This window comes from Neomonachus schauinslandi, chromosome 8, assembly GCF_002201575.2.
Source record: "Neomonachus schauinslandi chromosome 8, ASM220157v2, whole genome shotgun sequence".
In the NCBI taxonomy this organism is placed as follows: domain Eukaryota; kingdom Metazoa; phylum Chordata; class Mammalia; order Carnivora; family Phocidae; genus Neomonachus; species Neomonachus schauinslandi.
The window spans coordinates 74,826,198-74,970,376 of NC_058410.1; the positions used below are offsets into that span (position 1 = coordinate 74,826,198).

At 38.4% G+C, this 144,179-nt stretch overlaps 1 protein-coding gene and 2 pseudogenes across 1 annotated transcript; 1 reads left to right on the forward strand and 2 right to left on the reverse strand.

Moving 5' to 3' along the window:
* The first annotated feature begins 6,537 nt into the window (after positions 1-6,537).
* UBE3D (ubiquitin protein ligase E3D) lies at positions 6,538-95,698 on the forward strand. Its single transcript, XM_021693092.2, has 9 exons — positions 6,538-6,698; positions 16,397-16,596; positions 19,794-19,884; positions 30,534-30,765; positions 37,897-37,966; positions 45,925-45,994; positions 46,989-47,097; positions 50,353-50,516; positions 95,500-95,698. The coding sequence occupies exons 1-9, from the start codon at positions 6,622-6,624 to the stop codon at positions 95,696-95,698; spliced, it is 1,212 nt and encodes a 403-aa protein (XP_021548767.2). The 5' UTR covers positions 6,538-6,621.
* On the reverse strand, positions 14,965-16,176 carry LOC110583143 (annotated as a pseudogene).
* Positions 34,587-35,137, reverse strand: LOC110583039 (annotated as a pseudogene).
* Positions 95,699-144,179: the final 48,481 nt, after the last annotated feature.

Genomic DNA, 144,179 nt, shown 5'->3' on the forward strand with positions numbered 1-144,179 from the left:
ACTGATTTTTAGATTTCTTTAGATTCAAAGGTTTATCTTAAAGCTATGATATCCTAATAAAAGGGTGGATGTTTTATTTGTAAAAGTAACATTAAAAACATTTTTTGGAAAAAAAAATAGACACATCTAATTCAATAAAGATTGTTTAGTCTTTTTATTGCATTTTTAAAGTTAACTCTAGTACACCTTTTAATTTGCAATTAAGGTTTTATTTCCCAATTCTTTCACAGATAAAATTCTAAGGAATTTTCAGGCCCTGATTAATCCAGTGTCTTCCCAAATTTTGGCCACCAATCAGATATGAAATGATTTTATGGGGCCCAAGGAGAGGGCTAAGTGACACTACTAAATCAGTGAGGAATTTATTCCCTCTTCATTCTAATTCCTCTGACTGCATCAGGAAGTTCTCAGATTGATGGCAGAATGTTATCAATACCTCTGTAATTCTTGCTTATCTCCCTTCTAAACAAAGAACAGTAAGTTTCAGGCTTAAGAGTGTTCAATAGCCAATAGTGTCTAGAATTTAACAAGTTTCATTTTCATTATTTTCAACTTTATGTCTACCTTTTGTTGATGGCAAGTGATACTTTATGGTGATTATTTCAAGTTTTCTTTTCTTTTTTTTAAAGATTTTATCTATTTATTTGACTGAGAGAGAGAGAGAGCGTGAGCAGGAACACAAGCAGGGCGAGTGGGAGAGGGAGAAGATGGCTTCCTGCGGAGCTCGATCCCAGGACGCTGGGATCATGACCTGAGTCGAAGGCAGACGCTCAAAGACTGAGTCACCCAACTTGAACACCCTTCAAGTTTTCTTTAAAAATTATATTAATAACTACACGGATATAAAGAAAAACACAGAAACTAAGTCTACAGGAAATACGCAGATATGGTCAAAATTTTGAAGATGATGTAAGAATGACTGACATTTGAGAAATACTACACTTACCCATGTGGTCAAGAAATAAATATAAGTGCCTACCATGAACTATGAGCATACCATTGGTTTAGCCATCAAGGACAGAAAATGATAAATGCTGACGGGAAAGTCAGAAGAGAACAAAGTTACTTCAAAAAAGGATTCACAGACAAGGTGGCACTGGAGCTAGGATAGTATGAAGTAGACATGCCAAGGCAGAGAGCATGCATTTGAAGAAAGCAAAAGTGGGCGCCTGGGTGGCTCAGTTGGTTGAGCGACTGCCTTCAGCTCAGGTCGTGATCCCAGGGTCCTGGGATCGAGTCCCGCATCGGGCTCCCTGCTCTACGGGGAGCCTGCTTCTCCCTCTCCCACTCCCCCTGCTTGTGTTCCCTCTCTCTGTCAAATAAATAAATAAAATCTTAAAAAAAAAAAAAGAAAGCAAAAGCATAATAATACAGGCCTGAGTGGTGGCATGTTCTAAATCTTGATTGTGTTGGTGGTTACCCAGGTATGTATATAATGTACACATAAAATGAATGCACATTATCTGTAATTTTTTCCTTAAATTTGGTACCATGTCTTTGACCTATGCAATGAAAACTTATTGAGGTTTTAGGCTTGGATAGCTTGGCGGGGCGGGGCGGCGGGGGAGGGGGGGTAAATAGGTAAATACAATAAAAGGAAATCACCATTTAAAGACAAGGGAATCAAAAGTACTTATTTTCATAACGTAAATTTTCAATAAAACCTGTAAGCTATTACACAAAACTTGCAGCTCTATACTTCTCAACAGTTTCATTTCAGGGAGAAAATCTACCTGAATTAAGGGTTACCTATTAAATGTATTGTTCCCACCCCTGCTCCCCCCCCCCCCCAAACAAAGGAGCACATTAATAGCACTCACTCCTAACAAAGTAACAAAGAACAGACTAAAATGGCCATACTGGCTGTGTGCTAGTGACACCTGACAGAATTTAGCAAAATAATTTAAGATTCCATTCAACACTTAGATCCCGTTTATCAGCAACTCAGAAATGACTGCCTTAGAATTTGTTTTAACCTTGAACTCTTTCCAATGATCTAAGCTCTTAAAATTTAGTTATTAATTATTAAGTATATTTCAAGTGGCTTTTATTACATTTCATAGTTTTAAAAGCTCATGACTAGAGAGGGAACTCATGCACAGTAAAAATAATGCCATTGTCAACAAGTCTTGTTGGAACTTTATAATGCCATTCTCAATAAAATTAATGACTTAACCATAAAATCAAATCCAAATGTGAATTAATTATGGTTATAGAAAAGCATCAAGAGACCAGCAAAAAAAAAAGACAGTCTTCCTCTGCCATAAATCAAAGCATTAAAGTGCACTGGACCCTATGTGCATCCTTAATATTTTACTAAGGAAAATACAAGCCTTTTGTTACATCAATGCGTTGCCACTATATCCTTATGCCCCAGGAAGCTTAAACTGAAAGCTAGAAAGCATAACGTAGGGAATTTTAGAGCTGAAAGGAGACCGAGCTCTAATATAGGCAGTCCAACTCATGAGAGTTCGATTTACAATTTTTCACAGTGGCAGCAAGCCTCAGCTCCTAGTCAGTCCTGCAATCATGAGGGTAAACAACTGATACGCTTACAACCATTCTTTATCCACACAATCATTCAGTTTTTCACTTTCAGTACAATATTCAATAAATTACATGAGATACTCAAAACTTTTATAGTAAAATGAGCTTTGATAGATTTTGCCCAACTGTAGGCTAATATAAGTATTGTGAGCATATGTAACATAGATGTATTGATGGCCTTTTCAAATTACATTTCAATTTATGATGGGTTTATCAGGACATAACCCCATCATAAGTAGAGGAAAATCTGTATAGTAATTTTCAAATTGGTATTCTATGTAATTATATTCTATATGTTAACAGGTTGGCCATGAGAAAATAGGCTTTCTGGCCAAGTAAGACCATTTTAACCTTATGTGTTCCTAAATTATTTGTCAAGGAACAGTTTTGGGGGCAGTAAGGCTGTTATTGGACTGAGCACAGTGTTCAGGGGAAACATCAGTTTGGAAAATTCTGATCTTATGAAATTCCCTTAAACGGATGACAAAACTGAGGCCTAGAGAGATCACATCTGGTTAGCAGGAGAAAAAAGAATGCGAACAAAATCTTTCATTCCCAGGCCAGAGCTCTTTTCATTTTAACTACAAAATAGGCTCTTTAAACTGTATATAGTCAAACATTTAATTTACATTTAACATTTTGGTTATGGTGTCACATTTTCTGGTTTGTGTACTAACTCAGATGTTTTTAATTCCTTCAAGACCTGGGTTTCTAATAATTAGACCCACCTGGAGATTACTATTGTTTAGTACTAATGAGGAATGATTTCGTTCAGAGTGGCAGCTTAAAGTAATCACTGGAATAAAGCATTTGTATTACAACTGGTTTTTAATTTACCCTTGTTACAACTTGTCAGCTCAACTAAACCACTGTGTTGTTTATTAAGTGAATTTCTTAGCATATAATGTCAACATATGCTGTCCATGAGAACAGACGAGATCTGCCTGCGTAGAAGAAAGCCAACAAGATCAAAATTGAGGGATTTTTGTCTTTCTACAGTTCTGGGCTTATTTGTCAGGCAAACACTTAGTTTCCTATCTTTTCGGTAATTATCAAAAAAATGTTTTGACTGCTTTAACTACAGTGTCCAAATCAGATTATCACAGTATATTTCTCAAACTCCCCAGAACTGTAAGATAGTGTAAGAAACACAATTCGTTCAGCTTTAAAGTAGTTATGTACCACCCCCCCTCCCCCCTCAGGGTAGGAGAGAAGAATGGAAGAGACCGAACAAGGAACTATTGTTATGCTGCAACTTTAAAAGGCTTGAGAATCAAAGGTGATAATGGTTAACAACTTCCTTATGACTACCCTGACTTCCTCTAATAAACTTCTGCACTCCTTTCGAACCTCCCGCCCCACCCCCCATGGAACATTAACTATGGCAGGCACTCATGTCTCCTCAATCTTAAAAGAACCCAACAGATGCATGAGACCGCACGAAGCCTGGATTCCACCAACAAAGAGGTTACTCTGCGCGCCTTTATCGCACAGGTCCGACCTCCACCCCAACCTTGCGCATCGCTGGGCCCCAGCACAGGAGGCTCGGGAGCGGCCACCCCTGCCTGGGGCCGCCCTGGAGCCTCCGCCCGGCCCGCCGAACCCCCGCGCAGCTCCCGCATCTCCGGAAACCGGAGGGCGGCCGGCCGGTTTCCAGGCTCCAGGTGAGGCCAGGGCGGCAACACCAGGGACGCCACAGCAGCTTGCCCCGCGGGGCGTCCCTGCGGCTCCGGAACCAGCCAGGCCGAGGAGGCCGCTCAGGGCCGGCAGCCAGCCTCGCGACCGCGCTGGGGGCGGGGACGCTGTTACCTGCCGTGGGCTCGGCCGCTCCCCGCCGGCGCCTCTCTCCTGGCAACCGCGGCAGCAACGCAGAGGCCGGGAGCCGAAGGGCCTAGTGACAGCTCCCAGTGTGCACTGCGCCCGCGCTCACGCCGGCGTCAACGTCGACGGCCCTCGATCCCCGCCCCCGGTCCGTGCCTCGCTTCCCGGCGCTAGTTGTCGCCACAGCGCCCTCAAGCGGACGGTCGGGGAAGCAGCCCATAGCCACCAACTTCGCGGATGGTGTTTTCAACTCGCCAGCGCCAGCAACATCTTAATGGAGAGTTGGAAGGAATGCTAGGAATTGAGGACAGCTTTTACATATTATTTAAACAATCATTTAAGTGTTATTTAAACGATTCCTCGATATTTCATATGAGGAACTTGAGGCCCAGAAAAGTTGGGAGACTGGTGAAGTTAGGAGATAAATAGTTGTTATAAGATTTGGACACATTTTGAGTTTGTTCTCTCTCTAAATCATGTAGTTACTACAAGGAAGATTGCACTGTTTTGCTAAACCGTAGGGTCAAAGAAAAAAAAAGATTGTTTTTTACAAATGTGTGACTGTATATTAAATATAACAATCTTTTTTTTTTTTTTTTAAAGATTTTATTCACTTATTTGAGAGAGAGCAAGCGCGAGAGGGGGTAGAGTGAGAGGGAGAAGTGGACTCCTCCCTGAGCAGGGAGCCTGAGGTGGGACTCAATGAGGCGACTGCAGGATCATGACCCCAGCCGAAGGCAGTTGCTTAACCAACTGAGCCACCCAGGCACCCTGAAATATAGCAATCTTTAAAAATAATCAAACACCAAGTATGAAGAGCATGTTGTGCTGAGACTGTTAAATATTTCGATATAATGTGGCAGTATTTAAGACTTAATAGCTTTGAGAACTAAAGGTGGAAGATATTAGGAGTTGAAATCATCACCCATGATCACCATTATTTGAGGTGGAATAGTGGAAAACTTAATTCTTTTAACTGCGTTGTTACCTCCATCCATGATTTTGAATTATTGTGGTGGATACAGGAATTTGTGAAGCACCACAATAAACTTTAAGAACTGCAAATACTGACTTTAAGAAGATTCGTCTTAAAATAGTATCTCTAGGGATGTGGATTTGTTATTTGGAAAATCTTCGCATTAAGAGGCTATCAATTAACATGATTTTCTGAATACAAGCCATCATTGTTTCTGTTTTTAAAACCTAACAGCCTTTTGTTTTTGTTTTGTTTTTAAGATATTATTTTTAAGTAATCTCTACACTCAATCTTGTCTCGAACTTAACCTGGAAATCAAGCCTCCAATGCTCCACTGACCAAGCCAGCCAAGCACCCTCAGCCTCTTGTTTTTAAAGAATTCTTTATTGTAAGTTTACCACCCTAGCCTTATATTTTAGTATTTCCCCATTTTAAGTATCCCCCCCTTTTAAGTACTTACGTTATAGTAGAGCCTTTTCTTTACTAGGTCAAGCTTTCCGAAATTATCTTCTAGGAGTATTAAGATTGACTTTTGTGAATCAGTTCTTCTACAAAACATGGCGAGTGGAAATGTACATGTGGAATCATTCTCATCCTCCTTTTTTCAAAGATTATAGGAATGGCTAATCCTGTGATTCATGGTACTGGATTTAACCACACTCTCTTCTGTATAGATAACAAAAAACTTAACACTTTTTGCAACTGTTTCTAACTTAGAGTAATTGTGTCTAAATCCAGAAGCCATGCCAGGTCAATCCTGGACATTTGTTGTCTCAGAGGAGAGCTACCAAAGGACTGACATGGTTCGTAAAAAAGATACTGTAGTTTATTAAAAAACGAAACAAGATTGTGTTTTGGGTGGAGAAATCTGCTCTCGAACCTCCTGGGGTCATCCCCCTCTCTTCAAGCCTCATTCTTACCCACTCTAGGCAAAGGAGTGTACTCGGGCTCGGATTTTTAAGGTCACATCCTGGGAGACTAACGCACCGGGCCACCCCACAAGAAGAAGAGTGGGAGGAAGTTTGGCTCTCCCTGCCCACCTTTGTCCCGGCTCAGACACCAGCCCCGATTTAAAAACGCTCACGCCCCCAGGTCGAGATTTCGCGGCAGCGCGTTCTCCGCTCGGCAGGTGGCGCTGTGGGCTGGCGGGCTGTGTCTATCTCGCGATGTGGTCCCGGAGGCCCGCCCCGCCGCCCCGCCGCCGCCGCCGCCGCACGTGCAACCGCTTCGGGCCGTGGTGGCCTGTATTCGCCTGAACCTGCTGCTGGGCGCCGGCAATGGCGGCAGCTGCGGCGGGGATGCGCGTGTTCATGGAGGTGCGGAGACGGTTGCAGAGCGCGCTGCTGATCCTGGGGTAAGGCCGGCGCTGGGCGTGTGGGCAGCTAGGCGCAGTGCGTAGTCTGTTGTTTCTGCCGGTTGGGGAGCCTCCGCCTCCCTCAAAAGGACCGAGTTCTGAGTTTCTTTCCAGTTGCTTAGAGCCTGTCATTTACAACTCAAAGTGGAGTTTCCCCTCCTACCCCGTGCTTTTATTCCCCCCCCCCCCCCCCGGTAATCTCGGCATCACCTGGGAGCTTTTTAGAAATGGAGAGTCTCAGCCCCACACAAGACCTGTGTAATCAGAACTTATATTTCAATACGCTTTCCAGGACTCAAAGTACACACTTTGAGGAGCACTGATGTAACATAACAGTGCCAGGCTTTTCCAAAAACAGTGCAAAAAAAAAAAAAATGCCTTGCCTTTTTGGGATCCTCATTAGAGGATAATGTCCAATGTGAGAGCTTCCTCTTTTGTACATAAACTCGGGTTGTTGTTTTTTTCTCCCCAGGCTGTTGTCTGCAGAAAAACTGACACATTCACTGAACGACTAACAAAGGTTGCAGACTTCTTATTGGAGCTCATTCTTGTATTCACATTGCGCGTCCCAATGAAAAGTCAGCAAACGTTTAACTGGTTATTCACTACACATTCAAGAAACTTTTAGGAGAAATGGTCCCTTGTTTGGTAGTATGTGACCCCCTCGATTATTCCCTTGTGACTGCCGTTTCAAATAGAGTAAATTAGATGTTAAAATCCTGAAATTTTTACTACACTGAGCCACTCAAGAGGTAGGTTGATGCTTTCTTTTCCTTTATCGGCCTTTTCCTTAAATCGGCCAAGTATCGGTGTGGCAGTCTGGAAATTTGGCATGAGAACTGAATTCAAATCCTAGCCTCTTCGCAGGAGTAGAATCGTTTAAGCTGAATTTTTTCAATTGTAAAATATGGGTGATACTTATTAGTCTTTTTTCTTTCTCTTTTTCTTCTCTGTTTCTCCCTCTCCGTCTCAAATCATAAGTTCAGATAAGTATCTCCAATTCCAGTCCACCTTGTGGGGTTATTAGCAGCCCCAATCTTATGCAAAACAAAAACAAGACAAAGTCCCTACTTCCTCTCATCAAAGGGGCCCTTCAAAGTTCCCTAGGTTACTCTCCCTTGTTTAAGCAAGTGAAGAAACCTGACTTTGCTAGACTACTAGTTTGTCCCTAATGGTCTTTGGCTGTTGAGTTTTATCACCAACTTGCCCCTCACGAAAGCAAAAGCAACCATTCTTCTGATTTCATTCAACAAAGATTGGTTTTTACATTTCATGAACTGTATATAAATGGATTCATACAGTATGTACTTTTTTGATTCTGGCTGCTTTCCTTCAGCAGTGCTTCTGAGATTCGTGTTTCATCTGTGTCATTGCACATGTCAGTCTATTTTTTTCTGGCTGAGTAGTTTTCTACTGTATGAATATACAATTTGTTTACCCATTCTATTGCTGGGTATTTTGTGTGTTTCTAGAACTTGATTATTATGAATAAAGTTGCTGTAGCATTTTAGTGGTCATACATTTTCATTTCTCTTAGGTAATTACCTAATTCTGTAATAGTACAAAATTCTATACCTTTTCATTTGGTTTTTGTTAATTCATACGTGTTCCTTTGGAAAGTGTCTTCTGATTTTTTGCCATTATAAAAAATCAGGTTGTTTGTCTTATTGTTGAATTTAAAGAGTTCTTTCTAGAGTCTGGAAATAAGACTGTTCTTATTTATGCCTTGTAAATATATGAATACTTGTTCCCAATCAGAAATTTACCTTTTCATTTTCTTAATAGTGTCTTTTCAGGAACAGAAGATTTTTAATTACAATGAACTTCAGTTTACATTTTTTCTTTAATGGTTAGTGTTGTTCGTGTCTTAAGAAATCTTTACTTACCTCAGGGTTGTAAAGTTTTTTCCTGTGTTTATTTTCTAGGAGTTAGTTTTAGCTTTTATATTTAGGTGAAATTCATTTTTTGTGTTTGGAACGAGATAGTCAAATTTTTTTTTTTTTTTTTCCTATAAGGATATCTGGTAGTTCCATCACCGTTAGTTTAAAATAGTGTCATTTCTCCCATTGAAATAACACAATGTCTTTGTCAGAAAACCTTTGACTGTACTGTTTGGCATCACATATCTCTTTCTATCCTTTTACTGTTAACGTATGCCTTTATATATAAATTTTTTAAAAAGCATATGCTGGGTGGAGTTTTTCTGAGTCCATTCTGATAATCTCTGCATTTTAAACTTTTTAGTCTGTTTACAGTTACTGTAAATGATAATGATTTTTATTCTTGTTCCTAATCTTAAAAGAAATGTTTCTGATGAGGGAGCAGAAGGCTAGCTGATACCCTGCAATCTCCCCCTACCTCCCACTCTTGGGTAGGACGTGTGTGACATTCTTCCAGGAATCTCCCACTAAATGTTAATACCTTGCTAGAGGGGAAAGCAACCTTGGCTTGACAATGGCAAGACCTCTGATATCTTTTATCTTGTAGGTTGGAGCTCTTTAGCATATGAAAGTTCTTTTGAAACCTCCTTTTTCCTTACTTCCCCCAACTCCAGAGTATATAATCAGCCACTTCTCAAGACCTCCGTGCAGCAGCTTTTTCTGCCCACAGGTCCTGTCCCCATGCTTTAATAAACCACCATTTTGCACCAAAGATGTCTCAAGAATTCTTGGTCGTCAGCTCTGGACCTCACCCCACCAAACCTCACCTATATTCCAAAACCCCATCATTTCTAGCATTTTATCACTAGGTATGATGAAATTGACTTTTGGCGCATCTGTGTGGTAAATTGCATGTTTCCTTTCTATTCCTAGCATACTATGGGTTTTAATCATTAATAGATACTATATTTTCTGTAATGATTTGTGCATGTATTGTGATGGTCATTTTTTTCCTTTCATATTTACATCTGTGAATTGCAATAGAAAAATCTGTTTATGTTAAGCCATTTTAGTATTCCTGGGGTAAACCTTGGCCATTCATTTATTCAGTCCACAGATGTTTACTGAGTTCCTATTCTCATCCCGAAAACTCAGATTCTAAGTGCTGGAATCCAGCTGTGAACAGTGACAAGGGCAAAGACAAATATACTTGGCTGTCGTTGAGCTTATAGTCTAATGGTGGCAGTGGGTGAGAGGTGAGCAGAAATTATACAAAATAAATAAAATATATATGATATTGAATGGAGATAAGTACATAGAAAAAAATAAAACAAAAAGGGATAGGGAGAAAAAAGTATAACCCCTTACTCCAAATCAGAAAGCAACACTTGAGTAATAAACCAAAAGGGGAGAGTTTTAGAACTATATAATATGTGGTGAAAGACTGTTTCCCTCTGAGAGAATAGCAAGTTTGAAGGGGTGCCAAGTTCAGAGAGATGTGGGTGGGCTGGTGGAGCGCATAGTAAAGGGTCTTACAGAGGTATGTTAGTAAATGTTTAACAACCTGCATTCTGAGAAAGCCAATGAAACTAACAAAAAATCTTCCCGATTTGCAGAATTTACTGATGTCAAGCTACCAAAGTGAGGTCAACCAGTTTGCAATTTTGGAATTTTAACATCTGTCTCTAGTATATTACTGGGTCTTATGGGCCATTGAAAGAATTTTAGCTTGTACTCAGAGTGAGATGGGAAGTCATTGGATAGTTTCAAGCAGGGTGTGGTACCTGAAAGAATATAAGTTCACAGTGAAGAAAGCCTCAAGTATGGAAAAGGTGTGGACAGTTAGGGTCGCAAACACTTTGTTTTTGGACAGTCTTTCAACCTTGAGAGTAAGTTACTGTCGCTCCTGAATACATTACTGTGAATTTCCTACAAATAAGAACATTCCCCCATATAACCACCATACACCCTTCAAAGCTGGGGAATAGGTTACTACCATCTTAACACTCAGACCTCACTCAAATTTTCCCACATGTCTCATAATACCTATAATAGCAAAAGAACCCAGTTCAGAATCATGCATTGCAATTTCATTGTCGTGTTTCCTTAGTCTCTTAAAATTCGAAGAATTCTGAATTTCCCTTGACCTTCACAATCTTGACACTTTTGAAGATTACAGCCTTCCATTTGGGTTTGTTTCATGTTGCCTCAAGATTAGGTTCAGGTTATACATCTTTGGCGGGAATATCACAGAAGTGATGCTCTGTTCTCATTACATCCTATCAGGTGTCACATGAATTTGACTTATTCCATTAAAGTTCATATTAACTTTGAACATGTAGATAAGATGATGTCTGCCTTTGCCACCATAAAGTTACTTTTTTTTTTTTTTTTTGAGGCTTTGACATTTTTATTTAGGAAAAGATTGAGTGCGAAGCTATAATGGTTCAACCTAAACCATCCCTTTTTAAATAGTGGAGTCAATTTATGCAAAATATTTTTCCTTGTCTATAAAAAACAAATTGAACAGTATTTTAATGATAAGGAAATACAAACATAGACTTTAGTCAATGTGCACTATCGTAAAAGAAATAGGATGGTCTTTCCCTTCCCCTCCCTCAGCCAGAGAAGAGAATACTGCAAACTTTAAGAACCCCACCGACTATCATCAGAGTACCTACAGAACAGGGGTAGCGCAGGATGAAACTATTTCTCTATATTGCAGAAGGTAGAAGCGTGGATGCTCTGGCTTTACAAGTAAAAGTAGCACAGGCAGGCAGAAGCTCCCAGTAAATACACACCGGAACGGGGGCCTCGGTGAAGTCGTCTGACCGGGTTACTTCTTTGACAGGAAAGAAGAAAGACAAATCTGAAGTGTAGTAAACGCGCGCACACACACACACACACACACACACACACACAAACCTTTTGTCACATTTACAGGAATTCAAACCTTTTGTATTCCCATGCTCATGGGTAGTTTTGATATACGCTGTAAAGAGCTGCAGTATTCAGGAAGAATACTGTAAGGTTGACAAAGGACAGGAGAATTCTTCATACTTCTGATATCTCAGATTTGCTGAGTCCAATAGCCAATTCTAACTCTTCCTACTCTTACTGATTCAGTTGGGCAAGACTCTTTTTCTCTTTATAATCAATAAGTATTAACTGAAGAGGTCCTTTGTGACTATGTATAAATACCCTTGTTCCTCATCAGGCTTGCATTTTATTCATTCATTTATTTACATCAGTATGGACCCATGGTCTTCTTTTATTCATTGGGTTACTTATTTTTGCTCAAATTATACCAGATGTGTCCAGGGGGAGTCTCTTCAAGATGATTTTAATATGTTCCTATTATTCTTTTTTTAATATGTTCTTTTTTAATATGTTCCTGTTATTCTTTGATTTTTTTTCTTTGTTTGCACAGCAACATGTTCCAGGCTCATCTCATTCTTTTCCTTTTCCATCCCTGGATGTAGTTATTTTTCCAAGGAACATTATTTTGTTCTGTGTATGTTCATTTTTTAAATTTTTTTTTTTAAAGATTTTATTTATTTGACAGAGAGAGACACAGTGAGAGAGGGAACACAAGCAGGGGGAGAGGGAGAAGCACGCTTCCCGCGGAGCAGGGAGCCCGATGCAGGGCTCGATCCCAGGACCCTGGGAGCATGACCTGAGCTGAAGGCAGACGCTTAACGACTGAGCCACCCAGGCGCCCCTGTTCATTTGTTTTAAAGTGGAAAATCACTAGGGCGCCTGGGTAGCACAGTTGGTTAAGCATCCGACTCTTGATTTTGGATCAGGTCACTATATCAGGGTCAGGGAATCGAGCCTTGCATTGGGCTCCCCGCTCAGCATGGAGTCTGCTTAAGATTCTCTCTCTCTGCCCCTTCCCCCAGCTTGCTTACACATGCGTGTGTGCTCTCTCTCAAATATACTTAAAAAAAAAAAAAAAGTAAAGTGGAAAATGACCTTTAGAAACCAAAATCTGAGCACAAAGTATCCTCATTACTATTGACGTGTCACTTTTTCCAGGCCCTAATGCACAAAACTAGAGTGTGTATGTGACCTATCCATGATGTTTATGTACGAATGTATGCATGTGTATTTGTGTTCGTGTATAATACATCCTTCTACACACATATATATCTGTATTACTGTATCTCTATATGCATTGAAGACCATGGGTCCACACAGGTATTTTCAATTCTAGTCTACCACCGTAGTATCCATTCTGATTTTTTTCCCTTTCCCTCTTTGTAACTCTTTTCTCCCACAGTGAGAGTCCTGGCTTTCATTATTCTCATGACATACATTTATTTGGTCAGTTCCCCTCTATGTAAGTAATCTCAGGCTGGCATCCTTTGCTGCTTCCCTCACCCTCCCCACTCCTCCTGGTGGATGCCCTCCTTCCTCACTCTGCTGGGTGTCTCACCCCTACCCCAGGCCACTGTGGTTCTCCCACACTTGCATCAATGCCTCCCACCTTACTCAGCCCTCTAATTGGCTGAATTTTTCATGAAGGGGAAGAAGAGTGGTAAACCAGAGATGGCGTGGGGCAGAGGCTTAGAAATGCAGTAATAGCCCTTGAGGCACTTCTAGTGCCAACGGCACAGTCCAGTTTGAAAATAAATGAAGTAGCAAAATGGACAAATTGTGTATCTTTAGAGCAATGTTCAGCAAACTATGGCCCATGGATCAAATCTAACCTGTGGTGTGTTTTGGTACAGTTTATGAGTTAAGAATGGATTTTACATAATTTGTGAAAAATAAAATACACAGTATAATATGCAACAGACCATATATGGCCTGCAAAACCTGAAATATATGCCATCTGGTCCTTCTGACCTCTTCTTTAGAGGAGGATTAGTTCTTTTTTTTTTTTTTAAGATTTTATTTATTTATTTGACACAGAGACACAGCGAGAGAGGGAACACAAGCAGGGGGAGTGGGAGACTGAGAAGCAGGCTTCTCACCGAGCAGGGAGCCCGATACGGGGCTCGATCCCAGAACCCTGGGACCATGACCTGAGCCGAAGGCAGACGCTTAAGGACTGAGCCACCCAGGAGCCCTGAGGATTATTATTTCTTAAACATCATTTTTTTTTTTAAAGATTTTATTTATTTATTTGACAGACAGAGACACAGTGAGACAGGGAACACAAGCAGGGGGTGTGGGAGAGGGAGAAGCAGGCTTCCCGCGGAGCAGGGAGCCCGATGCGGGCCTCGATCCCAGGACCCTGGGATCATGACCTGAGCTGAAGGCAGACGCTTAACGACTGAGCCACCCAGGCGCCCCTTAAACATCATTTCTTAAAACTAGACTTTTGACTCTGGGGCACCTGGGTAGCTCAGTCTGTTAAGTGTCTAGCTCTTGATCTCTGCTCATGTCATGCTCTCAGGGTCATGAGATCAAGCCCCACATCTGGCACCGCACTGAGCATGGAGCCTGCTTAAGATTCTGTTTCTCTCCCTCTCTCTCTGCCCCTCCCCCTGCCCATGCCCTCTCATGTTCTCTCTCTTTAAAAAAAAAAATAACTTTTGACTCAAGAGTTTGAGCATCTATTCCTTGGAAAAGATTCAGGTTCTTGCCAGTTAAGTTCAGGTCCATATGCTTTGAAAAGGAACTAGCCAGAAAATAATCTTAAGATTTTCTAAGGCAAGTTAAGAGGCCTAATCAAGATTCACCCCTGAACACATGGTATGATCTCTGTACTTAGATAATACTCAAGTAGATTGCCTGCCTTCTGTACTTAGGTGATTCCAAGTTGCTGGCCTGTCTCTGTTGTCTGCACTTAAAAGGGAGTCAGAGTGCACAGCACCTCTGTTACAATGCCAAGTGTATTTTAGCTTCATATGAGGATCGTTTCTCTATGTCTTCGTCCCCTGCTGTACTTCCGGTGCCTGGTGGACAGGGAATGGACTGTGTTTTACTCTCGGTTGCTTATACCAAGAGATTTGTGTTTGTAGTGAATTAGACTAGCCAGTTCTTTCATATCTGGTATTCATACATCACTAGATTGTTTTATTTTTTTTTTTAATTTTTAAAATTGGCAAGAAGTTTTTTTCTCCTGTTCCTTTTGTTTTGTGTAATCCTGGTCTCCTTATCAAAATCCTGTATATCAAATGACAATACTTTATTGTAAGTAAAATACAGCATCATTGTAACGCTATCTCAGAAGCAAGAATATTTCCCTGGCTAATCCATTTACTGTTCAAATAGCAGTGCTTGACCTGTGATAGTCACTGCAGCCCTCCGTGTGTTTCCATAGTATTCTCTATTTATCATGAACAAGTATAATGTAGTTTTTGTTTTTTGTGTTTTTTTGACAGCCATATCTCTTTTGGAGGGGATAGGGCACTGGGGGTGGGCCCGGGACATCCCTACCGCGCTGCACGTTCATTGGCGCTGCTTCCTGAGCCCTGTGGCTTCATCACAGTAGGCAGCTCAGGAAGGCTGGAGAAGGGCTCCATGCACAGGGCCTTGAACCATTCATGTGAATGGGGAGAGCTGCTTAGGAGACCAGGCCCACAGGAGCTGGGGCCTGCGGCCACACCGTCCAGCTGGTGAAACCACACTCTCCCACTATCTTGCCGTCATCCAGAAGCTGGTCATCCTTGCACAGCTGCTGTTCATTGGGCGGCCACTTGAGGATGCCCTGGAGGATGCGCTTCAGCCTGAACATGGTGCTCCACTCCTTGGTGTTCGTGAAGATGGTGGTCCTGTGGTTCCGGATTATGAGGAACCTGTCCTGGGGGTGGTGGGCTGCCCACCCCCTCCCAGTGTGGCCTGCTGCTCCCAGCCCCTGCCCAGCCAGTACAATGTTGTTTTAATGCTCCCCTGATCATTCTTGTTTACTTGCCTGTGCCCTACTTGGGGTGGGGGGTGAGGGGCCGAGAAGGTATCTTGTTTATGGTTGTATTCCCAGTACCTGACACATTACAGAACTCAGAAAAGCTATATTGAATGAATGAGAGAGAGAGTGAATGAATGTACAAACCATGCTAGGGTCAAGGGATGCAAAGATGAATAAGCCACTGTCTTAGGCTGCCTTGAATCCTCTTGCCAAAATATTTTAAAGAACAAGTGCATGATGTACGACAGGCCAGCATTAGATTGTGCTGATTCAAAGAACCTGAAGTTGGGGACATGTGTGGGAGGAAATAGGGGGCTTTAGGAAATGGAAGGTGGGCTGCGTGAGCAGAATGGTTCTGGGAGCAACCCCAGGAACGTCCAGGTTGGAGTAGCTGCAGGAAGCATTAGGATAGAGAATTGGGGCTCAGCAATGGGGAAAAGTACACATTTAAAAATGCATCATTGGGGGCGCCTGGGTGGCTCAGTCGTTAAGCGTCTGCCTTCGGCTCAAGTCATGATCCCAGGGTCCTGGGATCGAGCCCCGCATCGGGCTCCCTGCTCAGCGGGAAGCCTGCTTCCCCCTCTCCCAGTCCCCCTGCTTGTGTTCCCTCTGTCGCTGTGTCTCTCTCTGTCAAATAAATAAATAAGTCTAAAAAAAAATAAAAATAAAAAAATAAAATAAAAATGCATCATTGCCCCAAAAAAAGTCAAGAATAAAAAATATGTTCCAAAACCTTCATGTTACGGTGACAGTGAAAAGTATTCTCTGACCTGATCTAAATCTTACATAGAATGATTTCCTTTTTGATCTATTCACTGCTATTTTTGGGGGGGGACAGTGACTTTAGACCATTTATTGAAGAGGAACAGAGAGATCTTTGGCCGTTTTTGCCTGTTTGATCATGTGGTTTTCATCAGTGAGAGGTAATTTTTTGTGTGTGTTTTGTTTTGAATCACCAGGGAGCCTAAAGAAGGAGGTATGCCCATGGATATTTCTCTAGCGCCCTGCTCACTCCGGGTGAAGACCCCGGAAGGCTGCGCAGAGCTCCAGCTTCCAGCAGAGGTCAGGCTCGTGCCTTCCTCCTGCAGCGGGCTGCAGTACGTCCCGGGAGATGGACTGCACCTGCGGGTGCAGGTGCAGGCAGAACCCGACGACACCAGTGAGTGATCCCAGTGCTCCTGCTCCTGCATTTAGTTTTTCATTGTAGATCAAAGGTGATTTTTCCTTTGAAAAGTTGACCTTTTCCCAGGTGGAAAAGACTGTTCAGCAGCACCATGGAAAGAGCTGGTCAGAAGGTTCTTTGTCAGCTCTGCCACTTAGCTGTGCAGTTGAACATGCCACCTAACCTTTCTGGAGCTTTGTTCTGTAGGCCGGGGGGGCGGGGTCGGGGGGGGTGAAGCAGTTAGTGTTTTTTTTCCTCCTAGTAGATTTTATTTTTTAGAGCAGTTTTAGGTTCACAGCAAAATTAGCAGAAGACACAGAGATTTCCCATATAACCCCTGCTTTGTTTCTTTAACTGTAAAATTACCAAGCTCACAGGGTTGATAGGAAGATGAAATCAGATGGCAGTTGTACAAGACCTGGTGGATTTTAAAGCATTACATAGAAATTCATCCATTCAACTAACACTGCCCTACACTGTGTGTTAGGCTTTGATCTAGGTGCTAGGGATACAGAATTGAAAAGGCTGGGAAGGCCTCTGCCTTTAGGGAGCTTATGTTCTCGTGGGTGGGAACAGATAATGAACAAATAAGTTGCTTGGATACAGAAAAAAGTGCTCTGGTCAAAGAGGGGGAGAGTAATGGGATAAGGAGTGACTAGGGTAAAAGGTGCTCAGGGAAGGCTTCCCTCTGAGGAGGGGTAATATGTAGCCAGAGAACTGAATGCTGGAAATGATCCAATCCATGCAGAGACATTTCCAAAGAGAACAGTATATATACAGATCCTGAAATTGGGTTTGATGCATAATTTGATTTTGATTATTGCTATGCCTGTTATATTTCTAGTATTTTGTTATTGCCACATTGATTCAGTAAGATGGTAGAAATGTTTCTCAGAATAACTTATTGAATAAAATTATTGGCTCATTGCATCTCTTCACATGTAAGTAATGTGCTTCACAGGATGAAAAATGATGTGAAAGGGAAACAGGCTGTAACAGACCGTGAGATGCTCCTTATCAGGAGAGGATTATGATTCTTTCAACTGCACCCTGAGGCTTTGTGGCTGCCTCATCTCTACTAAGCCATTCATTTGAGCTGCGTGGAGCCTCGAGGTGGGGTCAGCAGGGTGGATTTGAAGAGCCATGTAGGAGATGTGGAGCATTCCCCTGAGTTCTTGCTGCTTTATTCATTGGAGAGTAATTTTTGCTCAAGTCTTAAATTAGTGAATCACTAGTCTTGAGTTGGGCAGAGTTGGATTTAGGAACAAGGTGTAAGGAACCGAAATGTCATGGAGCTTAAGTGACATATCCACATGCTAAGAATGACTACTGTAATAACCATGGAAAGAAGAATGGGGTCACCAAGATGGGAAATAGACTGACAATGGAAACTGGGCAAAGGCGGGCACGAAAGCCACACTGGGGTGTTTTCAGATCTGCCAGTTTTCTGGATTTGGATTTTAGGTCCCATACTGAGGAGGTGGTATGGAGGCCTTCTAGAGACACAGTTGGTTTGTCGCCTGCCCGTCTTCTGTAACAGTTAATAAATAGCAAAACTTGAACTAGTAAAGAAAATTTAAATCAGCAAGCATGATTGTTTCACTGTAACTGTAGGACACAATAAGTTGACTGCTGAAATGTTGGTTTGCATATTGCTTGCATTCCATTGGTCTGCTGTGGCTTTACACTTTTAAAACATTTTACTCAAATATCTGAAAAGGAAGACTTTAAAAGCCCTGTTCTGCAGTGCGTGAAAGGGTATGCAAAATAGATCTCAGTACTTAATAGCTTTAGTGCTTTCCACATAATAGGTGGTGAGTAAATATTTGCTGAATGAATAAATACCAGATTGATGCATACTGATGCTGACTTGAATCAAAATGTAGTGTAGGAAGCGACTTGACATTTTTAGCATTCAGTTGTATTTGTATTTTGAGGTTTTTAAGAAGTTGATTTTTCAACTATAAATGTTCTTTTAAGGACCACAGTAAGCCTATTGTTGTGCTGTTCTGAATGTAACATAGGTCAGATCATGACCCTTGACACGGACATGGCTACAGTAAAGTCTGAGACAGCAGCAGCATTAGACTCATCCACAGGGGGCAGTACTCTCCCATGATGCCACCTTGTCAGGAATTCTGACTTGAACTTGATCATGCTGGGTGACCAGCAGGGGGGAGTGTTTCTCTGAAAATTTATTGGTTTGGAAAAGAATGGATGACTTAACCCAGGTCTACTTATTATCTGCTCAAAATTAAAGAATACTGTTTATTTCACCTTAGTGCTACAGGGGTTGTCAGATACCCCTAGAAATTAAAAGGATGAATTTTTAATTGCCGAGGCTTAAACTTTCTACGAAACATCAGTCTTTAAAATCTTAACATATGTACAAAGTAACATAAACCAAGTTCAAATTGCTTGGTTCTAATGAGTATGACCTCATTTCTTTAAGGTTTTTTTTTTTTTATAGACAGATATTTTTGTGTGTGGGTTTTTTGTTTTGGGGGAGTCTTTTTGAAATGAAAGTTTCCTTTCTTCATGAATAAAATAATGGAAACTAAGGGAATGCTGTGCTTCATATAATTTGGGAAATAACATTTTTCCACAGCTTTAATCAGAAATTGAGTTTTGCTCTTAGAAGATTGAATTCTTCTTAGGAGCCATTCCATTCCCAGGAACCTGTCCAATAAAGACCAGTTTCAAGATGATTCTTGTTTTATGTACTGGTAATAGGCCAGAGTGGACATAGACTTTGTTTAAATTAAATTAAACTTAAATTTGAGGGGTAGAAGCTGCAGCCACACCGATGAAAACTGGACGGAGGACATAGCCGCCGAGGAAGGCTGAGGATGGTGAGGCCCCCTGTGGTGAGCTTGATGTGAAAGTAATCGCCCTCTTTCTTCTTCCTTAATGTTGGTATTTATGGAATGAGTGAAATAACTCAGTGGTATGTTGCAGGGATAATCTAGGGCCATACCTAGCTCTGAAACACTTAGCACAATCTGTTGTTTTTGAGAACACGTCACAATATTTGCTTCTCGTTGAGTCATCAGATAATGCTAGTTAAATGTGTACTTCTGGGTGGATCGTAAACAGTGTTTATTGACAGTAATTTATTGTGGCTGTTAAACTCTTTATGTTAATATATTTGTCCCACACTTCTGAGATTTGCTCTTTCATCAATTTCTCTTTAGAACTGATTTCAGTGTTTAATCAAAGCTCACAAGCCCAAGGATGTTGCACATTTTATTGCCAGTCCTGCGGTGAAGTCGTAATAAGGAACAGGTAAGGAATGTATTTTACACTGATTAATTCTGTGCCTGGCAATGGTTTTCTTCTTTTCTATCAGAATTTTTGAAGTAATTACTAGGGGAGCTGTATATGGCCTTAAAATGAGAGCCAGCTTAATGTCACTTTGAGCAAAATCAACCCTAAAACTCTCCAGCAATCATAGAGCATTTAGACCTTCTAAAGGTGACAAAGGGGAACATAGCATGCTGGCTTTGAGGGAGGAAGGCTTATCTTGATGGAAGCCTGTGTTGATCACTGAAGCATGTCTCTTCTGAAGAGAGGGGCTCTGGTGCATGTTTTATCCATCATGTTGGTGAATGAGATTTCTTCCACAATAAGTGAATTTTCTAAATCCCAGAGGCTCTTGCAACACAACTTTTTATTTGAACTATTTCTGTTAGTCCCTTTCTAAAATCCATTTCCTATTTCCCTGCTTATTAAAACAGAGCATACAGAGCACAAATTAACCTTTTCTTGATGATTAGGTTAATCTTATTACCTGTTCTTGCAGTGTGCTGTGATTACTCTGTTGAGATGGCAAAAGACCCTTTGTATTCCCAAGGTGTCTCTTTTTATTATTTTTTCCATCTTCTCCTTTCCTTCTGTCATCCTATTTGTTTCCTGGGCACAAAGCCTTTCCCCTGAATATTCAGTTTCTAATCACTCATAGGTTGGAAAGACAGATCAAAACCTTACTGTTGTTAACAGTCCTTACAGAAAGAAGTTAGATTTCTTCATTAGATATATTTCCACTGAGCCAGGTGCCTGAGACTTATCTGAGGATGGATCCTTCTCCATATCTGAAACCTGCTCCTCTTTCAGTGTTCCTTGTCTCAATGAATGCCAGACCTCTACCTGCAGAGAGCTTCCTCTCTCCCCTGGGGTGTGCCTCATACTCCCTCTCTCCCTCTGGTTAGGTCCTACCTGAATTCATCTGACAGGGTATCTATTGCCAGGAGCCTTCCCCGCGCCCTGGGTTGGTTTATGTGCTCCTCCAAGGTTTATTTGCCTGTCTTCCCAATTGAGCTGTAGGTTCTGGGGTTGGAATAGTCTTACTGACCTATATCCCTTATCCCCACTCATATTTAGAGTGCAATATAGGGTAGCGGCTAGTGGTATAGACTCAGAAGCCAGACTGTCTGGTTTGCATCCACCATTTACTAGCTGTGACTCTGGGCAAGTTACTTAATTAACCACTTCATGCCTCAATTTCCCTATTTCAAAAGTATAGATGACAATAGGAGCTACCTCATGGGGTTGTTTAAGGGTTTATAGCAGTGCCTGGCACATGGTAGGCATTCAGTATATGATGGCTACCACTATAATTATTATTTTTATCATCACTAGCATCATCACCATCAGCCCCAGAATCAGGCCACAGTGCCTGAAGAATAGTGTACTCTCAATAAATTCTTCCTGGGTTGAATTGAATAAACAGTAGGGTGCTTATTTTGGCCTCCCTCCAGCCTTTCTTGCTTACTTTCTGATTGGCAGTGCCCCAGGTAGATGAGATCATGGAAAGTTACTCTAGTATAAGTGGGGGGATTGTGAATGGAGCACCTCCGAATGATTATCTTGGGTAAGAGATGAGGTGACTAAATCCATGGAAGAGAGGAGAATGTCCTTGCTCAGATTACCTACGGGCTGAGGTTGCTGCAGAGTATGCAGTCCGTGACAGACCTACTGTAGCCTGAAATGTCCAGAGGATTCCAATTTGCATTGTAGTTAAACCCAGAAACTTCTCCTTCTCTCAGTCTATTTCAGGCTTTGGTTGAATTTTCACATGAAGTGTCTGAAACATGCATGCCTCTACAACAATGGGATGACTTAGAAGTCACAGGAAGAGCAAGTTAAATGCAGTGTAGCACTATTTCCTGGTACTACTCCCTGTAAAGGATATGCTCATCCATTATTGGCTGATATTTGTGTTTCATTGGAAAGGATGATGATATAAAAAATGGTTACCTGTAGTGATTTTTCCTATGCGGGAACTATATCTTCTGTTTTGTGTCAATTCTTTTTCTTTTTCTTTTTCTTTTTAAAGATTTTATTTATTTATTTGAGAGTGAGAGAGAGCGAGAGCACAAGAGAGGGGAGCGGGAGAGGGAGAAGCAGACTCCCTGCCGAGCAGGGAGCCTGATGCGGGACTTGATCCCGGGACTCCAGGATCATGACCTGAGCCGAAGGCAGTTGCTTAACCAACTGAGCCACCCAGGCGCCCTGTGTCAATTCTTTTTCTGATCGTGGAATTGAGAACCAGAAGAAGGGCTCATAGGTGAACCTGGAAGGACAGTTTCAGTCTCCCTAACCGTGACCCTCTGGAGGCTGTGTGGTGTAAAGCAGGAGTGGGAGAATGGGACCTTGGGTTGGAACTCCAGCTTCACCACTTAGTAGCTGGGGAACCTTGTCCATGTCACCTCAGCTGCTGCTTAAGTAGACATAAGGAGTCTTCTTAGACATGTCAAGAGATAGGATCTTGGTGATGGAGAAGACTTCAGAGCTTATTTAGGCCTAACTCCCATTCTAAACAGGCACCCTTTATTGGATTTCTTCCTCTTCTTTGTAAAAATTCAAACCTGACCTATCACTTTCCTGCTTAAAATTCTATAATGCTTCCGATTTGTGTTTCTTCTTAAGTAGACATAATAAGGCCTATTTTCCAAACTTGTCAGAAGAGTTAAAGGCTGTCATATATATAATAGCAAAAGCTTGACAAGCTCTTTTTAATTGGTTTTATAGACTCCTTCCACCCCCTTTCCATGTTGGTCTTTATTAGCAAACTAGCAAATGATCTTGTTTAGTGTGTCAAGTCTTTTTGATTCAGGACTCTATTTTTGAGGTGTGCCAGGGAAATGACCCTCCTTTCTCCCTTTTTCTTTCTGAGAAGATAAACATGGACTTGACTTAGCCCTTGCCTCGCTTAAACAAGGTTTACCTGGAAGCCTTTTCCTGTCACACCTGTGTGTCTGGCAAGTGTATGCCTCTTGAACAATGCAGAGAAATCCTTAGTGGGAAAGTCAAGGCTTTACTGACATTTCACTCTTAGGCAGCATGCCCCATGCCTGTTTGTTGGAAAAACAAGCATCCTCCAGTATCTGCACAAGGATTTCATGTTGACTTTTTATATTAAACCCAATGGTCTTCTCATTTCTCACTCAGTTACCTGTGGGTAGTAAGGACATCTTTTGTGCTTGTTAAATAGAAAACAAAACCAAAAGAGGTTTGTGTGTTCTATAATCAAAACCAACTAATTGTAAGCATCTTTTCCAGGAGGGTGTCTTGGGATAGGTTGATTTATCTGTACTGGGAACTCTTCTAATAAGAGGAGGGAGAAGAGTGAAGATCTGCTTAGTGGCTAGCCTTATTATATGGGAATAAGTAAGTCACTTCAATTTTCTAGGCCTCAGTTACCTTATCTGTAAAATGAGGAGTTGGATTAGATACAACTATGGGAGTCCTACCACCAGAAAATTCTGTGATTAGTGAACTTCATAAAGTTGCACCTTGGGTTCTGTGATTCATGGTCATTTGGGTAGTGCAAGACTAATCCTTGTTCCTTTTTTTCTTTATTGAAAAAATTTCTCATAAAGCAAATTATAGAAATGAGGTGCAGAGGACTCTTTAGTCTATTAAGACTCATTAATGGCTTTTAATACCTATTAGAATCAAGGTGCATGAAATCTGCTAATTATTAAGCAGTCTTTTTCTTAATTTAGGAACATGTGATCTTAGCCATTTGTTTTGGTTATTTGAAAATAAATAATGCTTCATTTCCTTGCCATAAAATTCTCCAGTTTACATTTTTACCAGTTCAGAGTATTTGTGTAAAAATTGTCTGACCAGGGGCACCTGGATGGCTCAGTCACTTAAGCATCTGACTCTTGATTTTTGCTCAGGTCATGATCTCAGGGTCTTGAGATCGAGCCCCACATCGGGCTCCACACACAGCATGGAGCCTGCTTGAGATTCTCTCCCTTTCCCTCTGCCCCTTCCCCTGCTCTCCCTCTTTAAAAAAAAAAATTTGTCTGAACATACACAGTTTTTGGTTATGCTATTGATTATGCTCTTATTGAGACTAACAGGCCCTAATATCAAGTAACAATAATGACAAAATTTACTTTTTTGAAAATAGTCTCAGAAACAGCTGAATGGTCATCGTGTTTAGAATTTGTTTGTATCTCCTAGGAATAAATTCATGCCAAACTTGAGTTATATCAGTTGGCCAAACAGACTTTCAAACATAAAAGCTTTTGATTTTCTGTCCATTTGTGAGGTCTCCTAAGGTCTCTGGACAGGCCTTCCTCATTCTACCTGCACCAGCAGAGCTGGATGTTAGCCCAGCAGTTAAGGGAGGCCTAGGAAACTCTAGAAGGAAAGAAGTAGAATGGACTTTATGGAAACATAAGAGATGTCAGAATATCCAACCAGTTGGTCCACTTGACAGACCAGCTATAATTAGAGTCTGAAAATAACTACTCTGAATGCAGTCACTTTTCTCTGAAAGAGAACAAAGAGGCGGAAAAAGAGTACAGGCACAAATTGGATTGTTGGTAATATTGTACAAACTTTTGGGGAAAAAAAGGATGATACTTTTATGGTCTAACTGTACTATGTACATAATGGTAATAAGATGCAAAGCTTGGTTCATAGGATTTGTTGTCTACCAGTTGGATATTACCAGTTGAGTTTATCTAAATTTTGGCAGCCATATTTTGAGCTTTAGATGTTTGATGTTGTTCTTAATGCTCTTTTTTTTTTTTTTTTAAAGATTTTATTTATTTATTTGACAGAGAGAGACACAGCGAGAGAGGGAACACAAGCAGGGGGAGTGGGAGAGAGAGAGAAGCAGGCTTCCCGCGGAGCAGGGAGCCCGATGCGGGCCTCGATCCCAGGACCCTGGGATCATGACCTGAGCCAAAGGCAGACGCTTAACGACTGAGCCACCCAGGCACCCCTGTTGTTCTTAATGTTCTTAACGTCCACTTGGTTATAATCCAATCTGTAAAAGCTCGATGTTATTACCATTGTTATTGTCACTGAATAATGGCTCATTTTAAAGTTCAGGGGCATTCATTTTCTTGTCTACATGTTTAAGTTCTGAATAATCATCATCAAGCATTGGTATTGATTAACATTGTGTATTTTATTTGTCCCTAAAGCTTGTGGTTAAGATGCATTAAAAATAACTAGCAAAGTTTAATTTATTATAAATTAACATTTATTATAATTTATTTTAAATTTACATGTGTTGTTCATGTTATTTTAAGCTGAGAGATAATTCAAGAAATCATTTCATTCTTTTTCTGAGCTTTGGCAGATTTTTACCTAAAAACTGCCTTGAAAAAAAATGGTATCTATTTTATTTTGAAAGTTCTCTTGGGAAGGAGATCGTATCAAAGTTTCAGGGTTTTTGACAGATATACTTTGAGTAGAGCTGTGATTATAATACATTCTTTCTTCTAAAAGGTTTTATGTTTTTCAAAATATCAGAAAAATTCTTTCTGTTGTAAAAACACTTTTATCTTTGCAATGACTTATGAATTAGGCACTTTCTTGCTCCTGATGTCTTATGTAGATAGTTATGGGATATAATAAAGCTTTTATTCACTGTGATATGGGGTCAAGTTCAGTTTGAAATATCACATTTTGTGCTAGTATGCATCAAGTCTCCCATATTTCTGTCAGTCTTGGTGCAGTTTCATTTCTGTGATTGTGTGTGAGATTTTGGCATGGGTGTCTTTTACCCTGTATTGAGGCTCTGTTCATTGGCACTACATGCAGAATGTCAAGAGATAGAGAATCTTAGTGATGGAGAAGATTTAGGAGCCTATTTAGGCCTGCCTCCCACTCTAAACAGGTACTCTTACTTGCTTCTTTGTAAAAATTCAAACCTGACCTCTTGCTTCCCTGCTTAAAATTCTGTAATGCTTTCCACCTATCTACAGAAACCAGTCCCTACCCCTTAGTTTGGCATGTAACACCCCACACAGTTTGCCACCATCCCACCTTCCAAGGCTCCTTTTCTGATGTTCTGCATTGTCAGGGGAGGGAACATATTCCAAGGGAAAGAATTCAGTTTTGGAGCCCGGAAGACCTGGGTTAAGATCCTGCTTTTGTTCATCACCTCTGGTTCTGTGAACTTATACAGATATTTAACATTTCTGAGCCTATCTTTCCTCCTCTGTAGCAGGGGAATAGAAATTCTTACCTCACAAAGTTGTAGTAGGCATTAAACAGAGTAAAGTGTGTGTAGTGCCCACCGGAGGTCTTGTGAAATTCAGTTAAATATGCAGACTCACAGGGCGTCTAGGTGGCTCAGTCAGTTAAGCATCTGCCTTCAGCTCAGGTCATGATCCTGGGGTCCGGGGATTGAGCCCCATGTCAGGCTCAGCAGGGAGTCTGCTTCTCCCTCTCCCTCTGCCCCTCCCCCTGCTCGTGCTCTCTCTCACTCTCTATCTCAAATAAATAAATAAAATCTGCAGGCTCGCAGTACTACCACAGGCCACATTTCTTGCCAGCTTGCCAGCAGGGCAGCATCAAGAGTTCCTCTCAGCAGGGGTCCTGCTGCAGTTGAAGCAAGTGACAGCTCACATACCCGTCGGGGGACTCTTGTCTTCCCATGTGACACAGTTCCAGGTACAAAGCTCAAGATCCATAATCAAGCAGGTGCAGGAGCTACCCTGAGAATAAGCCTCATGACCTAAGCAGCCGTATCTCTTGTAACAATTCTTTGGCATAGTTTCTAGGGTTCCTTGCAAAGGACCGCATTCAGGCAAGTCCCAAGCATGGCACCCTCATCAGATACTTGCAGCTCACTCATACTTCCTTTCAGTCCAGATGCAGTTTACCGGTCAGGGTTCATTTTTACCATAAGCGATGTTGCCTAGCAATATAATTCTTGCCTACCATCTACCTGGTTTCCAGGGCAACAGAGCTCCGTGGTTAAATCAAAGGTAAGATTCTCAAGCAGCAAGGGGAAAGGTTTGTTAACCCTTTCATCCCAGTATGTGACAGACCCAACCAGGGGCCTCACGTGTTATAGTTATCAAAATGTGCTTATTCATTCCTTTAACAAGTATTTAAGAACTTACACTGAGTCAGGCACTGTGCCAGACACTAGGAATATGGTGCTCATCTTTATATTGTTAACTCCCCCCCCCCCCGTGATACCCTTAATTCCTTTTATTGTCAGAAGAACTATTTTTCCTTCAAAGGTCAGCTCAGGTATTACTTCTCTGAAATCCATGTCCACACATTTTAGTATATTTTACTTTTATATTGATGTAAGAACAGTAAGAAAGAGATCTAGAAGAATGACCATTAAACAGTAATAGAGGGAATCACATTATATTCACAAATGCCCCTCCCCTATCCCTGATCAAATAGCCAACCAATCCATGAGTGTACTTGCTGGCAGGGCTCCAGGTGGAATGTTTGAGGGTTCCCTGGGTTTGTTGTTGCTGGTGGATCCAGAATTACTGGGCAGAGGCCTGTGGCGGGTCTTGGCTTTGGGCTGATACTTGAGAAGCTGGGTGAGGTGGTAATGGAGATGGCTGCTCAAAGACCTGCTTCCACAGTTCCCGTCCAGAGACTCCAGTGGGAGAAAGTGGTGTGTTCACCTGTCATTTCCTTATTGGTGGTTCTTTTTTTTTTTTTTAAGTTTTTATTTAAATTTCAGTTAGCTAGCATACAGTGTAATATTAGTTTCAAATGTACAATGTAGTGATTCAACACTTCCCTACAACACCCAGTGCTCATCACAACAATCCCCATCACCTACTTAACCCATCCCCTTACTCCCCTCCCCTCTGGTAACCATCAGTTTGTTCTTTGTAGTTAAGAGTCTTTTTATGAGACTTATAGTTGAGATCAAAGAAAAAGGGCTAACATGGGGGAAATCGTTAAAAAAATAATACATTTGCATCTCAAATATTTTAACTTGAAACATGCAAATGTAGATTAATTTACTAATATTTTATTATGGAACCAATATCTTTTTGTTGAACATGACTCCACTGTTGAGTAGCTTTTTTTTATTATCAGGTATTTCATCCAAAATTCATCATCTACAATTTCTAGTTTGTGTTTTCTTAAATGGAATGAGAAGTAACACAGTCTTAAAGCAGTGGAATTGTAGACTTCTTCTAGATTTTTACTCTTCCTCCCTTTTTCCAATGTTCTGTAATTGTATCTCCCATGTCTTACCAGTTAATTTTTTTTTTTTTTTTTTTACAACTGGCTTTCATTTTAGTCTGAAATCTTTAGTTTCAGGGGAATAGCAATTCATATTTCCTTTGTTTACACACTATTAAGTTATGTAACTGAAATAAGGTATAAGTGACATAAACAGGTCTGTAATCAAATACAGTTGACTCTTAGCACATGTTTCTGTGCATAGGAACAGGTGTGCAAGTATTCAGGCTGCTTTAAGCATTCACACTGCTCATGGGCATTAGGAAGACCATGAACATGTTTTTATTCTCAGTTTTTCTCAGGATTAATTATTTTGAAGTTTCTCATCATCCTGCCCATGTTTCTTCTCCTCTTAGACTACGGATCTCCCTAATTTAGAGTAGAATAGAGGTAAATCATGTTTAGCTTTTCTTCTGATAAAGTCCGAGGTATCTCTTGTTGTCCAGAAAAAAAATGAAACCATTGAAAAAAAAAACTGGTAGCAAATATAAGGGTCTACTTAATTATAAGGCTCTTTTAAGCATAAAAAATAATAATAGAGTGGAGCTCAATTTCTTTCCCCTTGAGTGTGATCTGGGCTTAGTGATTCACTTCCAAGGAATAGAGTATGCAAAGGGAGGGATAGTAGCTTTATTGGTGGAGAAACCTGGTAGATACCACCCTGGCCAAATGTGCAGTTTAACAGCACCAGTGATAAGTCATATTGATTGAGAGAGTGTACCCTCTGGTAAGATGTGCTGAGAAGGTCACTTCACTTCTGTGGTATTCTTTCCCAAACCCATAACCCCAGTCTAATCTTGAGAAGCATCAGACAAACTTAAATTGAGGGATATTCTGTGAAACACCAGACCACTGCTCTTCAAAAATTTCAAGGTCCTAAAAAATAAGGACAGACTAAGAAAATGTAGCAGACTAAAGGAGACTAGGGAAACATGATGACTAACGGCAGTGTGTTATCTTGAATTGGTTCCTAGATCAAAGGTAAAAAAAGGACATTAATGGAAAAACTAGGGAAATCCAGATAAAGTTTGTAGTTTTGACAAATCTTCCATGGTTATATAAGATGTTAACCTTAGAGAAAGCTGGGTGGAGTGTATGTGAGGATTGTCTGTACTATTTTTTAACTTTTCTGTAAATTTAAAATTACTCCCAAATAAAAAGTTTATTGAAAAATAATTAATGGGAGAAATCACAGAAGAAAGGGTTAGGTAATTTGAAATTTAAGACAAACCAAATTAAAGGGCAGTAACACTGAAAAGGTATTTGTCACAGATGATGGATAAAGTGCTAATATTCTTAAGATAGAATATACTTTTAAAAATTAATAAGAACATACTAACACCTCATTGGAAAATAGTCACTGATCACAACTCACAGAAGAAACACGCTGGTCAATAAATATGAAAGCCAGTTCAATCTCACTAGTAATTAAAGAGTTGCCAATTAAAACAGTATATATGGAGAATATTTTCACCCCTTACATGGAAAAGTGATAGTATTCAATTCTGAAGAAGGTAAGTAGAAGAATTAGAGATTCATATAGCCTTTCTGAAAAGCAGTTTGCCAATATGTGTGGGGTTTTAAAATATGGATATCATTTGTGATTGTGGTCTTACTCTTGCAAGATTTTTTTCCCAAGGACATAATCAGGTATGTATACAAATTTTTTAATAGGAAGGTTCATCACAGGGTTGTTGATACCAAAAAACTCAAAACCTGAATATCCACCAGTGAGGGAATGATCTAAAAGTTAACTGGCAAGCCTTGGGGCACCTGGGTGGCTTGGTCGTTAAGCGTCTGCCTTCAGCTCAGGTCATGATCCCAGGGTTCTGGGATCGAGCCCCGCATAAGGCTCCCTGCTCTGCGGGAAACCTGCTTCTCCCTCTCCCTCTGCCCCTGCATGTGTTCCCTCTCTCGCTGTGTCTCTCTCTGTCAAATAAATAAATAAAATCTTTAAAAAAATAAAAAATAAAAGAGTTAACTGGCAAGCCTAAGGAATAGAATGGAATCATTAAGAATCATAATAGAACTAAATAAACAGTGAAAGCAAGATACAGTTTGTGTATATCTTCTGATCCCGGACTGTGTACATGGGTATAACTATGTTTCTTGAAAGGATTGCGAGGAAATATCCCATCATTTACAAAGTAGTTACCTGTCTTTGGATGGTAAGGAAAGGATGATTTTTATTTCCTTTATACCTTTATACATTTTCAAACTGCCGATCATAAATAAGTATATATTACTTTTGTAATCTGGGGGGGAAATTATCATTGCAGACAATGTAGCTAATGAGTTTCTTTCATTTTCATGCTGATTTAATTAAGAAAATGCTACATTTCCATTTTGTTCTTTAAAAAATCGTTTTTCCTATCATCTGCAAAGAGTGAGAGTTTGACTTCTTAATAAAATAAAATTAAAAAAAAAATTGTTTTTCCCCTCTCTACTAGGAAGCTCCTCAGGGTGCTCCCATTGCCGAGTGAGAACTGGGGAGCTCTAGTTGAAGAATGGTGTTGTCATCCTGACCCCTTTGCTGATAAGCCACTTCATCCACAAGAGAATGACTGTTTTATTGGAGACTCTTTCTTCTTGGTAAATTTAAGAAGTGATTTATGGCAGCCAAGACCTGAACTAGCCCCAGTGGAGACACACTGTCCTTCTTCTGAGAACCATTTTAAACTGGTAAAATATCTTTTCAAAATAAATGCTAATTTGGAGGTTGGCTTAGAAACTGGTTTTTCCTATCTTCTCTTAATTAAAGCATGCTACACAGACTGTTCCAAGGACCAAAATCCGTGATTTTCAACTGCCTCTATTCACCAGCTCTGCTATGCTCTGTTGATAGAGGAAGAGCATATGGCTTTAGACCAGAACAGCTTAAGGGGCTGCAGAAAGAAGACTTTTTCATGCATAGAATTGGGAATGTTGCCATTTTACAAACCAAAATGCCCTACTTTCTTGTTTTTAGGACAACATACCATAATCTATATAGTCTGATTTAAATTAAAAGTGTTCTTTTATTCCAAGGTAAGTACTGTACAGTTAGGCCTAGGTATTTCCCCGTGTCTGCCCATTGTTAAGACTTCTGCTGATGTCATAAAAGCAGATGCCATTTAAGGAAACAGAGAAAACGGAGGAGTCAAAATGTGGAAATGAAGCTTGTGCTGCGATTCCAAGTTGGTGGTAAACAATGTGAGGTCAGGTGCCTCTTGCTATAGAAGTCGATTTAGGGAGAAAGAAGTTTCCTTTCACTGCAGAGAACAAGTGCTTTACCTTACTCTAAAAGAAAATCAATGGCATTGACTTGGCCCTTGTGAGAAATCATTCTCCTGATGGCAGGTCAATACAGATGTGATTTAAAAAGTAAAGAAAATCATTGCCAGAGAATCTTCATTTTAACATCTGATTATTGGTAGGAATAAAAGCATTGCACATTAAATTTCATTTAAAACTCATTTAATTTTTGTAACAAAAACTGAACCACCGCAGGAAATGTGCAATAGTTGGGCAGCTCTCAGGTTGTAAGTTAGTTTTTAGAACTGTTTTATATTTTGATGGTAGATTAAGGAAGTTCATCAAAGATTGATGTTATCAGAATTATTTAAGTGCCTTATCTCTCACCATAAACACCCATCCCTTTACCTAAATATGGTTCATTTAAAATTATAGTACTTTATCCTTGTATAGTTTTCAAAAATAAATGGTAAGAAGTTAATATAAATCTGTTATGTTTAAAATGGTTATGTTAAAATTTAATCTAAATTTGTAGACTAATACTGTACTGTTCTATGTATTTTAACTTTCATTCTTGCGATTAAGCTCTAAATTTTTAAAATATTTGCAATGTGTGAATGGAAGAGGAGAGGAGAAAGATTAAATAAGAGAGACCATGAGTTTCCCTTTTTAGATAAATTCTGCACTCTATATGGAAATATATTCTTCACATTTATGTCTTTATCAGTTATATGATGCCATTTACAAGAATTTCTCTCAATTGTGAGCAGCCATCCTGTGCATTAAAGGAAGACCCTTTATATTCAGACATTATGGTGTTTAGTATCAAGGAGACTCTGGGAAACTCCTGTCATGACAAGCTGCTTTGACAAGATTGTTTCCAAGTTAGCCTAGATGGAAGTTCTCTTTAATTTCATATTGCAGCCATTGAAAGAGTATGCCTGTGACCAAAATAGTAACATATATTTGGAGGGACTGCTTAAACAGTGCTCTCAAGGCTCCTGTGGGAACAAGGCTGCCCTGTGCTATTGAAAACCTATTTCTCATATCAACAAGTCTAGCCATCTAGCAGGGTTTTGAAATGTCACATGGTGACACAGCATCCCAATGGTATCTCTTGGGAAACATTTTTTTGGCGAGACAGTATCAAGGGTCCTTAGAAATTGAAACAACACAAAGGGAAATAAAAACGAGGACAGGAGGCTAATCCACATCTCTGAGCAGTGGTGCCGTCTCTCAGATATATTGATTTAATTAGTCCACAACAGGGTCTTTCTTTGATGTTTGCTCTGTCGAGTTCCCACACTGTTAGGCTGCTTCATCGCACAACTTGTTTTATTATTTCCTTTAAGCATCGGTCAAGAGAAATGCATTACGCAACAGAGTTTCTCTTTAAACAAAATTTCGAATGCTATAAGATTTTAATTAAAAAGGCCTGATTTTAAGAATAGCATAAACAAAATCCAACACTTGTTTCTTTCCCTCAAAACCCCTTTTGAGTGTACAGATGTTATTTGTGCCCGTTAATGTGGCAGTATATAGGGGCGCCTGGGTGGCTCAGTCCCTAAGCGTCTGCCTTCGGCTCAGGTCATGATTCCTGGGATCAAGCCCCACATCAGGCTCCCTGCTCAGCGGGAAGCCTGCTTCTCCCTCTCCCACTCCCCCTGCTTGTGTTCCCTCTCTTGTTCTGTCTCTCTGTGTCAAATAAATAAATAAAATCTTAAAAAAAAAAAAGTGGCGGTATATACCTTTTGTTTTCAAAAGATACCTCCTGAAGATTTCCTTATTTCTTGCATTTATTTCATGCTATTTTTTGCGTCTACCAGCATCTTATAATAGCATGATAAAGATGGCACCTCACCCTTTTATAAGATTCATAATAGTATTCTAGACTTAGAAAGTATGGTCACACTGTAACTTCACCCTATCTTTTAAGGAACAAATGAAATTGAACTTTGATTATATCACAGTGTGACTAACAGCTTTACTTTTTTTTTTTTCTTTCCTGGGGTACTTGGCAATAATTTATTGATTTTTAGTCATTTGTTTTGTTAAATCCATAAGGCTGGGTTTTTTTTTTTTTTTTAATCTTCTTAGAATAATGTGTTGAACTTTGTAAACATTCACAAATGTAAAAAGGAAAGAATTGTGAACTTCAGTGTACCAATCATCTTGATTCATAAAGTAGGCTTCATCTGTCCCTTTAATTCCCTCCCCTCCCCCCTGCTGGAGTGCTTTAAAGCAAATCCCAGACTTTATGTCATTTTATCCCATATGGATTTTTCTTTTTTAAATAGCCACAGTGTCATTTCACATTTGACAAAATGAACAGTTATTACTTGATAAAATACAGGCCATATACAGATTTTACCAATTATATTAAAGGTCCCTTCTACTGTCCATTTATTTGAATCAAAATACACATACTTGGTTGTTTGAGATAATTTGCTTTTTATTGATCACATTTTAAAATCCTGATTACCAGTGTCTTGGAAAGGTAGACTCCTTTTTTTTTTTTTAAACCAACAAATAACCACTTTTCCTGTTTCATTGAAAGATAAAGCAAAATGTGCTGTAAGAGCAATTATAAATGAAATATGTAACAGAGCACCTGATGAAAAATTCTCTGCTTTGAATAGAAAAATTTCTTCTTCTCAAGCATTGCTACTCCAGTACCCGGTATTAGTTTTTAGTAAAGCCTTTTGTTTTTGGTAAGATTTAATGAAGATGGTTTGATTTAACTTGTATAAAATAGATCCTTTAAAAAGTGTCTTTACTACCAGTTTGGAACTATACAGATCGATTTTATTGTAAGAAAGCGTGAAAATGCCCAAATTTACAGTTGAGCATACCTGCTTTCTGAGCTGTCTTCTTCCTGTATCCTTGCCTACACCTGAACAGATTATCACCTGCCTTCGTTTCTATGTCTGTGGCTTTGACTTTTTTTGACCTCTAATTAAAGTAAGAAATACATATTTTTTTAAAGATTTTATTTATTCGTTTGAGAGAGAGGGCACAAGCAGAGGGGCAGAGGGAGAGGGAGAAGCAGACTCCTCACTGAGCAGGGAGCCCAACACGGGGCTCCATCCTAGGATCCTGAGATCATGACTTTAGCCAAAGGCAGACGCTTAACCGACTGAGCCACCCACGTGCCCCAGAAATACATTTTTTATATCAAGATCTGATAACCCTGCACACACATGAACACATGTCAAGTAAAAGTTTCTTTTTTTTAAAATTTTTTTAAATTTGCATTTATTCTGCAGAATTTACTCCTGGGCCATAGGTTTTTGTTTCTTCAGTTTCTTCTGGGATATCTTTTCCTTCCGTGTAACCTCCTCTTCTGGTTTAGGAACAATCTGCTCTTTTTCAGTAAGGATCATCCCAATGTGGCAGGGAGAGCTCATGTATGGGTTAATCCGACCATGAGCCCTGTACGTTCTACGCCGCATCTTGGGGGCTTTGTTCACCTGGATGTGCTCAATGACCAGAGAATCAACATCTAAACCCTTAAGTTCAGCATTACTCTCTGCATTTAAGCGTGTGCAGTAAAAATTCAGCGTTCTTCTTGGGCCACCGACCCTGTGTCCAGCCCCACTGTTTGGCCTGGGCACACCTACCAACTCCACCATTGTAGTGACGGAATGACACACTGCTTCTGTAAAGTGACGTTTTTCAGATACTTGGTGGCTTTTCGGATATGCATACCCTTGATAGCCTGGGCAGTTTCACGTGTGTTCTTAAAGTGAACACGAAGATTTGAACCTCTTGATTTACATGATTTCATAGGGTTTTCTGGGTCAAGCGAATAGCAAACCATTTTCAGAGGTCACCTCAGGCCATTTAGGGGAAGAGCAAGTAAAAGTTTCTTGAAGTAGTACTTACACTGTGTTTGAAGTACTGTGATATTTCTATTTCATCTTTTTATTTTATTTTTATTATTTTTTTATTTTTAGAGAGAGAGAAAGAGAGCCAGCATGGCAGAGGGTGAGGGAGAGAGAAACTCTTAAGCAGGCTCCATGCCCAGCGCAGAGCCTGACACGGGGCTTGATCGCATGACCCTGAGATCATGACCTGAGCCTAAATCAAGAGTTAGATGCTTAACCCACTGAGCCATACAGGTGCCCCTCTGTTTCATCTTTTTTAAAAAAAAATGCAGGCCATAACCAATCGAACTGATTCTATGAATTAGTTTGGAAAACACTTGACATAGTGCTTAGAAGCACAAGTTTTATTTACTTGTTTTTAAAATTTGTTTAAATTAATTAACGTATAATGTATTACTAGTTTCAGAGGTAGAGTTCAGTGATTCATCAGTCTTATATAATACCCAGTGCTCATTATATCACGTGCCCTCCTTAATGTCCATCACCCAGCTACCCCATCCTCCCACCCGCCTCCCCTCCAGCAGCCCTCAGTTGGTTTCCAATGATTAAGAGTCTCTTGTGGTTTTTCTCCCTCTCTGATTTTGTCTTGTTTTATTTTTTCCTCTCTTCCTCTATGATCCTCTGTTTTGTTTCTTAAATCCCACATATGAATGAGATCATATGATAATTGTCTTTCTCTGATTGACTTATTTTGCTTAGCCTAATACCCTCTAGCTCCATCCATGTCATTGCAAATGGCAAGATTTCATTTTTTTGTTGTTGTTGTTGGCTGAGTAGTATTCCATTGTATATGTATACCACATCTTTATCCGTTCATCTGTTGATGGACATCTGGGCTCATTCCATAGTTTGGCTATTGTGGACATAGAAGCACAAGGTTTAGCATCGAAGGGATCTAGATTAAAATACCAGCTCTATCAGTTACTAGGAGCACATCCATGGAACTCAGTTTAAATGTGCCTCTTATGTAGTTTTTTAGGAAGTAGTGATTAATGCTAAGGAAAATGTAATTGTACTCAAACTTACCTTAATCAGTTAAGATTCTTTAGATCAATACATACGTTATCCCACATCAGAAAGGCACTCATTCCTTACTTAGACCAGCACTCTATTCTGTGGTTTCCCAGAAGAGATGGCCAGAGTTGCAGAAATTCCTTCTCCCTGCCCACTTTTATGCGACTTCTGCCATGTTGCAGTGTATCTTCGTTAGAGGAATGTTGAAGGGCTTTAACAAAGATATTGCTATGGATGTGAAAAAAACATTTTTTTTTGGTAGATTCTTAATACAGAATGGCTGTCCAGTAAAAGACAAAAATTGGTCCCTTTTGGGAAGGTATGGGTTTTCAGCCTATCTTGAATGATGTGTGCCAAAAATATATTTTGTTTATGTAACATCCACTTAGTAGTTACCATGTACCCAGGACAGTGCTTTATAACACTCCTTTTTAAATCCTAATAAACAACACTATGAGTTAAGCACTACTATTAACTCCCTTTTACAGATGAGGAAACCAAACCAGGTTAATCAACTTGCTCAAGGTCATGTGTGTAGTAAATAACAGGACTGGGATTGAAACTTAGGAAGTCTGGCCCAGACTCAGGGCTCTTAGCCACCATGCTATTGCTTATAACATAACCTCTTATAAAAAAACTACAAATCAGTAAGTTTTTTTTAACTTGAGGTATAACTGACATATAACATTATTTTACTTTTAGGTATATAATGATTTGATATTTGTATGTATTGCAAAATATTCACCATAATAAGTCTAGTTGACATCCATTACCATACATAACAACAAATCTTTTTTCTTGTGATGAGAACTTTTAAGATCTACTCTTAGCAACTTTAAATATATAATGCAGTATTATTAACTATAGTTGCCATGCTGTACATTACATCCCCATGACTTCCATGTTCTGTAACTGGAAGTTTACACCTTTTGACCCCCTTCACCCATTTTTACCACCCCACCCCCTGCCTCTGGTAACCACCAATCTGTTCTCTGAATGTAAGAGAACATTTTTGTTTGTTTGCTTAATGATTAGATGGATGCTAGCCATTTAATCTGTATCCCAAATGAATGAATTTGGATTTTTGAAGTTTAAGAATGCGTCAGGAATTTGTCTCAGAACACTTTCCGGTTTTTCCAGTTAAAATGCATATCTTAGTGGAAAAATAGAATTAGATGAATGGGTTAAATATTTTTGACTTCTGATGAGTGGTTATGAATCAGATTACTTTTACATAAGTTACACTGGACTAGGAGTCAAAATAATGGCTCCAGGTTTTGATTCTCCTGTTTTCTAGAAACATGAATTGGGACAAGTCACCCACTCTCTCTGCCTTTGTTGTCCACCGTCTGTCTATCCTAAATGGTAATGGTTGTTTGGAAGTGCTTTTTAGAAATGTAAGGTGCTTCCTGTTCAAATTATTTACAACAGTTAGATTATCAAGAAGTGGCTAAGTTTGGAAAAATCAGTCTGTTCATTATTCTTTCTTTAGATTTGAAAAAAAAAAAAGATCTCTGTGCATGTGAATTATGCATACAAGCTTAATGTGTTCCCAGTATTTAGTAGAGGGCAAAATAAAATGTAAAGTTCAATGTATACTCTAGAGACTATGTAAAAATTATATATTCCTTTTAAGAAAAGCTGAATGACATTTAAATGACATTTTTCTGTTCTACAGAAACCAAAGGCAAATACCAAAGTAATTTGTAAGCGTTGCAAGGTAATGTTGGGAGAGACCATGTCATCAGGTAAGAATTTCATAATAAAAAAGCCAAAATGATTGCCTTCTTGTTAAAAAGGAGTAGAAGGAGATTTTATAGGAAATCTATATGAAAGGTAACTAATATATGTTGTAGAATTGATGATTTTTAAAATAGAAATCACCTAATATATCATCTAATATGCCAAGAAGTTTGTGTATTTTGACCTTTATAAGTACATAGTATTGCGTTTTAAGCATTAAGAAGTCGGGTCATTTTCAATATTTCATATCCTCTCTGTGGATATAAAGCAATAGTATAAAGTTTGTACCTGGGTCTGTCCTATAGCATAGCGGAGCTTTTTTCTCAGTACAACTCCTCAATCAGAATTGTTGGTTGCTAAAGACGATGAAGAAGTTTTCTTGGCTGCCCTCTGCCTCAGGGCTCTATGTTAGGGCTGGGGGTTGAAATGGAAGAAACCACATTCTGAGTTTTGTACTCTGTTCCTTGTTCTTTTCCCAATCCTGTTCATTATGTTTATGTAAAGTCTGTTATACTACTTTGAAATATAATAAAATCCTGATAATTAAATTGCATCATTATTTAAAGATAAGGTTTAAATAATGGAGAGCTACAATACGCTGCATTAGCTTTGTGGTTGATGAATAATTGTTTTTAATATAATTAACTAGAAGATGTGATTTAAGTGAAGCTAGTGTACCTAAGAGAAGGCAGATGGTCTTTTTGGTTTGTATTTTAAAATTATCAGAATATTGTAAGTAATTAACTTGCTCAGAGTGAACAGAAAAGGAAGAATGAGTAGGGGTAAAGGATGCCACCTTCAACGTCGTTTTGGAGAATGAAAGCAAGTGCTCTAAGCAACAACTTAGAAAATGTTAAGGCTTCTAGTCAAATTAGGTGAATTGATTTTTTTTAAATTCTTTTCTCTTCTCCCTGAAGGCCAGTTAAAATGTCAGTTAAGGAATAAAAAAGATGTACATCCACAGAGAAAGAAAAATGGAGAGGAAGCAACAGTGATGTAAACAAGAGGTATAAGCAGACTCTTTTGGAAGCTGTAAAGCTGAGAGGTGTGGGAACACACTTGACAGTATGGAGGAAGTTGAAGCTTCAGTGTCTGCAGATCATCTGAGTGAGGAGTGAGCCAGTACTCACTGTAGAGCCTCAGAGCTGGTCTGCTCAGAATTTGGAGGCAGCAGGTAACAGGGAAAGCAGTCTGAGACGAGGCACTGGAGGAAGGATGATTAATTCAAAATTTTTATATGGAGCTTAAGACAACTAAGATTCCTCCTCTATTTACAACTTGCTTATACTCTCAAGGCAGGAGATTAGACGACTCTTTTCTTGGAAAATGGAAGAATACCAACCAGAGAAGAGATGTGCAGACACTGATTTGTAAGTGTCTTTCCATAGTAAAATGAGATTCAGCCATCCTACAGTCAACAAGCCTTGTACCTACACCTGAGAGTTTCCTGTCAGCATTTATTACCTTACACTTAAATATGAATGGATTGATGAGAATCAACAAGTATTTGAGCAAACCTCCAACTATAAAAGAGACTGAAGTAAATAAATAATGAGGTAAACAGAATAAAGGCACTGAGAAGAAAGACATGTATAAAACAGAAGAAAATCTTTAACAAAAATAATGTTCTTAAAGAAATGGAATAATATTGCCCCCATAATTCAAAGAATGTAGACTGAAAGATGTGATTGCCTAAAAAACCTAATCATAGGACTAGAGAATAAATTAGGGAACTATCTTCTCTCATAAATCAGAACCAAAATTCAGAGATTGAAAATTGGAAAGGAATTATAGGGAAAAAAATCATCATGTAAATTTCCTGAGGATAGAGATACTGTCTATCTCATTTATCACTGTAACCTCAGCACTAAATATAGTGGGTACCCAGTAAATATTTGTTGAATGAATGAATGAATGGAGACTTTTAGGATATTCAACATCTAGCTAATAGAAATTCTAGAAAGAAAGACTAGAGACAACAGAGTTTAGGAAATTATCAAAGAACAGAAATACTAAAAAAACATCGCAAGGCTATTTTCCAGAGCTAGGGCTTCGGTTTCTCAACTGAAAGGGCCCACTACATGTCCAGTAGGACTAATGGGATGGCAGGGAAGCTACTCAAAGCTGTATCATTGAGTAATTTCTGAACACCAAGGAAGAAGTTTCTGGAGGAAAAAAAGCAAGTAGTATACAAAAGATCAGGAATTAGAATGACACTGAACTCTTAATAGCATTGTTGAAATCTAGAAGATGGTGAAGTAATGCCTTCATAATTTAGAAGGGAAAAGATTCTATCACAGTCAAACTATCAATCAAGTATGAAGATAACACATACAGTTTTGGAAATGCAGTGTCTCAAAACACAGATCTCAAATGTTATATTTTCCTTAGGAATGTACCATAGGATATACCTCACCAAACCTAAGGATTTAACCTTTAGAGAGAAGACATGGGATTTGGGAAACAGATTATCTAACACAGATAAGGGAATCCTAGGGTGAGGGACACACAGGCAGGCCCAGGAAATAAGAGCCTAGATTGAAGCAAAGGAGAGAAGATTGCAATAAACATTTTTTCAGTTACAAGATGAACTGATACATTCTTCAGTTTGTTTGACCAGACATAACAATCTTGAGATAAGCCATTTTATCATATGGAAGGAATTAGCTAAAGGTGCTTGGAAAACTAAACACATGAAAAAGGAAGCAGTTATGCACTGCAGGAAAACAGGCTGAACAAGAAAGGGAACATTTCCATGGTATCATTATAGTCATTATAAGGAACAAGAAGCAAAGGAGAAACTAGAAATTTAAGAGGGAGATTTTGGAAGCAAGAGGCAGGGGGATGGGCTGAGATGATAATTTCTTCACATAGCTCTGGCTGACTGTTAAATGCATACAATAGAGGCCAGAGAGTCCAATAAGAATTAAAAGCTTGGGAGACCTGCACATTTCCCATGTGTTTGATTTCATTTCTCAATCTATACACAATTGGGCAGCAGAAGGTAGGAGCCTTAATGGCTTGAGGTATTTGAGCAAAACCTCTCCCCAGATTTGCTGACAGCTAAACTCTGCAGGTATAGTGAATAGTTTCTAGGGAGCCAGGCTAAGCAAAATAAAACTGAGCAGAAACATTAGTAGCTACATGCTGTGGGAAGACATAGTTCATAGTTTGAGTCCAGGCTAGTTAATTGACTATTATAAACCAACAACCCTTAAAAGAACAAAACAAAATCAGAATAGCAACATTATATTACATACAGTGTCCTACTTCCATTTAGAAATTATTAGACTTGCAAAGAAACAGAAAAGAGTGATTGATACCCAAAAGCAGGACTCAGCAAACAGGTACTGAGTAAGCACGAACATTAGATTTAGTAGACAAAGATGTTAAAGTGGCTATTATAAATATGGCTAAGAATTAAAAGGGGGAAAAAAACTCTTCAGTGAACTAATGGCAAATCTCAACAAATTGGAAACTTGAGAGAGAGAACTATTGGTAATTACAGAGCTGAAAAGTACAGTATCTAAAAAATTCACTAGATCAGCTAAACTACATATTTGTGATGACTGAAGAAAAAATAATCATTGAACTTGAAGGTATATTAATAGAAATTAACCAATGCAAAGAACAGAGAGAAAAAGTCTGAATCAAAATGGACAGGACCTCGGAGATTTGTGGGACAATATCAGATGTTTCAGTTAATGTGTAAATGGAATCTCAGAGGTAAGAAGAAAAAAATAACTCAGGAAAAAGTATCTGTAGAAAACAATGGCTGAAATCTTGGCAAATTTGCTGAAAAATATTAACTCTTAGATTCAAGAATTGCAGTGAAAGGTAGGATAAACACACAGAACACTTCACCAGGCACATTGTAGTTAAACTGATAAAAGCCAAAGATGAAGAGAATCTTGAAAGTACAAGAGAAAAATGGAACATCACATACAGGGACTTCCTGATACAATTAAGGCTGACTTTTTGCAGAAATAGTGAAGACACTAAAATGAGATATTCAAAATTCTGGGGGGGGGGGTGGGGAAGAAAGAAGAAAAAAAACCTGTCGACTAACAATTCTATATCCAGCAAAACTGTCCTTCAAAAATGAAGGCAAAATAAGAGCATTTTCATATAATAGATGGAAGTTATCCATTATTAGCAGATCTTCTCTACAAAAAATGCTAAAGAAAGCTCCTCAGGCTGAAGTGAAAGATACCAAATGGTGATTGGAATCCACAGGAAGGAATGAAGATCAAGATAAATGGAAAATATATGGGTAAATTACCACAAGAGCAAACTCAAAGGTTAGCGCAAAATTGAAGCCACCTTTTCCCTGCAATATGCCACTTCTCTAAAATTATTTTGATTGCTTTGAGAAGTAAGGACATAAAGACTACACAAAAAAGGAACCTAGTGGACGACTCTGCACAAAAATTTGGGACCCTAAAGAGCCATACCCTTACTGTGAATGTGGAATTACGGATAGGTATCAATCCTTTGGCACTTTAAGGAATTTCAAGTCTTAAACTTGGTTAGTCTGTCTTGGACTAGCTATAATAACACCCATATGCCTGGCAAAATCAGATGTAAATCAACTCTGGAGTAAAATACCTTCATTGTAAAACTCACATGCCCACAAATAATTCGTCAAGTACAGTGTTCCCCATACAACCAAAGACAAATAAGCACACAAGTAAACTAGACTTCCTTCAACAAGAACTAACAAAAACAGAAACAACAGAAACAGACTTCTCTTACTAGAATTATCAGATGTAAACTAGAACAATCGTGCTTTTGTCTATTAAACAATATGAGAGACAGGTTTGAAGGTATCAAAAGGCAAAGGAAACAAGAGCAAGCATATTTGGAAAAGATCAACAATAGAATTTCTAAAAAATATGTAACAGAAATTTAGAATTTAATGGATGATTTAATGGCAGATTAGGTACAACTTGGAGAAAGAATTAATGAATAGAAGATAGATGAGAAGAAATATCTGTAATCTAGCACAGAGAGACAAGAAGGCAAAAAATATAGGAGAGAGACATAAAACATACACCGAGAAGAGCTAACATATGCTTTTTGTTTTTTTAGTTTTTATTTGAATTCCACTTAACATATACTGTAATACTAGTTTCAAGTGTACAGTTTAGTGATTCAGCACTTACATAACAACACCTGGTGCTCATTCAATAAGTGTACTCCATAATCCCCATCACCTATTTAACCCATCACCCCACCCACCTCTCCCTGATAACCATCAGTTTGTTCTCTGTAGTTAAGAGTCTGTTTCTTGTTTTTCCTCTCTTTTTTCCTTCTATGATTTTTTTTTTTAAGAGAGAGAGAGAGAGAGAGAGTGGGGTGGGGGTGGGGAAGGGTAGAGGGAGAGGAAGAGAATCTTAAGCAGGCTCCACACCCAGCACCGAGTCAGATTCAGGGCTTGATCTCACAACCCTGAGATCATGACCTGAGCCAAAATCAAGAGTCTGATGCTTAACTGACTGAGCCACCCAGGCGCCCCCATTTGTTTTACTTAAATTTACATATGAGTGAAATCATACGGTATTTGTCTTTGTCTGACTTACTTAGCTCCATCCACATTGTTGTGAATGGCAAGATTTCATTCTTTTTATGGCTGAGTAATAGTCCAGTGTGTGTGTGTGTGTGTGTGTTGTGTGTATGTATATATACACACCACCACTCATCAGTCAATGGACATTTGGGCTCTTTCCATAATTTGGCTATTGTTGATAATGCTGCTATAAACATCAGTGTGCACGTATCACTTTGAATTAGTATTTTTTTTTATTCTTTGGGTAAATACCTAGTAGTGCAATTGCTGAATCATAGGGTAGTTCTATTTTTAACTTTTTGAAGAACCTCCATACTCTAACATATGTTTAGTCAGACTTCTAGAAGGAAAAGAAATATAAGGGAGCATGGCAATATTTGAAGAGACAATTGCTAAGAATTTTACAAAAGTGATGGAAAACAGTAAGCAACAGATTGAGGAGGTCCAATGAATTCTAATTAAATGAGACCCAAGTAAGATAAATAAGTTCATAGCGAGACATACAGAATGATACTGCAAAACAAACAAAAACCAGAAAATCCTAAAAACAATTGAAGAAAAATGACAGATCACTTTCAAAGGAGCAATAATAATGGAAGTTTGAAGGATTGATAGTGTCAATGAGAACAAAGGTTAAAAACTTAACCTAGAGGGCGCCTGGGTGGCTCAGTTGGTTAAGCGACTGCCTTCAGCTCAGGTCATGATCCTGGAGTCCCGGGATCGAGTCCTGCATTGGGCTCCCTGCTCGGCAGGGAGTCTGCTTCTCCCTCTGACCCTCTTCCCTCTCGTGCTCTCTGTCTCTCATGCTCTCTCTCTCAAATAAATAAATAAAATCTTTAAAAAAAAAAATAGTTAACCTAGGATTTTATATGGTGAAAATGTTCTATATGAAAGAATCAAGACAAAGATATTTTCTGACAAAAACTAGAATAATTCATTTCTAGTGGTTTGGTTTTTTATTAAAAGAAATTATACTTGTGGAAGAATAGAATTCTACCTGTAAAGAATAGAAGAAAATGATCCCAGATAGAGGGTCTAAGCTTAAGAAGGATTGGTAAAGACAGTGGTAAATACGTGGAAGAATATTAAGTGGATGCTAACTGCATAAAGCAGTAGTAATACCTTGTAGGATTAAAATAGTAGAATCAAATTATAGTTTAACAGCAGCTGGGATAAAAAGGATCACTTCATAATGTTAAAAGGTTCAATTCTGCATCTAGTAACATGATTTCAAAATAGTAAAATGAAAAATTGAACTTAAAGGAGAAATAGGTAACTTCATCATCATGGCTCTATATATGTAATACTCTGTTAAACTATTGATTTTTTCTGCCTTTTTTTGTGTGTTGAGCAATTGAAAACATTCTCAGAAAATGTACTGAGAATAACTTCCATCTTAATTCAGAATTGTTCGGCACACCATTCTTAATTATTGCATGGAATTCTCTTGCCTAAATGTATAATTGTTTAGCCCAACCATTCTCAATTTTTAGACAATTTGTTTTCAGTTTAATTAATATGAGCATATTTATAGATAAATTTTTATAGACATGAATATTTCATTGAGATAAATTCTTAGGTGTTTAATGATTGGCATCAGAATATTTTTAAGGTCTTCATCAAGTGGCTTTCCAGAAATGTGTCATTTGCAGTTCTGATAGCAATATGTGAACAAGTATACCCATTTCTCCATATCTTCTTCATTGCTGCATTTTGTCATTCACAAATATTTATTTGATGCTAAAGAATATCTCCTTTTAATTTGTATTTCCTTCATTACTAGTGAAAAGAAACATTTTTCATGGATTTCTTAAAAAATTCAGAATGGTTATGTTTATATTCATTTCTGTAAGATACTTAGTTTACTGTTTAAATGCTTCTGTAAACTAAGTAATTAGATAACTAGATTTGTTGGGAATTGTACATTAATAGACTTGGTGAGATTCTGGGAAATACTAATAAGAGGTTTACAGCATCTTTGCATGGGCTTTGGGACACCGTGATTCAAAAGCCTTTTCCAGTGACTCCTAGGTTTAAGACTATAGAAATGGGGAAATCAAATGACTAGTTTCTACATAAGTGGGCTGTGGCTGTAATGTGGCTGATTTTTCTAACCTTTCATGCGTGTGAACAGAGTGTCGTCGTGCCAATATTCACTTGGGGCATGTCTTCTAAAACACCAGGCCCTCCCAAGTCTCAGGATGCTCTCCTTGTAGTCATCAATGTGTTGGTGTCTTACACTAAGTCATTTTGGGAAAATTTTTACAGAATGTGAATTTTACCAGTATGTGTATGAAATACTTAGTTTGGGATGTTGTAATTAGGACCAACATGCCCACCATAAAAATGTTAGTGCAGCAAGGAGATTTTAAGTTTTCTTATTTTTGTTTCTAGAAACCACCAAGTTTTATATAACAGAGATAATTATTCAGCCGTCTGAAAGAAATTTTTCCATCATACCAAGGTACAAACAGCAAATTAAATTTATTCTGTAATTTCAAATGTGGAGAATGATAGGTACAATTGATTATTTGGGAATTCGTTTTTATTTATACCTTTCTTTATTTGGAAAAGAAAAATAAAAACCTTCGAAAAAGGCTTTTAGATAGTTGAACCAAACCACACATATAAAAGACTCGAGGATTCATTTATGGTTTGTTTATTACATAGTGGCATAAATAAATGTGCTCATGATATAAATCTTCTAAATCTGAAAGTTTTTTGTGCTTCTATTTGTCAGATAATCAAGGTCTTATAACTTAATCATCAATAGGTTTTTGAATAATTATTTCTGGAATTAATTTGACATTTAAAATTTGAAACATGAGTCAGTTTTCAAGTGACTCCTGTGTTTTAAAAAAAAAAAAGTTACTTAGCCACTACATCCGTTAGCGTTTTCTCTCTTTGAATCTTTTTAGTTTGCAAACAGAAGTTAACTATAGTATGTCTTTCAGTTTATTTATGGATATCTAAAAATTATGGCAATCTGAATATAACCTTAAAATTTATCCTTCTGTAAATACTTTGATTCTGTGCCTCAGCTCTGACTCTTTGAGGGGATGCAAATGGAAGACATTGTATTTAATACTGTCTAATGTTTGGGAGGAAATATCTCGCCTTCTTTTTTAACTTACTGTTTAATGTGCTACAGCACAAATGGAATATTGACTTGACTAATACAGTATTTTTTTATTCAGTCAAAAGGAATAGTTAGGTTTGGGGTGGGAAGTGTGTTAAGGATTGGAGAATAGGTTATAAGAAGACTGGAGCAAACACAAATACATCAAAATATATTAAAATCCACATTAGCACAGTCTGTGAAGGAATGGGTAGCATATAGAAAAGTCTGGCTGCACACACCTCTGCCTTTTAGGTACCCTGTGGGTATTTTTGGCTCCTCTTGCCAGTTAGAGTTATTATGAAAGGCACATTGTGAAAATTGATTTCTGTTCAAACAGGTCTCAGTTTGTACAGAATGTTATCGCCCAGTGTCTGGTGGAACTCTCCTCTGCTAGAAGCACTTTTAGATTCACTATTCAAGGTCATGATGGCAAAGTGTACATCTTGGTAAGAAGTGACTTCTCCCAGCTTTCTGTAGCTTGGTAATCCAGGGTCTCAGAAATTCTTTAGTCTTGCCATTCTCTTTTCTTTAATTCTCAGGTCTAGAAAATAAATGATCAAAAATTGAATTCATAATATCAGTTTAATTCCCACATCAAACTCTCTTAATTTAATAATAAAAGATCAAGTGCCTCTTTGTGCTAGGTACTAGCACAAAGAGAGAAATAAAACCTGATTCCTGCTCACACCACAAAATAAAGTTTTTCACTCCAAGTTGTTAATAGGCTTTTCTTGGTCACTGTAACTTACTTCTGTTTCTTTCACTTTTTTCGCCTATTGATTTTTCCCTATTTTTCCCTTTTGATACTCTTCTGTTTAAAATATGTCCTGTTGCTCCTGTTTTTGTGTATGTGTGTATGTGGTGAGAATGCTTAACGTGAGACCTACCCTCTTCATAGATTTTTTTTTTTTTTTTAGATTTTTAAGTGCATGATAACAATATTGTTAATTATAGGCACAGTATTACTTGGAGATCTCTAGAACTTACTCATCTTGCTTAACTAAAACTCTATGCCCTTTAGTGAGCAACTCCCCATTTCTCCCTCCTCTAGCCCCTGGCAACTACCATTCTACTTTCTGCTTCTATGAATTAGACTATTTTATATTCCTTATGGAAGTGGCATCAAGCAGTACTGTCCTTCCGTGTCTGGCTTATTTCACTTGGCATACTGTCCTCAAAGTTCATCTGCGTTGTTGCATATTACAAGGTTTCCTTCTTTTTTAAAAAAATAATATTCCATATATGTATGCACCACATCTGCTTTATCCATTCATCTCTTGATGGACATTTAGATTGTTTCTGCATCTTAGCTATCGTAAATAGTGCTGTAGTGAACATGGGGGCACAGATACCTCTTCGAGATCCTGATTTTAACACATTGATGTCTGAGAAGTAGTGGCAAGTTTTGGATAAGAGGCCCTGCCGTTAGCAGAATCGTCCCCTGCATCTAAAACATGGTAGCCAAAAGGAGGGAGAGAGTTATGGTTGTTGTTAAGTGTGGCTTTGTAGCTGGCCATCCATTATGGGGACCCCATGCTTCTCTGATTCCAGATCATTTCTACCAAAGCTAACATACTTGTTGACTGAAGTTAATACTGAGTGTGCCTCATAGTCATAGTCTGAAATCAGTTTTAATTTTCTTTTACTGTGAGGTTTTTCAAGTTAAAACTCAGGAATAGGAAACACCTGAAAACCTAAAACTTACTGCTAAGATATATTTAAGTTCCGGGGGTACCTGGGTGGCTCAGTCAGTTAAGCATCTACCTTCGGCTCAGGCCGTGATCCCAGGGTCCTGGGATCAAGCCCCGCATTGGGCCTGTTTCTCCCTCTTCCCCTCACCCTGCATGTGCTCTCCCTCGTGCTCTCTCTGTCAAATAAATAAATAAAATCTTTAAAAAAAAAATTCAAAAAAACTTTGTTGTAAAAGTAATACATTCTTGAAACATTCAGACAACAGGAAGAATGTAAAAGAAGTGGTATTCCCCCATCTTGTCTTCACTCCTTGTCTTGCTATATCACAGTATTTGAAGGTAAACATTACTAACAGTGTGGTATGTGCACTTCAGCATCTTCTCCCTCTCTATATACAACTCTGTGTTCATACGCTCACATTCTGCTTTTCTGTTCGTGAAACATATTCGAGTCACATGACGAGCATTTTTCTTCATCATGTTTACTTCACTCAACAGTATATCATAAGGATTGTTTCCTGTGAGTTTAAATATAGACCAGGGTCTTGAGTGTCTAGAATTCCAGCGTGGCTGTTAAAGACAGTGCTGCGATGAAAATAATCTTTGCGTGTGTATTTTAGTACTTCTTTGGAAATAGACCTTTCTAGTCTAAGACACTATTAGAAGTTGTGTTTTTTAAACTGATAATTATCACCCTCCAGAAAACTTGTACTCACTTATCCCATATAGTGAGACATTCTTGGTGCCCTACCCAGATCCTCCTTACTTAGGCTGGTGCACCCAGTTCCCAGCTGCTGAGACGTGTGGGCTGCTAATGGCACACAGCTGCCTCATATCCAGAGACATGCCCTTACATGACAGGTGCCACCTTGTTCGGAAAGTTACCTCTTCCCCACCCTTGTCCTGGTCAGTCTACTGCCAGTGATTTGACCCTGGGGGACAGAAAGCAGGGGCCTCCTGTCTCGAGGTGGGACAGACTCTGTAGGTGCCATTCTTGTGTCAGAGCTCCCCATGGGATGAGGCTGAAGCAGACTCCAGCTGAGCCCCTCAGTGAATAGCATGCATCCAAATCCCGAAACCCTCTTCCACCAGCAGTCCAGCCCCCTCTACTGAGCTGGATGCTATTATCTTAAAAAAAATTTTTTTTTTTTAAGATTTTATTTATTTGTCAGAGAGAGAGAGAGAGTGCACAAACAGGGAGCGGCAGGCAGAGGGAGAAGCAGGTTCCCCACTGAGCAGGGAGCCCGATGCAGAACTCAATCCCAGGACCCTGGGATCATGACCTGAGCTGAAGGCAGATGCTTAACCGACTGAGCCACCCAGGTGTCCCTGTTACCATCTTTTTGTACTTGCCAATCTGATACGTGAAAAAGGGTGGCACATGATTTTTACATTTCCTTATTATATTAACATTTTTACATGTTTATCACTTATTTCTTCTGTTAATTCTGTTCATATTCTTTTTTTTTTTTAAGATTTTATTTATTTATTTGACAGAGAGAGAGATAGTGAGAGCAGGAACACAAGCAGGGGGAGTGGGAGAGGGAGAAGCAGGCTTCCTGCCGAGCAGGGAGCCTAATGTGGGACTCGATCCCAGGACCCTGGGATCATGACCTGAGCTGAAGGCAGACGCTTAATGACTGAGCCACCCAGGCGCCCAATTCTGTTCATATTCTTTGCCTTTATTTCTTTTGGGCTGTTTTTGCCCCTTCATTGATTCCTGGGAGCTCTATATATTACAGATAATAACTTTGTTGTCTACATATTAACTATTTTCTCCTAGTTGGTTGTCTTTTTTTTTTTTTTTAACTTTATGACCTCAGCGGCTCTACCAGATGTTACACTTTGAAAGACTTATCATACTTAAATATTATATACAGGTTTCTTCTTCTTTTTTTTTTTTTTTGGTATTTTTATAGTTTTGTTTGTGTGTTTTTTAGTGGTGGTATGAGATATGGATAGGGTGATGATAATATCCTTATACTTGGACTTTTCTCTCTCTATCTTTAGCTGTGGCTTTTAAACTCAGACAGCTTGGTGATTGAATCTTTGGGAAGTTCCAAGAGTATCAAAAAATTCCCCTTGTTGGAAGATACCTTGAAGGCAGATTCCAGTTCTGCCTGGAATGCTGTCAAGGTCCTCTACCAGCCATGCATCAAAAACAGGAATGAAAAGTAAGTTGTGCTTTTGTTTTCTCATTCCACAGTATGTTTTAGTTTCTTTTGCCATTTGGTGTTGAGAAATTAATGAATTAAATGGTACCATACCACTTCCCTGTTTGAGGCTTCTAGGAGTCATACTGCTAAATATTATGCTTTAAAGTAGATTGAATTATTACAGATGATTCATGCTAATGTGCAGAAAGCTTGCTTTTACTGAAAATAATTGGTCTTTTTCTTGTAATCTCAGCTGTCTGTGCATATGGCTGCAGCACTAAATCAGGCATCAACAGCTATGAATATTTACTGATAAGCACTTCCCAGGCATTCAGGATGCAAAGGTGAACAAAACACAGCCCTTTTTTCCCCGGGCTTGTCATTGTAACAGGGGGAAGGCAGACCATCAGCAAAAGAGTCATAAAATCATGGACTGATGTGGCTCCTACTAAGAGCCAGGCACTAATCGGAGGCCTTCTGGCTCATTTAAGCCTAACATCAACCCTGCAGGGTAGTACTATTATCACCCTCATTTTAGAGACAGGGACACTAAGACACAGGTGTAGAAATTAGTGAAATATAAAGCAAGGCAAAGTAGTTGGGGAGTAGTAGGACAGGTGTAGGAGGTCGTCATTTTGTATTGAAAAGTCAAGGAAGTTTTCTCAGATAAGATGATATTTAACTGGAAAACTCGAAGGAAGAAAAGGAGTGAGCCTTATCTGAGAGAACAGTGTTTCTGGCAGAGGGAACGGTTGGAAGTTTAGACTTGTCTTGTACTCTCCAATGAGTTTGATCAAACTTGTAATAAGAACAGAAAGATGCCAGTCTTTTTCGGGGAAGTAAATAAGAAATTTTGAAAAATCGCTCTTTTCTTTTTTGGATTATACAAGCAGTATAAATCATAAAATATTCAAACAGTTGAGACATACATAAAGTAAAATATGAAAATTCTCCGCCATGTCCCTCTCTGGAAGTAAAAGTATGTTGTCTCTTCTTCAACTCCTTTTTCTATTTATTTTTCATCTTAACATGATTTGAATGATACAGGTGTATTTTTTTACACTTAAAAAAAAAAAAGGCAACACTGCAGAGTCTTGGAGATTCTTTCCACATCAGTGCTTGGCATTTTATGAAATGGATGTACTATAAATAATTTAACTGTTTTTCTGTTGATAGATACTTGGGTTATTACTGTTTTCCTTCTGTAATTAGCATTGTGCTGTGTGTTGTTACACAAATTTGGTTTGTAATTATGTGTACTTTTCTTATGAGGGATTTCTAGAAGTAGAATTGCTGTGGCAAAGGTATGACATTTAAAATTTTGATAGATAATATCAAATTACTTTGTAAAAAAGCATTGCCGGTTTATATATACTCCTACCTGAAGTTTCTATAAATTCCACTTCCCTGAAGCCTCACCCAAACTGCCATTTAGATTTTTGCCCATTTAATGCCAGTCTAAATGAAACAGCTCAGATGACTACCCTTGTGTTGTTTTGAGGTATGATCAGAGAATATGGCTTATGCTTTGATGCTTTGGGGACTTTGGTGTGTGTGTGGCCTAATACATAGTCAAGTTTTAAGCTGTTGGTTGCTTGTATCCTCTGTTTACTTGTGTGTGTTTGTGTGTGTGTTTACTTAGACTTATAAAGTGAAGCTTATTAAAATCTTTTCACATTTTTTATTTCTTTGAAATGTGCATTTTTGAGAAGGGTGTGTTAAATGTAGAAAAGTTTTTTTGTTCTGATTTTTATATCGGCTTTTGCATTATATATTTTGAAGCTGTGTTTTTAGGTACATAAATGTTTGTGCCATGACACTTTGCCTAATTACATATTTTATCCATGAGAGATTTTGCTCTTCTTCCATTTGATGCTATTTCCCTTTAATTCCAATCTGCCTGATGTTAATATTGTTATATTTACTTTCCTTTTTTTTTTTTAATTGCTAATTTGTTATACAGTAGTCCCCTCTTACATGCAGTTTCATGTTCTGTGGTTTCAGTCACCTGTGGTCACTTGCATCCACAAGCAGATGATCCTCTTCCTGACGTATGGTCAGAAGGTCAGTCATAGCCTAATGCAAGGTCACGGTGTCTCCATCACTTGCCTCACTTCATCTCATCACATAGGCATTTTGTCATTTCACATCATCACCATCATAAAAAGGGTGAGTTCAGTACAAGAAGATATTTTGAGAGAGAGAAAGAGACCACATTTACATAGCTTTTATTACAGTATATCATTGTAATTGTTCTATTTTATTATTAGTTAATCTCTTACCATGCCTGATTTATAAATTAAACTTTATCATAGGTATGTATGGATAGGGAAAAGCATAATATATATAGGGCTGGGTACTATCTAGGGTTTCAGGCATCCACTGGGGGGTCTTGAAATGTAACCCCCATGGAGAAAGGGAATGTTTCTCCATTTCTTTCTTTACAGCTGTCCTGTGTTATTTTATCTTAGTTATATGTCTTGCTAACATGTACCTTATAAACTCTGTAGGTGGATATTTTAAAACTTCATTATGACTGGGGCACCTGGCTGGCTCAGTTGGTAGAGCATGCAACTCTTGATCTTAGGGTCGTGAGTTCAAGCCCTACATTGTGTGCAGCCTACTTAAAATAAATTAAAAAAAAAAACAAAAACAGGTGAATTCAGAGAAAGACAATTATTATATGATCTCACTGATATGTGGAATTTAAGAAACAAGGCAGAGGATCATAGGGGAAGAGAGGAAAAAATGAAACAAGATGAAACCAGAGAGGAAGACAAACCATAAGAGACTCTTAATCTTAGGAAACAAACTGAGGATTGCTGGAGAGGAGGGGGTAGGGGGATAGGGTAACTGGGTGATGGATATTAAGGAGGGCATGTGATGTAATGAGCACTGGATATTATATAAGACTGATGAATCACAGACCTGCACCCCTAAAACCAATAATACCTTGTATGTTAATTAATTGAATTTAAATTAAAAAAAAAACACCTTATGAGTGGCAAAAAAAAAAAAAAAGAAGAATTAGCCAAAGATATAGGTACTTATTGGGGTGTTGGAATAAAGCAAATATAAATGGTCCATTAAAAAACAAATAAACAAAAAACAGGTGAATTAGAAGAAAACAAACTCCAATGTGACAGTCTATTTTAAAAGTGAATTTAATCCACACTAACTGTGATTATTAATATAGTTGAACTTAGTTTACTGTCTTTTACATTGGTTGTCTTCTCTATCATTTCTTGATGATTTGGGAGTAAAAAAAATATCTATTTCAAGATGATTTTAGTGGTTAACCTGAAACTTCTAATATATGTACTTAAACTTCTTTTTTTTATTATCAGTTTCTAGATTTAACTAGTACCCATACTCTTCACCAGAACAAGAAAAGACTCTTAGTAAGGTTTCGTATTTCTTCTTTCTTTCCCTGTCTCATGCACTTTCCTCTATGTTGAGATCATTTATGATTCTACTGATAGTGGTTCTTTCTTAAAGAAGCCCTACCCCATTTGCTTACCTCTTACACTCATGTATCACAGCCATAAATGTCTTTATATTTTTATTGTATGTCTACTTCCATGAAAAAATTTGATGTTTTTAAAATATTTATAAATAGTATTATAGTATGTATTTTTTGGCTGTTTGTTTTTCACTTCATAGTCTTTGTTTCATTGTTTGCTTTGATGAAATATGCTCTTTCATAGTTCTTTTAAAGTTGAACTGTAGTCAGTTGTTGAATACCTGATAATCTCTTATATGATATCTTTCTGAAAACCTATAGGATTTTTCTTTATCTTTGTTTTTCTAAGATTTCATACAGGTATATCTAAGTGTTAGTGTTTATTCAGAATTTTCTCATGTCACATCTGTACTTATCTTACAAATGAAGTATTCTCTCAATATCTGAGAATAATAGTGATACTTCAAGTCTTCTGTTTTCTCTATTAACTCTTTTTTTTGGGTGTTAACTCTCTTCTCTTTGAAAAGATTCTTTGTGATTGATACTTTGTTTCATGGTGTTGCTTTCCCCAAACCTTTAATGCTTCCACTAGAATTCTTGTGCTTGGATGTATACTCCAGTGAATCAGGACCTTGTCTATCTTGCTCATTACTACATCTAGATGAGTTTTTTTTTTTTTAAATGTATGTATTTGAGAGAAAGAGAACACAAACAGGGGAAGTGGCAGAGGGAGAAGCAGGCTCCCCTTTGAGCAGGGAGCCCGATGCAGGCTCAATCCCAGGACCCTGGGATCATGACCTGAGCTGAAGGCAGACAGACGTTCAACTGACTGAGCCCCCCAAGCGCCTCTAGATGAGTTCTTGGAGAAGTGTTTAATACATACAATTTATGGTCACATTTGACAAAACATTTGTTAAATGAATGGTTCACAGTTTTCTGCTCATCTTTATATTTGATCGTTACTGTTCATCTATTGGTGACTGTAGGTTCTTGTTCCCATAGTCTGCCTTTATGGATTTGTGAAAGAGAACTCAAAGGATATACCAGTTTGGATGGGCCAGTTTGTCTTTTGACAGCTTTTGGGTGCTAAGGAAAGGGAATTGGTAGATTCAGTTACAGTGGTGAACTTATATTCATTATTGTGAAGGATCTTTACACTGCCTCTCTTGAGGAGAGTGACAAGGATTCAGTGTACTGTCTCATTTCACTCATTCCTAACAAATCCCTGTGATGCTGGAAGTAAAATGACTATAGTCAGTTGTGTTCTGCTGTATTTGATTAGTAGACTTTTTTTTTTTAATTTTGTATATCATGTCTTGGGGACATAATAAATGAGTTTGATGAGTTCAGTTTGCCTGTTGTATATCATCTTTTGTTTTGCTTTTTCTCCTACTACTGGTTGACTCTGTATCCCCCAAAGGTAGTAACGAACTTCATAAATTGGGTAAGCATCCTGCGAATTATTTGCTTTTGTCTTTAAGGACATTGTCTTTTAAGAGACATTAGTTTCTTTCTTTGGGGGCATTACTGAGTAAACTGTAGACTCCCTGGCATATATTTGGCACGTGGGGTGGTACATTAACTATTTTAGTCCAATCGGCTGCAATTTTAATTTTTTTTTTTTTTTTTAGTGGAAGTGTGGATTGCCAGATGGCAGTCTAAAAGAGGAAAATAGCAAATGTAACTGGTTTTAGTTCCTTGAGCACACACACAAAAAGTGGCAGGTAATATATTTAGAATGTTCTTTCTTTCTAGCAATAGGCACACATGTCTCTTAATATTTTGAAGTCTATTGTTTTTTTTTATCCCTCTACCCCCTGCCCACAGTTATCCTACAACTTATTTGTTTAGTTTGCATATCAGAATTTAGATCCTAAATGTTAACTTTGTAGCTTTGGACCCTAAGTTAACGTCTGCAGTTTAATTGTGCTAATTCAATCAATTCACCCATGGCCTCATAGTCTCTAGACCGGAGTAATTTTGCCCCTTAGGGGACATTGGCAATGTCTGGGTCATTTTTGGTTGTCACGACTTGAGGGGCTGCTGGAATCTAGTAGGTAAAGCCCAGGATACTCTTAAATATCCTATAATGCCTCAGAGAGTCTCTATAACAAAGAATTATCCAGCCCAAATGCCAGTAGTGCCAAAGTTGAAAAACCCTGTCCTAGTCTATCTCCTGAAATCAGGCTGTGTCTGCCTTTCCCTCTGGGTGTCACAACCCACAATTTTCTTGAAATTTTATTTAGGCCAGCAAATAAGAGAAATTTTACTGCAGCATGAGCTCAATGAACCTCTATAATCCCACATGTTAACTTAGAGTAAACAGGATAAGTACAAATATAATGTTTATTGTTATACTTCTCTCATTTTCTCTTAAGGAAACATGAAAAATAGATTTTTTTGTAATAATGATGAAGAATTTTATAGGTTTCAAGTCCTTTGTTCTTATGTATTTAAGAGAAAAGAACTTACAGGAATGTAATCACTAAGTGTAAATAAGTGTTGTTTTTTTTTAAAGATTTTATTTACTTATTTGACAGAGAGAGACACAGCGAGAGAGGGAACACAAGCAGGGGGAGTGGGAGAGGGAGAAGCAGGCTTCCCGCGGAGCAGGGAGCCTGATGCGGGGCTTGATCTCAGGACCCTGGGATCATGACCTGAGCTGAAAGCAGATGCTTAAGGACTGAGCCACCCAGGTGCCCCAATAAGTGGCTTTTTAAAAAAGCTGAATTGAATTCTCTTCATTGTTTAAGTTAAATGAGTCTTGAGTACTGGTAGTACTGGTAGTAGCTACTGGTAGTAGCATTTCAAAAGATAAAATATGTGATTAAAAAATCTGGAGAATTTGAACTGAGGACTGTTCTGTGTTCCACAATTAGTAGAAGCATTTTCTGGCAAAATATATAGAGGGAGGAAATGATGATATGCTATATCACCCTTAGTTTTAGTGAATTTAGGGATTATATTTAGCAAACTAATTAGGTTTTTCTTTGTTGGCTCTGTGTTGGTAAATACTGTTTCTAAAAAAGAAGTATTGTTTTGCCTTAAGATAGTCATCATTACTGCTTTTTTTTTTAAAAAAGATTTATTTTTAAGAGAGAGAAAGCACAGGCAAGTGAGTACAGAGGGGAGGGGCAGAGGGAGAGAGAGAGAGAAACTTAAGTGGGCTCTGCGCTCTGACTTGGGGCTTGATCTCACGACCCTGAGATCAGGACCTGAGCTGAAACCAAGAGTCGGATGCTTCACCGACTGTGCTACCCAGGCACCCCCATTATTGCTTTTTCTAATGAAGTAGAAACACATAAATCATACCCGTATACATTTCATATGCATAAAATAATACTGGTAGTTGTTTTTATTTGTGAAGTAGTATTTTTTTTAAAAGATTTTATTTATTTGAGAGAGCGAGAATGAGAGAGAGAGAGCACATGAGGGTGGGGAGGGTCAGAGGGAGAAGTAGACTCCCTGCTGAGCAGGGAGCACATGAGGGTGGGGAGGGTCAGAGGGAGAAGTAGACTCCCTGCTGAGCAGGGAGCCCGATGTGGGAGTCCCTGGATCCCGGGACTCCAGGATCATGACCTGAGCCGAAGGCCGTCGCTTAACCAACTGAGCCACCCAGGCGCCCCTGTGAAGTAGTATTTTTAAATCTTTTTTTCTTCATTATTTCAGCAGGAAAATTGAAATTCTGCTTATTTTATTTAATCAGGTAAAAACCACATGGTGTAAAATTTACCATCTTAACCATTTTTAAGTATACAGTTCAGTGATGTTAAGTATATTCACATATATGTTGTGAAAGAGTTCTCCAGAACTTTTACATTCTGCAACTGAAACTGTATACCTTTTCCCCCTTCTCCCAGCCCCTGGTAACCACCATTCTATTTTCTGTTTTTATGAACTTGACTGTATTAGTCTGCCAGGCCTCTCATAACAAAATGCCAAAGACTGGATGACTTAAAAACCAGAAACTTATTTTCTTAAAAGTTCTGGAGTTTGGAAGTCCAGGATCAAGGTGCCATCAAGATTGGTTTCTGGTGAGGCCTCTCTTCCTGGCTTACAGACAGCCACCATGTCCCTGTATCCTCACATGTCCCCTTCTTTTTGTAGAGCAAAGAGAGTGTTAGATGGGGAAGGAGTAGAGACAAGGAGAAGATCTTGATTCTCTTCCTCTTCTGATGAGGACAGCAGTTCTATCTGATTAGAGCCCCTTTCTTAATGACCTTATTTAAGTAAGTACTTTTTGAAAGGCCCTGTCTCCAAATACAGTAACTTTGGGGATTAGAGCCCTAACTGTTCATATTCAACATAAGAATTTTTGGGGAACACAATTCAGTTCATAACACTGACTACTTTAGATACTTCATATAAGTGGAATCATGGAATATTTATCTTTTTTTAACTGGCTTATTTCACTCAACATAATGTCCTTAGGATTGTTCATCTATGTTGTAGCATGTAAGAAGATCGCCTCTCTTTTTAAGGCTGAGTGCTATTCCATTGTGTGTGTGTGTGTGTGTGTGTAAATAACACTTTTTGTTTATCCATTCATCCCTCAGTGGATATTTGGGTTACTTCTTGTGTATTATGAATAGTGTTGCTTTGAACTTGGGCATGCAAATATCTCTCTGAGATCCTGCTTTCAGTTCTTCTGGATATATACCCAGAAGTGTGATTACTGGATCAAATGGTAGTTGTATTTTTAATTTTTTGAGGAACCTCCATACTGTTTTCCATGGTAGTTGCAGCGTTTTACATTCCCACTAAGAGTTGTTCTAATTTCTCTACATTCTCACCAACACTTACCATTTTCGGTTTTTTTTAAAGGATTTTATTTTAGTTTTTTTTTTAAAGATTTCATTTACTTATTTATGGGAGAAAGAGAGCGCATGAGCAGGGGGAGGGGGAAAGGCAGAGGAAGAGGGAGAAGCAGACTCCCCGCTGAGCACAGTGCCTGATGGGGGACTCGATCCCAGGACCCTGAGATCATGACCTGAGCCGAAGTTAGATGCTTAACCGACTGAACCACTCAGGCGCCCCTTAAGGATTTTATTTTTAAGTAATCTCTATGTCTAATGTGGGGCTCAAACTCATAACTGCGAGATTAAGATTTGCATGTTCCACAGACTGAGCCAGCCAGGTGCTCCTCTTTTCTATTTTTTTAATAGTAGCCATCCTAATGGGTGTGCGGTGGTATCTTACTGTGGTTTTGATTTGCATTTCTCTGATGAGTGATATTGAGCATCTTTCATATACTTGTTGGCCATTTGTATATCTTCTTTGGAGAAATGTCTGTTCAAGTTCTTTGCCCATTTTTTTTTAAATTAAAAATTTTTTTATTTAAATTCAATTAACATATAGTGTATTTTTAGTTTCAGAGGTAGAGTTCAGTGATTCATCAGTCTCTTATAACACCCAGTGCTCATTACATGATGTGCCCTCCTTAATGTCCATCATCCCATTACCACATCCCTCCCCCCGACCCCCCTCCATCACGCCTCAGTTTGTTTCCTATGATTACAGGTCTCTTATGGTTTGTCTCCCTCCTAATTCCATCTTGTTTTATTTTTCCCTCCCTTCCCGAATCTTTGCTTCTCTATTTTGTTTCTTAAATTCCACACCTGAGTGAAATCATGTGATAATTGTCTTTCTCTGATTGACTTATTTCGCTTAGCACCCTCTAGTTCCATCCACGTCATTGCAAATGGCAAGATTTCATATTTTTTTTGATGGCTGAGTAGTATTTCATTGTATGTGTATATATATACCATATCTTCTATATCCATTCATCTGTCGATGGACATCTTTCCATATTTTGGCGATTGTGGACACTGGTGCTATAAACATTGGGGTGCAGGTGCCCCTTTGGATCACTACATTTGTATCTTTGGGGTATGTACCTAATAGTGCGGTTGCTGGGTTGTAGGGTAGTAGCTCTATTTTTAACTTTTTGAGGAACCTCCATATTGTTTTCTAGAGTTCTTTGCCCATTTTTAAATCAGGTTATTTGGTTTGGTTTTTTGTTGTTGTTGAATTGTAGGAGTTAATATATTCTGATGTTAACTCTTTATTAGACATGACCTGCAAATATTTTTTCTCATTCCATAGATTGCATTTTTTGATTGCATCTGTTGATTGTGTCTTGTGATGCGCAGAATCTTTTAAGTTTAATGCAGTTCCATTTATTTTTACTTTGTTGCCTGTGTACTCATAAAATCATTGCTAAAGTTTGCTTAATTAAGGTGCCCTACCTGATGTGTCAGGCACTATCATTGCCTAAGATAAAATTAGGTGATTTTGAGGAGATTTAGAGGAATTTGTCCTTTTTGATTGATGAAAACATATACCAAATGTTAATTTATGCTAATTTTATATCCAGCAGAATATCTAAGACCTGTTATTTAATAATTATATAACTTACTAGAACACTTCACATGAATTCATTTGGATAGTGTGACTACTGTGCTAGAATGAACGAGCAAGCAATGAATGAATTTGTAAGTGTCACTAACCCCTAAAGAGCACTTTATTAAACCATTTAAAGAGCCTTCTATGTCCCCACATAGAAGTCACAGGCTGACATTGTGAGTGTACTTTAATTAGAGGCATTCCTTTTGCAGAATAGGATTAATTTAGACTTCAGGTATGAGTGTCCACTGAAGCTTAGTTAGAGAAATAGTTAGTCACTTTGTTAGTTGGTGATAGAGCCAGAATTTGAGCCAGGTTTTCCTGATTCCAAATTCACTTCTTTTTCATTGTATCATGTAGTCCTTCACCATAAAATTTTAGGAGATCTGAAAATGTCACTGTAAATGTATATTCTTCCTCAAGAACAATTCCTTTGGTAGTTTAGAATGTGTCAGCATTTTGATTACTCCCCAAAATATACTGCTTACTATACTATATTCAGTAAATATTTATGCATCTTAATATGTAACATCAGCAGTGGAAACTTCTGATTTATAGTATGTTCATATCTGATCTTCTAGATCAGAATTTAAGGATACAAATGTGATTTTTTTCAGAAGTCAGTGCCTTAGCTTCTTAGAACAGGAATCCATTGAAAGGAAATTAATCTAAAAATACAGGAAAGTTACCAAATTCTGGGAAAAGAAATGCTTCTTCGGAAAGTACTTTTCACACATTTGTCTGCTACTACCGTATTATCACCTAGACGTACCCATCTAGAAATTGTTCTTCATTATAAAGCAAGTTGAGCACATGCTTCCTTAATTTGTAATTGAAAAAATTACACTGTGTATGTACAGTGGCCTAAATTCAAATTTATTTTATTTGGAATTCTTATCTATGAATTTATAATCATTAAGGAAAATATAGGAAATAAGACAGTGACATATAATAAAAGTGAGGTTTTTCCCTCGAGATGCTAGTCAAAGCAGGTTTTACCTGTGGAAAGCAATTCATCTCTTGGAATCGCTTTCTGTAAAGAATCTGGTTTCCCTCTTTTGATGCAAGAATGTGAGATAAGTATAATCATGAACTGTGAGAGTAGAAAGGGTGAGGGAACTGGGATTGGCTAAAGCAGGAAGGAGAATGTGTGTATGAAATTGTTACTTCACTTTCCTGTGTTTTCTAATCACGTGTTAGATATTTTTATGAGTCCAACCTGAAGTAGTTGTCTTCACTTTTCACGTTAGAAGGGTTGGGTTTTTCTTTCCTCTTTTTTTATTACCTCCTACTATACTTGGTATTATATGTGATTCCAGAGCAGGAAACCAAAGATTATTGCCGTAAAGGAGTTTATAGTAAAGGCAACATGTACAAAGAAAAAATCTTTGAAAAGAGCAAAATCTACATACATGCTAAAAGGGTTTTCATAGAAAATCATATTCATTAGCTGAATCAAAGAAAATGGAAAAGAGTTAAGAAGTAGGTTCCTGCACTCCACCCCTACCCCAGTAAAAGTTGCAGAGGGCTGGGCAGGGAAAGCATGCATGTTTTTTCTTTTCTTTATTTATTTTCTTTCTTTATTTTTTTAAAGATTTTATTTATTTATTTGAGAGAATGAGAGAGAGAGAGCACATGAGAGGGGGGAGGGTCAGAGGGAGAAGCAGACTCCCTGCCGAGCAGGGAGCCCGATGCGGGACTCGATCCTGGGACTCCAGGATCATGACCTGAGCCGAAGGCAGTCGCTTAACCGACTGAGCCACCCAGGCACCCTATTTTTTTTTTTTTTTTAAGACTTTATTTTTTGAGAGAGAGAGAGAGAAAGTGCACAACCAGGGGGAAGGGGTAGAGGGAGAGAGAGGGAGAAGCAGGCTTCTCGTTCAGCAGGGAGCCCGATGCGGGGCCTGATCTCAGGACCCTGAGATCATGACCTGAGCCAAAGGCAGACACTCAGCTGACTGAGCCACCCCGGTGCCCTGAAAGCATGCATGTTTTCACATAGGGAGCTCCAATAGGCTGCTGCCAATGCAGTGGCAGGTGGCTCGCAGAGGGGTTGAGTGGGAAGTGGAGGGTGGCAGTTATCTGCCCGTAGAGATGCTCTCGTTTATCTGTGTGGTCTCTGAGGGTCTCATCAAAAGCTTTTGTTTGAAGAAAGGGTTCCAGAGCTGATACAAAAATGTTTGAGAACCACTGTTCTCTGTGCTGTGCATTTCACCAGACTGGACTTGAATTCACTGGGTCATGGCAAAGTCCCTACTTAACAAGACTGACAACATTGAAATAGTTCTAATTGACTGAATGGTCTTCCTCTTATTGAGCTGAGATCTATTTCTCAGAAACTCTGATCCAGAGCTACCAAAATCAGTCTGTTGATTCTTGAATATGACAACTAATATTCAGATAATCTGACATTCAGTTCTAGATTTTCTCTTCTCCAAGCTTAATAGCCTCAAATGGAATGGTTTCAAGCTTCTTTTTCCTTGTGCAGTCTCTTTTTTCCCACTTGGTCCCCTTTCTTATTACCATTTTGATTGCCCGTAAGAAGATGTTGCCCCAGCATCCTGTCAGCTTTACACAATAGGGTGAATCAGAGAGCAGCTAGACCTAGGGATTCATCTTTCAGGGCTCTTTTAGGTAATTTAGATGTAAAGGGAAGAAGGCATTTACAGTGGTACCAGACAGGAGAGACAGAATTTCAAGAACCCATTTTTCAACGTCAGGTGTTAAAGATGGTCATTTATTCATTCATTCAACAGATACTAAATTCATACTACAGTGCTAGGTACTGGAAATAGAAAATTGAGCTAAAGAGATCTGATGCCTTGCATCATAGACCTTAGTAGAGTCTAGTGGGAAAGACAAATAAATGATCAGTGCTATGAAAAAGAGCTATATAATGCTAAGAGAGCAAATCATAGGGAGACCAGCCAGGTTAGGATAGGATTCCAGGAAGAACTGATGCTTGACTGCTGTCTGAAAGATGAGAACAAGCCAACTATGTGAAGAGGCTCTGGGCTTGCCCATAAGAAAGCAGTACAAAAGGACCTGTGGTGGGAGAGAGCATAGTGAGGGCAAGAGATGGGAAGAAGACCAAGGTGGCTATACTGGAGAGAGTGAGATACGGGGACAGGGTAGGAGGGGCCAGACCAACTCAGGATCTTAGAGGCATTTTTTTTTTTTTAAAGATTTTATTTATTTATTTGACAGAGAGAGGCAGCGAGAGAGGGAACACAAGCAAGAGGAGTGTGAGAGGGAGAAGCAGGCTTCCCGCGGAGCAGGGAGCCCGATGCGGGGCTCAATCCCAGGACCCTGGGATCATGACCTGAGCTGAAGGCAGACGCTTAACGACTGAGCCACCCAGGCGCCCCCTTAGAGGCATTTTAAAGAGCTTGTCTTTGTGTTTATCCTAAGAACAATAAGAATCTATTGAATGTTTTGTCCAGGGAGAAGGGTGAGATGGTTTAATGTATGCTTCAGAAAGATTATTCTGGCTGCCAACCAAGGAACAGTTGAATATGATAGATCAGAAAGGAGGCTATTGCAGAAGCCCAAGAGAAATGACTATAGTGGACGATGGCAGTTGAGATAGATTTGAGAGATACTGTAGTAATATTGCAGTGTTTGTGATTGATTGGGTTTTGTAACCAAACCACTATTTATTGGGATAGATAACATCGGAAGAAGATCAAGTTTTGGGAGAAGATCATGAGGTTTTATACGTGTTGAGTTTGAGTTACTATTTGAGTCATCGAAGAGGAAATAGCAAATAAAAAGTTAATATATAGACCTGGAGTTCAGATGAAAGGTTTGGGCTGTGTTTTTAAATTTGTGAGTCATCTTCATAGTGGTCACAATTGAAGCCAAGGATGGGTGGGATTGTTTAGGAAGAGAGGATGGAAGGACTGAGCTGTAAAGAACTGCCCACTTTTATGGGCCAGAAAAAGGAGGGTGAGCCTAGAAAGGAGCTAGAGGAGCAGCAGGAGAGGTAGGAGGAAAGCAACCGAGTGCTGTTTCATAGAAGCTGAGGGAAGAACAAAGTACTTGAAGAAGAAGGAAGAGGTCAGATGTTGCTGAGAAGTCAGATCAGATGTTGAATGTAAAACGTGTATTGGATTTAGACTGACACAGCCATCAGTGACCTTAGCAGGGACTGTTTTGTCAGGTGACAGCACTGGGAGCTGGATTGGAATGGGTGAGCAGTGAGTGGCAGGGGATGTGACAGAGACAAGTGTGGACAACTGTTTGAAGAAGTTTGGCTCTGAAGGGAAGGAGCGATAGGAAGGGGATGGGGAGCTGACCGAAGTTAGGCAGGTAGGTTAGACCCTCTTGAGCCTATTTAAAAGCCAACAACAAGGATCCTCTTGAGAGGAAGAGGTTTATTACACATGAGAAAGAAGTGGTGGTTGATTCTGACAGGACAGGAGGGGCTGGTATCTCCAGCTGAGGTGTAACAACTAGCCTTAGGAACAGGGATAATTCCCTTTCTGTAACAGGAGGGAAGAACAGAATTGGGAGTGGATGGAACAGGTTTGCATACTAGGTTTGGGGACAATGAGAGTCTCGGCCTGTGATGGCTTCTATTTTATCTATTAAGTAGGAGTGATGGGGGAAGAGGCATAAGAGGAAAAGGGGTGGGTGTAGTGGACAGTTGGAAGTTTGATGAGAATGGAGAAGATTCAAATGGTCATTTGGAGAGGAGGTGAGTGAGATGACTAGAGATGTGTGGGATTGGTAGGCGTCGTTCATTGCCCGTTGAGGTTTGTGGTTGTGGATTTAGAGTGTGACTTGTTCCACTGTATCACTGACCTCAGTATCAGCACAGAGAAAACATGGTTGGGGTCAGCAGGGTTCAAGCTTTATTGTCTCGATGCAAAGGGTATTGTGTTGTTTTTGTGTTATTAAAATGATGGACTACAGAATCTGTGTCGCCTGTTAGAATGAAGACTGGGAGTTGGAAAAGGGCCTTGGCTTCTCAGCTACTGAAATGTAGCTGTAGTAGAGGAGACATTTACTTTTAATTGTGTAGCTAAAGCTTCTCAAATGTTGTTTTAAAAATATCAGATTACTGATGGGAAATTACCTCTTTTAAATATATTAAGGAAAACTGTAGTACTTTAAATGGAGCGCTAAGCACTTATTTAAATATATGCTCTGAGTTAAATTTTCTTCAAGATTGTTCATATGATTTTTGTAATCCCACTTTATAAGGAAACTTACTGGCTTAATGTGGGATAATGAGTATCAAAGAAAAGGTGCTTAATCTTCCATATCTGCCAGAATTTCAGTTTGACATTTGTCATCTAAAGCAACTGCAATGGTCCTGGTTGGTTCTGCTTTTATTCTAGTAATTGAGAGTGAAAAATGAACCTTGGATTCTAAGGTCAACTGAGTAGAGGGAAGAAGTCAGTTTCAGTAGCACTTGGGAATTTTTTTTTTTTTTTTTAAATCCAGATGGCTGCATGAGCCCTCCAGGTACTTACGCCTCTATTGGAAACAAGATACACTGAACATTACGTCATTGGTCTCTCCATTGTTAAGGCTGGCTGCTATTGTAACATCTGTGAGAGTAAGTGCTTGTCTCAGGGACTTAGGCAGGGCTTCAGGCCCAGGGCCTCCTGCAGTACTGCCAGTCTCCAGGGGACGCCTGCTGCATCACTGCATCATAGCAACTCCCAAGAACCTTACTCTAGCCATCTTCTCTACTGTGTTAGAGGAAAATGATCTCCTTACCTTAAAAAAATTAATCACTTATAATTCCCCAGGTAAATGATAAAGGCATTCTCCTCAAAAATAACTTCAACGTCATGGAATAAAGCTCAAATCCCCTTGGCCACCTCGATTTCCAGTTTCCCCTCTAGAAGTCACCCTTGTAACCACTCTTTATCTCAACATAGACATATGTATATAAATGCCCCAGGAGTGTCTATAGAAATGTTTTGTGTGTTATATTTTGTGTATCTTTTCCTTTTTCTCATCATATATTATAGTACCCTCCCACAGTCTCTGTTTTCACTCAGCATTGTATCTTCTCAGTACATATAGATCTATCTCATTTTTCACAGCTCTCTGCTGTTCCATAATGTAGATAGTCCATGGTTTCTTGTGTCATTCTGTTACAGTTTCTTACATTTTTTCTCTGATTCTAACAATTCTGCTGTGAAGACCCTTGTACACGTTTCCCCGTGTAGTTCTGCAAGGACTTGTTTAAAGTGGATGGGAAGAAGTGGAGTTGCTGCTCCTGGGATATATTTATTTTACATTTTTTAAATAAATGTTTTATTTGGGGTAGTTTTAGATTTATAGAAGAGTCACAAAGATAGTACAGATGGCTCCTGTGTATGTACCCTTCACCCAGTTCCAGGTTTGCCTCATGTTATCTTACGTCACCCTGGCACCTTTTTCAAAACTAAAAAACCAACTTTGGCACATTCATATTAACTAAATCCCAAGCTTTATTGGGATTTCACCAGGTCTTCTACTCATGTTCCTTTTTGTTCCAGGATCCAGTCCGTGATGTTACATTGCATTCATTCATTGTGTCTTCTTTGTCTCCTCTGGTCTTGGACAGTTTTGTAGACCTTCCGTATTTTTCAGAAGGACTAGTTAGGCATTTTCTAGAATGTCTTTTAATTTGGGTTTATCTGATATTTTCCTCCTGGTTAGACTGAGACGATGGGTTTGGGAAAGAACACCGTCACATATCAGGAGTACAGGGTATCCACAGCCATCACTGGTGATGCACACCGTGATCACTTAGCTAAGGTGGTGTTGGCCAGTTTTTTCACTGTGAAGTGACTGTTGTTTCTTTTCCATATTTTGTTCTCTGGAATCAAGTCACTGAGTCCAGCCCACACTTAAAGGGGAGGGAGGAAGTTAAGCCCCATCTCCTAGAAGAGGGGTGTTATCTATATATGTTATTTGGAATTTTTACATAAGGAAGATTTGTTTCTTCTGTTTATTTATTCAATTATTTTTATCTGATGGACTCGTGTATTTATTTTCTACCTTGGGTTATAATCCAACACCACGTTATATGTTTGTTATTAATTTATTTTGTTGTTCAAATTGATCCAGTTTTGGCCTTTGGGAGCTCTTTTAGGTTGGCTCCTGGGTCCCTTTGACATGCCCCCATACTTTTAATTTTTGATCACCCTTTTACTTCCCGATACTGCAAATTGCCCCAGACTCCTATTTTTCCCTGCGCCAGCCCTAGACTCTGCCAACCAAGGAGCTCTGGTTCTTTTTATTAGAGAGTGGGAGTGGCCCTTACTACTAATATTTTAAATTTTAATAGATATTGTCTAGTTGTTCTCCTAGGGGCTATTCTCTTTGGCACTTTTACCCTTCTCCTCATACCTATTCCAATGTTTAATACCATCAGGTTTACTAATTTTGGTCAATCTGATAGAACTGCATCTTTTATAAATGAGTGTTTTCCTTAGTGTGGTGGAACATCTATGTTTATGTTTACCAGCCATTTGAGTTTTCTCTTTTGTGAATAATGTGTTCATGTTATTTTGCCTACTTAAATTTGTGTTTCTAAATGTGTGAGTGTGTGTGTGTGTGCGCACGTGCGCCTGTATTTGGTATTAGGATTTCTTACAGATTGTGAATCTTAGTCCTTTATCTGTTGGAAATATTTTTTTCCAGCCTGTAGCTTACTTTTAAACTTGGTTTATGATGTCTTGTGAAATATTTGATCCTATCAAAATTAGGATCCTATCATAATTTGGTCCTATCAAAATTAAAATCAGAATTGGCAGGCTTTTGCTTTTGTATCATGTTTAAGGAGATCTTCTTTCTAACAAGTCCACCTATGCTTTTACTTCAATTATTCACTGAATTGATGATCCAAAGATCTCAAATGGTCACCTGGTAAGCAAAATCATTTGCTTTTTCTCATTCCTGAGCATTCATCCTTATTCACCATTTCTTCTTGGACATATTTGCCCTGGCATTCTCCTGGTTTTCTTCTGGCTTCTTTGACCTCCTCCCTTTCCTTTGTTTTGACCTCTTCCCTTCCTCCCTTGCCATCTCTGCTTTTCCTATAGCCTGACAACTGTATCCCCGACTTTTTTTTCCCTTTTGCTAAAGCTCATCTGCTCTCATGTTAGAAACTTTCATTTCTGTTGAGTAAAAACTTTCAACGCTACATTTTCAGACCTTTCTCTAAGTTCTTTGTTTATATCTCCATCTTCTTTCTAGGTTATCTCTGCCAGATATCCCACTGGCTTCTCAAATTCAATATGTGCGAGGTAGAAGAAATTCATTAATGTTCCTGGTGAACATATGTTTTCCTCCCATTTGTATCTATCAATGACATCTTGATTCTCCTAGTCACCAGGCTCAGATCCTGAAGTTGGCCATTAATTGTTTCCCAATTACCCTACTTCCAACCAGTTAGGTCAATGTCCAGTGTTCTTTCAAAATCTCTTCATATCTATTCTTTTCCTCTTAGTATTGTTGCCAGCCTAGTTCACGTGTTCAATACTCTTCATGTGGAGGTTATGTGCATCTCTTGAGCCTGCCAGAACTCTAATCCAGCCTACATGCTGAAGCCAGCCTGGCCATCCCCAGTCACATCACTCCTTTGCTTCCTTCTATCTACCCAAAATCTTTATCTCCTTGCATCATTTTTGAGTTCTTCTACAGCCTAGCTCTGATTTAACCACTGTAGCCCTGCCTCGTCCTATGCCTGACACATCTTCTGTCATGTCCAATCAGAATGGAATTCTGCAGTTTCTCAAATATTCATTCATCTGTGCAGATCATATATAGTTCATTGTGTTTAAGAGCACATAATTAGGGGCGCCTGGGTGGCTCAGTCGGTTAGGCGTCTGCCTTTGGCCAGGTCATGATCTCAGGGTCCTGGGATCGAGCCCTGCATCGGGCTTCTTGCTCAGCGGGGTGTCTGCTTCTCCCTCTCCCTCTGCTGCTCCCCTGCTTGTGCTCTCTCTTTCTCTCTGTCAAGTAAATAAAATCTTTAAAAAAAAAAAAAAGGTGTATAATTACGCATAGGAGTCTAAGCTTTCCATTTCAACCAATGTCCTTATAATTTTTGTAATATTTCTATAAGAAAGGGATTGATATGGAAATAGATATCTTTGTTTATAGATATTGTTACATGGGTAAGGTCTTCATTAACAGACCTATAAAATTTTTTCTTCTATTGTGCATGGCTAATAAACTATTCCTGATATCCTGGGGAATTATATGAAGATAAATATATAAAAATTTATTCTAAGCCCTGTGGGTTTCTGGGTTTTTTTAACTCTTATTTTCTTAGCATCTCTTATTTCCATCATTTTTCTCCTTTTAGTGACATAAAATAATGATACCTTTACTGGTGAAGTGACTTAACCTTACTAATTTTATCACGGAGTTTGTTTCTAAATCGATAAGGCCGAAAGGGGGAGGTTGGAAGTCACAGTTGACATTTTACGTGCTAGGTTGTTCAAGTTAACTCTGAAAAGTTATTCAGGCATAGTTGAGTTTTCTGAATAGAAGTGTCTTTGGGTTCAAATAAGGTTTATATAGACACTATAGACTGTCATTCTGCCTTCCTTTTTCTTGGGGGTAATACTTTCTTATTTTTTTGTGCATCTATGTCCTCTTCTTTTTTCTAAGCTTGCTATAATTCCCCTTCTCTTTAAAGTCTTTAAGGATAAGTATTGTGGTTTTAATTATCTAATAATAATATTTACTATCTTTGAGCTTTTATTATACATCAGACTTGTTCTAAGCTTTGTAATACATCATATCATTGAATCCTTTTAACGTGTGTGGGGAAGTGCTGTGGTTAGAACAAGTCATAGAAATTAAGGTTACTGGCCCAATGAGGCACAGCTAAGATGTAATAGATTCAGGATTCAAAAACAGGTCTGTCTTCTAAACCCTTGGTTATGTCTGCTGTGTGTCCTTGTGTCAGTATTTACAGACCACCATCAAAAACATTACCTGTAAAAGCGAAAAAAAAAAAAAGGATGGGAAGGGATTTATTTACTAAGTCTTGCATTTGGACTCTTCAGACTGATATCATCAAGGCTCCTTCCTGTTAGCCCCCAAGTAAGACTAACTAATCCACTCTTTTTACCTACCTAATGAAGCCTAAACCTGGCTTCTGCTTCTAAACCTAATTTCAGTCTCTACTCTTTTCCCCTGCTGGTTGCAAGCACCAGTCTTAATTGGCTGCTCCCAAGCCCGTCTTAGTCTATTTTTACACCATGTACTCACAAATGGCTTTTAACCATGTTAACACTTTTTGGGCTGACCTCCTTCACTCTCTTTGCCACCTTTGACTCACATGCTCGGTTCCTTTCCAAATACTTTATTTTTTTCAACATTCTCCATATTGAGTTCTCATTTAGGTCTCCTACCTGATTTGCTTTCCCTGGGCTTCTTTGGACCTAATTCCAATAGCTGCTTGTATATTCACTGCATTCTTCTCCCAGTGTGGGGTGACAGCCTTTCATCATTGTAAAACCTTCAGATCCACCTTGGCTTACCAGCCACTTTTTACCTCTTTGATGAAACTATTTGGTTGGTGTTTAAAAAACAACTGCAGGGGCGCCTGGGTGGCTCAGTCGTTAAGCGTCTGCCTTCGGCTCAGGTCATGATCCCAGGGTCCTGGGATTGAGCCCCGCATCGAGCCCCGCATTGGGCTCCCTGCTCCGCGGGAAGCCTGCTTCTCCCTCTCCCACTCCCCCTGCTTGTGTTCCCTCTCTTGCTGTCTCTCTCTCTCTCTCTCTCTGTCAAATAAATAAATAAAATTAAAAAAAAAATAAAAAATAAAAAACAACTGCAGTAAAAACAGAACTTTAGGGTGGGAGATTATTTGGAAATGCCTGTCATTAGCAAAATTCCTACCTAAACAGTTTTTCATATGCTTATAGATACGTGCAAACTATGTAAAGTTCACTTTACGTACAACTCAATAAATGTCTTCTAGAAGAGTGAGCCTAGAAAAATTAAAGTGACCGTGTTATCTTCTAATTGAAAAAGTTGGGCATGGGGCTTCATGAAGCGACCGTGTTATCTTCTAATTGAAAAAGTTGGGCATGGGGCTTCATGATGCAGAAATACATTATTAAATGTATTTCTTAAATTTAATAATCTTATCTGGCATGGGACTTCACTGTGAAGTCGGTCAGTCACAGGAATGATTCCCCCATCTGTAATTGGGGGTGATTGTTAGGGCATTTGATACTGAGATGACCTGAAACATTTGGGGCACTTAGAAGCTGTAGGAGGATATTTAAGATTTTACAACAGGGAGAGTATGGGATTGGAGTCAGACATGGAATCTCGTCTCAGATTTTCCATTGACTAGCTACGTTGCCAGACCAAGTGATAGCCTTTAATCTGGCCCTTAATTTCCTCATCTTTTGGGGTAAGTATACTTAACTTTATGCAGTTCCATGACTTTGGGACAGTTAGAAGCATTTTAAAGAGTGTGATCTCTGTTGTATTTAGTTTGTCTTATAAACTGAAGGCTTAGTTTTCTCTTGCTACAAGTATTTAATGAATGCAGTACTTAGCCTCAGATTTAGTTCAGCAGACATTCACTTAGGCTTCCTGTGTGTAAAATTTTCTGCTTAGAGATATAGAAGATAAAAATATAAATGAGACAGAATTTTTACTTCCAGAGTTTCAGTGTTTAATCTTGGAAACCCACAAGTTACATAAAAGCTCTGAAAGGTACACATGCTCTGTCCTATGATAGAGATGAACAAAGGGCTTTCTCATTAGTTCTAATTAAGGAAAATTCCATAGAGAAGATAGCATTTGATCTGAGAATTAAGGGATGGAAAGATAATGGGGGCTGGAGGTTGAAGAGGAGAATTCTGAGCAAAGATGGGAAATTGCAGGATGCATTTCCCAAAATGTATTTTAAAAGATACTAATAGGTTTTTTTGTGGGAGCAGAAAAGGATGAGATAGTCAAATAATACTAATTAAGATTCATATTATGCAATAATTATTGCTTATTGTCATTTTTGTTAATAAACAAATTTGTGAATCAGTGGGCTCAGTGAAATTGTATGTAAGCATTTTTACTGCTAGACTGCTCAAATAGCAGTAAAGTTCAGGGTGAATTACTAAGGAACATACAGTACTTAGCACTTGTGAATCTTATGTGATTATGGAACCCTTTTTCATGGGAACACTAGGTCTAAAGAATATACTTTTGAAAAATAGCACAAGAAGATCCTATATGTCAGTGGAGCAGAGTGAATATAGAAAGAGAGACTCTCTGATATTAAATGAATCGAAGTTGGAAATTAAGAATTTAAGGAAGAGAGATTGGAGAATGTATATACACACAGAAGAGATTTTCTGTCAGCCAGTAGGTGTCAGCATACGCCAAGTACAGCTTGGTTGTATCCAGCAAGGAGAATAGACTGAAGGAGGGGAGTGACATGTTGATAATTTCCACAAGTGCTTGTATACCGAAGGAAGGGAATTCATAAGAGAATTTATATTTATTTAAGGTTAGTATGTTTTAAGCCACTCAAATAGTGCATTGTATTTTGCCAACACATACACATTCACAAGAACCTTGCCCTACTGTACACACAGGTAAGGTGGAAGATTTGTTTATTTATGTGCTTGTTCATGCATTCAACTAATAGTGTGTCAGGTGATAGGTACACATTGGTGAATAAAAACTTTGCAGAACATACACTCTAGGAATGGGATTCATCTACAACTGGTATTCATCTAGTATCTGTATTATGTATTCTGGTGACTGCATGGAAAATACCCAAAAGGCAAAGTTAGTTCTTACTGGAGGACTCAAATAGAAGTAATTCCTAGAATGGCTTATAAAATATGTCCAACAGCATCAATATGTACACCAGCCACTCATATTGGACTCTGTCCAGTGTGTTGGGCTCCCAGGATTGTAACTAGAAATAAGCTGGCCTATGAGGAATTACAACTACTGGATCTCTTCTGCAAGTATACATGTGTGGCCAAGTGTTACTCACCGTAGTGCCCAGGTCCCATAAGGAGGAGGGGAGGTGGAGAGGTAACCAACTGTTCCAGCTCACACTTCCATTGGAAAATTCAGTTTCTCCTACTTTATCTTCACTTCCCTAAAGAATGCAGATGTTTTTACAGAGACAGACTAACTACAGATCCCATTTCTGTACCTTGGAGGCATGACCTATAAATGTTGGAGGGCTTATTTGACATCTTGGAATATTTATATAAACTTTGTACATATTTGCACTGAAATCAATTAAAACTAAAGAAAATTTAATGGAAAATTTTTAACTTTTGACTTTTTTTTTGCATGAAGATCTTAATTTTTTATTGATGCACTTGGGACTTTTGCAGGTGACACTAATTAATGCTAATGTGACACGTACATCTCCTTCTTTCCGATCATATTGATTATGCCTGGCAGCTCTACCTCCTGAGGCTATGTGCTTGGCAGGTTTATAGATAATCAGAGCCTTGGTGAAAAACCTTAAGGGAAAATTCCAAAAGTTGGGAGGAAATGCTCAGGGGAAGATAGTTTTTGTTCAGCCAGTTTGGAAGGTAAATCTTAATTAGCTATGCTAATTGCTATGCTATTGTTCTCTCTCTTTTTTAATTTTCAAAACGATAACTCTTTCTTGTCAACAAAATTTGTCCTTCTTAACTTCTTATATAAATCTCCCTAAACCAAAATTTTGGGGGGAAGAAGATTTACTTGTAAGCCATGGCAGCATACCTCAGGAATCATCATTGATTCTTTATTTTATAGTTTAATTCATTTGCCCAAGTTAAATAACTAAAGATTCTGTTGATATATATCAAATTCACAGGATTATTTTGAAAAACGACCTGATCCCTGCCTAACTCAGTGTATTAATGAATCAGTGCCAGGTATTTATTTGATAAGCATGGTGCTAGGAAAGCTGAGGTATTACAGGCAGATTAAATAGAATCCCACCTTCTTGGTATCATTGGGTGACTTAAAGATATGTGATGGTTTTAAAATATGCCCACAAATTCTTTATTTCTCTCTTTAAGAGATAGAGTTTAATTCCCCTGTCCCTTGCGTGTGGGTTGGACCTAGTGAAACACTTCTAATGAATAGAACAAAGTGGGTGTGACAGAGGGTGAATTCTGAGAATAGGTCATAAAAGGCACAGTGAATTCCTTTTCTATGTGTCTCAGTCTCAGGGGATCCAGCTACCAGCATAAGGACCCTGGGGCCCCAGCCCAGCCTTCAGATGACTATAGCCCCTGCTGACATCTTGACTACAGCCCCATGAGAGAGCCTGAGCCACAGCCACCCAGCTGAGTCGTTTCAAGATTCCTGTCTCACAGAAACTGATGTTTGTTGTTTTAAGCTGCCCAATTTGGAGGTGATTATGTAGCAGTAGGTAACTAACTCAAGGGATAAGACAGAAACCTGGAGTTCTTAAGACATTTCGCCCTCACTTCCAGCAAATTTCATGGTGTCTGTGAACCCCATGAAATTGGTTAAAAAATTATGTGTGTTATGTATGTGCATTTTTATGGCAAGTGTTCAAAGCTTGCATCAGCTTCTAAACAGGGTTCGTAATCTCTGAAAGGCTGCAAATCTGTTTTTATTCGGAGGAAATACAGCAGTGGGGCCCAGAGAAATAGAAAGGCTTCACTGTGGGAAACATCTCTTATATATAAGTAATTGATGTGTATTTGCTGATGAAGACTGGAATGAATTGAACTTTATTTTATTTTTTTAAAGATTTTATTTATTTATTTGAGACAGAGAGAATGAGAGACAGAGAGCATGAGAGGGGGGAGGGTCAGAGGAAGAAGCAGACTCCCCGCCGAGCAGGGAGCCCGATGCGGGACTCGATCCCGGGACTCCAGGATCATGACCTGAGCCGAAGGCAGCCGCTTAACCAACTGAGCCACCCAGGCGCCCTGAATTGAACTTTAAAAAGTGAAAAGAACTAACATGGTTATATGGAACAATTCTCTTTCAAAGTGTGCTTGCCTGCTTTGGATCAAGGGTGGGCAGATTGTAGCCAGCAGGACAAGTCCAGATCCCCCCCGCCTTGCTTTTGTAAATAAAATTTTATTGAAACACAGCCACGCCCATTTACATGAACATTGTCTATGGCTGCTTTTACCATATACAGCAGCAGAGTTGAGTAGTTGTGACAGATGTCCAACAAGCCTAAAATATTTATTATCTGACCCTTTATGAAAAAGTTTGCTGACCTTTACTTTTTAATACTGAAATGAGGTTGGCATTCTTGTGGCAAAAAGTGGTAACTAAAATGCACTTTCCTAACTGATGAGTGAGTGTACTACATGTCGTGTTGCAGTCTGTGTTAAAGGGAAGTAATACATTAATATTGACTCTTCAAGCCCCACAGGAGTAATTGCTGTCCTGGTCTAAGGAAAAAGTGGCTATCTGGACAGCCTCCTGGAGAAATGACATTTGTAGAGCAGAGGGCAAGGGTTAATGATGCTGGATCCGAGGTAAACACACTGGGGCCTTAAACTGCTAACAAGGCCCTTCAGCTATAAAGGGCATAAGTGGGAGAGGCCTGTGTAATTTTTTACTATAAAGGAGCTCTTGCTTCCTCTGTATTTGTCTGGACAGCCTAACATTTTACTTTTTTAGCCAAAGATTCATAAACCCAATATATAAATGATACATGTTATTTTGAAATAAGGTTCTTGAGGGGAAGATTCAGGTCTGTTTCCTTTCTAATTTCATTTTGTATAAGTGTTGTGAACTCTCTTGTCACTAAGAGTTCTGGATTGATTCTTCCAGATGAAAGTGATACTCACTTTAGTATTGGGCTTAATCCTGGAACTTCTGGTCTGATTCCGTTTTCTTGCAGTTAATTTCCTGGCAACAGCTGGTTTTGCTTTGTACTCTTGGTTCCAATGTGCTAAATGTTTATCGTTAAATATCTAAGACATTTCTCAGGCTTTTTTAATAATCTAGTTTAGAAAATGTCAGGAATGGAAATGGCACGTAGTAGATCATGCCAGTGTTTTATACAGTCATTTCATCTTATTTCTGTTGACTGTGGCTGTCCAGGTACCTGCCATTCCTCGAGCCCAATACCCAGTATATACTCATATAGACCTCTGGTGAACACTGGCTGAACACTTTGCTGCTCAGCACGGAAGAGCAATTACCAAATGCATGCATCTGTATTCAAAGGTAATTGTTTAAGAGTTCTGTCTGTATTGCTGGTTATGTCAGTGAGAGTATTTGTTTTCCTCACAAATGATACTTCAGTCGGGGCCAGTCTCTCAGAGTACTTCAGCTAATTTCCTAAGAGTTCTGACCAAGTTTATAATCTAATTAATTGCCTTTTGCTATGAACTGTTTTGAATTTATAGAATAGTCATTAGAGAATAATATAATGAATATCTCTTTTCTTCCCTGTGTTTAATACACCTTACCATATTACCATATTTGTGATAGGTAGGTAGGTAGAAAGGTAATTTTTAAAAATAAAACATTAAAACAGTTGAAGCTTCCTCTGAATCCATCCCTTGTTATCTTTCCCTGGAGGAAATGTGGTACCTGAAATTTGGTGTTTTTCATTGCCATGAATACTTGTATCAATAAGAGTATATATTATTGATTGCCATGCATACTTTTACTAAATATGTATACTTTTATACTTTTGCTAAATATAAATACTAAGATTATATGCTATGAATTTATATGTTTTTAAATGCCATGTAGATGGTTTCCTGTTGTATTTATCTTTTTCAACTTGCTTTTTAAAACATTTTTAAAGGTTTTTCCATGTTGATACTTGTAAAATATTCCTTTATCAAAATATACTACAATTTATTTATGGATTATCCTTTCAATGGACATTCAAGTTGTTTTCAGTTTTTTTCCATTACAAATAATGCAGCAGTTTGCATTCTTATTCATCTCTCTTTGTTAGTTTGTGTGAACTTTTCTTTACACTAAGAAATGGAATGATTGGGTCATGGAGTACATTTCAATATGATTAGATACTTCCAGGTAGTTGTCCAGAGTAGCTGTACAGATTTACACCCTCACCAGCATTATAAGCCTTCCTGTTGCTTCATGTCATGGTCAGCATTTTGTAACTTGCCGATTTGATATTTTGTTATTATAAATAGTATTTTTCTAATTATTAGTGTGATTAATTTAAGCACTGGCTCTATTTTGACTTTAAAATTTTTAACTCTTTCACATTGTGTTGGAGATAGTAGCTACCTCAGTGAGACAAGAGAGTTTGGCATAAGAATTATAAAAGAAGAAATAAAACTATTTGAGGGTGTTATGATTACATATCAGAAAAAAACAAAAGTATCCATGAAAAAGCTACTATAAACAGTAAGATAATTTATTAAATTAGCAAATTATGTAAAGGTTATTATTTTCTAATATATAATCAGAAGTCACTTAGAATATATTATGGAAGGGAATAGTCCATTTACAATAGAAAAAGAACACATTGACTTAACAAGAAATGTTCAAAACTTGTATGAGGAAAATTATAAAATACTCTTGAAAGAGACTTCAAAAGTGATCTAAAACAAATGGAAATATATACCATATTCTTGGATAAGAAGGTTAAATGTCATTGAAATGTCAGTCATCCCTAAATTAATATATAAACCCAATAAAATAAAACTCTGTAAAAATACTATAAGATTTTGTTTTGTTTTCAGCTAGACAGTTTGATTATAAAGTTCATTTGGAAACAAAAATAATTAGGAAAACCCTAAAAAATAAAAGAAATCATGGGAGAGATTAGCCCTATCAGATACTAAAGCTATTAAGGTATTGTAATTAAAATAGTATGGTACTCACCCATGAATAGACAGACCATTGGAATCCAGTAGAAATAGACCTGATCTCATATGGAAATAGAATATATAATAAAGGTGGCTACACAAATTGGTGAGGGAATGTGGAATTTATAATTAGTATTGGGATAATAGGGTACATAAAAGGAAAAAATAAGATTTTAGTCTTCACATCAGACACTGACACATTCCAAGTGGATCAGAGGTTTTAACAAAAAAAATTATGGGTGAATTCTTTTATCACTTTGGAGTGAGGAAAATTTTTCTATCTCAAAATCTAAAAGCAATGAGAGAATGATGAGTTTGATTACATAAAAATAAAAAAAAACACTTCTGTTCAACAAAAAAGCATCATAAAATAAAAAAAGAATAACTATGAAAACTCTCTGTAAATTCAACAACAGACAAAGGCTGATAACCCTCATGTATGAAAATCTACACAGAGAAGAAAAAGAGCTAACAACCCTATAGAAAAATGGACTACAGATGTGCACAGATATTTCATAGGAAAAGAAATGCAAAAGAACTCTTAAACATGAAAAGATGTTCAATCGCACTCTTTTTTTTTTTTTTAGAGATTTTATTTATTTATTTGACAGAGAGAGACACAGCAAGAGAGGGAACACAAGCAGGGGGAGTGGGAGAGGGAGAAGCAGGCTTCCCGCAGAGCAGGGAGCCCGAAGCAGGGCTCGATCCCAGAACCCCAGGATCATGACCTGAGCCGAAGGCAGATGCTCAACGACTGAGCCACCCAGGCACTCCTGTTCAATCTCACTCTTAATAAAAGAAATGCAAAGTGAAACATTATATTAGATTTTATTAGTTTGGCAAAAATCCAGAAGTTTGACAACATATTCTACTGGTAAAACTATGCAGAAATGGGAAGTCTTGTACAATACTGGGAACACAAAGTGATAAAATCCTTATGGAGAGGAATGTGGCAAAATTATAAGTGCACTTACCTTTTGATGGAGCTGTCTCACTTCTGTAAATTTATTTCAATGAGACATTGGCCAAAAATGAAAGGACAAACACACAGGACTGTTCTTCTTAGTACTATTTGTATTGTCAGTAACATGATTGAATGAATGAAACAAACAACCCAAATGTCTATCAATAGAGGACTAGATAAATTTTGAGGCATGCTTGCAGTTAAGAACCATACAACCATAAAAAGTCATGACAGGTAACAGTTGGCAAAGTGAAGAAAAATATGTGAAGAAAATGTGAGGAAATTTTTGAAGAAAAGTATGTAGTAGGCTATTGTTTACTGAAGAATAGTTAGAATATGAATATATTTGCTTGTATTTAAAAAAATGAAAGGATAAAACATAAAATTTAAATGGTATTTATAAAAGGAGGATAAGAAGACGAATAGAACAAAAATAGAAATAGATCTGTCTTTGGAACAGGCATATATTTTACTTAATTATAAGACAGAATATAATTTTTAAAAGCCATCCTTAAAAATCTAAAGGAAATTTAAAAAGAAAGAATGTAAGTTGGTAACATAAATACATAAAGAGGAAGGGCTCCAAGAGACTTTAAAATACGGTAACTGGATTGTACATCTTTCTTGGGACATACCATAATGACACAAAAGAAAACTTTAAGAAAACCTTAAAATCTCTTCAATAATCATACTATTGGGGATAGTGTGGTACTGATACACTGAGACTGTTTTATGTGCATTTTAGGGTAAGTCAAATGAGTAATTTTGTTGGTGTCATGAAAACTGGGCGTTTGGGCAAGGGAAAAAGATACAGATGCAAGATTGATGAGGTTAAGTAAAACTGTTGTCCTGGATTTAAAATAGAATGTTAAAATAAATACATGACTTATTTTAGTCCTAGATGATGATACTTTTTAGCTTTATTCGCTGAGAAAGGCCTAAAAACATTGACTAACCCAGTGACAGTGCATTCCTAGAACCCAGATTATTTGGTTTTTAGTTGCCATTTCCCACTAAAAGCAACCAAGATTCCATCCAGAAGTGGGTATGTACAGGCAGTGTACAAGAAGAACTTGTAATATCTTGTTCTAACTAAAAATAAGTTATCAGATATCAGGGTCATGTCAAAAGGACTCAGGAGGCAACTTGAATAGGCTCCACTAGCTAAAGATGGGTTGATTTGAGTATCAGTAAGGGTAATAACTTAATATAAGGATAAAGCAATAAATACGTTTAGATCCATAAGTTCTTAATGATACTAAAAAAAAAAAAATCCAAGAAATTTCATTGGTCATTACTTTTGGAAGATGCTAGTGAGCCATCTCATTGCTTTTGAAAACTGGATGATAAAGGGGGAAAAAATCTACCATTTATCCTGCTTTTCTTCTTTGAACCCTACCTCAAAGTAACCAAATAGATAATGAAGGGAAGTTTCTTTTTATAGAAAGATTCCAGCTGATCAATCAAAAAGAAATCCTAGAATTAGGGTATCACCATTTACTGATCCATCATGAAATCATGGAACTTGGAAACATCACAAAAAGAAAGACAAAGGGTGGTGGTGGGGGTCATGATTATATGTCTCCTGGCAGAAGTATATAACCCTACCTATGAAGTAAGCTTCCCCAACGCATCAAACCTCGGCATGTCTCCAGATCCAACCCTCAGCTTGCAGGAAATTCAGGAGAGAAGAACATACTAAATTATACCATCAGGTTGTAATTGGCAAAATTCAGACTGAGAAACACTATAAGACAACCTGGTTTCCAATGAAAAGTTAGCAAGGCGGGGGGGAAGATAAAGAGAAAGAGAATCTATTGATTAAAAGAAACCTATGACTTAACAAACAATACAAACAATACATTATAGAACTATGTGGGTCTCAATTTAAATGAACTCAAAAAAAATTTAAAATAGTTGAGGATGTGAACATTTGATGACATTGAAGAGTTACTGTTAATTTTTTTTAGGTATGATAATATTGTGGGCATATTTTTAAGTGGGTCCCTATCTTTCAGAGTATGTACTGAAAGATTTACAGGTAACATGATAGTATTTGTGAAATTTACTTTAAAAAAAATTCAGGGGTTGAGGGTATTTGGTGTATACAGCTGAAATAAGATTAGCCACTGATAATGCTGGAGCTCGCGATGGGGATGTGGGTGTTCATTATGTTTCTTTATACTTTGGTGTATCTTTCAAATTTTTGACAAAACACTTGTTAAAATTTAGCTTAAATCATTTTCATTGAGAAACAGGCAATTTATTATAGGTTTCTGCTTATTTATCAATTCATACTTCTAGAAAACAAATGAAGGAAATCCTCATCTTATTGTGGTGTTTTTGCAGCAGTACCTGATAAAATATACCTGAATTGAAAGTCAATTCTCCATTCATCAACTAGCTCTAGGATAAATACTCCTACTTTATTCCCCTTGAAAAATAAGACCAAAGTAATTATTTAAAAATAGCTTATTATGCCTTAGAAAATTATGAATAGGCCTTAACAAAGGGGAAAAGAAAAGGTTCTTCTCGCCTTACAAATGAGTATATCCCAAAGTTTCTTTCCTAGAACTAGAACAGTGTTTCTCATAGAATTATGTTATAAATGTCAAATAAATTTCCAGGCTAGTCCACAAAAATCCATAACATACTGTAATGTGATTTACAAGGCTGACAGAGTACTAAGCATTTATTACAAGCAAAAATTAAATAATTTTTCTAGGAAAGTGCTTTCTTAATTGAATTCTAAATTCCAAAGGATGAATGACTTTCCCATATCTTTTTAGGGGTTAGTCTCATTATATTCCTAGATCATTTAGTTGCCATATGCTTTGAATTCTGGAAGCAAAGAACGATGACATTCACATTACTTGTGACTTGGACTTCTCCTACTCATAAATTAAATACTTGAAAGAGCATAGATTTTCTGCATATGAATGATCTTAGCAATAAAAACCTGCTTTTTATGTTTTTTTCTATACATTGTCTCATTTGATATTCACAAGAAACCTTTGAGCCTTAAAGGGTAAATACTGTTTCCCCCATCTTACAGGTGAAAGACTGAGGTTAAAAAGTGTAATGGAAAACACTTGGGAATCAGAGGTACTGATCTGAGCCCTGATTCTTTTGTGAGAACATACGCATGTCATTTAACCTCTTGAACTTAATTTTGCTTATCTCTAAAGTGGGTGTAATGAACCCTCATTTTACAATGTTCATGTGAAGACTAAATAAACTGATATATGTGAAAGAGTCTGATGACATACAAGATCCTTCGCAGATTTTCATTCTGCACTGATGAAGATAATGGTAGGGCTTTTTAATAAATGGTCATAAAAAAAGGGGAATGTTTAGGAAATGGGATATATTTCCTGTTAGAGGAAATGGGGAATGTTTATCTTAGAGAAAAATCAGGAGAAAGTGTTAGATGTGAGATATTTTCTGAAAGGCTCAGGTTCTGAAGAGTAGATTTCACTCCGGTTAAAGAACTGCTTTGCAGTGAGTCTACCTGTTACTGGAGTTTTTCAAGCAAAGACCATATAGTCACACGTGAGTAATATTGCAGAGGGGCTTAATTCCTCTCAAGGTGGATTTGGCTCTAAAGTTCTATCATTGAAATCTAACAAATTTTCAGATTTGGGTGAAGATTCCTGGCCACTGATTCCAAGGCCTGAGAAGTATGAATGATGATTGTCCCATAATGGGATAAAATGGCAGAAAATGATCTATAAGCTGATTCCTTTCAAGTTCACTAAGTAAATATTAATTTGGCACTTAACCATATTGCAAGATGAGATGCTGTGTACTGAAGCATTTTTAAAAAGCCATTTCTAGTGTTTTATTGTTTGAACATATAAGATTCTGTTCTGTTTTCAATCCTCTCTCACCTTTTAAATATACTGTGTCAGTCTTGATCTTCTCAGGTCCTGTGAGGGATATGAAGAAATGTTAACATTGCCCACTACTTATGTTCTTGTTATTTCAACTGAGTTAGTTTCCAATTTTGTTGGAACTTTCTTGTGTGGACTTTAATTCTCCAGAGTAGAGTCAAAAATGTGTTGAAATGACCTCCTAAAAAAAGAAAGGGAAAATAGATCACCTAGTACAAAATATGTTTTTGCATCCTAGGCTGTGCGGATAAAATATGTGGCTAGATGAGTAACGTATAAGAACCTTAGTGCTATTTAAACATACGGATGAGTGCATTGTGTGTATTTTGTGTATTTAAAATTGAAATTTTTGTTTGAACAGTGTCTTTCATTTGGTGTACTTCATGGTGATTTATCATAATAGACTGCTTTAAATCATCAGAAATAGCAAGACATATGAATTTCAACAATAACTTCCCCAAGGCTAGAGAAGTCAGCAGGAGCTCAAACTGCTAGGTAGACATTTTTTTTTTTCAAACTTATATGCAAGTGTAAAACTTTTATGAGCCTGCTTTAACACGGTCCTTTGGGATTTAGGGTTATTTATCTAAGCTTTTATTAAAAATGAAAACTTTTCTATGTTTAGCGCTATGAAGCAAAACCGATTTTAATACTGTAAGCTGAAAGAATGAATCCTGTTCTGCAGACCGACTCAAACACAAAGTTAGGTAACTTCGGGGCTAGTGTTGCACTGACATCGTGGTAATGGGATAGTGACAGCAGAGCCAGTATTTCAAAGTCTCCTTTAATTAAAAACTTCAGCTTTACCATGCTGGTAATTTAGGGTTTGACATGACGTATTAAAATGACTTCCAGCCCAGGAGCGCTGTTTCACAGAGCACTCCAGTGTCTGCCTTGGAGTCGCATTGCCCCAGGACTGTGTTGCCGGGCATGAGGTCTTTGAGCACCTTTTCATTTATGGTATCTGCACTTGTTGAAATGTATCTTTAGCTTCCGCCCTTCCTCGCTGAGAAGTGGGGCACGGGAGAGGGGTTGTTTCTAAGATCAATGTGCCAGAATCACGCTGTACATAACTCAGCGGAAGAGCTGGAGCCGCTGCAGGAAAAAGTTTATAATCTTGAAACGTGTTCAACGTCTTTGTAGGTATGTTCTGGTTTGATGAGTCTGGGTCCTGCCATAAATCTATTCTTAGACAGACCCTGGGAGCCGGGATTTTAAATTATCTGCAATGCAGTACAATTTAAAGGAGTGAGGACATTATGAGGGGAGAAAGCAAATGTTACAAAATCAGGGTCAAGACCTTTTGCAGACTTTAAGAGCATATCAGAGTCAATTTAGTCTGCGTATATCCAGTCCACTTGGCAAAATTTTAAGATGAGAAGGTGCTGGAAAAATGATGACTGCCTGGATGGAAAGGTTGGGTAGAGAGAGGGACAGACAGACAAAAGTACTGACTCATTATTGGTAATAGGACTGTTGGTGAAAAGGTTTCTCAGCTACAGAGTAAGTATTTAAAAATTGAACAGACATATCTGAATGAGATCATGGTGACAAGTTCAGAATTTTGAAAACACTTATAAAATGACCAAAAATGAAAACCATTAGCCAGAGAGCATTTTAAGATTGTTTTTAAGGTTCTTACTTCAACAGTTAACCTTAGTAGTGCTAATGTAAGTCATTGGAAAGAATATATCACTTAGTGGAGTCTGGGAACTCCTGAGTTACCACCTCTGTTTCATAGGAAGTAAAAATACTTCCAAGACAATAGAGAGAGGAATAAGAGTATAAAGCACACAGATGATATTTCTAAGGAGGGAAGTACAGAACCCCCAGCTGGTAATTATGGTTTAGAGTATGAAGGAGACAAAGGGCAAACACCAAGAGAGATGATGATGGCAGAAATATTGACAGAAGGTCAGAGAGAGAGGGAGTGCAAGTATAAAATTTTAAACAGGTTGGGAAATGTCAACATGAACTTAAGTTTAGGAACTTCTATTCTGGAAGAATCTCATAGCAGTTGCAAATGGGAAGAAGACTGTATGTACACTTGGTTTTACCTCTTCAACTTGAGCAGCTGTTTCAACAGTTGAGTTGCTAGGCTCTGTCAGGAATAGAATATTTTAATTTTGGAGAAACCCAACTGTTAAAACAGCTGTTTGATCTGATTAAACTTAAGCTGGCTCTGCTTAGGTTGTAAGACCTAATGGGATCATAGCACCAGGCAGATTGGCTATTATTATGATTTTATTGAACATAACAAAAATATGAACGGATGCTTGGTTGGACACTGACTTTCCAAAGAAGTCACATTCCCTGGTTTGTTTTGGCAAAGGGCTAAGGCAAATAACGTGGGCTTTTACCTTGTTCCAAGTTCTTGGACATTATCTGAAATAATTGTGCCTTATAGTCTTTGGATGCAAACGTTTTTCCTAGCATTAAAAAAAAAAAGAAGAAAAGAAAAGAAAGAAAGCTCCCTAGTACTATTAACACCTCTTTATTTAGTCTCTTAATAGATAATATACCTGCTCAAGTCACTTCAAGTAGTCACTTGTTTTATTTCCTATTCTTTGTGATCTAAGTAAAGAATCCTATTAATAGCAACCACCAAATTAGTCAACTTGTAGGCAATGCATTTTTAATATTGAGATCAACTTGAGTGATGCTCAGTGATAAAAATCTTGAATTCCAAATTTATCTCAAGTACCTTTTTTCATGGAAAAGACTACCCATTAGGTTAGTTTCAGGTAAATGAAAGATTTAAAGTACTTGTTAAGATGATTTGATTGTTTCTTGCTTAAAAAGCTGATTTTATTTGAAATAACATTAATACACATTTTAAACATTCCAAGATAGGCCTCATTTCCTTTCTTTAAAAAAAAAAAAAAAAGATTTTATTTATTTATTTGAGAGAGAGAGAGTGAGCATACGTCTTTGAACACAGGGAGAGGTACCGGGAGAAAGGGAGAGAGAGAGAGAGAGAGAAAAGTAGACTCCCCACCGAGCACAGAGCCAGACTAGGGGCTCCATTCCATGACTCCTGAGATCATGACCTGAGCTGAAATCAAGAGATGGATGCTGAAGCACTGAGCCACCCAGGTGTCCTATTTTGCTGTTTTGTTTTTTTTAAAAACTGATCAAGATAGTGTGTCTTTCCATGTCAGTATAGATTTATAATTATTTAAGTCTTGATTTTGGAGGGTTTCATACTTGGAAGCAGTGACTTTTAAAACTCAATGTTCTAAGTAAATTAGAAAGCAGAATTGAAGATAATACTTGGGGCGTTAATAAGAGATGAACTCACTTATCAAAAGTATAATTTTGTTACTCTCACTGAAAACTATGTGTTTATTTTACTAACTAAAGCAAATTTTTATTTTTGAATGTTTATATCAATAGTTTAAAAAAATACTTTGTTTATAAATGAAGTATTTTATTTTTTAAAATAAAATTAAATAAGCTTTTTTTAGTTAGATCAAGAAACATTGTTTTCCTTTCTTCCTATTTTGTAGGCTAAAAAATGTAAGCTTCCCTTATTTTAACACTCACAAATAATTTCTCATCATTATGAATTGTTTCAGAAGATGACGATGTTTTTTATATTCACAGTATGATGTATTGCTGCTGAAGAAAAGGACAAGTTAGCTTTTGTAGCTCTTCTAGCACTGGTAAATTCAGGTGCTTAAGTATCTTTAACCAATTTCTGAGAATACCTTTAAAATTTTTCTAGAATACTGATTTCTTGCGTATCCCATATTTAACACTTTCCTTCCTTCCTACCTCAATTATACACACATACACTGTACAGGGATGATTAAAGAGTCTTTTTTTTTTTTTTTTTTTACCTTGGTTTCAGATATTGAGAGTAGCCTCTCCAAAATGAACAGAATGTAGAATAGTGAAGCCACCTACCAGAGACACCTCATTTCAAGGGTGTGGTGGCAAGGAAATAGAGTATTATGTATTTAATAATTCTGTAAAAAATCATGGCCTTTAGAGGTTTCAATAAAAATCCTCTTAGGTTCCAAAAGCTTCCATTTAATAATATTTGATTCCGCCTTGGAACAATTTAGTCGAATATTTCCATTCTTTGACTCCAGGTGCTCCTCCTAGGGAATACATCTTAACTCATAAAATTCTTGAATAAAACTTCAAAACATATTTGCCCTAAAATCATATCTTTATAGGGCTAATGGGTAAGTGATAGACATAAAATTTAGGAGACTTTCTGGCCTGACCTGGTAGATCTTAGTGTTTATTAAGGTATGAAAGAATCAGATTATTACAGAGGAATTGAATTTAAGTTGGTAGGAATGAGTTTTCTCTATGCAAAATTACTTGGAAATTGATTTTCTTACCTTTCCTGAAATGGATGTGGCCAGCTGTGCTTTCACTCTATCAGAGTTACATTGATGTGTGACTTCACAAAAGGTCTGAAATGAGAGGACATTTTCTAAAATCAAGGATTGTTGCATAGAGAGCATGAGTAGGTTAACGATCTTGGTATTTAAATTCTCATCTTTCCTCATTGAGGGACACAATTTTAGTCATTGGGATTTGCCTTTTAATGGGTCAGACAGAGTCAGTTGTGACTTTGGGTTATGCAATTTAGTATAGCTTAATAGCTAAGATACCAAGATTGGCCAGGCCTAATTCATCTGAATTGAGTTACACCATTGCCAGTTGCCCTTTTGTGCAGAAAGAGTATATGGATTTCCAGGAGAAGGCCATCTGAGGGTGGACTTAGGAAGAGTTGTAGAGAGAAGCCATGGGTACTAAAGATGACAGTGTTCCATAAAGGCAGGGGAGAGTACAGTTGGATATGTTGCCAGACCACCAGGATACATCCCTGTCTGAAGCCATGGGCTGATAGAGCTCTAACAGATCATCTCTCTCTCTTCTGCTGAGACCAAACGTGGTTTCACAATACATCTCAACACAGCCACTGCCAACCAATTTGAATTGAAAAATGAAGAAAACCTCTCTGTTTTACTAAGCCTAGGAAATAATAAAAGCAGCAGTCTTGAATTTTTGCTTTGTTCTTTGTGCATCACACTTTTCCATCCACACTGGCGAAGGACTTAAACTGTGGGGCAGACTGGGCAGTGTTGATTTATGAAAGTGTTGGCTGAGTTGACCCCCTGATGGGACAGGGAACCAAGTGGTTGCCAGTGTGAGGTTTACTTCAGAGAATGTTATTAAAGTGGACCTAATTTATTACATCCCAACCCTCATACTTTGATTTCCATTTACTCAGTAAAGTGATTAAAGGGTTGGAAGTGCATTTCTTAGCCTTCCCTTCCATTGATATTCTCTGGTAATGGAATGAGGTAAAAATGTGAGCCAGGAGACCTCTTCAAAAACTGCTTTTCGTAAGTGGTTACACTTATTAATATGCTAACACAGATAGTATGATATATACTTAAAGATGGAACTGTTTTTAATATTTTATAAAAAGTGGTATCTGAAAGCAAGGGGTCCTACTCTGAGAATCATGTATCTTGAAAACATTATGCTAAGTGAAAGAAGCCAGACAAAAAAGGTCACATATTGCATAATTCCATTAATACGAAAGGAGGACATGATTAGTCTTGGGGAATTGGGTGGTCTGGGAAACATTCAAATTTATGTGCAGAATTTTTTTTTTTTTTTTTTTATAAATGAGCACTGTTGATGGGCGCCTGGGTAGCTCAGTCAGTTAAGTGTCTGCCTTTGGCTCAGGTCATGATCCGGAGTCCTGGGATTGGGCCCGCCCACCAAGGGCTCCCTAGTCAGTGGGGAGCCTGCTTCTCCCTCTCCCTCCGCAGCTCCCCCTGCTTATGCTCTCTTGCTCTCTCTCTGTATAAATCAATCAATGAACCAATCAATCAATCTTAAAAAAAATGAGCACTGTTGTGGGGAGAGAGTCTATAGTTTTGATCATTTTGTCATAGAGACCTCTTACCTTCAAATGGTTTAAAATTCACTACTTGCAAGTTTAAATTCACTACTTAAAAATGAATTTGTGTTGTCTTCCTTTTATAAATATATAGGAGAATATAGTTCTTTCTATATAAAGTTTCCTTTCCTCTGTGGTTTTTAAAGATTTTTTATTTCTTAACAATACAATTTTTAAAAATTATAAAACCTTATGGCTTATAGGTTTGTCATAGTTTTTTTAGATTTTCTGGAAAGATTTTTTTTTTTTAAAGATTTATTTATTTATTTGGGAGAGAGAGAGAGTACATGAGAGGGGGGAGTGTTAGAAGGAGAAGCAGCTCCTCGCCGAGCAGGGAGCCCGATGCAGGACTCGATCCAGGGACTCCAGGATCATGACCTGAGCCGAAGGCAGTCGCTTAACCAACTGAGCCACCCAGGCGCCCCATCTGGAAAGATATTTTAATCAATTTTTTACGTTTATGCCTTTAGTACACCTTGAATTTAATTTCGAATATAGTATAAGATTGGTTTTTGAATTTATTTTCTTCCAAATATACTTTTGTATATTTGAAATTTTTTGCAACAAAAAGTTAAAAAAATCTGAAGGACTGGCTGGCCTTTTTTGATGGACTTCTAACTATTCTAATGTTATTATGAAGTTTCTGGCAAGCATGTTCAAAGAGGTGTACTCTCTCCTTTAATGAAAGTGTTTCCATTATGCAGCCATAAAAAAATGAGATCCTGCTATTTGCGACAACATGGATGAACCTAGAGGGTATTGTGCTAAGTGAAATAAGTCAGACTGAGAACGACAAATACTATATGATTTCACTCATGTGGAATCTAAAAAAACAAAACAAATGAATAGACAAAAAGCAGAATCAGACTTATAAATACAGAGAATAAACTGTTGGTTTCCAGAGGAAAGGGGGTATTAGGGGATGCGCAAATGAGTGAAGGGAAGTGGGAAGTACAGGCTTCCAGTTATGGAGTAAGTCACAGGCATAGGGAACATGGTCAATGGTGTTGTAATAGCATTGTATGGTAACAGATGATGGCTGCACTTGTGAGCATAGCCTAATGTATAGAAAAGTTGAATCACTATGTTGTATACCGGAAACAAATAAAACATTGTGTGTCAACTATACCCCCAAAATTTTTTTAATAAAACAAAATTAAACCAGTATTTATAAATTGCGAAATACTTGGAAACAACAATAAATAAAGTATTGCCAGTCTAATCCCTAAGTTCTCAACAACTGGTATCTTGTAATAATATATGCATTTATAAAAAACAAAATCTTTTATTGTTTTTTTGGCATGAATAAATACACCTAATTTTTTTTTTTAAGATTTTATTTATTTATTTGACAGAGAGAGACACAGCGAGAGAGGGAACACAAGCAGGGGGAGTGGGAGAGGGAGAAGCAGGCTTCCCGCCCAGCAGGGAGCCCGACACGGGGCTCGATCCCAGGACCCTGGGATCATGACCTGAGCCGAAGCAGACGCTTAATGACTGAGCCACCCAGGTGCCCCTAAATACACCTGATTTTGAGATTGCCTTGTTGGTGTCTTATTCAAAGCAGAACCATTTTCCCCATGCTTTTTGATTTGTGGGAGAGAGAGAGATTGCCTTGACAGTTCATATGTCTTATGGACAAAGTTTAAAAGGCATAGCTTTCAGGGATTGTGTACCTAAATTTTTTTCTCTTTTTTTTTTTTTTTTAAGATTTTATTTATTTATTTTGACAGAGAGAGACACAGTGAGAGAGGGAACACAAGCAGAGGGAGTGGGAGGGGGAGAAGCAGGCCTCCCGCGGAGCAGGGAGCCCAACACGGGGCTCGATCCCAGGACTCCGGGATCATGACCCGAGCTGAAGGCAGACGCTTAAAACTACTGAGCCACCCAGGCGCCCCTAAATTTTTTTCTCTTAAGAGCCCTTTAGTTTAAAGAGAACTGAAGAACAGTGTTGACATTTATGACTTAAAAAAAACTCGATTTTTTTCTGTAATTTTCAAAGAAAATACTCTTTAATTTCAAAGAACGGCTGTTCATGACTTATTGAACCTTATTTTGAAATTTATAAGGAACAGTTAATTTATATACTTTTCAGGTTCTGTTTTTATTCTTTTAAAATATTTAAATATCTTGGAGTTAATATGGTTTATCATAACAGATAAACAGTATATTTGGTTGTTTCTGAATTTTGTGTTCTTGACAGTGTAAGAATTTATAAAATTTTGATTCCTTCTCCAAATTATTTATTAAATAGTTGTATGTTTATAATAAGTCTAGCACTTAGTTGTAGTCATTTGCTTGTTTTGGTATTTTGAGAGCTTAAATTGATGAGCTTTATCATTGTTATAGCTTTGAAATTTAAATTAAAAATATTCATATATAAACAATATTATATTTTAACATCATTAATAGGCTGTTTGCTTTCTTAGGTCCTTCTAAGACGGAGGAGTCCAGATCCATTGCTAAAATATGAGAAACATGAAATTTAAGTTAAATATTTTTATCTTGAGTTCTCTTTTATACCATATTATTTTTCTCTATACAATATGTTGGACTCATTTGAAATATTTAAATTTTTGGTAGAGTTGTTTTATCATCTCTATTTGTCATTTTCATCTATTACATTAACAACCTCTGGTTTTTAGTAGACTGTATCACCTTTCTATTTTCTCAAGTTCCTTTCTTGATATTTATTGGTGTTTGATTCATTCTCAATTTCACTATTTTGTTAGAAGTGATGGAAAGTGACTTCTTTTCCCCCTTCTCATTGCCTCATTAAAAATAGAGAGGCCATAGTTGCTTCTCTAGGGAATTTTGTCAAGGCAAAAGTTCAGAAATAAGGATGGTGTGTCCTCTGCTTGCATTTTGGTCTCTTTGACTGAGGTCACCTGGCTGACAGTTCTGGTCTCTTAGGAAAGCTTTTCTCCCACTACTTTAAAAATCACCAAAATAGATTTCAATTAATGTCAAATTTGTTATTCTCTTTGAATTATCTTTCTTGTCAGTTTTATAATAGAAGTTTACTGATTTAGGTCTAATAGTCTAGGATGTTTTTGCAGGAAATACCAGAAATAATCCAAATTCTGGATTATTATAATCCTGTGTTTCTTAAAATGTTTATATCATTAGCAGAAATTTGTCTTGATATTTGAGCCATGGGTAGATAGTCTCAAGGATCACTTCTGGCTTAATTAACACATGCCTTAAATTTTCATAATGAGTTTGGTCGTTGTTTTAAGATAAACTGAATTTTAAATATGCCAGACCATTTCTCCATCTCCCTGCTTTCTTTAGTTCTTCCTAAGTCACAACAAAACAAGATAAAACCAAACCAAAACAAAACACAAACCACAATGTAAAAACATTAACTGAAATTTTGGGGAAAAGTTACCCATAGTTCTAACTTTCCAAAACAGCTGTTATCATTTTTTTTTCAGGTATTACTTTCTGTCTTCATCCACATATATGGATGTTTCATTTGATTAATATGTGGTTAAGATTATATCTTTTTTTTCATATTTTACTTTCTGCCTTTGTCCACATATATGGATGTTTCATGTGATTAATATGTGGTTAAGATTATAGAGAACATTTATAAAACTTAACAATGAAAAGGTAAATCCTGGGGCTAATGAATATATACTGTGGGAAAAGAAAGAATAAATGGATAAATATTAGGATAAATGAAAGGATAAATATTAGGAATTTAAGCCATCGTAGGTCCAGCTGGGTTGTCTAATTTCAAAAATAAGGTGGTTCAAATTATTAAGAAATGAGGTGTTCTAAGATAGCTAAAATTTGCTCCATCATTTACCCTTGGGCTTTTCAATTTTTTTGGCTAGAATTTGTTCAGAAATACCAAGCATTTCTAGATACAAAAGAGAATGAAATTTAGATGGAGAGGATCTTGCTTGAGTTTCTTTTCCATTACCTACCATGTGATTAGGACAACACTCTTCACCTTTATGAGCTTCAATAGGGATAAATCACAGAACACTTGAAGGATTAGATTTAAAATGCCAAAGTTGAATTCACATACCGTACAAATATTTGTAATTACATAGAGACATGAATAACTAACATGTATAACTAATTGTATCTTTTTTTGTGACTGTGGATATCATTAGTGTGATGAATGTCCTTTTGTGTAAATTTTGGTGGTTTAGTACATTGTATAGGTTGTGTATGAACTCCAGGATCTCATGAGGAAACCGGACTTGTCCAAGAGTGCTTGTCACTGGTCAGTGACAAGGAATGCTAAAGAATTTTAATTTCTACTTGAGTGTCCTTTTTGATAGATCATACCATAGCCACTTAGCAGCATGTTGACACCTTTGAGCAGCGGTTAAACATTCCTTTGTGTGACCCAGAAATCCCATTTCTGATTATAAAAATAACACTTGGAAAATAAATTGAATTATTGAACATACAAATGTAAGTGGAATGTTTTTCTTACAGCCAGTAAAAGGTTAATTCCTGGGTGTGTCTGAGGAAAAACAACTAATCTTATCTTTATTTCCACACTGGCAGCAAAGTTAGAGGAATCCACTAGTTATGGTTGCTCAGGTCTGATTTAGGATGAGTCACACAGCTCAAATAAGAATACAAGGAGGGTGGTGGTTAAGTGTTGTAATGGATACAAATATGGTATTAGGCAAGTAGTTCATTCTTATAAAGGAAACAAGAGGATGTCTCCAAGGAAGTGATACCTATGTAGGTCTTGCTGGATAAACAGAAGTTCACCGGGTAGCCTAACAGCCTTCCAGGCCCAGAAAACTGCATGAGCAAGACATAATGTGTTTAGTGTAATGCCAGTAATGGCATGATTTGTAGAGGGCATAAGGAAGCGGGTAGGGAGAATGAGCTTAGAGCCACTGCGCTAGTACTACATTTGACTTTTACTAAAGACAGTGAGATTTTTATTTCCACCCCAGAGAAATGTTGACAATGTTGTATAATGAATAAGAGGAGAAAGAATAACATAGCCAATCAATATAAAATAACGAGAAGTGTTTAAAACATGAAGAAGACACTCCAAATGTGCCCTTGCTGAAAACAGACCATTTTTTTGGAAAGTGGGCAGTGTCGTATTCCAGTCCAAGTAGTTGGCAAATGCTTCAAAGAAGAGTTAATTCCCCACCCCACGTCAGAAATGATAGCACAGGTAACCTGACCGATGACACAGCTAAACCATCTGCTACGACTTATCATATAAACATTAAAATCCATTATTCCCTTAGCTGATGCTCTCTGACATTCCAGAATTCACCGATTGGGTTAAAGGTCGCTTCACAAAAAGAAGTTTATGTAAATGGAGAAGACTTTCAAGTCTTCTTTTTAAATATTTAGGATGAGTCACACAGCTCAATATAAGAATACAAGGATTATTGTATTACTTTCTGTCTTTGTCCACAAATACAAGGAGTATTGTATTATCTCTTTTTAAAAATTAGGACAGTGATAAGAGATACGTTGATAGGGGCACAGTCAGGAAATACGTAAATAGAAGAATTGACAGCTAAGACACATCCTATTCTTATTACATTGTTTTCCCATAATGACTTTCTGATTTTCCCCTTTACTTTAAGCACTAGATAGGAAGTCAGGAAACCGGGATTCTAGACCCAGCCATATCATTTCTCAACACATACCTCATCCCAGAGAAGTCTCTTTACTTTTCTAGCCTTCGGTTTCCTCATTTCTTGAATGAAATAATTTTCAAGTAGGTTCAATGGGATGTAGCAGAGATGCTTCATAGGCTGCTTTGGAAGATGAAGGGAGCCTCCTGCCAACCTTTCCCGTTCCAACAGAGCAGCTTTGCTTTTATTTGTATTATAAATGGAGCTTTCACAAGACTTTTTGATAAAAGGATTCCGTCACTTTTTAAAGGTTTGAAAATCAATGAACTAGACACTTCATAGGGCATATCCAGCTCAGAAACAATTTCCACATCTGTAGAATGAGAATAGCGATAGTTTCATTTCATAGGTATCTGAGGGGTGATCGCGATGTTACATATAGAAAAGGGCATAGAATATAGGAAGCATTCAGTATGTTAGCTGTTATCCATCCCCCAAGTAGGTCCCTCACAAATAAGACTGCATTTCATGTGACTCGTGAACTTTGAGTATGAAATACTGACCTGAAAAAATTGCCTAATCTGTTTTATATCAAAAACACTATAAAGATGTCTTGGATATTTACTCTGAATTTTTAGTATAACCATTTTATTTCTATTTATTTGTGCGTTGCTTTTCCCTTTCACACTTGAAAGTCTTCTCCTTCTCCATCAGACTTTTGAACTAATTATGACCAGACACATTTATGAAATTTTTTTTTTTTTGAGAGAGAGAAAGTGTGAGCGGGTTGGGGAGGGGCAGAGACATAGGGAGAGAGAGAATCTTTAGCGGGCTCCAGGCTGTGCTTGGAGCCCATCACTGAGCTGGATTTCACGATCCTGAGCTCATGACCTGAGCTGAAATCAAGAGTTGGACGCTGAACTGACTGAGCCACAATTATGAAATTATACACATCAATGTGTTTCAGGCTTTCCAGTGCTTGGGAAAGTGATATCAGCATCCACTCTCTAACCCTGCCCTCTGCAACCTGCTTGGAGCTTCTTTTGATATTATCAAGGAATAATGCCACGCTGCCGCCATCCCTTCGCTCTGTGAATTCCTTTCAGGTAAGTACAGCTCCTTTACCAGGTGTTGACTTTTCAGTTTTACTTGTAATTGTTTTTTAAGGATCTTGTATTTCACAGGAGAGAGCCCACAGAACCCACACTTCCAGATGATGATGATAATAAGCACAATGCATGTAATGCCTTGTCTGTCTCTTTGAAATAAATAAACAATAGAGGCTCGGAATTGATTAGGTAATAGTCTAATAGTGGCAGAACCTGTACCTTTCTAACTCCAGAGTTTGTTCTCTTAACCTCCATCTCTCCTGCGTCTGAGAGAAATGGCAAAAACACCTGACAAAGACACTGTGAATGCTACTTTCCCTTTCCTAGCTTTGCCCTAGAACAAAGATTTTCAACAGTAGCTTTGCTACTGTTAGCTTGCAGTCAAATTGCCGAATAGATGTTTAACACAGATGGTGTTAACCACTTCCAGCACCTTTTCCCTTTCTCCCAAGTCCCTCCCTCATCCCTTTGACACTCCTCTGGATATTTATCTGTGCTCCTGGTAAAGGACGTGGTCAGAATAGAATAACATATGTGGTCTGATCAACGGGAAGACCTCCTCCCTGGTAGGCAGCTAATTGTCACTGAGGTGGCAAATGGGAATTAAGATGCTAACTAGTTGCTTAAGTTATGACCCGTAGCTACTGAATGTAACATTGAACTTATCTATGACTCTTGACAATGGAAAAATACTCATGAGCTCTCTGAGGCTGATGAGAAGGTCACATACATTGCTGAGAAATGAGTAAACATGGGTTGGCTCTACTTCTGAAGGATTGTGGCTGTATCCTAAGATAACTTCAGGATCAGTGTATATTGCTTGATATACCTCTGTGGTAAAACAAGATGGATTTTCCTATGAATTATAGCTCAGGAAATTGTTTTAAAAAGTTGCTGCAAGGGAATGCTTCCGAACTCATTTTACAATGCCAGCATTACCCTGATACCAAAACCAGACAAGAATGCCACTAGAAAAGAAAATTATAGGGGCGCCTGGGTGGCTCAGTCCTTAAGCGTCTGCCTTTGGCTCAGGTCATGATCCTAGGGCCCTGGGATCGAGCCCCGCATCAGGGGTCCCTGCTCAGCGGGAAGCCTGCTTCTCCCTCTCCCACTCTCCCTGCTTGTGTTCCCTCTCTTGCTGTGTCTCTCTCTGTCAAATAAATAAATAAAATCTTTAAAAGAAAAGAAAAGAATATTATAGGCCAATATCCCTGATGAACATAGATGCAAAAATCCTCAAGAAAATATTAGCAAACTGAATTCAATATACATTAAAAGGATCATACACCATGACCAGGTGGCGTTTATTCCAGAGATGCAGGGATAGTTCAACATCTGCAAATCAATCAGTGTAATATACCACATTAACAAAATGAAGGATAAAAATTATATGATCATCTCTAATTGAGTTAGAAAAAACACTTGACAAAATTCAACATCCATTTATAATTAAAAAAAAAAACCACAAAACTCTCAACAGAGTGGGTATAGAAGGAACATACCTCAACATAATAAAGGCCAAATAATGACAAGCCCATACCTAACAATCATACTCAATGATAAAATCAGGAATAAGATAGGGATGCTCACTCTCACCACTTTTATTCAATAAAGTTTCAGGATACAATATCAATATACAGAAATCTATTGTGTTTCTATATTCTAATAACAAAATACCAGAAAGAGAAATTAAGGGGCACCTGGGTGGCTCAGCTGGTAAAGCGTCTGCCTTCGGCTCAGGTCATGATCTCAGGGTCCTGGGATCAAGTCCTGCATTGGGCTCCCTGCTCAGTGGGGAGCCTGTTTCTCCCTCTCCCTCTGCTGTTCCCCCTGCTTGTACTCTCTCTTTTTCTCTGTCAAATAAATAAATAAAATCTTTAAAAAAAAAAAATTAAGGGGGCGCCTGGGTGGCTCAGTCGGTTAAGCGACTGCCTTCGGCTCAGGTCATGATCCTGGAGTCCCTGGATCGAGTCCCGCATCGGGCTCCCTGCTCGGCGGGGAGTCTGCTTCTCCCTCTGACCCTCCCCCCTCTCATGTGCTCTCTCTCTCTCATTCTGTCTCAAATAAATAAATAAAATCTTTAAAAAAAAAAATTAAGAAAACTCAGTAGCAAAAAAACACAAACACTTCAATTAAGAAATGAACAAAAGATCTGAACAGACATTTTTCCAATTAAGTCATACAGATGGCCAACAGGTACATGAAAAGATGCTCAACATCACTGGTCATGAGAAAAATGCAGATCAAAACCACAGTGAGCTATCATCTCACACCTGTTAGGATGGCTGTCATCAAAAATATAGGAAAGAAACAGCGATGGCAAGGATGTGGAGAACATAAGGGAACCCTTGTGCACTCTTGGTGGGAATGTATATTGGTGCAGCCACATGGAAAACAGAAACCTTTTGGCCAAAAAATTAAAAATAGAACTGCTGTATGAACTAGCAATTCCACTGCTGGGTGTTTATCCAAAGAAAAAGAAAACACTAACTTGAAAAGGTCTAGACATCCCCATGTTCATTGCAGCATCATTTACAATAGCCAAGATACGGAAACAAACTAAGTGTCCAACTATGGATGAATGGATAAAGAAGTTGTGGGGTATATAGATGCAATTCAACCATAAAAAAGAATAAAGCCCTGCCATTTGTGACAACATGGATGGACCTAGAGGAGATTATGCTTAGTGAAATAAGTCAGACAGAGAAAGGCAAATACCATATGATCTCATTTATATGTGGATTCCAAAAAACAAAACCAAAGAATCCCAAGTTCTCTCTATGGAGAGCACAAAATGGGTAAAGGTGATCAAAAGGTACAAAGTTCTAGTTATAAAATAAGTCCTGGAGCTATAATGTACAGCATAGTGACTATAATTAATAATACTATATTGCATATTTGAAAGTTGCTAATAGGTAAGATCATAAAAATTCTCATCACAAGAGAAAAATTATTTTTGTAACTGAGATGGTGCTGGATGTTAACTAGACTTATTGTGATCATTTTGCTCTGTATATAAATGTGAAATCGTTGTATACCTGAAACTAATATAATGTTATATGTCAGTTATACCTCAATTAAAAATATTTTTTAAATAACTGCTCCAGTCTAATTTGCATCCATATTCTCCTGGTAAGCCGTGATACTATGTTTGATTTTCTTCCTGATACCAATTTCATACTTTGGCCTTGGTGTACCTGTTTTATTTATCACTACTTGATTATCAGCTTCAATCCTGAACTCTCAAAGGGACTTCTGAAAATACCTTCTCATTTTATAAGAGAGGAAACTGAGATTCAGAGAGATGGAGTGAGTTGGCCAGGGAATACCCACCGTGTTAGAGACAGAGCTGGACTCACCAGGCTTGTGCCCTGGTAATTCCACCTGCTACCCAAATGCAATACTTGCTCAAGTCCTGGAAGGTGGAGGGGATGTGAGTGGTAGATGAAGGCAGGTTGTGTCTACCTTGGAATGTACACACACACACACACACACACACACACACACCCCTTATTTTGCAGTAACTTAAAATTATTTATATACTACCCTGAATCAGAAATGATTTAAAATTCTGTATATCAATCCATATTTCTTTTAAGGTTTGCTCATTGGATTGAACATTGAATAACATAAAAGTTTGTATATGCCCACAAACATTTATGGAGGGAGATACAAGAAACTTAATAGTGGTTATCTTTGGGGAGCAAGGCTGGAAGACATTTACTATTTATGTCACTTTCTCATGTACTGTTTGAAATGTTTATATGATGGGTGAATGGGATTCAAGAGGGATGACTCGGACTTGGAGGATGTTGCAGCATATGAGGGAGATAGAATAAGCATCCATGATTATTGTGTGATATAAATTGAGAATAATTTTATTACAAAGTAGCCTCAACTCAAGCCTTAAAGAGATTAGGTAGAAGAGTAATTTAAACTGGGTGTGGGGGAATTGAGAGGAGGCACATTCTGTATTGTCCCTGAGACAGAGGAGGTCTTAATCCCTTGACCGATCTCAGCTCAGGCTCATGTCAGTGGTGTTAGTGTCTTCTCATAGCAGCTCAACCACAGGAGCTCTGTGACTGACTGTCCCTCCCTACTAGTGATTATACTTCATCTGGGTTCAGCCTGGTTGCTGAATATTATTAATCAGGAGCACAGACACTTTCCCAGTTTCCAAGGTTCCGAGAAACTTGGTACAAGTTCACGAACAGTGTCTGCTAAAGCAATGTAGTCCTTGCTGCTGCCTCTGGAAAGAAGCATTCTTATCAGGAGAATACCAGAAATCGACTTCCTTATGCAGGTCTTCACTGCAAGATAAAGGATCAGTGAAGAAGGGGAGGATGTCTGTCAGTATTAGAAAGAGATGGCTCTGCTTTTTCATCTTTGTAACACCTACTTAATCATGTATTACAATGACAAGGAGTGGGGCTGCTAATTTTGCCCATATTTGGGGTTTACTTTTTCAACTGGAAATTGACTGTAATGCACATCTTTTAAAGTGCTGTATTGGCAAGAGCTGTAAAATAGTGGAATGACACTTGTTAAAGATACCATCTTTACATTTCCAACTCTCTTACTTTCCAGGCCAAGTTAGTGACTGTGAACACTGCTGCTTTTGTTTTTGTAAAAATGTTATTTTAGGTTTCCAGGGATTCAAATGGCACTCCTGCTTGAGCTGTTCTCACTGCCAAATCCCAAAAGGAAAGGTTTATCATATTAATTAGAGCTATTAACGTATATGAAATTCTAACTTCTTAAATTACAGTGTAACATTTCTTTCAGGCCAATAGGGATATCTTTTGGTGGATTTGTTGTAATATTAACATGTACCGTGTCACCATACCTTAATATCCATAGTGTAACTATGAGCAAACAGAATCACCGATGCATTGCTAAGCACATACTGTAGTTGTTGTACCCCAAGAAGAAGGATGGACTTATGTCACTCTCTGCTTAAGATTCTTCCATGACCTTCCTGTTGCAATGAGAACAAAATCCAAACATCTTACCAGAAACAAGACCTACCTTTGGCACTCTTGGTGTACACTTAATCAGGCCAGAGGCCCAAAGGCCCCCAGCTGAGCATTGTTTTCCCAGTTTGTGCATGCTTCCATTTTTTCTGCAGTTGGGTCTCATCCACTCTAAACGTGGAATAACTAAGTGGTATTAATAGGTGGAGCCATCTGGCTAAACTCTCTTTCTCTCTCTCTCCTAACTTACGGTTTGACTTCCACAGAGAATTCCCAAGAAGAGTCTTCCTTGGAAACTTATACTCAACTGAGAGATACGGTTGTTCCACCACTCGAGCCCTGAGCTGAGGAAATCTTTCTTGTTCTTTCCCACACCTTACCTCATTAACTCCAGCTCCATCAGCTGCTCTTGGCCTTCCCAACTGTGCAGGTGGCATTTCTAAGGGCATAGAGCCCCCCAATTAAAGCTTCTTTGTTTCCCCCAGGTAGATAGCTAGGTTCTACAATAATTGTAAATGTTTTCACAGACATCATCCTTTTTTAAATCCTCACAACAACAAACCCCATTTTATAGATACAGAAAGTAAGTAATCTAGACAAGTTCATGTAACTACTAATATGCAGGGCTATTTTTTTTTTTTTTAATACCTACCTAGGTTCTCTGATTCTGAGTCTGTTATTTATTCCATCCCATGACCGTTTCATCAAAGAAAATGGCAAAGGGTCCTTTTTCACAGTCCTGGGTTTGGTATCATCTTATTTTTACCATCTGGCAGCAACAGTTTTTCTTTTATTAATATCATCCTTTAGAGAACCACAACCTTCAAACATGGGCACGGTGTGAGTAACATTCTCAAGCATTATGGATCCTAGCAGAAAAGTTGAGTTTCATCAGGTTACAGTTTTATGTATATGCTGTGTGATTGAATTATATAGTGAAAATATGTAGAAAAGAAGAAACAGAAAAGCTTTATAGAGCTTATCTATTACCATCTGATAATTAGGGTTGGTCAGGGATATTTTCTCAGCTCTAGATGGATTTGAAATCATACACTGTTCACTGAGGAAGGATGAAGCAGATGAAGCATCTTGAGTAAGGGACCTGTATACTATGTAGAGAAAAAGATTCTCATTTATGTTACTTGTATGTAGTTTGATTTTTAACTTTAAGAAATCCACTGATAGTTGAATTTCATCATTTCCATGATGTAAAAACTATATATTCAAGTTCTCAATTGTTCAGAAATTAATAATTTTACAAGTAATTCTCCCATCCATCTGCTTTTTCACTGCCTGCTAAGACCTCTGTCATGAGAGAAGAGGGAAGGAAAATAACACATGAAAATTTGGTTTAATCATTTGGCCATTTGTTGGAATCTCAGGTAAAAAGTTTTGATGATACAGGGCGCCTGGGTGGCTCAGTTGGTTAAGCGACTGCCTTCGGCTCAGGTCATGATCCTGGAGTCCCGGGATCGAGTCCCGCATCAGGCTCCCTGCTCAGCAGGGAGTCTGCTTCTCCCTCTGACCCTCCCCCCTCTCATGCTCTCTCTCACTCTCTCTCTCAAATAAATAAATAAAATCTTTAAAAAAAAAAAGTTTTGATGATACAGTAGTTTGAAGGAAGTTGTGGTTTAATTTAAAACTTTTTTTAAAAAAGATTTTATTAATTTATTTGACAGACAGCGAGAGAGGGAACACAAGCAGGGGGAGTGGGAGAGGAAGAAGCAGACTCCCCACTGAGCAGGGAGCCAGTGCGGGGCTCGATCCCAGGATCCTGGGATCATGACCTGAGCCGAAGGCAGACGCTCAACGACTAAGCCACCCAGATGCCCCTAATTTAAAACATTTTTTAAAAAAATATAATCTATAGGGGCTCCAAGAAATTGTTAGGCAGAGGCCTGAGAGCTTTACAGACGAGTAGCAGCAAAGGGCTACAGAGAAGAGAAAGTGAGGTTTCTAACTCTACACCATTTTTTTCATCTACTTTTCAGACACCGCACAACACAAATGGCCTTATCTGTCTCTTGGGTGCCATGTTCATCTCTGGGTAAATAATAGCCATTATTACCTTTTAAAGTAATATTTTACAAATTGATTATGAAAAGATCACTTTCATGATAAAAATTGGAAAATACAGAAAAATGTAAAATAAATCAAAATCTCTGGGAATAACCAATAACGGCATTGTAGGGTAATTCTTGTTAGTGTTTTTTGTGTGTGCTTCGAAAACACATCTGCCAATGTACATACACAAATACAAATATATTTTAGTATAAAACTGGCCTCATTGGAAATGCTGGGAATGAGATACTGGCAGTATTCTACGCTTTCCTTTGCTTCATCTTCTGGCATGACGACAGTCTTCCTGGAGATTGCTAAAGGGCCTTGGGGGTACTTTTATATAAAGGTCCTATTATTAGTTGAGCATGGATAAGATAGGAGGCTGTAAGCCATTGCAGATGTCCAGGGGTTGCTGGAGACATAACAGGAGGTGGATAGACCTTCATCAAGATGGGCAGGCACTTGCTAGAATTTGTGCTCAGCTCTCGTTGTAATCCCTGTGTGCATTCCAGAGAGTTAAGGGAGTAGTGTTGGCACCCTCAAGTCCTGAGAAGTGTCAGCCTTCTTTCTTTCCTTCTAATTCCTTTGTCCTCAGTGGGCAGAGATAATCAGGAGTTGAGTGCTACTCATTGTATTTAGGGAATCCAGTGTCAAAGGTAGTGATTACTGCTCTATTTTCAATCTCTCAAAACAAATTTCTGAGAATTGCCTCAGCAATTTGGGTGTGAAAAGGATGTTGCCTTCTTCATCCCTTGTTGCCTGCAGGGCATTCTTGGTTTGGGAAAATGAGCAGGTATCCTTAGCTTAATACAGTTCTCTCGTGTGGATTCTGCCTTCCTCTGCCTCCCTTCCTACCTGACTACCATGCTGCCCTACTCTAGAGAGCGTTTGGAGGATGGGGCCAGGCAGAGAGCCAGCCAGAGGCCGCTGGCTCTGCCACGTGCCCCGCTCCTCAGGAATTTCTGTCCCCACCAAGGAGTTAGGGTTGTAGGCAGAGCAGGCTAGTTCCTTGACCATCCGTGGCACCGGTCTATACTCTGGGGAGCTGCTAGACTTGGGTTTGGGGAGCTTGACTAGGCTGGGGGTGCTCTGCCTTTGGTCTCACTGAGAAAAGCAGGAATTACGATTTGCCCCAGAAAGTCAATAATAATATCTCTTGTTTTGCTTGTTTTTGACACATTTACCCCTGTCGCCCAACTTTAAAGGAAATGCATACTCATGGCAGAAAATGTGGTATGGGTTTCATTAACACAATGATATGTATTTGCACTTGTAGCCTACAAAGATAGAATCTTAAAATTAAACCAACTACTGCCTAGCCCAGTTCAGTCCATCTGTCCTTCCTGACATGGTGGGGAGAGAAGGCCTCATGGCAAGGCCTGGCAGGCTCTAAGTAACCTTCGTGATTTGAGGGCACTCCCGTCTCTGTACCTCTAATTCTGAAATGGGTGTGGGGAGGGCTAGAAAACAGATAGGGTCTGTCTAATTCTGTGATGATGGGATTATGGCTGGTTTTGATTCTTATTTGTCAGTATCTATGGGAGGTTTGTTTGAAATTCAGGTTTCTGAGTCAGTAACCCTGGAGGAGAGCCCAGGAATCTGCATTCCAACAAACATCCAAAGTGTTTCTAATAAAGGTTTTCCAGAACCAAGGTAAAAAACACTTACATGATAATAGAATATACTCCCAGTAAATGTTAAGGAAAAAAATCTTTTAATTATGATGAAAACCTGGTCACTAGCTCAAATAGGTTATTTTCCTCTTGTCTTCACTTTTCATTATTAATCTGCACTTAACACAATCCCTGACTATTGAAGTAAAGTGAATCAGTGTCATGAAGCTTTTATTTTTTCTTTCCTTTTTTTTCCTTCTACCATGACCTCTCCCTTTTACACTCAGGTGCTTTGTAGAATCCAGGTGTTGGTTACCTCTGTAAGTCATCTTGCTGCCATTCAGGATGAACACCTAGCATCCCAGTGTCTCCCAGCCTGAGTTTCTTCCTTCCCTGGGGGATGTACAACCTTTGGAGTCCTCTCTCCCTCTCACGGCAAGTCTGGTCTGTTAGGACAATCGCTCTCCCTGAGGTAGGACACTCAAGGTGTCGTGTAGTCTTAGATCTGCCACCAACTGGACTTGTGACACTGGTCTAGTTAGGTAACCTGTATGGGTCCCAGTTCCTTTATCTGTACATTAAGGAGATTGGATTAGATTATGATGTTCCTTTTAAAGTAGATGCACACAGAGTCATTTTGTCTGTTCCCAGCTGTTCCTAATTTATTCACCCAGGCTGAATAATATAACTTTATTCCTTAAAGGGACTAGGTTTCTCCTGAATGTCTTGAAAGTGTTTAACTGAAGAAAAGCATAGATAAAGCCACATTATGTAGTTTCTTTTTTCTCTCCAAGAGAATGGAGTCCATGTCCCAAGACCTTCCTAACAGCCCCAAAGAAGGGTCAGGAATGATGAGACTAGAGTGCTGCCTGGCCTTCGGCTCTTCCTGTCTGAGAGACCCAGGTCATTGCTTCATGGGAGGACCCCCGGCAGATGGGCGGTCGGTCAGAGAAAAGGAAGGGGAAGAAAGCTGGGATATGCTCTGGACAGCCCTCCCCCCCCCAGTCTTTTTCTGCTTTCAAGTTCACCTCCTCTGTCCGACTGTGGATCCTGGTCCACACTGAATCATTTGTGACTTAAGGATTTTCCAGTGCTTTTGTATTTGCGTTATTTGCAAATATGGTTATTCCAAGAAAGTTGTCTAAAATGTGAACCTTTCCCCTTGCCTGGAGCTATTAAGGAGAGGACTTGGTTCTTTCTCACACATTTAGCACAGCTGTGGTTCAGTCAGGTGGCTTCCTGGTGGCAGGTCTTGCTTCCTTAAAAAGGCGGCTAAAGATGTATGTCTGCTTTTATTTTTTTTAATTTAATTTTATTATATTATGTTAGTCACCATACAGTAGTACCTCATTAGTTTTTGATGTAGTGTTCCATGATTCATTGTTTGCGTCTAACACCCAGTGCTCCATGCAGTACATATCTGCTTTTAGAAATAAAATAGCATCACAATTGAAATGACTGGACTTGCTCCTCCCATGGAGGAAGCCACTGTGTTGTTCACAGGAGCTTTGCTGGCTGGAGGGGGAAACAACAGCCTGGGACTGATGCCAACCTTCAAGGGAATGTTGGATTGGAAGGTGTCACTGTTCTGAGCCTCCACCGAGAACCTCTCGTGAGCCCGCCCAGCAACAACTAATAGCTTCAGCAAAGTGAAGAGATGTAGAACAGGAAAGGTGTTGGGGAACCAAGCCAAAGGGACCATGAGAAACGAAATGCCTTTCCGTCCTTGCCCTTCTAGACCTGATAAGTGACACAGTGGGGAAAAGCCCTGGCATGGAGGTGAGAGATGGGTTTGGGATCTGAGCTGCTTCACCTGCATCGATGTGACGGGGTACACGTCACTCACCTGCCTAGATCTCAGGTTTCTCAGAAATCCACTGATGCTAAGTGTCAGTAGTTAAAGGATTCACAGTACTGTGAAAGCTTATGAATTAAGTTCACCTGAAGAAGGAAGACTGGCATCTAATCTAAGGCTCGAATCCCTTTAAAGATAAAGACCAGGCTGTTGCTTCTTACTAGGTTAGAAGCTGGGAATGATGGTTGCAGAGGACTGATTATGTTGGAATGGCAGGGAAGGTAGGTCTGTAGCTTCAGCTGGGGCTTCATGCGGTTAATATCTGCAGTTGGCTTTCAACAATATAGGGCAGTTGGATTAATCTGTAGCATACAAAAGGGTTCTGGTGCATTGTCCGAAGCTATAATAAAGGAACACAAACTAAACTGGAGTAAAGAATTAGCTGAGGGCCACCTGGGTGGCTCAGTTGGTTAAACGTCCGACTCTTGATTTCAGCTTAGGTCATGATCTCATGTTTGTGTGATCGAGGCCCACGTTGGGCTCCATGCTGGGCATGGAGCCTGCTTTAGATTCTCTTTCTCCCTCTCCCTCTGTCCCTCTAAAAAAAAAAAAAAAAAAAAAAAAAGAGCTGAGCAATGTTTAGGTGCTGGTGCCTTTTCTTGTCTCTTTAGAGCTGTACATACATAGTTCTTTATAAACAACTGCATTCGTCCATACTTCCAATGTTTCTGACTCTCTTCCTTCTGGTCTTAAATTATTATTTTCTTCTCATTTAACTTCAGCTTGAGTATCATTTGTAAAGGGAATAAACATTTGAGACATTGTCCATTTGAACTATCAGCTGCTTTTCAGAAAGTCTGGATAATATACTAATATTTTTAGCAGAAATCAGAGCACTGCAAACAGAAGACATAGTTCTTAATATTTTTATTTTAAATAGATTTGTTAAATCTGCCTACATGATTGTAATTTCTAATATAGTGGGAATGATGTATACCATCTTTGTATATGTGAGTGTGATGAGAGGAGTATGCATTTTTTTGGTTGTCATACTTTTCTTCCTTTTTTCTTATTTCTTATTCTCTGTTATCTTGATTTTTTTCATCCTTTTAAAAAAAAATTCTCTGCTGTCTTGGAAGCAATAGTGTGCAGGGTTTTTTTGTAGTGGTTGATCTTAAAATTTTAAAATACATAGAATAGAAAGTTTTCTAGCAAAAACAAAATTGTTCAATATCTTTACCTTTTTCAAATAGGCAAGAATTTTATCAATATTTTATCTATTTTTTTATCATTGACATATAGTTGACATACAGTGTTATTATGTTAGCTTCAGGTATGCGATGTAGTGATTCAGTAATTCTGTACAGTACTCAGTGCTCATTACAATTAAGTGTAGGCACCATACAAGGTTATTACAATATTATTGACTATGTTCCTTATGCTGTACTTTTCATCCCTGTAACTTATTTATTTTATAACTGGAAGTTTGTTCCTCTTAATCACCTTCACGTATTGCGCCCATTCCCCCCAGCAACCATCTCCCCTCTGGCAACTACCATTTTGTTCTCTGACTTTTAAAAGTCTGTTTTGTGTTTGGTTGTTCATTTGTTTTGGTTTTTTGGATTCCACATATAAGTGAAATCATACAGTATTTGTCTTTCTCTGTCTGACTTATTTCACTTAAAATAATCCCCTCTCTTCCATCTACGTGATTGCAAATGGTAAAACCTCATTCTTTTTGATGGCTGGGTAATATCCTGTTGTATGTATAAACCACAGCCCCTTTATCCATTCATCTATTGGTCCCTTGGGTTGATTTCACATCTTGGCTATTGTAAATAATACTACAATAAATACAGGGGTGCATATATCTTTTCTTATTAGTGTTTTTGTTTTCTTTCAGTAAATACCTAGTATTAGAATTACTGGATCATATGGCATTTCTAGTTTTAATTTTTTGAAGAAACTTCATACTGATTTTCACAGTGGTTGCACCAATTTACGTTCCCACTGATAGTGCAGGAGGGTTCCTTTTCTCTATATTGTTGCCAATACTTGTTATTTCTTGTCTTTTTGATATTAGCTGTTCTGACTGGTGTGAGGTAATGTGTCCCTATGGTTCTGATTTGTATTTTTCTGATGATTAGTGATGTTGAACATCTTTTCATTTGTCTCTTGGCCATCTGTATGTCTTTGGAAAAATGTCTATTCAGATCCTTTGCACACTTTTTAAATGGATTGTTTGTTTTTTTGAGTTCTGTAAGTTTTTATGTATTATGGATATTAACTCCTTATTGGATATAAATACCTTCTCCCATTCAGTAGGTTGCCTTTTGATCTTGTTGGCTGTTTCGTTTGCTGTGCAAAAGCCTTTGATATTGATGTAGTCCCAGTAGTTTATTTTCACTTTTGTTTCTCTTGCCTGGGGGGAGATATATCCATAAATATACTGCTAAGAGTATGTCCAAGAGATTACTGTCTATGTGTTAAGAGTTTTATAGTTTCAGGTCTCACATTTAGGTCTTTAATACATTTTGAATTTATTTTTTAAAAGTCATAAGATAAGTATTCCAGTTTCATTCTTTTGCATGTAGCAAAATTTCCACTTTTTCCAACTCCATTTATTGAAAAGACTGTTTTCTTCACTGTATATTTTTGCCTGCTTTGTTGTAGGTTAGTTGACCATTTATGCATGGGTTTATTTCTGGGCTTTCTATCCTATCTCTATGAGTCTGTTTTGGTGCCAGTACCATACTGTTTTGATTGTTATAGCTTTGTAGTGTATCTTGAGATCTGGAGCTGTGATACCTCCAGCTTTATTCTTTCTCAAGATTGCTAAGATTACTTTGGCTATTTGAGGTCTTTTGTGGTCCCATACAAATTTTAGGTTATTTGTTTTAGTTCTGTGAAAAATGCTATGGGTATTTTGATAGGGGTTGCATTTAATCTTTAGATTGGTTTGGGTAGTATGGACATTTTAACAATATTAATCCTTCCAATTCATAAGCATGGAATATCTTTCCATTCATGCCATTTTCAGGGTTTTTTTCATATTGCCTTCTAGTTTTCAGAGAATACGGCTTTTACCTTCTTGGTTAAATTTATTCCTGGATATTTTAATCTTTTTGGTGCAGTTGAAAATGGGATTGTTTTCTTAATTTCTCCTTCTGCTACTTCATTATTAATGTATAGAAATGCAACAGATTTCTGCACGTTGATTTTGTATCCTGTGACTTTATTGAATTCATTATTAGCTCTAGTAGTTTTTTGGTGAAGTATTTAGAGTTTTCTCTATTATAGTATCGTGTTTCCTACAAATGGTAAAAGTTTACTTCTTCCTTACCAATATGGATGCCTTTTTTTTTTTTTTTTTTTACTTACCCGATTTTTTTACTTACACCGATTCCAGTACTATGTTGAATAAAAGGGACAACATCCTTGTCTTGTTCCTGATTTTAGAGAAAGCTTTTAGCTTTTCCCCATTGAGTATGTTGTTAACTCTGGGTTTTTTGTATATGGCATTTTCTTATGTTGAAGTATGTTCCGTTTAAGCCTACTTTTTTGAGAGTTTTTATCATGAATGAATGTTGTATTTTGTCAAATGCTTTTCTGCATCTATTGAGATAATTGCATGATTTTTTTTATCCTTCTTCTTGTTAATGTGATGTATCACATTGATTTATGAATATTGAACCACGCTTGCGTCCCTGGAATAAATCCCACTTGGTTGGGTGAATGATCCTTTTAATGTATGTTGAATTTGGTTTGCTGATATTTTGTTGAGAGTTTTTGCATCTATGTTCATCAGGGATAATGGCCTGTAGTTCTCTTTTTCTGTAGTGTCAATGTCTGGTTTTGGTATCAGTGTAGTGCTAGCCTTGTGGAATGAATTTGAACATTTTCCTCCCTCTTCTATTTTTTGGAATAATTTGAGAATAAATATTAATTCTTATTCAAATTTTTGGTAGAATTCACCTATGAAGCTATCTGTCCTAGACCTTTGTTTGGTGGGAGTTTTTTTATTACCGGTTCAATTTTGGTGTTAGTAATTTGTGTATTCACATTTTCTATTTCTTCTTGATTCAGTTTTGGAAGGTTGTATGTTTCTAGATTTATACATTTCTTCTAGGTTGTTCAAGTTCTTGGCATATAATTTTCCTTTTATTCTCTTGTAATTCTTTGTATTTTTGTGGTTTCAATTGTTATTTCTACCCCTTTATTTCTGATTTTATTTATTTGAGTTCTCTCATTTTTTCTTGATGAATCTAGTAAAGGTTTATCAATTTTGTTTATCTTTTCAAAGAATCAGCTTTTGTTTTCATTGATCTTTTTTTCTATTGTTATTTTCATCTCTATTACATTTAGTTCCATTCTGATCTTTATTATTTCCTTCCTTCTACTAACTTTGGACTTTGGTCATTCTTCTTTATATTGTGAATGGTATTATGCTTGATGACATCACGGAGGTCCCCTAACCTCTTCTCGATTTTTATTATTTTTTCTTTTTACTATGCAGCTTGGTTGCTTTCCATTACCCTGTCTTCTGGATCATTGATTCATTCTTCTGCATCCTGCAGTCTGCTGTTGATTCCCTCTAGAGTATTTTTCATTTCAGGTATTGTATTCTTCAGCTCTGTTTCTTTTTTGTATTTTTTATCTCTTTGTTGATGTTCTCACTGAGTTCATCCATTCTTTTCTCAAGTCCAGTGAGTATTTTTATGACCATTACTTTGAACTCTTTATCAGGCATATTGTTTATCTCCATTTCATTTAGCTCTTTTTCTGTGATTTTTGTCTTGTTCTTTCATTTGGGACATATTCCTCTGTCTCCGTATTTTGTCCAACTCTGCGTTTGTTTCTGTATATTAGGTGAGTAAGCTACATCTCCTGGTTTTGAAAGTAGTGTCCTTGTATAGAAGAGATCCTCTGGTGCTCTGTAGTGAAATCCCCCCTGGTCACCAGAACCAGGTGCTCCAGTGGTATTCTCTTTGTGGGCTGTGTCTGCCCACCTGTTGTGGTGGAGCTGCAGTTGCCTTCAGCCCTGTAGGCTGCAATAAACTGATTTGCCTGCTATGGGCACACTAGGCATGATTTACTCCCTACACTGTTGAGAGGACTGGCTGTGACAGCAAGGGCTCATTGGTAGGTTGGGACAGTGCTCAGCCTGGCTCTCTGCAGTTAGCCTCTCTGCCACAGCTGCAGGTTCACAGAACGCAGGGCTTACTCCCTGCACAGGAAGCTGAGAGGCCTGCCCGGCTGCTGGAACTGTGGGCATCCTGGTCTGTGAGGTTACCTCCCCTGCCTTCCCAGGGCACAAGTCACTTCGGAGGTGGATCTGCTAGGGAATGCCAGGTGGGGCATTTGGTGCTTGCAAGGTAGATGGAGAGTGTTAGAACTGGTTTCTGCAAATATCTGGCTATGTAGGCTGGGGGAGAGCAAGAGAAATGGCACGTGCCTAGAGAAGTCTCCTTTAGATTGCTGCCCCTCCTGCATGGATGTAAGATTAGTCTGTAAATCTCATTCACCTATACCCCAGGCACTTTTCAGACTGCTGCTTCTCTGCTGTGTCTCAGGTCGAGTTATTTAACATGAGCTCTCTAAGGGTGGAGACTCAATTTCATTGCACCCGCTAGCTCTCCTGGAGTTAAGCCCCACTAGTTTTCAAAGCCAGATATTATGGGGATTCATCTTCCCAGTGCAGATCCCCAGGGTGGAGGTGCCCAGTGTGGGTCTGGTCCCCACTTCTCTGTTTGTGATGCCCTTCAGAGTTTGGGTAGTCATCTAGGGGTTTGGTTCCCAACTGTGTGTCTGCCCCTCATACCCTTTTCTCTGTGGCCTTCTCTCTGTGACGAGGTGTGGAAGGTCTTTTCTGCCAGTCTTCGTTTTCAGAGTTAATTGTAATGGATGTACTTGTCTTGGTGTATCTGTGGCACGAGGTGAGCTCAGGATCCTCCTACTCTGTGTCTGCCCCAACATGTTCCTTAACACTCTGTTAAGCACATTATTCCCCTCACCCCACATTTTCCCCATTATTGTCTACTGTTTTTGTTTCACTTAAAAACAAATAAATTAGTTATTAAAGTATTTTAATGTTCATTACATACATATCAGTTGTTATGCTTTTTGTTTTTCTCTTGCATCCCATATCCTGTAGTATTCCTTCCACTGACAGCCTATGAATAGCACACTTTCTTAGTCTTTCTATGTCTAAAATGTCTTTATTTTGTTCACAGTCTTGAATAATGACTAAGCTAGGTATATAATTCTGTACCTCTTTTCAATTTGAAGATCTATCACTCATTGCCTTCTGCCATCTATTTCTGTTGATAAGACAGCTGTTGTAAAATTATTTGCTTTTCCTCTGAAGATAATCCATCCTTTTTTCCCTACCAGTCTGTAAGAGTTTATCTTTGTGCTTGATGTGCTGTAGTTTTATAGTGATGTCCAGGTGTGGATTTTAAAAAAATTTTTTCTACTTAGTACTCTGAGACCACTTCATCTGAGGACTCCTGTCTTCAATTAGTTCTAGAAAGTTGTTAACAGTTGTACAGTTAAGTTTCCATTATCCCTCCCCTCCCGTTTCCTTCTTTTTACCTCCTATGAGGCATATATTTGAGTCTTTCAAGATATTCTCCTTTGTCTCTTAAATGTTTTTTCATATATATATTCCCTCAGTATTGGGTTTTCCAGTTCATTCATTCTGGTGTTTATCCCCATCATTGAGTTTTCTTTCAATGTGTATATATTTTTTATTTCCAAGACACCAAGTTTCAAAAATCTTTCTGGGAATTTGAAATCAGCATGCTCTTAAAGTCTTTTTTATTTGTTCTATTTTTCTAATTTTGTCTGCAGCTGCTTAATCTTCTAGTTGTTAATTTTGTGGCTAATGTAGGGTCGATTTCTCATGTGTTTTAGAATTTTAGTGTCATCCTTGGCTTTCTATGACTTAACCCTGGTTTTCATATCTGTAGTAGGAGAATAACTACCCTTCCTGTCTGAAAGCACTTTGTAAAGAATAAAGGCAAGATCTGGCCATTTTGATAATTAATGTAATTGGTATCACATTTTACCACTACTCTCTATCTTTGAAGTCAAATTTGTTGAAGATGGGTGGGTGGCATGGGGAGGAAATGAAATATGTTAGGTCATGATAGAAGTACACACACCCAGATTTTTAGTTGTCTGCTAAATGTTGTCAGCAGTTCAGGCCACAAATTGCAGAGTAGTTTCTAGAAGCAAATGGATTGTGGCTTTGTTTTTACTTTTAGAGTTGTGTGAAATGGAAAGGAAATTGTGTTTAATGACAGTAGAGCTAGCTCAACCATTTGTATTTTCAGTTTTTCTTGACTCTGTTGTTTCTTTTTTAACCCAGTAATAGTGTCTACAATGTACCTTGCTAGTTAGTGTTTAGGTGCTTTTAAAAATCCATTTAAACTAAACTTGTTCTGGATATACAAGGGTTTCTTATATTACGTCTTTTTAATTATTACTTTCATTTCGTAATGTCGAGGGCTTGGAGAGTCTCACTGTGGATATGATGCTTTCTATCAGTTTTATAAACCACTTGGTTTGCGTCCTTCCCTCCCTCCCCACCCCCAAAACAGAAACAGAAACAAAAACTGTGCCTTGGCAGGTGTTGAGAGTCAGTAAAGAAGTCACAGCCTGAGTTTGACGCTGGATACACAAAATTAAATGTTTTCTTCTCATATTGCGGAGCGTCAAAAATGTTCTATACATTTTCCAGATAACAGAAAACAATGGTAGCTATGTAATAATCAGTCTCAAAAACTGAAAACAATATGAAACAACTTCCCAATTATGAAACCTCTCCACACATACTTGGAGACAGACAATGCCAAAAGTGCAAAATAACTGTGAGTAAATAGGAAAAAAAAATCAACAGGTTCTGGTATTCAGTTCCTTATACTTCCTTTCCACCTCCACTCTGCCATAAGGCTTTTTGTGAGCAAAAGCAAAAAAAAAAAAAAAAAAAAAAACTGCAAGGAAGACAGAGAGGCTAGCAAAAGTGCCTAAGGGTGATTTTGAATGGCCACTAGAAAAGTTAAACCCATCCTAAATTTTAAAATGCTGGAAAATTGTCCAAGCAGATAAGAGCTTGGAGTGTAGGGAAGAGATTTTAAAGTACATGTGATGTAAAGGGTCAGGTGACATATAGGACCATGCATAACATTTTAAAAGACAGGCACAGTTTAAAAGGGTAAGCATTAGTTACTGGAGCAGTCTTTCTTCTGGAGGAGGCGGGGGAAGGCAAAAAAAAAAAAAAAAAGAAGTGCTTTTTAGCAATTACATGAAGGAGAAAAGAAGAAAAGTGGTTTGAAGGTGGGGGTGGATTTAGGGTTCTCTAAGACAAAGAGAATCATATAATCAGGACTTATAGCTCTTTTCCTACCACCAAAACAAACCCATTGACAGAAAAACCCACTGAAGTACCTGGGCTTTGCTAGGCTGACAGAAAAGAGCTCCTTTCAAAATAGGGATTTAAAAAAAACACTCCAATATCATAAAAATGAGAATAAGAAAGTCAGTAGAGAAATTTTGCAGAAAATCAGAAGACACAAAATCACAACCACCAATTCAGGAAAATCCTTCCCTGCAAAATGAACATGAAGCAAAAGAAAAGTGTAAGTTCACACTCCAGACAGAATTAAGGACATCAAGCATTTGAGGATATGAAAAACCAACTCTGAGTGAGAAATGCAAAATGGACAAAAACCAGGATAAATAAAAAAGGAGTTGATTGAACTCAGGAAATGGAAAGAAGAAGACAAAATGGTCTCAGAAATGAAGCATAAATTTAAAAGTGCCCAATTGAAAATAGACTCTAATGAAAATTTAATAAGGGGTTTGAAGATAGACAGGAAAATGAAAATGACATAAAGAAGAAAATAAGGGTCTGAAGGAGAGGCAGATTTTTACCTCTGCCCTCTTAGGGTTTTTTTGGCTGGCTCTGAGAAACTGACATAAGACAGATTAACAGGAGAAAGGCATACAAATTTATATAAGTTTTGCATGACACGAAAGTCCTCATAAGGAATAAAGACCCAAAGAAATGACCAAACCCACATTCTTTTATAGTTGGTTGAACAGAGAAGCAATTGGGAAAAACTATGTGAAGAGGCTAAAGGAAGATAAGAATTATTTTAACAAGGTCTCTTTGCACAAAAATTTTTTTGTCTCAGCTTCTGGTCCTTCATAAAAATATTACTTTCCTTCTGGTTTAGGGAGGACATCTTTCACCTGGGAATTTCATATCCTACTTTTAAGAAAAACAAGGAAGGTCAATGTGTTTTTCCTTGATTTGCTGTTTTTCAAGGGCTTTAACTCAAAATAATTTTTATATTAAAGTGACATATTTGGAGTGCCTTATTCTGCCACCCTTCAAGTCCAAGAGAAATGGGAATGAAAGATAGGCAAAGAAGTCATTTAAAAAAATTTTTCAGAGTTCCGGAAACAAAACAGTGATACACAGCTAATATTTAAAACTGTAATTTAAAAATAAATTATAGAAATAGAAAAAGACCTGAATCTACACAATGAGAGAATTCACTGGGTACTTGGGAAAATTAATGTAGACTGACCTGAGACACATCAGAGTAAATCTCTTAGATTTCAGGGATAAAGATAAAATACTCAAGTGCTGTAGATCAAAAGACCAAATAACTTGCAAAGGCAAAATATTTAGACTAGCATGAAACTTTAAAATCTAAAATGAAGACAATAGTGGGGGCAGCATTTATTTTTTTTAATTTAAATTCAATTAATTGACATATAATGTATTATTTGTTTCAGAGGTACAGGTCTGTGATTCATCAGTCTTATATAATACCCAGTGCTCAGTACAACACATACCTTCCCCAGTGTCCATCACCCAGTTATCCCATCCCTGCACCTCCGCCCCTCCAGCAACCCTCAGTTTATTTCCTGAGATTAAGAGTCTCTTATGGTTTATCTCCCTCTCTGGTTTCATCATGTTTCATTTTTTCCACTCTTCCCCTATGATCCTCTGCCTTGTTTCTTAAAATCCATGTATCAGTGAGATCATATAATTGTCGTTCTCTGGTTGACTTACTTTTCTTAGCATAATACCCTCTAGTTCCGTCCACGTCGTTGCAAATGGCAAGATTTCATATTTTTTGATGGTTGCATTATATTCCAGTGTGTGTGTGGGGGTGTGTGTGTGTGTGTGTGCAATAGAATTTAAGCCACAGAGCATTAAACCTGACAAAGGACACTTTTTAATGCTAAAAGCCACTGTTTACCAATAAAAACAAAAAAGAGGAAAGCCTTTATACCTAGATATTAATAAATTCTCTTATTAAACAACTCCTGGGTGGAAGGGGACACATAAATTGAAATTACAGAGTTTTAAAAAAATGATGATGGGGTAGTCTTTTGTGATCGGCTTCTTTCAGTGAGCATAGTTTTCATGGTTTTTCTATGTCATAGCATGTATCAGTGCTTCAGTCTTTATTGCTGAATAATATTCCATTGTATGGCTATATCACATTTTATTTATCCATTCATCAGTTATTGGGTATTTGGTTGTCTCTATTTTTTGACTATTGTGGATAATACTGATGTGAACAGTTGGGTAGCTTTTTGGAAAAAGATAAAATTAGATCCATATGTCACACCATATATAAAACCAAACCCCAAATTAATTAGGGATGTAAATGTAACAAATGAAAAATGATAGTGGAAAAACTGGTGAAATTTGAATAAGATCTGTAGTTTACTCAATAATATTATACAAATATTAATTTCCTGGTTTTGATAATTACCGTGTGGTTATGTAAGATGTTAATATTAGGAGAAGCTGGTTGAGGTGCATATGGGCATGCTCTGTACTTTTCTTGCAACTCTTCCCTAAATTTAAAAATATTTCAAAATAAAAGTTTTAAAATATCAGGTAGCAAACCAAAAAAATAAAGTAAAAATATTCCCCACAAGATGGGGGACTAGACCAAGGCTTATCCTTAGAGCCTTAAGAAAGGAAACATACTGGTGCCAACTAGAGAAGAGAGGTGTTAGAGGCTGGCCAAGCTCCTTTTGAGAGTGGGGACCAGGAGGTAGCTGGTTACAAATCAAGAAGGCATCAGACTGAGGGCAGTTTACTTTATTACTATAATATGTAAGATAATATGTAAGCCTTGAGGTAGAGGTGGAAATTTTTCATGTATATACCATAGCTAATTGTCTTTCAGTTTGGCCACCATTTATTTCAGAGCCTTGAAGCTTGTAATGGTGTGAATTCACATTCTGAGGGAAGGATGGATGGAAAAATGCTGAGGAAGTAAATGTTGGTTATCTTCATCTTTTTAAAGACTCCGGGGTCTTCACATCAATGTTCAAAGAATAGCTGGTGGTGTTAAGGAGCTGGAATCTTAAGAAAATTGGAAATATTCTGGTTTTTAGTTTTAGAAAGCCCATATCTAGATCTTTAATTATAAAAAAGCTTAGCAAAAATGATATTTTCTCAAAAAGTATGAAGTAACCCTTTTTTCCCAAAAGTCTTAGTTCTGCAATAAGATAAACAGTTCCATTAGGTCAGAATTTATCCAGTGTGATCAGGGCCCAAGGTCATGCAGGATAAATATGGCTATTGAAAAGCCACTCATTCCTATGAAGTAAGAAAATCCTTAAGAAAGCGTTTATTGGTTTGTAGGCTAAATGGACATCTTATGTTTCTCCATAAAAGGTTTGTTATTTCGGTGGTTCTGATTATGCCATTTCTGATTTTTATCATAAAATCAAGCAGGAATCATAGTAGGATGTTTTTATTATTTTGGTTGCCATTTTGGTGTTTTGGAATTATGTTTGAAATACTGCAAAATAGTTGATTAAATGAGATGTTTATAGTCATTACATATAAAGTTCAGACTAGGTTTAGTTATGCAAGGCTTTGTTACAATAGTGTCTCTATAAGATAATCAAATTCATATTACATCACCTAACTTAGAGCTTTTTGTTCCCCCCAAGAACATAATTTACCATATGTACAAAGACTGCTGCTATTTAGAGTCCCCTGGATATCTTTATCCGGCATTTTGTCAAAGGAGAAATTGCCTTATGCATAATCTGAAATAACTGAAATAATTGGAAGTATAATGAGAGCCAATATTTAGAAGCTCCCTTGTGTTTCTTTCTACTCGGCAAAATAAAATTATCACTGAATGCATTCATGTTTTAAGATTTAAGTGGACTTGGTAAATGAATCTTGTTTTCTAAATGTGCAGAGGGGCTAAAATAAGGTGGTTGGTCTCCTTAAAACAGGTGTTAAAAGATCTTTTAAAGTTACCCAGTACATTTGCAAATTTACCATGATGAAGTGGCAATTTGCAATATAGAACTGATTACAGAAATCAGGATATAGTTGAACTGTATTTTAAAAAATTCATATTATTTCCTGTTCCTCTGCTTTTTATGATATATGTAACATCATTAATAATGTTCTCAGATGTCCCTGAGAGATTTGTAGTCTTGTTTTGTTTTTAGTGATTGATAGGAATTGGCTTTGAAAAGAAAGTCATTCATATGTGTGGTTCCCAGGATCCATTTCAGCATCTGCCCAAATTTCCATTCTTACTCACTTTTTATATGGATTTCATTCCATTTCTACATTTCAGTTTAGAAGTCACAGTAAAGTGAACTGAAAGGTCTGAAAAAGGGCTTGGGTAAAGCACACCGGGATTTCCCTGTTTAGGAAGTATTTTTGAAGCGTCATTGGATGTTTGTTTTATATCCCCTGTTGGGTTGTGTCAGGGGAGAGGTTTTATGTCAGTTATAAGATTTCAGACTCTGGAGTCAGAAATATGTGGATTTGAATGCCAGTTCTACCATGTGCTTACAAGTTGTGTGATCTTGGGGAAGTTTCCCCACCTGTAAATGAGAATTTCATCTCTACTTAGTAGGAACAAAGGACCAATCAGTCAGTGAAAAGACTAGTTATTTATTATATATTTATTATATTTTATTTATATTATATATTTATTATATTATTATATTTCTGTAATTTTGTGGGGCATCTACTGTTATTCCTCGTATTTTCTGGTTTCTTTGAAAACAACAGAATCTACCCTGGCTAGTTTGAGTGGAAGCAGAATTTATTAAAGGATATCTGGTAGTTACGTGTGCAGCCAGGAACAGAGCCCAGTACACCAACCAGGCTGTTTAAGGGAAAACATCACTACATCACTTATCCAGGAGACCCTACCATGCTACCCTCAGAAAGTCTGATATTTCCCTCCATGGTCACTGTAGGATGGATTCTCCATTATTTCCTTCTCAAGTTAGTTACTTCCCAAGCTAAGTGCTGAGCAGGGCATCTGGTTGGTAGAGTCTGGTCCCATCATGCTATCCTGGCTTCATGGAAGGCCCGGGAAATAAGTTTTCTGGCTCTGACCTAGGAGAGTAGGACCAATAAAGAAAGAAATTCTTCAAACATTTCAAGGGTGTTCAGAAGGTGCTGGGCAGGCAGAAAATATGACAGCACTCCAGGGACATTTTTGTTACAGGAGATTGATTCATAAAGACTAAAATATATCTGAATTACAAGAAAGGTGACTTTGGTTTATTATTCCTTCTTCAAATCATGTATTTTATTTTTTAAAGTAGACTTTGTTTTCAGACATAACTGTATCACTTGCCCTTATCATTCAAATATTTGTCTTTATACATATAGGACATCTTGATTTTGTGGGCGTTAATCACAAAAGCTAAGCAAGCTAAAACCGAGGGGATAAAAACTCATCTTCCTTACCCCCCAAACCTCTGTTGGCTTTTAACGTGAGTGCCATCACTAGCCAATTTGTTTCTCTGCATGGAAATATTGAAACTATTTCTCTCCTCCATGACATGGGAACCTGCCAATTTTTCCTTTCTGATATTTTTTTTCCTTTAGACATCCTTCTCGTATCTTACCTACTAACCTGAAAATTATGTGGCTAAACTGGGTCTCTGTGAAGAAAATGAGCATGCTAGCATGGGGGAGGGGGGTGGTACTGGGATTCAACTACAAGAAACAGGAGTCTTTTTTTTTTTTCTTTTTCAAGTATTTCTAATTTTACAAGAAATATATAATGATTCTTGGAAATTTAAAAACTAAAAGATCTAAAAGGAAAATGAATTTCCCAAGTCATATCCTACAGAGTTAGCATTTTGGTGTGTTTCCTTCCAGTGTTTTCTCTGCAGGCATGCTTGGGCGTAAGGAGGGCAGTTTAAAGGAGAAAGAGGGCAGTTGTTTTTACAAAACCACAATCAGGTTGTGTATAATGTTAAATCCTACTTTCTTCATTTATGTCATAAATAGTTTCTCATATCATTTAATAATAGCTAACATTTATTGAGTATTTACTATGTGGTAGTCGCTCTTCTGAGCACTTTATACATAGTAACTCATTTAATCTTTTCAAGAGTCCCTATGATAAGTACTATTATCATCTACATTTGTTCCATAAGGAAACTGAGTCACAGAAATATTTTCAAAGTTGTCTGTGCTCACAAAGTAGGTAAGTGATAATGACTGTGAGCTCACATTCTCCCTGGTATTTATCTGTGGGAGCTCTTTGAGGCCTGGGTTGAAAGTATGTTCCCGCAAGAAGGATTATTTGTGAAGTCCCATAAATAGTATGAATTCTATCCCCAAACATTCCTAAGAGTAGGCTTGTGATTAGGAATTCTCAGAGGTGCCTTTCCCTCCACCCTCCTTGCCAGACTCTGACCAAGGCTGAGGCAGGCAAATAGCCTCGTCTACTGTTTGCCTCTGGAAGGCAGAGTGTTTTTCCAATTCATTTACCATGGGGGAATGGCAGGGAAGGAGGGGCAGATATCTCAAGGGCTTGTGATCCAACCTTTTATTTTCCAGGGCTCCAGGCTTGTCCTCTGACCCCCAGCATTCCACAGGTTAAAGCTCATGCTCTAGTCCAGACCTTCAAGGATGAGCAGAGTCCTCTGGGAAAACTCTTTTTTTTTTTTAAGATTTTATTTATTTATTTGACAGAGAAAGACACAGCGAGAGAGGGAACACAAGCAGGGGGAGTGGGAGAGGGAGAAGCAGACTCCCTGCCGAGCAGGGAGCCCGATGCGGGACTCGATCCAGGGACTCCAGGATCATGACCTGAGCCGAAGGCAGTCGCTTAACCAACTGAGCCACCCAGGCGCCCTGGGAAAACTCTTTGTTCAGCCTTAGCTTTCCAAAGGGTTTCAGAATTCTTTCCTACCTCCTAGGATTCGGTTATTCTCCTGACAATTCAACTATGTACTTAAGATTTTTAAAATATTTATTCAGCATTTTTAGTCTTTTATACTGAGGGCTGCTTCTGACCTCAAGTCTACCATATTGGAAGAAAGGGAGTACGATCTTTTTTTTTTTCCTAAAAGAGAATGTAAGTTTTCAATTTTATGTGGTAACTTCAGAAGTTAAACTTAGAGGTCAACTCAGTTTTCTAGATCACAATCTTGAGCAGAGAAATACAGTAAAAAGAAACAGTAACTACCATTTTGGATCTCTTGATAGTGTAAAGGGCTCTATCCTAAGTGCTTTGCAGGGATGATCTCATTTAAACCATCATCACTATTTTATAAGATAGATACTACCATTCCCATAGTAAAGATGAGGATGCTGAAGGTTCAGGTGATTTGCCTAAGATCACACAGCTAATAGGTAATTTATAGTACTAACCTTGGGTCATCAAGAAAAGGTTAAATTATGCTTGATAAAATCTTTTTAGGCTTGGTGCATTGCTGTTTTGAAAGACAGCAAAATGTGTAATATACTTTAAATTTCCATTTAAATTGTATTGTTGCAGATCAGCGTGCTGTTATGTATTAAAAAGATAAGCATATCAAAGAAATACTGAAGGCAGTTCACCTTGTCTTCCTTACTCCTTTGCCTCCTCTAAGAAAAATTACTCTTAAAATACCTCCCAAGGATTTTTCTGGCTATCAAATCCCAAAACACATTTGTCAGCTTGGATGAGAAGAGAAACTTTGGCCAAGGACTTGAGAGATTAATTGCTAGACGTGGATACCTTTTGTTCCATAAGTCATCCCAAAACACTTCTCTCTCTCAACTTCAGCCAACTCTGTGGTATTTGGTTATGGTTTAATACATACTTCCTTCAGTGGAAGTGTTTCTTAGAAATTTAAATATTTTTCCAGTTGAACATTAATGTTATGACTCAGACTTAGAAAATGTGGAAAATTTCTTAGTACAATAATTTCATGTGGTAGTGTTTGAAGTACTGTTTTCTCAGGTAGTCAGTGTTTTCAGTGGACCTTCTTTTTCGTATGTGACACTGTTTCCTGTTTGCCAGTTAGGGAATAAATATTGAGACAACAATGTGTGTTTTTCTCAAGCAACTTTTCATTCCCCTAAAGTAGCCAGTCTCTGTCAGTCCAGGAAAATCAGAAAAAAAAGATTTCTGGTAAGACACTCAGCTCAAATTCAAAAGTAGACAGTTTCCCTGGTGTTTTGACTCCCTTGGTGTCAGACTAGTTCCGGAGACCCATGCTGCTGCCTCCAGGATTTCCCCTGGCATCCTTATAATCATCTGCCCTCCCTGGGCTGATACTTCTAAGGCCAGACACTAAAAACAGGGCCCCTCGAACTTACCAACCCACCCTTCCCATGACTTGCATCTCAGGAAGCCTGCTTTCTCCTTGTGGGGTGGCCCGTTCCCTCGCCTCTGGAAACTCTAGCCTCAAGGAAGGGTAAGGGAGGCCAGTATTCAAACTCACTGGGGTCTTTCTGCCTTTCCTATGCATGGGGGAATGGCAAGGAGAGTGAAAACTCTTAAAATTTGCAAAGGAATCCGTAGCAGCAAAGATGGTATGCTAGTTTATGTCTCATTAAGTCATCCTGTTACACCAAACCTTATGTTTCCACAGCACTGTAATTATCTAAGCTAAACTAGGAACCTCTTCTGGAAAATGCTCTGGTCTTCTTGTCAGCTTTTTCATCGAGTAAATTCAGGTATGTTTCTTAGTAGCTCTTGCCATCATTTTCTCATTTGTAAAATGACTTTGAGAAGCTCAAATCGTAGAGTTCCTATGACAGTAAGATTCAGGACATCAAGGTCTTTTGCTTGCTCTTTCCTTTTACTTCCCTAGGAGAAGGGCCAATGAGTATTGTGCTTTCAGGAATTAAAAGATGCCTCAAAGGCAAATACAAAACTGTTGCCAAAACGAAGAAGTTAACTTCCTCTCCTCCTGCCTTTGCTGCTGCCTTTTGCACCAGGCTTGTCCTCCTTGCTGTGTCCTTTCTTCTTTGTTGAGCTTCTGTAATCTGTCAGGAGAAAGTGGAAATTCATTTCCTTATGAGAATTGGAGAAAGTTCTCCATGTGAAATGTCATTTTCGACATCCTTTAGAAAAGGAGGCTCACACGCAGGATTTTTGAGGCGGAAGCTTAGCCTTTCCTTTGTTCTCTAAGTGGCCCCGTGTACTCCTTCTCTACTGTCAGCCTTAATCTCCAGATTCAATCTGTAGAAAACCGGCTTTTAGTAAGTAGTGCCTGACTTCGAATGGGATGCTGCAAGTGCCAGAAGCTGGGTAGATGAAGTGAAAGGTTCCTTCTAAAATGTAATAATCTAAAACTAAATAAAGTTGGCATTATGGGGGCTGGCTGAACATGCCCAGGCATGACATGAATTAGTTGCTGCGTCCAGAAGTGAATGTACCTTTAGCTGACTTTCTTCATGCAGCAGATGGGACTGTGATAAGTGTACTTTCCTTATACTGAAGATAGAGTCCATTGTATTTGTTCCTACTTAAAAGTTGTTCATGAAATGTGTGTAGATGTTGTTTACAATTACTTTCTTATAACAGTACCATTAAATACATCAGACTTGTATCTGCCTTCACCCACCAACACTGAATTTAGCCATCCCAATGCTTAAATATCTTGAATTCATCTCAATGTTCCGTTCATCAGAGCTAAATAAAATAACAAAACAATGTACCCGTTATGAATGTATTCTGAATGATATGAACCTTCAGAAACGAAATATAATGTATATGTTATGGTCCTCTATTTCATTATCTTAAAGATGCTCTAGTAATAGTCTTTACGATATATTAATATTGAAAAGTAAAAAATTATTACATACTGAGATGTCAGTAGAATTTCTGCAAAAATGTCTATATACTTTATGAGCTTTGCTATATTTCATAACTGAACAAGGCATCATTATAGGTGTGTTAACACATTTATAGAATCTTGGAAATAACAGGACTGAGGAGTTGGGATCAAAGCATGGGCTTAGAAATCAGACAGGTTTGGTGTGAAATCTCAGCCCCTTTATGTGCTGGCTGTAGGACCTCAGGCAGACATGCCTCTGAGCCTCTGTTCATTTATCCATATATTAATAGTATTATTTACCTTATGGGTATTGTAATGATAAAGTCAGTGAATATATTAAGGCATACTTGGAATATAATAAATGCTAAATAAATGGTTGTTACTTTTATCTCCATGACTCTTCCTTCTATTTCTAATTTTGAACATCTGCTTCTATTACTATGAGAGACATGGCCCCTTATATCGCAGCCCAGGGCTATGTTATGTTATGTTATGTTCTTCTAGTGCAACAGCTACATTATACATTATATACCTCATATTGGCTACTTACTGTAAAGGATACCAAAGAAGGCAATAATATTAACATGTGTGTTTTCGTCACCCCCCTGCTCTGGCTGCCACCACTTAGAATGACTAACAGCTGCTTAAATGTCTGTCTAGGGTTGCCAGTGGGATCATAAATTTCTCAAAAACAGGAACATTATCTTATACTTTAAAAAAAAAAAGATTTATTTATTTGAGAGAGAGAGGGAGAGCATGTGGGGGGGAGGGGCAGAGGGAGATGGAGAGAGAGAATCCTAAGCAGGCTCCATGCCCAGAGCGGAGCCCCACACAGGGCTCAATCTCACAATCATGACCTGAGCTCAAATCAAGAGTCGGGTGCTTAACAGACTCTGCCACCCAGGCGCCCCTATCTTATACTTTTATAATATAATTCACAATACCCAGAAAATCATTGGGTGTAGGCCCAGCTAGTCAATGAGAGATTATCTTTGAAAATCCTAAATCTAGGGTGTACCATACTGACAAGTAGAAACAGTTACAGTTGTGGAGAGCAGGTGACGTGGAGTTGAACTGACTGATCTCTCACTACCCCTCCAACCCTGGGGCTCTCCCATCCTTCATAAACATGGTAAGTGAAGGGCAAAATGCAAAACAAGAGAAACATCAAACCTCAAATAAAATATCTTGTGGGATGGCCATTTTTCTATATGGTACTTATTTTTGAAGTCATGTATTTATATGCGAATTGTGCCCAAAGTCACACAGGCCCAGGCCATGATCTCGATGTTTATAACTCAATCTGTAGGAGTGATTGCTTGCAAAATACTCCTGCTAGCTGCTGCTAATGTTATAACTGTTTTTTGTGATTTCCTGTAATCTACTTTTGCCATATTATAGCTTAAGGTTAATGCAACACAAACAACATTATTTAGGCTTGTGTCTTAGGGGCATGAAGTTCTAATTTTGGGTGAAAATGACCAAATATATTGCTTTCTAAGCTTTATTGCTTTTTGCTAGTTCTCATTTTTCCCCATCCCAAGTTATTGAACATTCTATAAAACTTAAAACTACGTGTTTCTAAATATATACTCTCAGCTCTTTATTATCTGAGAAAAATGAAGGGGAGAACTTTTTTCAGGTTATAAAGAAAAAGGTGGACCATCCACTTGGGGTTTCTGATACAGCTATAGCAGCACCTAGGCCTTTGGGATGAAGATCATCCTGTGAGAAGCCAGGAAAAAGAAAAAAGTGATTTCTCTTACCCTCACGGAGTAAGAAGGATGGACTCTGGTTCTTTTTTCCAGCCACTTTCAATTTCTGGTCCTCATTTTCTGGCCGCTAGCAGGTGTTCATGAAGACGTGGGGAAGACAAGAGATACCTTGATTATTAAACACGGAAGTAGAGAACAACAGATAGAGTCAGAGGAAGGGGCTTTTGGCAGAATAATGAAGATGATTTTTTTTTAAATGGGCGGAGGGTCACATCTTTGCTGAAATGTTATAGAACATGGTCCAGCAGTGGCTTTCATTCCCCCTACTGCCAGCAGCAGCAGCAGCCTTCCTTCAGCAAACCGAGCAGAACACCAATGTGGAAAGCAGGTTTAAAATAAAGCCTCCCTTCTGGAAAGCAAGGTGAGACCACAGAGTTTGCTTTCCCAGCCAGCCTCTCCGTACCCCACATCCTCCCATGTCTGCACTGGAAGCATCCCAGCCTGCAGCAGCTTGGAAAACCCTGGTCTTACTACTCTTGTCTCTCCCCAGTCCACTGCACTTAACTTTGTTTTGCTTGCTGATACTTTTGAGACTATGTCAAAGCTTTGGACCTTATTCCTAGGAAAATGCACATCCACAGGGCACGTGGGTGGCTCAGTCGGTTAAGGGTCTGACTCTTGATTTTGGCTCAGGTCATGATCTCAGGGTCGTGGGATCGAGCCCCATTTCAGGCTCCAGGCTCACTGATGAGTCTGCTTGGGATTTTCTCTCTCCTCCCCCTCTGCCCCTCCCCGTGCCCCTCCCCCTCTCTCGCTCACATTCCCTCTCTCTCTAAAAATAAATAAAATCTTTAACAACGACAACAAAAAAGATTCTCTTTCCCTCTGCCCCTCCCCTATGCCACTTAAAATTTTGCATGCAATTTCAGGGCATTCATGGACTGCTCACCACCACCACCAGGCTCATGAAGTAAATTGCCCAGTCCAGACCCCTTTTAAAAGTCAGACGGAATCTTTTTCACACTAGACATAAACACAGTAGCAAACAAACAGATATAACCACCTAAACACACTGTACCCTAGGCATTTAAAATTTTTCTTGGAATGAAAATGTGAGAAACCTAGATTTTAGAATGTTCTAGTTCTACAGCAGTTAGCTGGGTTGCCTTCAGCAAGATATCTCAGACTTCTCTGGGCCTCAGTTTCTCTATCTTTAAAAAGATGGGATTTGACTAAATTATTTTTGACATCTTTTCCAGCTCTAGTGTTGTGTAATTTTGCGAACCAAATTGAGGTGAACACGTGAAATCAATAGTCCTCTCTACAACCAAGCATCAGTTTCTGTTGCTAGGCTTGGATCATTAAGTCCCTCTCTTTGGGGGCCCAGTTATCCCTACATCCTTATTATTCTCTTCCTCACATTTCCCTCACCTCCATCCCTAAGCAAAAAGAAAATTGATTTATCACCTTCCCTTTTGTTGACTCATGTAAAGTAGCTGACTACTTCCCTGTGTTCAGCTATCTCTAAACAAGTTTGGGCTAGAGAGAGAAAAAGAAAATGATGGCAAATAAGAGTCAGTGAATTGGGTGCTCATGTGGAGGGCCATGTATGGAGATAATAAATGGGGTGCTTGGTGAGAGAAATAGCACAACTCAGGAGGGGCAGGGCTAATACATGGGATACACTGATTTTCAACCTGTGTCTCCTTGAAATCAACTTTATCATTCCCCTTCTGAGAAGAAAAGAATTCATTGGTTTAGGGCAATCATTGCCCCTAGCCTGTAAACCTCAGTCATGATAATGATACCACTAAAATTACAATTTATTGAGCATCAACTTCAAGATGGGCACAGTAATAGAAGATGTGTGGATTTCATTTCATCTGTGGGGACTGGTGCAGCTAGTTCTGTTTTTCACAGAAGGAAACTGAGGCTCAGAGGGGCTAAGAAAAGCCACACAAGCAGCAAACCACAGAGCAAGAATCTAACCCAGAGCCTTTCCCCCAGACTGTGGTCCAGGCTCACCAGGCTGCCAGTTAATAACTAGTGAAACAGTCATGGGTTTTACAGAGTGCTGTGAATCCACGTCTGCCTTCATGAATCTGCCTGCAGGGAGGTTTATTATTACTGCTTCTCCTCATTTTCTTCAGGTGAACACAGTTTATGAGATGATCTTTGAAGTGAGTGACAGACATGTCTAGAATAGAGGCTAACCATTGACATGTTTCTCAGGATAAAAAAGATTTTTTATTTTTATTTTTATTTATTACCCTGGCATGTTGGAAGAACCCATTGAATATGTTGGACAGGTGAGTAACGGATGTGTGTGTGAGTAAAAAGCAGGTCAGTTTTCAATGTTTAAATGAACTGATCTTGCAATAGTGAATCCAGAAAGCAAAATTACAGCATTCCAGGCCAGTCTGGCTTTATCATCTACACTGTAGGAACAAAATATCATGTAACTTTGCACCTAACTCTTTAAAGCTCTTGGTAGGTTTTTTATGTTACGTTTCCTAAATCCTTTTGTGCAGTTACAAGTAAAGTATCACACCACTTTTGTTGGAAAAAGGACTAATTTTACATTGTAATGATTGCACCTGCTCTGTTGACAAAACCTTGATGTTTTTTTAAAAAACCGTTTTCCAATTTAATAGCTCGAGGAAGAAGAGTGTCCCTAGGGGAACTGTGACACAACTTTACAATTTACTCATTGTACAATTGTCCTTCAGTGCTAAAATGGGGGAAAAAAATAAGGATGAATGTGGAAGGAGAAGGTAGAGAATAACTAAGCTGAAAGGTCATTAATGACACTAAGAGGAGTAAAAATGATAAAGTGAACACAGAAAATCATATTCTGTAAAAAAATGAAATAGAATTGCTCTGAGCAAGAAGAAAGGAAAAAAAAGGAAAGAGGAAAGCTTTTTTAGTATATTTGCGGGGAAGAGAGGAAGGACTGCACCAAATGAGTACCTCAGAATTGGAGCCAAAGAATGGGTTCTAGCCCTTACCACAACTTTAGAACAAATTTCTTTAAAAATATAGGTGAATAAGAGCACACAGTTAGGAGAGAAGCCTGGGTTCCTGGAGATAATTTATCTCTTCCCCAAGAAGCAGGTTGTGTCAGTCAGTCTGTGAGCCCAAGTGCCTGATTGTAAAGAGCCTCAGCAGTGACCTGGAAAAGCAGCTGGTATGGGAATCAGTGTTGTGTCTTTCTGACTGATGACAGGACAAAGCCTTAGGCAGTGTGGATTTTGGCCTCTTGATGAGTTTCCTGAGATTACAGAGTCATCCATGTCAATGTCATGGTCCCCCTTCCCAGTACCATCCGTCCCTTTTTTCTGCCCTCTTCCTTGGCACTGGGAAAGGTATTTTTATTATTCAGAAGGCAACAGCATGAGTGCAATGCACACAACTCAGATTGTTTTTGCAAGGTCTGTCTGTTGAGTTTAAATAGACATACGGACAGAAATAAAATGCCACCCCACGCGTGCCATATGCTGAGTTTAAAAGGTTGCTGGAAATGCTGTAACCTTTAGCCTCTATGACTATATTTTGCCTAGCTCAGACTCCTGATAGATGTGCTAATTTATGATGATAGGTTTTATTTTCTTGTCAATGGAAATAAAACAACAACAAAACCAGTGGCTGCCTCAAATCCTCCAGCTCTTGTTAGTTCAGAAGCAGCATTCTGGTAATGGGGCTTTTTGCTGTATTTGCAAATATTGCATTTCAAAGCCTCATTCTCGTCCCATTATCATGTAGGGAGATACTTAGAGAGTAGAGCGTGAACCAATGATCACGTCTTACATTCTCACACTGAGTTGAAAAATTAAAAGATTATGTCACAAAACCCATTCATGTCCACTCTGGGTTTTGGGATGTTTGTGTGTGTGTGTGTGGGGGGGGGGGGTTTGGCCAAATGTTCTTGCTGTGACCTACTTCTGCAGATAAGAAAAATGATTTTGCCATCCTTCTATGACATTATGGCAATAGTGAACTGTTCCCAAGTGTCTTGGTGTAGGTGGCCTTGTGAGGATAAGCATTAATTATTTTCAGACTGCTGATGCATCACCTCTGTGGTGTCTGTATTTGTCTTCTAAGAATGCATCATCACTCTCTAATTATAGGTGATCTTGTGGGATTAAATCTTTTGAGTTAAACAGACTAGAATGACACAAAATATGCATGGAAAGCAAACACTTGTAAAACCGGCTAGCCATGGTCATTGTTAAGAACCAGACTCGCCTCAGTGTTCAGAATAACACTTGGAACAATCTTCACGTTGTCAGTGTCGCCGCCTGCCTGATCCCTATATTTTAAAGCACTCGATGATTGAGGCCATCTTTAGGTTCTTGTTTTCAATATGAAGACTCTTATCCCCTGATTCTAATTGAAATCCTACAGTGTTACCCCAACAAATAATTTTTGTAAGAAACAAAATCACCCCAGAATCCTCAGGACCCCACTAGTGATAGTTAGCTCTTCATAGAGCTGGGAAGAGCAGTGAGGGTGTCTGCCCCTTGGTCTCAACTTTGAGGCCTATGAAGCAGTGCTGGGCAAAGCTCCAAGCAAAGGCATTTTCTGGCCAGGGTGCTTTTTCTGGTAACATAGTAAAATTATTGGAGTACTGGGATGGGAAATATAGAATTCCCAATCTCTTTTTAGCTCCATCCTAGAAAACATGATTTTCTTTGATACTCCTATAGAAATTAGCTAAACCTGGATTCTAGTTACATAATTCATTAATTCAATCATTTCTTCCTTCCAGCCAACAAATATGTATTGAAAGCATCCTGTGTGCAGGACAGGGATATATAGAGATTTAGATAAGACATCACCATTCCACATGCAAGTTTGGTTTTTGGGGGCAGGTGGTAAAAGAATGGTTTTACTGGGAAAACAAACACCGAGTGTCAGCAAGAAGAGGCATGTGGTCTCCCTTTCAGTGTCTGTGTGCATGAGCAAGGGCTGCGGGACATACCAGGGAGCTATATCACGTGCAAGGTTTGAGAGTTAAAAATCACTAATGCTTTTTCTCTTGAGTCCCTCTCTAAGAAGTAGCTCTCTGAATTCAGTGGTTCAAGTGTCTAATCGATGATGAACATAAAGCTGGAGTATTTGAATATGTCAAGGATAGTGACCAAAGTATAAGGATGCCTTTCTTGTCCACCGCCTACCACTTCTAAAACTCAGTGCCATTTTAAACAGTAAAGTTAGGAAGTGGGGGGAGGACTGCATCAAATTTCATTCCCCTACTGTGCAGCAGATGTGCCCATAGGAACAACTGCACAGTGTGAGGTTGTCAGGTTTCCAAAATAATTTAGCAAATGGGCTTCACTGTTCATAGACCTCGAATCCTGGAGAATCAACGTGAGGGTTAGAGACAAGTATAGAACATCAGGCTTCTGAGAGTGAGTGAGTGACGAAGTTTTCCTGGACCATTTTTTTAACTTGGGAGTTCTAGTTTGCCCCACCGAAAGGATGAAGCAGCAACTCCTACATTAAGGGAAAGAAAGCAGACGTGGATTTCCTATATTAAAAGTCAGTTAATTTAAACTTAAAGAAAAAGTTCTTGGCAGGGGAGAAGGCCAGAATATTGAAGGAGTTCTACAGCATCTCCTCCAGAGGCATTTCTGAATAATATCTCCTGAATGGCTTAGGTGTGCAGGTAATAGGAAAAGCTGACTCAGGGCTGCCTCCAGGCTTATCAGAGAATGTATTCCAGGTACCACTGTAAGCATTAGGGAAGGCCTGAAAATCACGGGCAGGAAGGCTAGTATTATACAGTTCAGATTCCCCCAAGCAAAAAAAAATGTTTATGAAATTCAACTTTTGTAACGCAAGTCATGAGCTCCTTGTTTTCTGCAAACATCAGAGTTAATAGTACTGGTACCATAAACTAGTTCACAGCATTACATTTTTGGATCCATTTTTCTTTCCACTTACGAACTTTTTACTCTGTACTGGAAATTTCCTCTGAGATTCAGATGGAACCACACAAATCCGTTGCCAGCCTGTTCCTGTGACCTGTGGGACAAAGTGACACCCCTTTGCAATTTGTCACCCTGCTCCATGCCTGCTGCACCCCGTGGCATGTTTGAAAAGAGTTATTGAAATGACTCCCCAGACCCCATCCACCTTTCCCCCAGTATTTTTTTCATACTTTATAAGTCAAGTTTTTATTGAAGTATAACATGCAGGAAAGTACACAAATACTCATCAGTGAATTTTTTTAAAAGATTTTATTTATTTGAGAGAGAACAAGCAGGGGGCAGGGAGGGGCAGAGGGAGAGGGATAAGTGAATTCCCTGCTGAGCAGGGAACCCGATGACGTGGGGCTTCATCCCAGGACCCTGAGATCATGACCTGAGCCAAAGGCAGATGCTTAACTGACTGAGCCAATCAGGAGCTCCTGTCAGTGAATTTTTAAGAAGTGGGTCCACCTATCTAACCAGCATGTAGATCAGAAATAATAAATGGAGTGTGGAACCTGTCCTTCAAAGGGCAACCTCCACTCAGACTTCTGTCATAGTTCGTGATTATGGCCTATTCCAAAATATCCTGTCAGTGGAATCATACAAGAGGTACCCCTTTGTGTCTGCCTTTTTTCAACATTACAATTGCATGTGGCAGTTGTTATTCGTTCCCATTGCTGTATAGTATTCTAGTTTATGAGCGTAAACTGTAGTTTATCTATTCTTCCATGGACAGACATTTGGGGGGTTTATAGTTTGTCACTATTGCAAGTGGTACAACTATGAACTGCCCTCTGGTGTCTTTGGTGTTTGTGTGTTCTTTTCTGGTGGATATTTACTGAGGAGGAAAATTATGGATGTTCAGCTTTAGTAGATATTTGGCAGTTTTCCAAAGTATTTGTACTAATTTAAACTCCCACCAGGGTGTATGAATTCTGGTTCCCCTAAATCATCAACAACATTGGGTATTTTCTGTCTTTTTTGTTTTAGCCATTCTGGTAAATGTGGTGATAGCTCATTGTGCTTTTAATTTATTTGCCCTAGTGACTAATGAAGTTGAGCACCTTCTCTGTCCGTGGGCCACATGGATATCTTTTTGGTGCAGTATCTACTCAAGTCTTTTGCCCATTTTAAAATTGGGTTTCCTATCTTTTTCTTAATGATTTATAGTTCTTTATACGTTTTACTCTGTCCTTACTGATTTTCTGCCTGCTGGATCTGTCCATTTCTTGATAGAGGGTGTTGAAGTCTCCAACTATGATAGTAGATTCATCTGTTTCACCATATAGTTCTCTTAGTTTTTGCCCCATGTAGCCTGCATTGTTGTTGTATGCATGCATGGTTAGAATTGTTAGGTCTTCTTGGAGAATTGACCCCATTATCATGATGGTAATGTCCTTGCATGTCTGCTTTGTCTGAAAATAATAGCTACTCCTACTTTCTTTGATTGGTGTTACCAAGGTATATTTTTCTCTACCCATTTACTTTTAATCTATATGTGTCTTTCTACTTAAAGTGAGTTTCTTATAGACAACATTTGGTTGGGTCTTATTTTTGATTCACTCTGACAACCTCTGTCTTTTAATTGGTGCATCTAGACCATTGATGTTCAAAGTGATGATTTATAATAGTTGGGTTAATATCTACTAATTTGTTGCTGTTTTCTATTTGTTGCCTATATTCTTTGTTCCTGTTTTTGTCTTCCACTCCTTTTCTGTCTCTTATGGTTTTAATTGAGCATTTTGTAAGATTGCATTTTCTCTCCTTTGTTAGCATGGCGGTTATACTTTTTTTAAAAACCTTTTTAGTAGTTGCCCTAGAGTTTGTAATATACATTTATAACTAATGCAAGTCCACTTTCAGATAACACTATACCACTTCACAGGTAGTGTGAGTACTTTAGAATAACAAAACAATCCTAATCCATCCCTCCTGTCACTTATATCATTGCTGTCATTCATTTCACTTATATATACGTACACCCACACAAGATATATGCATAAGCATACATAATCAAATACATTGTTGCTATTATTATTTTGAACAAACTGTTATCAGTTAGACCAGTCTAAAAAAAGGTTGTATTTTACCTTTACTTACTCCTTCTTCAGTGTTCTTTCTTTCTTTATGTAGGTCTGAGTTTCTGACCTATATCATTTTCCTTCAAAAGAACTTCTTTTGGGGTGCCTAGGTGGCTCAGTCGGTTGAGTGTCTGACTCTTGATTTTGGCTCAGATTATGATCTCAGGGTCATGGGATCAAGCCCAGAGTTGGGCTCTGCCCTGGATGTGGAGTCTGCTTAAGACTCTCTCTCTCTCCCCCTCTCTGCCACCCCCCGCCCCCCGCTTGTGTGCTCTCTCTCTCCAAAAAGAAAAAAAAGAACTTCTTTTGTAACATTGCTTGAAAGGCAAGTCTACTGGCAACAAATTCCCTCAACTTTTGTTTTCCTGAGGAAAATTTCTATTTCTCTTTCACTTTTGAAGGATAATTTTGCAGGGTATAGAATGTAGGTTGGTGGGGTTTATTTTTCCTCAATACTTTAAATATTTTACTTTACTCTCTTCTTTACATGGTTTCTGATGAAAAATCGGATCTAATTCTTACCCTTACTCCTCTGTTGGTAAGTGTCCCCTCACCCCCCAGCTTCTCTCAGGATCTTTTCTTTATCTTTGATTTTCTGTAGTTTGAAAATGATGTGGCCAAGTGTAGTGGGGTTTTGGGGGCATTTATCCTGCTTCATGTTCTCTGAGCTTTCTGGATCTGTGGTTTGGTGTCTGACATTAATTTGGGGGAAATTCTCAGTCATTATTTCTTCTGTTTCTTTCTTTCTTCTTCCAGTATTCTGATTACACATATGTTACATGTTTTGTAGTTGTCTCACAGTCCTAGGATATTCTGGGTTATTGTTTCTTTTTTTTTATCAGTCTTTTTTCTTTGCATTTTGGTTTTCAATGATTCTATTAATATAGCCTCAATTTCAGTGATTCTTTCCTCAGCTGAGTGTGGTCTACTATAAACCCCATCAAAGGCATTCTTCATTTCTGTTAGTGTTTTTGATCTCTAGCATTTCTTTTTGCTTCTTTCTTAGGATTACCATCTCTCTGCTACATTATACATCTGTTCTTGTGTGTTCTGTTTTATCAGAGTCCTTAGCATATTAATTAGTATTGTTTTAAATTCTCAGAATAATAATTCCTTCATGCCATGCCTGACTCTGTCTCCTCAAAATTGGTTTTTAACTTTTAGTATGCCTTGTAATTTTTTCTTGATAGCTAGACGTGATGCACTGGGTAAAAGGAACTGCTATAGATGGGCCTTTAAGAATATGGTGGTGAGGTGCATGAAGAGGGGAAGTGTTCTATGGTCCTATAATTAAGTCTTAGTCCTTTTTGAGCCTATGCCTCTCACTGTGAACTACACAACTGTTTCTCAGCTTTTTTTCTCCCCTCAGGTTGGACAGGATGGCTAGAGCTGACTTAGAGTTGGCTATTTTCCTTTCCCCAGGTAAATTAGGCTCTGATAATACCCCAGCAGGTTAGGCTGTAGTTAACTTGTTTCCCCAGAAGACAGTTCTTGTTAAGAAGAAGAGAGTGCTCTGGTATTTCTGAATAGAACTTTTTCCCCTTCCCAATCTGGAAGCATGAGAGGATTTTTTTTCCCTTGATATTTGCTGTGAGAACATGGTAGAGCCCTAGGAGGTCAATCTCACAAAGTTGTGGATACTCATTATAATGGATCCCCCTGGAGTCTTTAGCTCTCAGGCATGTCCACACTGAGCCTCCAGCACTTCATCAATTACAGGTTCAGGTTTCCTCTTGTGACACTAGTTCCCACAGCAGTTTCTGCTCCAGTAAGCCATGGCTCCTGGTATTCTGTCTCTCTGATCTTGGAGGCAGTGGTTTGCCCTGTGTCCTCCCCACTCATATTGACCCAAGAAGAGTTGTTGGTTTTTCAGTCTGTTCAGCTTTTTACTTGTTGGTATGGAGTGGCAACTTCTAAGTTCCTCACATGTGGAACCAGAAACTGGAAGTTCCTTCAATATTTTTTTGTTTTAAACATTAATTGAGTACAGTTTGGATATGAAATGCATTTACTGAGCAGGTGAATTCTCCTAAGTTTAAAATATGAAATTCTTTTTTTGCCAATCTTCTCCAACTACATTTTGGGGGTGAGGAGGGAGTTATTGAGGTCTCTTTCTCTTTCTTTCCTTCTTTCAGTAATAATTAACATTTATTGAAATGTGCAGACCTTAACTTTTCAGTTTGATGAGTTTTGACAATTGTATATATACTAGGTTTCTTGGCCTTGGCACTATTGACATTTTGGACTAGATAATTCTTTGTTGTAGGGAAGCTGTCCTGTTCATCCCTGGCCTCTCCCCACTAGACACCAGTAGCATCCCCCTAGTCATGACAATCAAAAGTGCCTCCAAGCTTTGCCAGATGTCCCCTGGGAGGCAAAATCACCCTGGCTTAGAACCACTGATATATAGCCATGTAACTACTGTTGAGAAAAGAAGATACAGATCATATCCATTCCTCCAGAAAGTTTTCCTTGGCCTCTTTCATTAATCTACCCACCCTCCAAAAACAGGGTATCTGATTTCTATCATCTTAGGTTCATTTTGCCTGTATTTAAACTCTGCATAAACTGGATCATACACTGTGTATTCTTTTTTTTGTCTGGTCTCTTTCACTGTTTTTGCAATTTATCCATGTTACTGCATTTATCAGTGGTTTATTCTTTTTCGTTGCAGAATAGTGTTCTATTGTATGAATATGCCACAATTTGTTAATACATCCTGCTGTCGATGGCCACTTTGCTTGTTTCTGATTTGGGGTTACTTTGAAAAAGGCTGCTACAGATATTCTGTAGATGTCTTTTGGTTGACATATTTTCATTTCTCTCCGTAAATATCTAGGAATGGCATTTCTGGGTTGTAGGGTAGATGTACATTTAACTTTTCATAAACTGCCAAACACTTCTGCAAGTGGTTATGCCCTTTGATGCTCCCAGCAGCTGTGTCTGAGTGTTGCAGTTGTTCCAAGTCATCATCCACAACATCATTTGGAGTTGTCAGTCTTCTTTATTTAACTTTTCTGGTGGCTATCTCATTATGACTTTTGTTTGTGTTCCCCTGATGACCTAGAATATTGAATAGCTTTTCAGATGCCTTTTGGTCATTCATCTTCTTTTTTGAAGTGGTGTTTTAAGTCGTTTTATGGTTAATTTGTAGGAGTCCCCATTAAACCCCTGGCCCCCACATAGTAGTCTTACAGGAACCTGCTACTGTGCCTCAGGGACTGAGAAACCTTTTGCCATCTGAATAAATTTGGTCTAAATTATAAAAAGTACTGTGAAACATACCCTTCTGTTTTTTGTTCTCCTTTCTGTTTCCAAATATATTGTGAGGCTTAGAGAGTATTTTCCTTTAGTGAGGTCAGAAATACTCCTCCTAACTAGCCAGACAAGTATACAAAACTATTTCTATTTTCTTTGGGATAGTTTTCGAATGCCCACAGCCTCACACAACAATCAGCCTTATGTCATCCTTTCACAGCTTTGACAAACAAATTACCAGCAGGGACCTGTCCCCACACAAGGCAGTGAGTCACCTTCATAATTCTATGTCCAAAGGAGGTTCATGGTGAGTCTTTTTCTGGAAGCATTTTTCTTCTACTCATATAGGAATGTCTTTACCTAGTTAAAAAAAAAAATGTAGAAAGATTCCTTTTTCCATCTAAGTTCTCAAAATGGAACTACGCTATTTCCTTTAATTCCAATGGAAAAGGAAAGGATTCATGAGCTTTCTTTGTTTTTAGTTTCTGTCCACCAAAATAGTTTGTTGCTAATGTGGTATTTTTTTTAACCTGTCCCCTGGCTGACCAGACGAAAAGATTCATCTCTGAGTTGTTTAGGACCTGGTTTCTGAATGCAAGGGTGCTTGAAGCTCGGTGTTTTCTCACTGAACTTTGAAAAGGGAACATGCTGGGTCCCAGGAGAGTGTCTTGTGTATACATGCATACATGAGGTAACAGGTACAAAGTGCAATCTGTAGTTTTGATCTCTAAATACCATCCCCTTTTTAAAGGAACCAGACTCTTTGGGGAAATGGCTGATTCTATGTCTAGTTCTATGTCTAGGATAAGAAATAATGTAAGATGAGGCTGAGTCCTCCTGAATCCTTCCTACCAGAAGGAAAAAAAAAAAGTAAGTAAACAAAAAACTATTATAAACTACTAGGATCATATCAATAGGATACTCAGGCTCCAAGGTGGAGAGGTTCTCACTGACCAAGATAGTACAACTTGAGTATCAATAAGAAGAATGACTGCATTGGATTAAAGCATATCAGATATATTTTAAATCCATGAGTTCATAATGACGAAAAACTACAAAAACCATCACCATATTCCAATCTATGGAAAACCCGACAGGACAAAAGATCTGCTTTCTTTGAAACATAAAAGCAAAGGGAGAAAAGAGGAGAGAAGAGGAACTTAAGATTTAAAAGACAGGAGGAGGAGCAAGATGGCGGAGGTATAGGAGACCTAAATTTCGTCTGGCCCCAGGAATTGAGCTAGATAGGTATCAAACCATTCTGAACACCTACAAACGCAACAGGAGATTGAAGCAAAGAATAGCAGCAACTCTCTGAACAGAAAAGCAACCACTTTCTGGAAGGTAGGACATGCGGAGAAGTGAATCCGAGGTGAAGTTTGGGAAGATAGACTGCGGGGGGAGGGGGCCTCCGTCAGCCACTACCAGCAAGTGATAGAACAGAGGAGCACAAAATCAGAACTTTTAGAAGTCGGCGCTGCTGAGGGACGTCGCTCCAGTGGCTAAGTGGGGGGTGGAACCCTCGCTGGGACAGTGTGGTCTCAGGACCCCCGGGGTCACAGAAAGACTGGGAGTGCCTGAGTGCAGCAGAGCTCCCAGGTATCAGAGCAGGGAAGCCGGCTGCAGAGACGGAGCCAAGGAGTGGGCTCTCAGCTTGGGGTTGCCATAAACTGTGATCCACAGCACAGTCGGGCCACTCTTCTTCCAGCAGGGACCCAACAAGCCACAGATCCAGGGAGACTCCCCTTCCACCCCCAGGAGGAGTGGTGTGAAAGCTCACTGCACGAATCTGCTGGGTTTGGAGACTCCAAACAGGGTTGGGTGCCAGAGATAGAAATGCTTGGTCACAGGCTGGGTGAGCATGGAGTGCGGTCCAGAGACCGGGGAGACAGGAGTGATTGACTGTTTTTCTCTGGGGACTCACTGAGGAGCGGGCCCCGAGTTCTTGGCTCCTCCAGGGCGGAGATTGGGAGGCCGCCATTTTCACTCTCGTCCTCCAAAGCTGTACGGAAAGCTTGCAGGGAACAAAAGCTACCAAGAGCAAACCAGAGAGGATTACTTAGCCTGGCCCCTGGCAAGGGCAGGGCAATTCCACCTCGGACAAAGACATTTGAGAATCACTGCAACAGGCCCTCCCCCAGAAGATCAGCAAGAACCACTGGCCAAGACCAAGTTTACTGATCAGTGAGAATGGCAGAACTCCAGCACTAGGGGAATACAGCACATAGAATTCATGGCTTTTTTCCCCATGATTCTTTAGTCTTTCAAAGATAATTTTTTAAAATTTTCTTTCTTTCTTCTTTTTTTTTTTGTTTTCTTTTTCCCTTTTTCAGCCAACATCTTATCAATCCCTTCTTTTAAAATCTTTTTTAATTTTCATTTTTAGAGTCATATTCTATCCCTTCATTGTAGTTAACTATTTTTTGTATATATATAAGTTGTTCTCTCTTTAAAATTTTGGAATACAGTTTCCTCTATCAGACCAAAATACACCCTAAATCTCTAGTGTATGGCTTTGTTCTAGTCTCCTGCCTGATCACATTCTCTCCCTTTTTTTTTTTAATTTCTTTTTTCAACCAACTTCTTCTTATCAATACCTTTTATAAAATCTTGTATAATTTTCATCTTTACAGTCATATTCCATACCTTCATCGTATTTGCCCTTATTTTTGTACATATATAAGTTTTTCTTTCTTTAAAATTTTGGGAGGCAGTTTCTTCTAACAGACCAAAATACACCCCAAATCTAGTGTGTGGCTCTAATCTATTCACCAGCCTGATCATTTTTTTTTTTCTTTCTTTCCCTTTCTTTTCCCCCTGGTTTCAGGTCTCTTCTGATTTCTTCAGTGTATATTTTTCTGGGTTCATTGTTACCCTTTTACCATTTTGTTCTCTCATTCGTCTATTGTCCTCTGGACAAAATGACAAGACGGAAAAGCTCACCTCAAAAAAAAAGAGAAAGAGGCAGTACCGACTGCCAGGGTCCTAATCAATATGGACATTAGTAAGATGCTGGAACTTGAGTTCAGAATGACGATTATAAAGATACTAGCTGGGCTTGAAAAAAGCATGGAAGATACTAGAGAATCCCTTTCTGGAGAAATAAAAGAACTAAAATCTAACCAAGTTGAAATCAAAAAGGCTATTAATGAAGTGCAATAAAAAAATGGAGGCTCTAACTGCTAGGATAAATGAGGCAGAAGAGAGAATTAGTGATATAGAAGACCAAATGATGGAGAATAAAGAAGCTGAGAAAAAGAGAACTACTGGATCACAAGGGCAGAATTTTAGAGATAAGCAATACCATAAGATGAAACAATAGTAGAATAATTGGGATCCCAGAAGAAGAAAGAGAGAGAGGGGCCGAAGGTATATTGGAGCAAATTATAGCAGAGAACTTCCCTAATTTGGAGAAGGACATGGGCATCAAAATCTAGGAGGCACAGAGAGCCCCCCTCAAAATCAATAAAAATAGGTCAACACCCCGACATCTAATAGTAAAACTTAACAAGTCTCAGAGACAAAGAGAAAATCCTGAAAGCAGCTTGGGACAAGTCTGTAACCTACAATGGTAGAAACATTAGATTGGCAGCAGACCTATCCACAGATACCTGGCAGGCCAGAAAGGACTGGCATTATACATTCAGAGCACTAAACAAGAAAAATATGCAGCCACGAATACTATATCCAGCTAGGCTGTCATTCAGAATAGAAGGAGAGATAAAAAGCTACCAGGACAAGCAAAAACTAAAAGAATTTGCAAACACGAAACAAGCCCTACAAGAAATCTTGAAAGGGGTCCTCTAAGCAAAGAGAGAGCCTAAAAGTAACATAGACCAGAAAGGAATAAAGGGTCTATCCAACAAGAAGATCTAACAGTTGTAAATATCTATGCCCCTAACATAGGAACAGCCAGTTATAGAAGTCAATTAATAACAAAATCAAAGAAACACATCGACAACAATACAATAATAGTAGGGGACTTTAACACTCCCCTCACTGAAATGGACAGATCATCTAAGCAAAAGATCAACAAGGAAATAAAGGCTTTAAATAATACACTGGACCAAATGGACTTCACAGAGATATTCAGAACATTCCATCCCAAAGCAACAGAATACACATTCTTCTCTAGTGCCCATGGAACATTCTCCAGAATAGATCACATCCTAGGTCACAAATCAGGTCTCAACCAGTACCAAAAGATTGGGATCATTCCCTGCATATTTTCAGACCACAGTGCTTTGAAACTAGAACTCAGTCATGAAAGGAAAGTTGGAAAGAACTCAAATACATGGAGGCTAAAGAGCATCCTACTAAAGAATGAATGGGTCAACCAGGAAATTAAAGAAGAATTAAAAAAATTCATGGAAACAAATAAAAATGAAAATACAACTGTTCAGAATCTTTGGGATGCAGCAAAGGCAGTCCTAAGAGGAAAGTATATAGCAATACAAGCTTTCTCAAGAAACAAGAAAGGTCTCAAATACACAACCTAACCCTACACCTAAAAGAGCTGGAGAAAGAACAGAAAATAAAGCCTAAACCCAGCAGGAGAGGAGAAATAATAAAGACCAGAGCAAAAATCAATGAAATAGAAACCAAAGGAACAGGAGAACAGATCAATGAAACTAATCAATGAAACTAGGAGCTGGTTCTTGGAAAGAATTAATAACATTGATAAACCTCTGGCCAGACTTACCAAAAAGAAAAGAGAAAGGACCCAAATAAATAAAATCATGAATGAAAGAGGAGAGATCACAACCAACACCAAAGAAATACAAACAATTATAAGAACATATGAGCAACTATATGCCAGCAAATTAGACAATCTGGAAGAAATGGATGCATTCCTAGAGATGTATCAACTACCAAAACTGAACCAGAAGAAAAAGAAAACCTGAACAGACCCATAACCAGTAAGGAAATTGAAGCAGTCATCAAAAATCTCCCAACAAACAAGAGCCCAGGGCCAGATGGCTTCCCAGGGGAATTCTACCAAACATTTCAAGAAGAATTAATACCTATTCTTCTGAAACTGTTCCAAAAAATAGAAATGGAAGGAAAACTTCCAAACTCATTTTATGAGGCCAGCATTACCTTGATCCCAAAATCAAACACCCCATCAAAAAGGAGAATTACAGACCAATATCCCTGATGAACATGGATGCAAAAATTCTCACCAAAATACTCGCCAATAGGATCCACAGTACATTAAAAGGATTATTCACCACAACCAAGTGGGATTTATCCCTGGGCTGCAAGGTTGGTTCAACATCCGCAAATCAATCAATGTGATACAATACATTAATAAAGGAAAGAACAAGAACCATATGATCCTCTCAATAGATGCAGAAAAAGCATTTGACAAAGTACAGCATCCTTTCTTGATTAAAACTCTTCAGAGTGTAGGGATAGAGGGTACATACCTCAATATCATAAAAGCCATCTATGAAAAACCCACAGCGAATATCATTCTCAATGGGGAAAAACTGAGAGCTTTCCGACTAAGGTCAAGAACATGGCAGAGATTTCCACTATCACCACTGCTATTCAACATAGTATTAGAAGTCCTAGCCACAGCAATCAGACAACAAAAAGAAATAAAAGGCATCCAAATTGGCAAAGAAGTCAAACTCTCACTCTTTGCAGATGATATGATACTGTATGTGGAAAACCCAAAAGACTCCACCCCAAAACTGCTAGAACTCATACAGGAATTCAGTAAAGTGGCAGGATATAAAATCAATGCACAGAAATCAGTGGCGTTTCTATACACCAACAAGACAGAAGAAAGAGAAATTAAGGAGTTGATCCCATTTACAATTGTACCCAAAACCATAAGATACCTAGGAATAAATCCGGAGGCAAAGATTCTGTACTCAGAAAACTATAAAATACTCATGAAAGAAATTGAGGAAGACACAAAGAAATGAAAAAATGTCCCATGGTCATGGATTGGAAGAACAAATATTGTGAAAATGTCAATGCTACCTAGAGTGATCTACACATTTAATGCAATCCCTATCAAAATATCATCAACTTTTTTCACAGAGCTGGAACAAATAATCCTAAAATTTGTATGGAACCAGAAAAGACCCCAGATAGCCAGAGGAATGTTGAAAAAGAAAAGCAAAGCTGGTGGCATCACAATTCCAGACTTCAAGCTCTATTACAAAGCTGCAATCATCAAGACAGTATGATACTGACACAAAAACAGACATATAGATCAGTGGAACTCAATCGAGAGCCCAGAAATGGACCCTCAACTCTCTGGTCAACTCATCTTCGACAAAGCAGGAAAGAATATCCAGTGGAGAAAAGACTGTCTCTTCAACAAATGGTGTTGGGAAAATTCGACAGCCACATGCAGAAGAATGAAACTGGACCATTTTCTTACACCACACACAAAAATAGACTCCAAATGGATGAAAGACCCAAATGTGAGATAGAAATCCATCAAAATCCTTGAGAAGAACACAGGCAGCAACCTCTTTGACCTCAGCTGCAGCAACTTCTTCCTAGAAACATCACCAAAGGCAAGGGAAGCAAGAGCAAAAATGAACTATTGGGACATTATCAAGATAAAAAGTTTTTGGGGGCGCCTGGGTGGCTCAGTTGGTTAAGCATCTGCCTTCATCTCCGGTCATGATCCCAGGGTCCTGGGATCAAGCCCCGCATCTGTCTCCCGGCTCGGTGGGAAGCCTGCTTCTCCCTCTCCCACTCCCCCTATTTGTGTTCCCTCTCTCGCTGTGTCTCTCTCTGTCAAATAATAAATAAAAACTTTAAAAAGATAAAAAGCTTTTGAACAGCAAAGGAAACAGTCAACAGAACCAAAAGACAACCAACAGAGTAGGAGAAGACATTTGCAAATGACATCAGATTAAGGACTAGTATCCAAAATCCATAAAGAACTTATCAAACTCAACGCCCAGAGAACAAATAATCCAATCAAGAAATGGGTAGAA

What these genes read in the sequence shown, in the direction of transcription:
- UBE3D (XM_021693092.2), top strand. Translation starts at nt 6,622, where the DNA reads ATGGCGGCAGCTGCGGCGGGGATGCGCGTGTTCATGGAGGTGCGGAGA. An exon ending in GGCAGAACCCGACGACACCA is followed by an intron (nt 16,597 to 19,793) that starts GTGAGTGATCCC and finishes ATTTCTCTTTAG; the next exon opens with AACTGATTTCAGTGTTTAAT. An exon ending in GAAGTCGTAATAAGGAACAG is followed by an intron (nt 19,885 to 30,533) that starts GTAAGGAATGTA and finishes CCTCTCTACTAG; the next exon opens with GAAGCTCCTCAGGGTGCTCC.